Source organism: Haemaphysalis longicornis, unplaced genomic scaffold, assembly GCF_048455015.1.
Source record: "Haemaphysalis longicornis isolate Haplotype H1 unplaced genomic scaffold, Haemaphysalis longicornis Haplotype H1 scaffold_5, whole genome shotgun sequence".
Taxonomy (NCBI): Eukaryota; Metazoa; Arthropoda; class Arachnida; order Ixodida; family Ixodidae; genus Haemaphysalis; species Haemaphysalis longicornis.
In genome coordinates, this window is record NW_027526385.1 from 57454868 (window position 1) to 57599046 (window position 144179).

A 144179-nucleotide genomic window follows, 5' to 3' on the forward strand; every position below is an offset into this window, starting at 1 on the left:
CCCAATTGAGCGTTCGAGGTTGACTTTTTTTATTCCACTTATATTATCTATTGGCGCATCAAATTTGGGGTTTGCAAAAAGGGGTATATGTAATTGCATTCAAAATTTTCTTTCTGCTTCAGGTCGTTTGAATTGCTGAAGGGTGCTAATTACAATGGGTAATTCGGGTTTTATTAACCACTAAGTTTCTTTTGCCGGCCTCTTTCCGGAAATAATTTAGTATTTTGAAGTCCCCGCGTATTTCAACAACCGATTTAGCCCTGGCCAATCTCCTCTTGAGGGTACATGCCAAAATCGTTGAGGACATCATCATCATCATGAATGCCTTACAGCTATTTAGAAGAGTTATAGAGAGGCGAGGCAAGAGCTCTAGATTGGAAAACGTCTCCGCATCATCATCTTCGTATTCGTCATCATCATCATCATCACCATATCGTCGTCCTTATCGTCGTCGCCGTCATCAGCATCTTGAAGCACATCCCTTGCCAACTATTCCACTACGGCAGGATCATATATCTTTGTCTCACTCTGTTATTATGGTTCCTCTTTACACAGAGTAGGTTTAAAGTAGGGAGGCATTTACTGGTCTGTAGAGTTCAGAAGCAGCGGTGAGAGGAAACGGGTAGGGCTGTTTTAGTCAATCGCAAGCGCTGCGAAGGAGCAATTGTTGCGCCAGTTCTCCCACAGACGCTTCAATGACCATGAACTGGTTTGGCCTAGACAATGACAGGCAAAATTCTCAGAAAAAATTACTCCGATACACTGGAAACACACGCTCAATTCATGTTTTGTTACCACCTGTTGCCAAGGGGCCACATGCACGCCGCAAGAATCAGTAAAGCAAGAGGCGACATTTTTTCCCTGCAAGAAAATTAGTGTCCTCAGTAAAAGTGATTCCAATTCAGATTTGATATAAAAATTGATTGCATGGTTCACATTCGTCCCAAGACTAAGTGTTTCGAGCCATTCGTATAGCACGATTCGTATGTGGCAAATAAATGGATACTGTGAAGGTTGCGGGGTCGTTTTATTTATATCGGTTATCTTTTCGGTGCAGCGAAGCGAAAAAAAATGAAGCAACCTTTGTTGTTCCGTGAAGAAGAGAGGTCTGTGTGCAAAAGTGTTGTAGTTTCCAGAGAATCACGTCCTTTCATTTTTACCCCGACTCAAAATAACCCCCAGTTGCACTTACTAAGGGCAGTGCAGCATGCTTAGTGGTGTGGCACGATTTTGGATGCACTATACTATTATTGCTGCACTGTTTTATCTGGGAGTACCATTCCGTGACGCCAAGCTGAGTAATTGTGCTGTCTGTGCAATAGTGATGTAAAACATACCTTGTGGGCACTCAGTGCTTTTTTGACAGCCGGTGCGCATTGTATTCTATAGTGAAACAGCGTAAATTTGTATACCTACTTTGTATCCAGTGTAACCAGTGTAAACCTAGTGTAATCCGCATAAGCAAGTGTGTACCCTGAGGTCGTTAAAATCCCACCCTGTTCGCAACGAACCCGCCGCCTGTCGAGCAAGCAGCGACAGTGCCCCTCGGTCCGTAAGAATCAGAAGTCGAGGTGTTTTTCCTTCTTTTACTCTTGAACGGCTTTTATTTACATATATGGAAGCAACGTCTGTTTCATCATCGTCATGTAGTCACGGGAAGGGTTGAGTACGCTGGCGAGACACACTCAAACTGAAGTATACAAGCCTTCTCGTACAGGCAAATGCACAAAAGAGACCTCGCTATGATGGCATAGCACAGCCTTCGCGACATGGGAAAATAAAGAACCACGGCAAAACCACGAATGTTCGACGAAATATTGCAAAGTTGCACATATCATACAACAACGCCGAACAGCACGTTTTTTGTACTCACGTTACATCACCGAAACAAGCACAGGCAAAGGAGACACGCGATCATGCCCCGTGGAACTGCTTACTGAATGCTTCGGCCCCTGCGAACACTCCACACCTCAACAGCCTGGAGATAAAACTTCAAATCTGACCGCCACGTTCGTCAAGTTATCGTTCATATATCTGCTAAGGCCCTTCAGTAGGATCACATTGTAAGCGCACAAATGCCTCTTGTGCTGCGCGGATCTTTCGTAGGACAGAATGTCGATTATGTACGCAGCACTTATTTGATTTACGCTGCCACTTTCGTGTGAATATGTCTTGCATTTGAGCATCTCTTTCGGGCAAATATGCAGGTACGACTCAAAATCAAAGGCTCCACTTTTCTACATTTTTGGTACGAGATGATTCGCATCGTTTCTGTTGTTTTTGACAATTTCTGGCACCACTCTGCAAGATTTGACACTATTAAGGAAATTCCTACTATTGAATCAGTACTACGATGCTGAAAACGAATGAACCGCAAGAAATTACGGACCAAACCTGAAACCATTCAGAACGCGCACATCCGATTGAATTCCACAGTGAGGCTATCAAATCCAGCTGCAGTAGTGAGTCTACCAAAATACGCGTTTTCCAGACAACTTCTTCCGGACGACCTTTGGCCCCACTGATGTCCGCAGGACACGACTCGTCCGGACGGCTCCGTTACACGTCGCAAACGGCACAGCACCTGACGCAAGGCAATTTCATCTAACGACGATTTTCTACCGCAGTTTTCTATGGGTGGCCGGACGGCTGTAAGAAACCCCATTTAAGCAAGCTGGGACCATATCTGATAGCTTCGAGCTTCCCCTTCGCGTTTGCGCAACCTTCTAGCAAAATATAGTAGCATTCAGTTCCCGGGAGAAAGAACGCATAAGACACTGCCATCAAGACACCGCAAGCGCAATCACTACAGATAAGTACACCAAAAGCTCGATAGATGACACCACATCACGTTCGTGTCCGAACACGCAAATAAAGGAGACACGGGACTTGCATCAGGGGGTTCGTGTTCGTGAGTATCAGCACTGCACAGACGCCAGAACGCAACGTGATCGATCAGAACAAAAAAAAAGCACGTGAACCCGATGTATGCTAAGAACGGCCAAAATACAGCTTGCTTCAAAGCATTGAATACTCGTCACCCCTAAAATTCAAAGCATCGAATACTCGTCACCCCTAATACTCGTCACACCAATCTTTCAGCAATTAGTTACTTCCCTAAGCATGTCAGTAGTTTGAATTTTTCGGACACAGAGACGTCCGCTGGCGTCGACAGCCGTTGTTTAATTTGAGTATAGCAGCAGTGAAATTTGAGGCGTGACAGCATGTACAGCATGAGGACAGGGACGCACCACCTAAAACCCTTCTCATAGGCACGTTGTGAAAGCGTTGTCGAACATTTCTTTGGCATTCATATATCCACTGAAAACACTGAACTCAGGACATTCTTCTTGTCAGTCACGTGATGCGTTTGCGTCGCGGCGTCACCATTTCTCGCGATACGAGATGACGTAGGCTATGCAATGGCCCAATGCAAAGAAACGCGCAAAGCAGCGGAATTCGACGCTTGTTCTTGCTCCAAAGGGCGAATACATTGAAATCGGCAACATAATGGCTGCATGAACAGGCATCGTGACTTCGTGCCATCGCAGGTGTGCGCACTCCGTCTTCGAGTTATTATTGCAGTTATGTCCTACGCATTAGTGGCACCCAAATGGTAACGTCAATGGGTTTTATTTTTTGCTCAATCCAGCTGCCATACATTGTGAAATTTTGCTTGGTCTGGGGAAAGTGTCACGCTGAACGGAGCACTAACATTCAGCATCCTACAGCTGGTAACCAGTGTTGTCGTTTCAAAGTTATTTAGTATATGTCTGCAACTACTTGACGCTTTGTTCAGCGAATGTGGCATGCGATACTAAATGTCAGACATTGCCGCAGCCCACACTCTATAGAACCCTTCCTATCAATGTCAAACTGTTGGAATGTTGGCCTTCAAGCTAGCGCACAGAAGCCACCGTTGGTAAACATGTCTTTCCTTAATTTTACGCCTTTCTGTGAAATCACGCGAATGCCACCGCTGCATTATTGTGGATACACATTGTTGAGGTGGAATGTCAAGTTATGCATGCGACTTGTGGTTAAAGCTCTTTAAAAAGCAAACAAAACAGAGCGGTTATTCGCAAAAGACTTTCCAGGCTTGAGGAGAAGTGAGGGGTAGAAGTATGGTCGGAAAACGTGGTGAAAAAGTTTAGAGTACGAACACTCTTTCATTTATAGGCTGGTTTGTTTTGTATATGGCAGACATACGGCTGTTTCAAGCTGGCATGTTTTCTTAGGTACGGTTATACTATGCTACGCTAATTGTTTACACAGTTTGACAAGGTCAAGTAAAGACGGTGGAAAAGGGCGGGTGGAAAAAGTTTAAGTTTTTAATCTAAAGCTAAATGGACAGTGACACGTACACGAGGCGGTAAAGTTGGGTAAATGTTATTGAATGGGATGTAGTTATCGGTCATTATAGAGAGATGGGATTAAAATGGACTTCACCAAAAGAAAAAGAAAACAGGGGGCATATGAACCTCAGCTATGTGAGATTGATTTATTTTGAACCAACAAAGGTGATAGTAGTTAGCCAATGTAACCTTCAGGGGTCTTACTCAATACTAAGCTGTGTTCCTTTTCAAATAAAACTTTATACGTTACAATTTCCTGGGCAGTGTTTCAGTCAAGGCTTGGCCTGACGCTAAAGTCCGGTTCTGTCATCTCACCAGGAGTAATATTTATCAGTGAAATGTATTCAGACATTCGATTATACACCATTTTAATTCTAAAACTTCTTAATTTTGCGCGCTACCAATTGTTCTTACGGCCAGTCTTTTAGTGCCTTAACAGTGCCAAGAGAAGGGTCAAAAGTTTTGACACTTGTTCAGAGGTTCTCGATTCGGACACTTCTTTTTTTCGTGCACGTTCATGCGCTTGACCCAACGGCCAGGACGTCGGGTCGGAAACCTCCTAATGTCGGGACAAAGCGCGCACGGAAATGCAAAAGTTCCCAGGAGCGACACTATACTGCTTAGTCGATGCACTCCAGCTGCACTGATGGCATTCATGATCAAGTTGCAGCTCTTTCTTTCGTTCGGCAGTCCACACCATCGGAATGTTTTTCATCGCCTCTCTCCATGGAAGCTGCACAATCTGCAGTTATTCGAAAGTTCGTTGACGCCGCCAGCACAGTCAGACACAACAAGCGCAACGAACTCGTTCGTTGCAGAACTTGCAGAACCACGCGACTTGGAAGCGTCCCCATTGTTCAAGTCGGTAAATCACACCCTGTCCAGCTGGCGAAAAGTAACTTGCGACTTCGTGTCTGAGGGACCCGTGAAGATGGGCACCTTGCACCTTGAAGATCCTGAAGACAAACAAGGCACCACCGTTTCCTTCGGATTTGGAATCATTCCTATTGCACCACAGTCTAAAGGGAGCTAATCTTCGAGCTCAGTAAGGATGATGCGATTATGTGTCGAGCTTGGCACGCTGGATTAAGGGGATGATGTTTTGCGCCCCTACCCAGAGCACTATCTCCAGGACTTGAAAGTGACCGGGGTTCGTCTCTGAGATGACTGTCAAGTGCTCAAATACTCCTTGTTTACCGCAACCACGAAGTGCTCTTCTCTTCTGCGTGCCTGCTTGAAACAGCCCTTCCAGCGGGACAAACATTAGCTCATTTTATAGGTGTCAAAGCTGCATGAGCATGACCCCATCAGTACGGGCTAAGCTGCAAGTCTTCGCCTTGATCGTTCAACTTCCAACAGAAGATGTGCCCGCCGCTAGACCGTACGTTCTGCACCTGAGGGGTGATGGTTCAGCCACCAGTACAAGATGACCTAGGCTTGTCAAGGCCTTCGTTTCTTGAATATAAACCCTACGGACAGACATCTTCACGAGCGAAGCTGTAGACAAAAACTTGTGGAGGCTGTTTTGCAGTCGTGACGTCACACTGCTGCTACCCGGGATGTCAGAAGTGTCGCCGGACATCCCAATCGTAGGCATAGACCCCCAAGAGTTCAATAAAGCAAGAAGAGAAGCACTAACGACGGTCGCCTCGTAGCTATGACACGGCACAACTGTTCCTCTTGAGAAGAGTCTTGTCCTTGATCGTCGGGCTGGTCGGGTAAACGGGCAGCGATCGGCGTCTCTTGTTCACCACCGCCGGATTGAGGTCGTAGGGAATCTTGGCCTGCACCAGGAGTTCCTTGAAGATGGACAGAACATTGATGTTCTCCTTGGCCGAGGACTCTACGAAGCCGTGCTCCCAGTCGATGGAGATGATGGTCTCGGCCACCTCCCGTCGAACTCGGCGAGAGGCGGCTGGGAGGTCGCACTTGTTTCCAACTACAACAACGGGAGCCCTCGCCGACCGGAGGTCGACGATCTGGTCGTGGATGCGCCGCGCCTCTTCGAACGACTCCGGGTCGTCGATGGCGTAGACGAGCACGAACGCGTCCGCCGTCGAGATGGCCAGTCGGCGCATGGCTGGAAACGGGTAACTGCCGCTTGTGTCCACGATGTCCAGGGTCAGCGAGGCACCGTTTAGCTCGTACTCCCCGGTGTGAAACTGCATTGGCAAAACACAAGAAATAGATGCGTTAAATCTCATGGTGGTGCCCAAGCTCCTGCTCTGGCTGGTGGATTTCTGGACTAACAAAGACACCCAGTTCTATGCTCAATAAATATTTCAATCAATCAATCAATCAATCAATCAATCAATCAATCAATCAATCAATCAATCAATCAATCAATCAATCAATCAATCAATCAAGCAAGCAAGCAAGCAAGCAAGCAATCAATCAATCAAGCAAGCAAGCAAGCAAGCAGGCAATAACGAGCTGAGTAATAGTCAACTCAGAACCACTGAATGGAATATAGTAAATTTATTGCTGTGAATGAAAGTGGTAATTTGGGCGAGTGTTTATCCTTGCCATAACGCTTTTTTACGCGTCGGCGTTCTTTGGTGACTTCCCCAGAAACCTGTCCGTCTGTCTGTAAGGCGTGACAGGATGCGTGACATGAGGTTTAATATAAAAAATGCCCTATAAGCCCGACAACCATGCGTACAGGCTTAACCGTGGAGGTGAACCCCGAACCATCAAAGAGAACACTGTACACTCCCTCAGAGCTAAATTTCCAGCTGTGAACAAAGTGTCCACCACGCACGCATTGCAAGCACCTCTGAAGATTCTGCCGAAAGAGATGATTGTTCACCCAGGGGTCTCTGTTGTTCACGTCCTAGCAGAATTAAATTATTAAAAAGACGGGTTAATTTTCTTTTTTTCATTAAAATGAATATACAAACAGTGAGTTAACGCTGATGCTGTATTGAAAGTACTCAATACTATTTATAGTCTTAACGACCAAGGGCCCAAAACTGACCAACGCCAGGCCGTACGGTCTACCGAAGCTCAGTTGGTGTTCTCGCGGAGCACTACCTCTGACGAAGTGTTGTGACTAACTCTGTGTATGTGTTTGAAAATTCGTGCTCTTCACCTCACTTTTTTATTTATGTATTTTAATTCACCGACCTTTATATTTTCGTTTCCCCATTAGCGTAGCAAGCTAAGCGCAATGGTTCCGCTAACCTCGCTTTTACCATTAAATGTATTTTCTCTCTCTCCCTCTCTCTCTGTCTATTCTTAACCTTTCTTCACCAACTCGTTCTTGTCCACAGGGGCCTGTACGCGCCAACCATGTTTTCTGCAACATATAACGCAACTTCCCTCGCCGCCACGATCTAACATCGATTTTTTTTCCCGCAAGAAACGAGCCTTGGGAAGCAAAAAAGCCTCGTTCTGTCAAGCTCGCAGCTCGCTCCTTTAAGGGCCTCCCAACGATCACGCAAAAGCGGATTCTGGGATCCACAAAACAAAAGACTTGCATTACAAAAGCTAAAGTCACAACAAAGGCTTTCTTCTCTAGAGTTGCGCCGGGCACAAATCCGTTTACTGACGCATCGCTGGATTCCCCGCGCATGCAAAGGGCAAGCCTTGCGCCTTCGCGCGTATCGGCGTGCCATACACGTGCGCCGAAGCATTTGACCTTTACCTGGTTGAATTGCACATTCCACGGCTCACCGCGCCTCCTCCTTCGCTATTCACAAGCTCCCACAAAGGCTGCTTATTCCGTCTCGCCCCAAGTTTGGCCCCGTAGTCTTGAAAACTCTAGTGGCGACGCCTCTGCCTGCCATGTGGCGCGCGGATTATGCGCCGGCAAATTGCGATAATCCCTTCAAGAGAACGGAAGCGTGAGACAAAAGGGAGGCGTGGACGAACAATCGAAACGCCGCAAGTGCAGCCTCTTTCCGCGAGATGTGAAGGGTAGGAGGGCGCTAACAACAAGTTCCTGGGGGGAAAAAAGCCGCTTTCGCAACGGAATCTCCAAGGAAATGCCAAACTGATGCAAAGAGAAACAAAGTGAGGGTCGAATCTCGAGGAAGGAAGAGTTTCCGAGGTAATACATTAATTCCGCTCTTTGTATACTCATTTTAGTTTGCCTGTGCTTTCGTTGCGTGAGTTGTTGCCTCACACCCCTTCCGCGATGAATCTTTTGTACTAAGAGATAACACGTCCATCTCGGCCGAAAATCCTCAGGGAAAAAGGAAGTCCTCGTTAACAGCGTTGGTGTTCGTTCGCGCGAGCGATGACTTAAAATTGCCACAGCGCCTTTCGTTGTTCGTATGTTTGTATTTGCCGCCTTTGTTCTGAAGTTTTTTTCAAAGCGAGCGGTATTGTCTGCCTGATGAAATGTCAGCTGGTGATGCCTGCCACAGCGCCTTTCGTTGTTTGTATGTTGTTTGTCTTTGCCACGCTTGTTCTGTAGTTTTTTTTCAAACGAGCGGTACTGCGTGCCTGATGAAACGTCAGCTGGTGATGCCTTTCCGGGCATTAAAGAATGCCGGGAAGATAAGCCTCTGCCAGCAAGCAAGAGCAATTTATTGTTGAGCAAGGTGCATTTCCGAGCAAGGAAACTTTTGAGGTATATCTTCCTGGGGTTTCGCGGTCTTGCGTAACAAATGCGCTAGAATTCAGTTACTTCACTTCCTCTTTTTCCTTTCCTATTTCACGCAGCGCAGTAAACAATATCAACCAATATATATATATATATATATATATATATATATATATATATATATATATATATATATATATATATATATATATATATATATATATAACACAGAAATAAGGGTTGGCAGTCGAGAAAACCTCAGAAAGCAAAGGGGAGGATGTGGTAGATCATTGAAACAGATTAAGAATTTGGAAAGCAAGAAAGAAAGTGAAGAAAAAATGCCCGCCAGGTGGGATCCGAACCCACGACCTCCAGAATACCGGTCTGGTGCGATTTTTTTTTCTTCACTTTCTTTCTTGCTTTCCAAATTCTTAATCTGTTTCAATGATCTACCACATCCTCCCCTTTGCTTTCTGAGGTTTTCTCGACTGCCAACCCTTATTTCTGTGTTATTTTCAACGAGCCCCTCATTTCCTATTCTGATTAGCTACATGCATAGCGAGGGCCTCTGTTCTGGCAGTCTTGTTGCCAAAGGGAGCTTAAGAGGGTTCAAAGCTGGTCGACCACTCTGGACATGTCGCAGACACTCGAGTCACGACCCGGGGGTTAAAAAGAAGGTCCCCTTCACCCCGATTAGTCCGAATGGCGCTGGCTACCACCCCCAAGCACAGGAAACAAACATACCTAACATAAATACCCCAGAAAGTGAATGGGAAAATCGCCCCGCCGGTAGCGTAGTGGTTATCGCACCAGACCGGTATTCTGGAGGTCGTGGGTTCGGATCCCACCTGGCGGGCATTTTTTCTTCACTTTCTTTCTTGCTTTCCAAATTCTTAATCTGTTTCAATGATCTACCACATCCTCCCCTTTGCTTTCTGAGGTTTTCTCGACTGCCAACCCTTATTTCTGTGTTATTTTCAACGAGCCCCTCATTTCCTATTCTGATTAGCTACATGCATAGCGAGGGCCTCTGTTCTGGCAGTCTTGTTGCCAAAGGGAGCTTAAGAGGGTTCAAAGCTGGTCGACCACTCTGGACATGTCGCAGACACTCGAGTCACGACCCGGGGGTTAAAAAGAAGGTCCCCTTCACCCCGATTAGTCCGAATGGCGCTGGCTACCACCCCCAAGCACAGGAAACAAACATACCTAACATAAATACCCCAGAAAGTGAATGGGAAAATCGCCCCGCCGGTAGCGTAGTGGTTATCGCACCAGACCGGTATTCTGGAGGTCGTGGGTTCGGATCCCACCTGGCGGGCATTTTTTCTTCACTTTCTTTCTTGCTTTCCAAATTCTTAATCTGTTTCAATGATCTACCACATCCTCCCCTTTGCTTTCTGAGGTTTTCTCGACTGCCAACCCTTATTTCTGTGTTATTTTCAACGAGCCCCTCATTTCCTATTCTGATTAGCTACATGCATAGCGAGGGCCTCTGTTCTGGCAGTCTTGTTGCCAAAGGGAGCTTAAGAGGGTTCAAAGCTGGTCGACCACTCTGGACATGTCGCAGACACTCGAGTCACGACCCGGGGGTTAAAAAGAAGGTCCCCTTCACCCCGATTAGTCCGAATGGCGCTGGCTACCACCCCCAAGCACAGGAAACAAACATACCTAACATAAATACCCCAGAAAGTGAATGGGAAAATCGCCCCGCCGGTAGCGTAGTGGTTATCGCACCAGACCGGTATTCTGGAGGTCGTGGGTTCGGATCCCACCTGGCGGGCATTTTTTCTTCACTTTCTTTCTTGCTTTCCAAATTCTTAATCTGTTTCAATGATCTACCACATCCTCCCCTTTGCTTTCTGAGGTTTTCTCGACTGCCAACCCTTATTTCTGTGTTATTTTCAACGAGCCCCTCATTTCCTATTCTGATTAGCTACATGCATAGCGAGGGCCTCTGTTCTGGCAGTCTTGTTGCCAAAGGGAGCTTAAGAGGGTTCAAAGCTGGTCGACCACTCTGGACATGTCGCAGACACTCGAGTCACGACCCGGGGGTTAAAAAGAAGGTCCCCTTCACCCCGATTAGTCCGAATGGCGCTGGCTACCACCCCCAAGCACAGGAAACAAACATACCTAACATAAATACCCCAGAAAGTGAATGGGAAAATCGCCCCGCCGGTAGCGTAGTGGTTATCGCACCAGACCGGTATTCTGGAGGTCGTGGGTTCGGATCCCACCTGGCGGGCATTTTTTCTTCACTTTCTTTCTTGCTTTCCAAATTCTTAATCTGTTTCAATGATCTACCACATCCTCCCCTTTGCTTTCTGAGGTTTTCTCGACTGCCAACCCTTATTTCTGTGTTATTTTCAACGAGCCCCTCATTTCCTATTCTGATTAGCTACATGCATAGCGAGGGCCTCTGTTCTGGCAGTCTTGTTGCCAAAGGGAGCTTAAGAGGGTTCAAAGCTGGTCGACCACTCTGGACATGTCGCAGACACTCGAGTCACGACCCGGGGGTTAAAAAGAAGGTCCCCTTCACCCCGATTAGTCCGAATGGCGCTGGCTACCACCCCCAAGCACAGGAAACAAACATACCTAACATAAATACCCCAGAAAGTGAATGGGAAAATCGCCCCGCCGGTAGCGTAGTGGTTATCGCACCAGACCGGTATTCTGGAGGTCGTGGGTTCGGATCCCACCTGGCGGGCATTTTTTCTTCACTTTCTTTCTTGCTTTCCAAATTCTTAATCTGTTTCAATGATCTACCACATCCTCCCCTTTGCTTTCTGAGGTTTTCTCGACTGCCAACCCTTATTTCTGTGTTATTTTCAACGAGCCCCTCATTTCCTATTCTGATTAGCTACATGCATAGCGAGGGCCTCTGTTCTGGCAGTCTTGTTGCCAAAGGGAGCTTAAGAGGGTTCAAAGCTGGTCGACCACTCTGGACATGTCGCAGACACTCGAGTCACGACCCGGGGGTTAAAAAGAAGGTCCCCTTCACCCCGATTAGTCCGAATGGCGCTGGCTACCACCCCCAAGCACAGGAAACAAACATACCTAACATAAATACCCCAGAAAGTGAATGGGAAAATCGCCCCGCCGGTAGCGTAGTGGTTATCGCACCAGACCGGTATTCTGGAGGTCGTGGGTTCGGATCCCACCTGGCGGGCATTTTTTCTTCACTTTCTTTCTTGCTTTCCAAATTCTTAATCTGTTTCAATGATCTACCACATCCTCCCCTTTGCTTTCTGAGGTTTTCTCGACTGCCAACCCTTATTTCTGTGTTATTTTCAACGAGCCCCTCATTTCCTATTCTGATTAGCTATATATATATATATATATATATATATATATATATATATATATAGCGATTTAGGATGGGAAATGAGGTGCTCGTTGACTTAAGACAGAAATAAGGGTTGGCAGTCAAGAATGTCTGGAAGAGCAGCAAAGGGCTGAATGTGGTACGTCATTGAAACAGATGAAGAATTTCGAAAGAGCAAGAAAGTGGAGAAAAAACGCCCGCCGGGTGGGATCCGTAGCCACGACCTCTAGAATACGCGTCTGGTGCGATGACCACAATGCTACCGGGGTTCGGATCCCACCCGGAGGGCATTTTTTCTCCACTTCCTGGCTCTTTCAAAATTCTTCATCTGTTTCAATAACCTACCGCATCCTCCCCTTTGCTCTCCGAGGCATTCTTGACTGCCAACCCTTATTGGTCTTTTTCTCTCTCTCGCTATATATATATATATATATATATATATATATATATATATATATATATATATATATATATATACTGTCCCCATTAAACTGTCCCCAGAATTTCACGACTTTACAATGCACTTTGTAGCCCGTCATTTCATTTCCGGTCCATTTAAATAGTATAGGACAGTTTGCTGTGCTGTATTTTTGAAGTCAGCATTATCTCTCCCCCGTACTTTTTATTTCTTGGCGCTTTAGCGACCTTTGCGAGCAGAAACGACCCCCGGCTTACAACGATAATATAATACTATGTGGCCTTATCGCTTCTGAAAGAAGCATCTGCTCGGGGATACCCGCATTCGATATAAGGCTGGTGACCCAGTTTCACCACCTGTCTTTTCCTGTCGACGCCACGTGCGGGCGTTCCGACGGCGATAGAATGGGGTTAACTAGAGCACGTTACACGCACAGGCGTTACGCCTGGAGCGAAGTGTGTGTGTATATATGTATGTGTATATGCATTTTCTCATATATATATATATATATATATATATATATATATATATATATATATATATATATATATATATATATATATATATATATATATTACAGACATGAGCCACGTTTCAAAACACGCAGCTAGAAAACAATACGTGGGCTCGGCTTTCGATGCCCGCGAGAACCACGAAACACTTCCAGAAACACGAAGCAAGAACACTTCCAGCTTGCTGGCCGTTTATCGGAGTAGTCAGGGCAGAGACAAGAAGAAGTTGGCCTGGAATTGGATAATACCATTGCTGAGAGTATAAATATGCGACCTTCGGCTGTAGCATAGCCTGCATTCTGCGTCCCGACCGTTTAGAGGCGTTGGTTCCGCGCAATTCCGCAGCAAAAGCGCGAGTGTGCGCCATCCGGTACTACGTGGCGATGCCCTATTATAGTTATGTCGCTTGGCACCATAAATACGTAAGCTTGCAAAATTTTATGGGCCTTACTGCCAGAGTGGTGCATTTGATGACAGTTTGGAAATTATCTTTTCTTTCGTGGTAAATGCCGGCACTCCTTGGACGTCCTTTCTGGAGGATCACTGGGACGCGGGAAATTCGAAAACAGTCTGCAATAAAGTACGAACCTTCTTTGTTTCACGGACACCTCAAGGTGAGCTCGCTCGCGATTGCAAAAAAAAAAATCGCATCCGTTGACAAACCCCTCAGATGAATACATTCGGAATTTTTTTTTTGTTTCTCACCTTCGTGCCAAAATTAGTCACCTGCGGTGTGGAATCAAACCTGCGTCCCCTCGTGGTAACCAGCACGACGCCTTAGCCTCTCAACTACCAGGCAGGCGAAAACAATTTTAATTTCCCGGCCGACTTAATCATAAAGCCCCCTCTTCGCGCGACGTTTATGTTTGTTAGCATGTCGCTCGTGAGTGGTACAGTCCGCGGCGGTTCGCCCTTACCTCTTCAACGGTGGCGAAGTAGTCGACGGGGAACTCGTCGTAGAGGAACTGGTGCACGATGGCCGTCTTGCCCACCCTGGCGGCGCCCAAGACCACCACCCGGTACTGGTCCTTGGCCGGGTGGCCCCCGTGGTGGCCGTCGTCGTGCGCCGGGGGCTGAAGCGCCGAGAGCGACGGCATCTGACTCGTTCCTGGCATGCTCAGCGGACTGAGGGTGGCCCTACCAGGCGCACGGGCTCCTCCTTCCGGTTAAGGCTCACTCAAACGTTTCGCCTTTCCGACTTGAGGGCGCCGCTGAGGGGAAGGGGCAGAGAAGAAGGGAAGCTATTAGCAATTGAAATTAAAGCGTAACATCAGCTCAGTTTTCAATGAAATCATGGACAGTCATGGAGAAATGCACGTTTTAAAGGAATTAGTTCGAACAATGCGTCCCTCTAGCAGCCATTAGTCGTTACGGAAATAAAACGGATAGGTGCCAGATTAGTTGACGATGTAAGGGACGGGGGGGGGGGGGGGGGGGGGGGCCTTCACGTGGCAAGGAAGTGTGTCAGCGGAACAAATGCCCGAATGGGGGAGGAGTGTGCCAACAAGTGATAATTTTCGAAGGAAATGCGCCATTAGAGAATGAGGATCCGGAAAGCTGCGAACGCTACGAGTCACAGTGTTTGGCGCTCACGGGAAGATGTGCACAGGCGATTTGTACAGATGTGTACAGATGTTTACAGGTGTGTACAGTAGTTCAAAAGCCATGATATTCCGCGCTGTATCAAGGCCTCGAGGATGAGATTTAACGGGTGCCTGGTATCCCTTCTCTATGCGGTGCATACTGCGTAGAGGGAGATTTCTTTCCAAAACCCCTCTTGGAACCAAGTCTTGATGCTTGACATGAACGCAATTCAAGGTACCATTTTTTAGGGATGCGCGCACCTTCACGCTGCTTATTTCCTTCTATTTATAAAGCCTCTATGCTCTGAACAAACATATATTGTCTCTCTCCCCTATCTCTCTTTCTCTAATATATGGCTGTCTGGGAACTGTTTATACTTGTCTAAATGTACGAGCTCCACGATGACAGCTGAACATTGAAGAAATCTTTATAGCTGCTGCGACACTACCAGCGCTTGTCTCGGTACCTCATGAGAAACGGGAAGCGCACGTTACAGTTGACAATCGCCGCATTAAATCATCCAAGCACTGAATCGCACATGTGTACCGCTATGGCAACAGTTTCCAAACCTCAAGTAACGGCTCCCTGCCGCGACATAATTTCCAGCTACCCCAATTGCTATGCGTTAAGCTACAAGACAAGCCGACAGGGTTTCTAAACAAGCAGTGTCTCCACTGACAGGCAGTGAACGCTCGCCAAATTTGTTTTTATTCCATTGTTTGGTTCTCGACCTACGAACGCCTTTCGGCGTCGACGTGGCTTTCGTAATGACACTCTTTTGTTGGCAACAATATTCGGATAACTTATTGATGCACTGGCATGAAGCTCTGAAAATTTTTATTTTGTTTCTTTTTAACTAATTCCTTTCGAATTACGCGCCAAACTGTTACCATTAATGTGTAGGATGGTAGGGTAGAATCAGATCCCCAGAGTTCAATGGAAGGGTGAGCTGGTAGGGTGAGCTCGCCAAAACCACAGACAGCTAAAGTCATCCTGGTAGTATCTTGGTGTATTCAATTGAGGTTTTATGCCAGACGGTACGTAACAAACACTGTGTACTTCGTACTCTTTGAACTCACTAAGCGTTGTTGAACACGTTGTCTGTCTCATATTTTTAATTGTTAACCGTTGTTCACCTCGCAGGAAATTTGCACGTACTCGAGCAAGAAGACACGAAGTGCTTATTTTGACAAAGGAAAAAAACATCATAACCGGCGTTTGACGGGTAGAATTGGCAGCGTGACACTAGCACGGAGTTGAACCAAAAACGTACCGCTCTTCTTCGCTGACAAGCTATTTAAGCAATTCTACAGAAAGCTCAGCTGAAGAGATTTTATCTTGCATTCTCTTCAAAGTACAGCTTCGCGAAGTTGTCGTGCTGAGAAATTTGTCGCGCTTGCTGTTTATTCAGCCATTGTAGCTTCGCACCTGCAGTTCCCCCTTACGCAATCTAGTCGTCCGATGCCTATGTACGAGTAAAGACGGCAAATATACACACCTTGAGGATACGTGAAAGGGTACGTGAACCGTTCTGCACTACCGACGAAGCAGAAGAAGGCAAAGTCCGGAGTCAGGGTCCCAGCTGTGTCGAGACTGAACACCGCCCCCCACGAGAGCGAGGCGCCGGGCTCTGGTCGGTAGCGATCTGAGCTGGGGCCGCGGCGCGTACGCTAAAGATCCGCAGGTCAGTCACAAGCTGCGTCAAAGAAGAATACAGGGAGGAGAAAAGAAAGTGGAGAGGGGGACAGAGAAAAAAAAAAAAAGGTCATCAATAACGGTATCTCCGATAGGTAAGGCGTAACAAGCACGAATGGAGAAATCGAAACGGAAGAAGAAAAAAAAAAACGGCGCCGAAAATCGAGAACAGAGATGAAAGAGAGAGGGGGAGGGGGAGAGTGAGGTTGGAATAAAATGCTCCCGGCGACGCACGAAGTGCCCTAAAAGATCCAGCTGCGCTCAATCCCCGCGGCTTCCGCTGCTGCCTTCTGCGAGGCTGTTCTTTAATGTCGTTTGCTGCTTTATTTTTCCCCCCGCCCGGCCCTGTTTTTTATTTTTGTTTTTCCCGCCTTTTCTTCGTAAGCAAGCGCAGCTGCTCCACTGTGCTCGTCCCTTGGGCTGAACAGGCGGACAACAAGGCCTGTGCGGATCTCTGTGTGCGCCTTTCTTCAGTTATTTCGCTCACCCCTAGGTAGTAGAAGGCCCACCGGTCTTATTTTTATCGTTGCTTCAGCGCGCCCATTCAATGGCAGTCATTTTTCGGCCTTCATTATGCCGCTTGAATATTTACTTTTACTTATTTTTAAGCAAAAAGAAAATTTCGAGTGATGTCTCAAGCTGCTGCAGGCTTTGTCATCTCAGTGGTGTTGACCATCGCCAAGGCGCGACGCATCCAAGCCGCGAAAACAAATGAGGCAAGGCCACTGGCGTTTTATGCAACAGAATATAACAAGAATAAAGTAGAAAAAAAAATGAGTGTAAAGGGAAGTATTGAATCGACCCCTCGCTCTGATCTCTGAAAGAAATGCAAGTTTTGGCTTGTTTTTCCAAACAAATATTTTCATTTCGTGCCACGCGACAAGCTAATGTCTCCTAGCGGGATCGCAAAAAAAGAAAAATAAGATGAAATAACAAGTCTCCCTTGCGTTGCGAACTGCCTAAGGTTTCTTTTGAAACGGGTTCACCATTGTGCACCGCCCTATTCTTCGGGAGGGTGCAAGGACCCTGAGTCATTTCTTTTCCGGTTATTAAAACACCTCGAACACTTTCTCAAAACTCCTCTACTGCGCTTTCGCAGGAATCATTTCAAGACTCAGAACCTCGAGTCATCCATTTAAGACCGCTCCACCAAAGTTTCAATGCATTCACAAATCAATAATGGAGCCACAATCGAATAGAAAGGCAGAACGCAATACCTTGCTCAGCCATACTGAGCTCGTATAAGCATATTGTTTTGCACACAAGAGGACAGGAGGCGAAAAGAAAAACAGAAGGAATTGCAGAACATCTGCAGCTTTCGCGCTCTTGGCAGTCTTTTCAGCAGTGATTAATCTGTAGTTATTCAGCGAAATGTAAAATATTTTTGCGCAGCTAATATTGGGGCTGAAAACTTGCATCGTGCACAGTTTCAAGTCTTGCACGTTGCGCGAGTAAGCTCTGGAGCCATGGAAACTATTTCACACAAATGCATGGGGAGTAAGATTTGACAGCGAATCACACACAAAAAAATATTCAGAATCCTGGATAGTTGTTTCAGAGTTTTCATTTCCACGTTAACTTCTTGCTTCGCGCTTAATATCAATTTCCTGAAGTGGTTTAGCTAGGATCCTGAGAGGTTGGAATTTTGAGCGAGGAAGCTGAGTCTGAACTCTCAAACGGGAATTGTCGAATAGCACGTAACCATTCGTTCCAGCCGCTTCACAACGTTTCTTACATATATGCTGGTGCAGAATTTGCCGTTACCCTCAATACGAATCGCTCGTGCTCATCCGTGTCACGAAAGGAATCATGGGAAGAGTACAGGCTTGCATTAGCTTCGTAGTTGGCTTGGCGTGTGACATCCTATTGAATGTGAAAACACGTAAAGTGCGGCCAAAACAGCGATAAAAGTGTTCATTTACATAGGCAGAAAACAAAAACAAGCCTTAGCGATGAATAATTAAAATAAGGCATCTTACCTTTTTTAGAACGTATTATTGGAAGGTCTACGTGGGCATTTATCGTCTGCGATTCATCGGTCATGTGAACATTTGTCGTCTGCGACACGTCTGCCATTCTGACGAGCCATGCCGGTTTTTACAGCGAACATTAATCGTTTCAGTAATAATTTAAAGGAATAAATTATGGAACCGTTCGTAAGTGTTGCGTACATGCGGCAAAACATTTCCACCGCAGTCGACCCCACCGAAGCAGTTTGTCTGCCATTACGACCTGCGCACGCATCGGTTAGCTGTAGGTTGACAACACTGGACATTTTTAGTACACATACGACGTTTACTGGCTGTACTCATAAATTAATCCTTTTAAATCCATAATGAAAGGAATAAAATATGTCTTCGTTAGATATTGAAAGCATTAAGAGTTCAATGTAAAGGCTGGCTTAGCCCGTCAGAACTGCAGACGGGTCTCAGTCGAACAATGCTGATGTAGACCGCCTGATAAAAAGATTAAAAGGGAGACCGAACACCATAATTCCCCTCATTTCACTTTCTAATTGCCACAGCGTGTATTTATTTCCTACATATGTAAACAAACACTTTTATCGTCGTCTTTGCTGCGCTTTACGCTTACACATTCACAAAACGTTACAAACCAAGCAAATTACAAATTTAATGCAATCCTGATGCTATTTTTTACAATTCACACGGTGATACGCGGTTCCTGCCTTTATTTTCCTATATACTTTCCTCTCTAGTATATTTCGTACAAAGTTTAATGAGCCGCTAGTACATTTTGTAGAAAACTACATAAGGCGGTCATCTCAGCATATACACGTCGACGTATCGAACTAGTTTCTGAACCACTACCGAAAGAAATTGGTAACCCCAACACTAATATCATGTACACCCCATATGACTCCAATCTTAGCATAGCCCAGTCGTAAGCCATTGAAGACTCTTATAAGTCATATTTCTCAAATATTCATGAAAATAATTATATCTCATAGCTATAACACACAGTCTGTTGAGCATAGTCATAAGTCATAACCGTCATAATCATAACTACGTACTCATAACATAAATGCCGTATTTACCCCTATGACCCCATTCCTAGCACAGCAAACCCGTAAGCCATAGAATGCTGTCATATGCCACATGTATTCATTCAGGCAGTCATATACGATACTCATAAAACACTATAAATTGAGCATAGTCATAATGCTAATTAAGTAATAATGATCAAAATGTAATGTATACCCCGTACGACTCCCTCTATACCTATGGAGAGTACAGTGCTGTAGTCATATAACATATTTATGAGAAAATAGGGATAAGTCATGGCAGAGTCATAATCATAACTCAGTAACCATAAAATACGTTTCACCCCGTCTATACCTATGCAGTGCATCTTGTAATGCTGTTGCAGACAGACGGACAGATTTTGAGGGGGAAGTGACTTAATATTGCTTCCTCATTAAAAACCTTAAAAGGCCACGCAGACAGAGCACAAGTTTGGTTCATTCGAACGATCGCCTTGTTGGAATCATACTGACACCACTATTAACGTAAACATCGTTCAAATAAGCTATAAGGAAAAAAGGAATGGTCATGCGACTCACTAGGTCATTTCCCGCACTAGAACATTGACGTCATATGCACAGCCGTGCGGTTGGCTGAGGCCGGCAAACGCTAACGCAAGTTACTCAGGGCTTATAAGCTTGCAGAACGAGCTGTTCTCGCTTAAATGTAATGCGTATTCATTTTATAGCTGTAAGAACAGTGTGGTATACAATGGAAGTTACGAAAGTACACGTAAAGGTGGAAGTACCAGTGGGTACTGCTGTTGGTACTGCGCGCACTATGCTTGTTATAGCCGCACTGCAGTCCGTCGCTTTGGGGTTGTCTCATACGACACTGGCCGATGAGAGCAAGCGACATTGCGTTACGTGACCCTGCTTGTCGAGCGCACCGGATGTTTCACGAAACGATTACTTCCAACCATAACAAAAAACACACCAGGTGCTAATACGGTCAGGAACAAAGCGAGGGTGGACAGCGGTATCACGCAGTATGGTGGCGTCATGTAGGAGGACTGACGGTAAACAAGACGTTCCCAATCCGCTGGAGACTAAACGGCATACTAACGTTCGCTTGAAGATTTGTCCTTGTTACGTCATTGCAAACGTCACTAAGCACACAATTTGGCGGGAGAATCAAAATTGTAACTTAAATTGAATAATTTTTTAGGGAATAAAGTATCGTTTGCTGCCGGACAAAGCTGGGGGCACTATAAAATACCAAAACGTTCGAATACAACAAAGTTGCATTTTGTCTGCATGTCCCCTGTAATGTCTCGTGTGTTCAGAGGCCACTGCAACTTCTTTTTCCTGACGTCAGAGCTGACGCAAACGTAGGCTGTCTGTTCTTTTAAAGTGACTCTGGAAGGTGTCGGCCAGGATTGAACGCTCTACTGTGCTTTCTCATTGTTTTCGGTCATTGCAAAGCTGTTGTCCAGCCTTCATAAATGCACCGCGGTCTGAAAAATGCTCAATGAGCTGTTAAAAAACTTCCATGATTTAACAAGATCTTTTAACGGGGACAGGAAGGCAGTGAGGAAGGGAGGGAGGGAGGGAGGGAGGGAGGGAGGGAGGGAGGGAGGGAGGGAGGGAGGGAGGGAGGGAGGTTTCGTGCATTAAACTTGAAAAACAATTTGCAAAAAAACTGCAAGAGAATGTCATCAACACTGCTTGTAGCAAGCATCACTGGGCTCCCTTCATCCTCCACTTTGCTTGTGTGCTTGTTAAGGCAGTACTCACACTAATTATGGCATGCGTTCCCTACACCAAGTGCGTCTAATAAGCGCAGGAGTATTTTCACAGCGCCAGTAAACAACAAAAAATCCATACATAATTAGCGAAAATCGTTAAACTCGGTTGTCGTCCGTGCAGCCTTATAACCTCCAAAAGTGATTTGTCGAGGAAAAAATAATTAGGCAGTAAGAACAACATACGCAAACGCACTCGTTGGCAGTTGTGCGTCACGGGGGTATACGTAAATCCCCTAATGCGTAGCGGCAGCCCGGTAATTATAGTTGGATCGCTCCGCATAAAGAGGTTTGGTAGAGGCATCATTTACAAAACCGCCGACCTTTTGAAACGAAATAAACAAAGCGCAAAGTTAAGCATAACGCAAGCAATCTGCATCGCAGACACAGTAATGAACGCCATCATAGATTCTTCTGGTCTTAGGACTTCTTCGTGACAAAACAGAATAAAAGTAAAGCTACTTTACGCCAAAAGTCCCCGTGTAACAAACTACTCGTGTTGTGAGCAGTTGCTGTAAAGGTAATTCGAACACACCGTAGCTACGCGCTAGTATTCGCGCTAGTGAAGGACCACGAATAAATTTAGGCCATTTAAATTTCTGTGTGCGTGACACATGCGGGGAAGTTTTTTATTTGTTATTATCGTGGACTTACCAGAAATACAGCCGCTGCGGCCTAGTATCTATAACTAGCCCCGACCTTGCGCGAAAGAGCATTGGCCTTGTGATGGCTATATTTACTTCCGTACGATAACGTCCGCACAGTCGCATGCATCCTGCATATGTATAAAGGAAAAAAAAGTTCATGCAGCAAAGCATATCCAGTCACATATATTGTCCCGGCCACTTGAAGCTCCTGAAACAGCACGCCAACAAGAGCTCCGCCATTAGTCACGCTTCAGCCGGAAATACGGCCTGTCACCCCTTACTGCGTCTTAGCCGCGGAGTCGCCGCCACGGATTCTCGAGCCGCAGGGCTAATTACATTTCATTGCTCTGGCGCTGCTTGCGTCATTCGCACTGTTTTTGGGGCGCTCGCGATGGTTATGATTGAAAGGTGCGATGTCGATGGCGATGTCGATGGCGATGGCCCAGGGCCTAGTAAAATGGGACGACGACGACGACGATGACAATGCCGGTACTTACCATGCTGATGATGATTGTGACGATGATGCTGCTACTGCTGATAATATTAATAATTGCGATGTTGACCATGCTGCTGCTGATAATGGTGACGCTAATGATGGTGGTTAGGACGAAAATGATGAGTATTATAGTTATTCTGTTGATGACGAAGTAGTAGAAGTAGAAGGAGAAGAAGAAGAAGAAGACGAAGAAGAAGACGAAGAAGAAGAAGAAGTAGTAGTAGTAGTAGAAGAAGAAGAAGAAGAAGAAGAAGAAGGAGATGATGATGATCAAGAAGAAGAAGAGCGCGCTGGGATGTAATGGGATAAAACTTTTTTTCTCTAACTCCTGATCTTTGGCCGATCACCTGATTGGATATGTGCCCCACCCCAAGGAACAACAACAACAACGACAATGTCATGTTCACGTGCGTGGAAGGCGCAGCCTGGCGAAATTTCTTCCAAGTGTGAGTCACCACGTCTTTTAGGAAGCGCTGAGACCCGTTGGAAGTGACCGCTCAAAAATGTGAGCTCCGTGATCAATCAACGTTTCTCGGTCGTAGCTCTACTCGCAGGGAAAAGTGTAATGGTAGGAAACCGAAAAAGGGTACGGGCAGCGAATCTCATCTCCTTCTTATCCTCTGCAATGAAATGACTAAACCGGAGATCCCAAGTACAACACTTATGTAAAACAGCTCGCATTTGTTAGTGCATGCTCATTGTTTGCTTGCCTGTTTCGGCCCCTACGTATAAGGCCGCCTCTAGCAGATGTTCGTCAGGCGGCACGTGGCGACAATAACACCACATGATCCATCATTCAAAACCTGCGACTAATTCTTTTTTGGTCTTCTTTTGATTACATCTTGCTCGGGTTCTTCAGGCTATATACTGCGAAGGACCGCGTTTAGCATACGACACGCACGATGTCTCAGCCGCACACATCGCTTAATGATAAACTTCCGAGCCGCTTTCCGCGGCTTTTGAAATGTGATTGTGGCGGCAAGCACGTACAGGCTTTCCAAGAATTCGTTGACATGTCCTTGGCTAGATGCGGCCCAACGCACGCGTGTCGTTTTCTCGATCACACCCTCGAAAGAGGGGTTGGAGACGATAAAAACGGTTTAAAGGGATCGTGAAAAAGAAATCCCGGGCCTCTCCACTAACGTGAAGCCTGGGGAGGGGCGAAGCATGCAGTGTATAAGCGTATTCTTGGCGCCTTGGCGTTTTTGCCAATCGAGATGAAACCGTTTGGGGGGTAGAGGTATACAGTTTTGCTGTAAAAGTCTCGTGTCTTCAAAGCACCAAGCGTTCTAGCACGAGGCGTGAACGAGTGACCCGCGCGCGCGAGATAACACACCGCGCCGGGTCGGACGGAGGCGATTCATCGGGGATTGGTTGGGAGGTCTTCAGAGACACTTTATTCACGTTCAACGAGATTATTCAGCACTATAAGCTGGGCAGGCGAACGTTTCCTCTTCCGCACGAGAAACTCTCCAGGCCGCAGGCAGCCACACTCAGAATGTTGCAGACCAGGTCTTATCCTAGTCTATCCACTCTCAGCTTCTACACGGACACTTTTGAACCGGACTGCCCGGATTGTGGCGAACGTAGCAATCTAGATCATATGCTCTGGCGGTGTCCCTCACTTCGGGGCCCTCAACGCATAACCGAGGAAGAATGGCGCTCTGACGTGGAGAGCCCTGATCTAATGCACCAGCTAAGGGCCGTCCAGAGGGCCCACGACGCGGCGGTGAGGCTCGGCCTCCCCGTCCCCACGTGGGAGCGGCCCGCAGCGCTGCCGCCCTGAACGGCAGCAGTGCTCCTCAGGACATTCAATAAAGTTCATTGTCTGTCTGTCTGTCTGTAACGAAGCATTTCAGCGCGAGGCGTAAACGAGTGTCCCGGTGTTTTTTTTAATACGCGTTATGATCTAGCACGAGGCGTAAGCGAGTGTCCCCGTGTTTTAGTACCGTGACTACATAAGACGACGTGTTACGACGACTACACGAGACGCCAACAGCCCCAGCCCCTAATACGTTTGGTGTATTAAAGAGATTGCTTTGCCGCGTTAATACTGATACTATAATTTGCAATTTTTTCAGAAAGGGTAAACTGCGTTAAGTAAGACGCTACGCCCAACAACAAGTCCTTCTAAACTATATATTTTGCAAACTTGAATCAAATAATCTTGACATCTAAGAAAACGCAAAGCGGTGCGATTTCTCCAGCCACTTTCCGGAGATTTCCCTATGACGTCAGAGGATCTTGTGTGTGCGATGGACTCCATGACGTCAGAGGATCTTGTGTGTGCTATGTACGGTGGCCAAGCTAAGCCGGTGCCAATTAAACACAACTAGGCGATTGTAGTGGAGCCTCTAGTTGAGATTTATCGTATCACTCTAATGTGAACGTGCAATTAACAGCCTCATAACTATATTTTTAACGCTGACCCGTATTTAAGCACTCTTTCTATATTACGTCACTGGAGCGCGGAATTCGAAAGTTTATCGATATTTCTGAAGGTTTTTTTTTTTTTTCGGATAAAAAGGTTGTTAGAGGCTAAAGTGGAGCTGAGGTATTGGCCAAGGGTTCGCTCTTTCAAACGGTGCAAAACGGCGAAAAAAGTCGCCGTTGAGCTGCACACCCGGTTTAGCGGCCTTGTTAACCACCCGTCTGTTCCTCCTGAGTTTGTATTATGGGCGAGAAGGTATAACGAGAATCATTTTTTTTTTTGAAGCCATATCTTGCAGCGGCTACCACGACCACGCTTTTTAATGGGGCAGCAGTTTTGTAGCGTTACGCGTCTAACGTTGCGTGGAAAAAGACCGCTAGTGTCGAGCGTTGCTACCTGAAGCAAAGGGTGATAGGGGCCAGGTGGGCTATAATTCATGTGAACAAAGAGGCACGGACCGGTGAACGACAGCGTCCCTGTTTGCTCGTACAAAATAGTCACTCCATTCGTAACGACGCTTACGTGCCTTTCTCTTTGGCTAAGTTTCTTGGTCCTTTGTTTTTTTTTTTTTTTTGGAGTTTTAAAAAGGTGGCCGCTTAACCAACGAAAAAAGTGCCCCCAAAGTCGTTCCTCACTACATAAGAGCATGCTAAGGGCCGAGAACTTGGCGTAATTCTTTGTTATTTTGCTTTTCCCATAGAGCGTTCAATAACAACTCTACCTCCCCAGCCACTTTGTCCTTATGTATTACAGCTTTCAACCGGCTAGCCTTGCGCTTTCAACATCCGTTTTCTTTCTTTTACGTTCTTTTTCTTTCTTGTCGGCTTTCGAATTTCTCCCGAGCAGGATGGCAAACCAAGCCATAGCCTGGTTAACATTCATGCCTTCCTTCTAGCTTCTTTTTTTTCTTTCTCCTTCCCTCCAGGTCCAAAACGTAGAGCAATGTTACGCGCTGAGGTAGACACAACATATGTCGTTTTGTGAGTGTGTGCGTGTGCGTGTGTTCGTGCGCATATATGTTTGTAAACACCGGGCTTTCTCTCCTAGTCATAACAAACTGTTTGGTTGTTGATCGCAGCGCTGCCACATAAACTTCATTCTAACATATGTCAGAAAATGTCGAATTAATAATTGGGTAGCTGTTTGCATTTTACACAGTAAGCAAACATGACTAAATAAAAAACGAGGTACTTTTGTAAGGTGACATGTAAAATTTTACAAATCAAGGAAGCTTTGCGATTGAAAAGTGTAATTTTTGTTTTTATTGTCGTCACGGCCATCAACGCCGTTTTTTTTTTTCTTTTAACCCACCGATTTGCCACTTATCTTTTGCGTTTCTGGCTGGTTTCTACGCTCTTAAAGACGCTGAACCGTCAGCGTCGTGTGCCTGTACCTTTATACCACCTGTCACAGCATCAGCCATCATATCAGCCAACTAGTCCCAGTTAAATCCTACTACAGTTCAACGTCTATTTAACGAAGTCAGCGGGATCCGCAAATTCTTCCGTTAAATCTGGAGCTTCGTAAAATCGTGAAATCCGTAAGCCTACAGGGAACTGCACGGAATTTTTTTTTCTTCGTATTCCGTATTTCGACTACATTTGTATCACACAGCTCCCCTTCTAAGTAAGCTTTATAAAAGGGTCACTGTTAATTATTAGGAACTCCTCAACTTGTTCTTAAAATTAAAATCCGTTTTACCAAACGTAACCAGATAGTCGAACGTCAGCCATTACATGATAATAGAAATAACAGCATCGCGTCAAAATTTAACCCACTTGCGCTGCCTTAGATACAGCTATATAAAATGGGTTTATAGCAAGAATACAAAAATGATAAACAAATCATAATGTGGGAGTTCTTTCGGGACATTGACCTTGTGGAGGCGCTTGTGTATGCACCGTCGCTGCAGCAGGGAACTTCGGAAAGAAAAGCAGGAAAGGCAAAATGAAAAAAACTGCCCTGTAAATACGGAGAAAGGTGAACACCGGCGGTCATTGAACGCGTGTATTCCGCTAGGCAGTACTGATAAAAACAAACTAGGTACGCGTCTCCCGTCATACAAGGTAAGCTTGACACGTGACGTTATATTTATTTTACAACGCTTGGCGCGATAGAATCTCCATCTGGTGTTTCCGCTTCTATTGTGGCTCAGAAACTGAACCACAATCACTTGAGGATTAAAGGGGTAATGAAGAGAAAACACAATTTGGCTTCATTCCAAGAAAAAAACTAATCTTTGGTAACACGCTCACCACCATTACATCCCCGAAATATGTATCTTTGACCGAATATATAGTACACTCTCGAAAAACGGAACTTCAACGGACCGAAAAAATTAGTTGTATATAACAGGAGTTCCATTCACTAAGAGTTCCATTCGCAAAAGTGCGAATTTTTGGAACAACCGTCGTTGAAACAACGGAGGCTAGCGGCCTCAACTCACGAGCCATCGAATTTAGAAGACAGCAACACTGCAATGAAGCACGAATAGCACCACGGTGGCACGAACGGGGAGTGTGACATCGGCGACTTGAATCGAGACTTAACGGCTACAACAAGAGCTGCGATGTTGGATTCTTCGTGCTAACACGGCTGACTACGAACGAGGCGAGGCTGACGACGCCAACGAGGCTAAAAAGAGAAATGCAAAACAGCCGGAACCGGCAAAGGAAGGAAAAAGTAAATGTAAAGGAAAGGCAGGAATGTCAACCAGGCTGTGGCCTCGTTTGCTATCCCACACGTGGGGAAAGGGAACAGCGTGAAAACAAAGATTAAAACAGTAAAAGAAGGGGAAGGTAAAGACAAAGCCTAAAGGGGTGTGGCCAGCGTAACGATACTATGGGCGATAGAGTTCGTTTACTTCATAGAGAGTAGTGTTTTGTGCAAAAGCTGATGCTTATGGCAATAGTTCTGCAAGAAGTTCCATTTTGAATTCAGTTTAGACGATGACGCCGAAATTTTAGATCCAATTACCAAAAGGTTTTTTTTTTACGTTATTTGACTACAAACCAACCAACGTACAGCCACGATCAAAAGTTTACGGACCAGAGAAATGGCAATTTTAGGTTATGTCGAATGCATGCGAGATGTCGTATAAGTGCTGAACTAATGAAAACTACTGTACATAGTACTCTGGGCTGCCGTGCGGCAGAGATATAACTCAAAATTGCTGCTTTCGTGGTGCGTAAACTTTTGCCCTTGGGTGTACATGCTACTGTTCCGTTCAAGCGGCGATTCCGATTAAGTCATCTCCGTTTATCGAGCCAGAGTAATAAATGTTGAAAAGCTGATATTACACGCTACACAACGCGAACATTCACGTAATAATGGTAATACTAACAACAGTTTTCGCTACGCTAGCTGCGTGTTCGCATTAAAGTTATACGATCGCACCCAGCTAGAGGCACCACTACACGCAATCCCAGTCGTGTTCCTTTGCCGTGGCTTTGATTGGCGGTCGCCGATCGCGCACGCAAGTATCTGTGACGTCATAATAACCAGGCTGGTGGGTCACCCCCGTTTCATCTCTTTTCGTTAACATATAGCGTAGTCGTTGGAATGAAGCGTTAGATTTAGTATCATTGTTACTGCGTGTATGCGGCCTTTTGAATGAATTAAACTTGTATTTCGTTTGCGTTGCCCGTTTGAAGCCCCTGAATAGCAGCGTCTTCCGGAAGGCTTCACGGATTACCGTCCGAAGGCACGAAAATGCTGCTCGCTGTACTTCCGACGCTGTTCCGGCTATCGACGAAGTTTTGCACAAAACGCGCGGTAGCGAGTCGGATTTGATATTTCCTGCCATTTGCCTGGCAGCGCTGCAATGACGGTAGACCTTGCGTCAAAAGAGTATGCGCGGACTAAAAATATCGACGTTGACGTCCAAACTGTTCCTCCAGGGAGGGCAACCACCGCTGAGTCTTCCGTTTCCACGGATAACGCAAATGAAGGGCGAAAAAAATGCTCCTAAGCCCAGGATAAAGAACCTTTTCGGCGGTGATACAAAAGGCCAGTGCGTATACAAAAGCACGAGAGTGGGCTTCAAAGCGTGGCAGAGGGTGGGGCTCAACAACGGAAAATTAAGCTGCAAATTACGCCATATAATTAAATTGAGGTTTGCTCAAAGGGAAAAAAATACTACGGAAACGAAACGTGGCCTTACGAGTATACATAGCAGAAAAAGCAATTAACAGGCTCGCTCTTTTATTTCATTTTATTGGCCTGCCAAACAGCCAAAGACCGAGGCTTTCTGGACTGGGGAAGCTTCCGCCAACGAAGCTCATACAGTTAAATAAAGGTTTATTCCTTCTTCCTCAAAGACACCATTGGAGGGGCATACATAAGGGGTGGGTACAAATATGAAAAAAATTAAATCCGTTCCATTCAATCTGAAAGCTTTCGGAAGTGCAGAGCAGTGATTCGCCATAATGGGCTGCAGCGCCGTTGTCCGCTCACTGCATGCTGCCACCCAAGGCATTTCAAATTTCCCGCCTTGCACTGCTCGCGGGCCCCCTGAAACTTCGCCAGCGGGAGTTCTGCTCTTTTTGTGCTTGCTTTAATATTGTATGCTGGCGCTGTTTTGCGTCATTTCGAACGCGAATTTTTTTTTTCTTGCGTGGCTGGAGCCTTTGTGTGCGATTTCGAACGCGCCATTTTTTTCTTGCGCGGCCGCTTTTTTCGCTTACTATCGTAAGAACCAACCCAACGAGCGTTCCTAACTAAGTGAACGCGGGGGCTGCCGGTTATATACAGAGATGTTAAATGTACCTGCAGTTTTCCTTGCGCTAAACAAAGGGGAGATGTATGACAAGCGCCGGTGGTTCACGGGGTTCGAACGGTTATGACTATTTAAGCCGCTTTGTTTTCAAACCCTCAGCGTGACACCCTGACGACGGTACATTAGACTCTACTTGGGCCCGTTATCTCGATGCGCCGCCTGATTCCGGCAGTCGCATCGACCGTTAGCGAGCTACGACGACAAGACGAGCCCACAAAGTGCTCTGCACGTAAAAGTGCTCATGAAAGCCATATTTTATTACAGTGCAAGGTAATTTTTTACGACGCTCAAGAAAGGTAAAAAGAGAGCTTATGGCGGTGATTTCGCTAAAAGGCCACTTCAGTCTTTTGCTGCACGAAAGAAGAATCATTTTTATTTTGTTATTGTTGCTTGTAACAATAGCGCCCGTCGTGCATCACGGAGAACTGTCGCGAGAAAGGCTATGCAGGTTTCGAAATGATTAAAGGTCGATGTCCACTCGAGCACTGCGATATGTCGGAGCGTCTTTTGCCGGGACACGTATTAATGGCGTCGTACGACTTCCTCTGGCAAGGCGCCAGTGCCGGAGGTTGCCAGAGCTGTCGTCGCCCGATGCGTCTCCTGACTTGAATTTGATAGGCGTGAGATTCGACAGCTGTCTGTTACTCAACTTCTTGAGACGGAAAAGGGACAGCTTCGGGGTCGAGGCAGAGCGCTGTCAATTACCACTGTGTCTGTTTTTTTTTTTTTTCTTTATTTAGCGTAGCCATTATGTATCAACGGACGAACGTTGAGCTCGGCATCGTTTACGCTGCTGTTGTGCTCGACGAGCGCGACGCTGAACATCGATATCCGTCGAAGTACCTGGTCCGTCCACTCCCTGAAACTATTACGAGAAGGTAATGGTAATAGGCGCTGCACGCTGCCCACAGACGAGAAGATAAGGCCACTTAAGCCGGAATCCGGCCATGTATACGCTAACTTCCTCTCCATACTGCCGCCAACTGTCACTAGATAAGGTATCAGAGGACCACCACTGAGGCACGCAAGTCAGCAACGGCGGCCATTTTGTCGTTCATCAGTCTAACGAGATTGCCGCATCTGCGACCTCACCTTTAACTTCGACCGGGTGGTTTGTTAACAACACCGCCGAAGATGCAGCAAAACGGCATCTTCGGCCATGCTGCTACACCCGATATCTTTGATTCGCGTTCGGAACGACGTCAGTCGCTGACAGCCGCAGAGCAGGGAGGTCAAGCTAAGCCTACCAGAGTTGACCGACTAAAGCGCATAAACAACAAAATGGCGGCACCCATGAACCGTCGCAGTGTAAACAAATGTCACGTAGTGCGAACTGACCAATGATCATGGCTGCGACCCGGAACAATAAGAGAAAAGAGTGTCGATACCCTGTAACCTTATCTAGTGTCACTACTGCCGCCTTCTGTGCATCCTGTGCAGCTAGTGCGCTCTCCATTTGACCCTACAGCAGCCGCTATGCCTAGAATGGTCACTGATCCAGCCCCCGGTAGTTCCAATGTAGTGCCAGTACTCGGTACCGAGACAACGATGGACGAAAGAAAGATGGCAGAGCACGCGCTTGGAACGCCTCTAGAGCGTTGCTAAAAACGCTATTTTTTTCTTTATCAAGCGACATTCTTTTGCGCTCTGACCTTGACCGGCGGGCTTCCCACAGACAAACGCGACTTTGTGAGGTGGGCCTCTAGCGCTTTCGCGCTAGAAAGACGTACTTGGTGAGGATTGATGCACAAAATGCGGTCCGAAACTATAAAGCAGCATGGCCGATATCCCCAAGGTTCACGAAACGCCGCTCAGGTAGTTTCACTGTTATATATTACGGTTAAAACGAAACTATGAAACGCAACAACTAAGCATAACGTGCTCCCCGTGCGCTTTTTCTGTCGATCTTCTTTTGCGCATAGTGCCCGTCCAAACGCTGGACCGCGACGGTTGCACTGTTTACGTGTACAGGTGCGAAGAAGCGAAGAGGGAGCCCATATTTGTTGACCAGACTAAACTGTCATCTAAACCGGCACGATTTGCGTTTCTAACGTGTTCGTGCGTTCTTTAGACGGATGCCTCGGGAGAATGGTAAATCACTTGTGCGCGGAGCAACAAAATAACGGCCGCCTTGCCACGTGGCGAAGCAGTTTAGTCCTGCCAGCAATTTCGCCGCTTCTGTACCTTCACGGTTGCTTTATCTGCCCATACCTATAATAAAGACAAATAGGTGTTCTTTTGTGTTCATTCCTTCACCGCGTTCACCGGGGGGAAAAAAGAAAAAACGAGATTAAGCGCACAGGCACCTCTACCTCACGATTTCTTTTTTTCTTCTTCGTATTGGTCGGTCCAAGGAACGAAACGAAGAAGAGTAACTCCCACAGGGCACGCAGAAACAGCCCTTTTCAGAGCAGCCATTCGGGCTTGTTCGGCTACATCGTGGCAAGCGAGCTGTCCTTGATACGCCAGGCAGTTATTTATACATGCGGTCGCGTGTCATAAATGCAAACGCTAAATTCTTATGCGGTCTCCTTGTATCGGAGCAGAATTACCGTGACGCGGGCTATTTTTGGCCGTGACTATTCGGGGTTATATACACCCCATTCCTATCGACTCCCATTCTTCCCACTCCCCATTTTTCTTTTTCCTTTTTTTGTTCTAGCTAGCCATGCTGGACAGTTCGCCGGTGACCGGGCGGGCCTCTCATGCATATTTATTGGCGCCCTGGACTGCGCGCGACATCGGTTGAGTTTGTTACTCATAGGTAGTTTGGTCTTCTGCTGGGATCCCATAAATACTCATGAGGTTTATAAATAGACGCGCTTGGAAACAAACCTGTAATAAAGACCGGAGTTGGAGTTTTACGGCGCTATCTCAAAAAAATAACAAGTGAAGAGAAAGAGGGAACGAAGGAGAGGCATGGGATTAATGGCAGAACAAAATTTGACGCCGCCTTTTGGAGTTCAGCGCGTGCGGTGTGAAGCATTTCGGGAAGAGAGAGGTCTAGAGAGGGTGAGACTGCCAGAGTATGTTTTGAATAATGACCTCCGAGAAAAGGCTAATTTGAGGGAAGGGGGGGGGGGGGGGAGCCGTAACGGGATGTTCTGACAGCGCGAATTGAGCTGAAGGAGAAAAATGCGCGCATGAAAAGATAATTTAGGGGAAGGGGGAGGAGGGAGAATAACTCTGTTTTGCAAACGACAGGAGATGATGGAACATCTGCCGCCGCCGTGGGCCGGAAAGCGCTGTTCCCTCGAACACGAAATATTACAAACAAACAAAAATGCCGCGGAGAAGATAGCACCAGCCAAGCTAAGACAGGTCGATAACCGAGCCGCTAGCCAGACGGCAGCCGGTGCTCACCAGCGTCGGCGTTAAGTGGCGTTTCTTCTTCTCACTTCTCCCTCCTTCGTGTACCTCTACCCTTGCTAGGAAATTTCAACCGTGATTTCTTTTTTTCTCGTTCTCTTCGAGTTCCCGCGCTTTCTGGGAAACACGAGACGGAAATGAGCGCTGTCTCGAGGAAAAAAGCACGGCACATATGGGAAGCGAGTGGTTTTGACGCTTAGTCGGCGGGCTGATTATCTATCGTGCCGCACGCTCCAAGGAGTGGGGCTTGAAGGAGCAAATTGGGCGCGATAAGTGGCGTTACTGGAGATAGCGAAGCACAGACTACTGTATGGATAGATTGTGCCTTGCATTGCTTTCTGTACTTTATCTTATATGCCACTAAAACAAAACAAATGAGCCCGAAAACCTGACAGACTGAACAGATGTTTCCCGTTTTCCGCTTGTAGTTCTGGGGGAACTGAACAAGCTCATACCACCGTCCACGGTACCTGCTGTTAGTAGACAGTGCCGGCTACCAGTTCCGCGTCGACAAAAAAAGGGCAACTTCGAAGCAAACAGAAACTTGAAGGCTGATCGGAGAAGTTGAGCTTCATGTTTTCATGGCGTAACGCACAGCAGCATGGTTTAATCTCGTTTCGCGCTTCTCTGCTACCAGAAGAAAGAACGCACTTTTTGAAGTCGCACAATTTGACATGACGTTCAGTGGGCTCCGGAGATAATTCTGTTTGTGCGTCCGCACACACAAAACGTTCATAAATAAAAAATATCCGCGAATTTTTTTCTTTCGCATAAAACTCGCGATGTCGTCAGAGAAGACAAAAGCCACCATAACGGAATCACTTTATTCGAAGTGTTTCATAATCCACATTGCAGTATACAGAAAGCCTATTATGCCCTTTTTCGACGAAGAGTCGCTTATAACGAGGCCAGTTTCTTGCACCAAGACTTCGTTTATATGAAAGTGTACTGTTAATACGTTCTTGAAGAGCAGAACTTAAGGAGGCCATAAAAACAAAATACAACTTTCTCCAATCTGCAAGAACTGGACTGGACTTTGGTAGCTCACTCAGCCCCATTCAAGCCTTGAAAGGCGTTTCTAACCGAAAACAAAAAAAAAAAAAACGCGAGAAATATTGAACAACTTTCAAATTTCGCGCCATAGTTACGTAGCATGGGAATGCGTTGACTGCGCGTTGGCGTTCAAGTGATGCGATAAAACTGAACTAGAGGCTCCACTGAAATCTCCAGTCATGTTTTGTTGGCATTGGTTTAGGTCAGCGGCCCAATGTCGCACAAACAAGATTCTGTGACGTTGTGGAAAAATGGCCGGAAAGTGGATCTGTTACTCTTGAATGTGTCTTCTGTAATAATTCAGACGTTTTTTTCTTTTTTGAAGTTTTTAACACAAAAGTGTTTTATTCCGGGATACCCGAATTTTAGTGGCGTCATATCCGCCTCGAAAATGACGCCAGTACAACGAAGCAAGCGGCCTGTAAAGGGTGCAACCCTGCGCACAGTGTCTTAATGCGGGGAAGCAATCTTTAGTACTAAAGAGTACGGTGTACTTAGGGTTGTTCGTTTTCGGGTTTTATATTTCAACACGAAAGTGTTTTTTGCCGGGATACACCAAGATTTCACTGAAGTCATATCTGTCACGGAAATGTCGCCAGTACAACTTTGCCGAAGCAACCCGCCAGCAGGACGTCGCTCGCCAAGCGCACCCACAAGACAGCCGCCAACCCGCAAATCATGCTGAGCTGCACACTTCACTTTCGTGTTGCACCGATTCCTATGACAGAGGAATCAACCACAGTTTTTTAAAGACGATAGTCTTTCTTGGGCTACTTAAACCGAGAAATTTTGGTCTATCTGTATGTCTGTCCGTCTGTCGGTCTGTGACTCGATTCAGCCTCCCGGCCAAAGCAAAACAATGCCTGCGCAATAGTCTTATATAGTCACAGCTAAATCTACCCGTGTATGTCCGGTGTAATGTTCATACTTGTCAACATTGTTGAAGAAGAACAAGACATTACGCAAATATGAGACAACAAACCAATACAAAAGTGATATTTGCAGCGTTCCTTAATAAAAAATCGTACATGTTTGATTTTGGCGAGAATAAATACTCCATCAACTGAAGAAAAAAATATCACTACGCCGTCGCCTGCTGTCACCCGCGCCATATAGCTTCTGGCGTCATTTTAAGAAATCAACCGGCAACAGTTACGCAAGGTTCCACTAGATAGATTCCACATTCTGCTTGCAACGCACGTGAAGTAGGGAAACGCGGTTCTATAAACGTTGAAGTAGGGCGCCTCGATTAACGCGCGTCTTCGCCGTACGGCAGCGTTCGCATCGAGACACCCGGTTTGGAGCAGTGGAACGCGGGATATTTAAAATGATTCAGCAAACCTTTGGCATCTTTACCTTGGGAGGAGCGCGACGCAAGAGGAACAACATGAGAGGTCAGCGGGAAAGCGAAGGGAGGCATTTACTTCGCAAAAGCCGATAAAGACTATCGTCTTTCGACGGTATTTGCAACGAAAGGAGCAGATACGCGGCCAATTTTTTTTCTTAAATTCGGTATTGTTGTTATCGGAAGAAAACGGTCTTTTTGACGAACTGAACTTGTATTTTGTGTTCAGGGCCCCATTTATTGCTTAACTATGGCCTCTGCCGGGCTTCAAGGAAGTGTGCAAGCACGCACGTCACGACGACCATCGGGATCATCGTCGCCTTGACATCCTCCTCAGTAACCGACGGAGGAGCTAACTAGTGAGCGCGTGGAATTGTGCTCAGCATTCCGCCTATAAGAGGCGGTTCATCCTTATACTCCTCAACGCTGGAAACGTGGCAAGATGCGGAGTCTCGAACCTTCTCCTAACCAGAGAGAGAGCAGGATGCATGAGATCATTATCATCATCATCGTCGTCGTCGCCGTCGTCGTCGTGTTTGCGTGTCTGCCATGTTTCTACAGCCATTGCTGTCTTGCGATTCCCTAGTCCATCGTTTGACTCCGAATTTTCGGCCTTCATCCTTCCTTCGAATTGATGGTTTTCCTCTCCGTTTTCAATCCGGTCTCTCGGCAGCCACCCTTTTACCCTAGTAGTCCACCGGCCGTCCCTCCTCCGTATCACATGCCCAACCCCACTCTACTTCTTCCTTTTAATTTGAGTTATGATGCCACGTTTCTCCCGAGTTTATTCGCTGATATGGGACGATACTGGTGGTGGCGATTTATTAAGAGGGCAGGGAAGAGAAAAGAACTGGGGAATCTGTTGAACTCAGTCGGGGAGTTCACCCTCATACAACACAGTTCAGGGAAGGGAAGGGGGTTTCAAGGGATAGGAAGAGAGAAATAGAGGGAAGAAGGAGGTGAGTAGGGGATAGTCTACGTCGCGTTCGTCTCGTCCAAGGCTCGACGGCTACAAACGATGCACTAGTCCTGTCACAACCAGGAAGTTGAGAAGGTGCTGGAAGACATACTTGTTCTTATCCTTGAGCGTTACTCCCACCATCCTCCTTTCCACCAAAATAAAGAGAAAAAAAGAGAAGTTGTATTAACCCAGATGTTTTCGACCGCGTCTCTGAGTACCCGTGTCCATGCAAGTGACCACTCAGAAGTGGCCACGTTCCTCCAGTCGCGAGCTCCGCGTGCGGAGTTCCAAGAAAGCTGCGCGTAAACATGTAAACGGCGCTCGTTGACAGCACAACGGCACCAGAAGAAGCTGCCCGAGGTGAAGGAGGGTGCCACCGTGGTTCGTTATGCAAATGAGGACTCTGCCCTCTCTTTTTCCGCTTCGCTGGTCTCACTTTGCTCTCTTTCCTCCTTAGCCTCCCGCCATCAGCCATTTCTTTACATCCTCTTTCCACCGTCATCGCTCGTTGAAAACAGGTTGCCTAATTCACTGAGCCTGCGCAGTCGCTTCTCAAAAGTCTAGGCGGCAGCAGCCGCTTGCGCAACAAAGTATACGGGCGGTGTGAAGACGCGGACGATATTTGAACCCGGGCGTCCCTAAAGGAGCTCCTGCTCTTGCCTTTCCTTTTCTTTTTAGCGTGGCAGCACTTGCAAAGATTTTAAAATCCCGCGCCGCTGAAAGAGCCCGCAACCTGTCAACGAAGCGTGTTGAATGTCGCGGAAGATGTCGCGTTCCGCCATCCTAAACACAGCCCGGACGTCTAGGACGAGACGGCGTTTCGACTCTTGGCTCGGAGCTGTCGTCTGCGACATCCAATTAAGCGACAGCCTGGCGCACGCGCAGCACTTCCCGCTGTGTTTCTTCCCTATCACTTCCCTTTCATCTCATGAGCTTGCAGACGATCGAATTACGCAAGTTGTTTTAGAAAAAAAAAAAAAAGCGAAGTATGCAGACCCAGAAAGAAAAAGAAAGGAAGCTTCCGCGGCGAAGCTGTTTTTTTTTTTTTCATTCTTTCTTTATGTGCTTCGAGTTCGGAGTTTGTATAACTCGCGCTACAAACTTGCGTAACAAAAGCACAGGCAAGGCTTTGCCTTGTTTTTCAAAGATTTCCTCGCAAATTCAATGCCTCGTGTGTTACGCAGCCTGAACCGCGTTGTCTAAGTATGCATACTTCGTATTACAAGTCTCGAGATCCCCAACGCGTACATTGTGAGGCTTTATCTCTTCGAAACACTTCTTTTTTTTTTCGGCGTGCCGTTTATCTAACATCGTTTTGTCGCAATCACGGAAGGATAGGGAGGAAGTCCTGACAGGAAATCTGACAAGCTTGCGCGATACAGTCCTGAAGGGAACGCGTTCGAATATCCCGACAAGATTCCGACATGGCCTGTCAAAATTTCTGATATGGCCGTGACAACATCCGTTTCCAGACGCTTCGTAGGCGTTGAGGCACTCGGTAGTAGTAGAGCGAGGAGCTGTCACCGCCGAAGGCGAACGAGCTTCTTTCGTAAACCGCAGACCCCCCCACAAGTCTCTAGTTTGAAACGTTTGGACATGTAAGCTGTCCCGCTAGAAAGTCAGAATCGGGCGCTTCTTTCCCGTCAACCACTATTTCCGGTTAAGTGCATAGGCCGTTGTTTGGTATGAACAAAGACTGTCGCCTTTCTTTTATGTCTATTCACTACGGTTACATTATTTTAGGGCGCAGCTCTAAAGCGCCCGCACTTGTGGTTTCGCGTCGCCGTCGGCCTCGTCGTAACCGGGCGAACGAAGAGGACAGCAAAGATAGACGAGATAGAGCGAGCAGAAAAGCCGAGGAGGAAAGTATGGCGAAAGTGTGAGGGGGAGAACGGTGTGCCGAAGCGGCGCGAGACATGCGCCCCGGTGGTCACGCTACAAGAGAACATCGTCAGCCAATTTTTTTAGAAGAAAACGCCCAGGTAGCTGTCAGGTTGGTTGGAGTAGGGCTGTAAAACTCTACTTGAACGAAGCAGTTCGCACAAAGAAACGAACCGCGGGAAAATTGAATTGAATCGAGTAAACGTTGTTGCACAAAGGATGGCCAATGGCCTAGGAGTGGAGAAGGTAGAGGGGGATACGAGGGTGTACATTTAAATGTGGAGGAAGAAAAAGGCGCAATGAAAGACGATGATGATGGTGATGATGGTGGTGGTGGTGGCGGGATGATGATGATGATTCGAGGACACGTTCGGCCAAGAGATACTTATTCTTTCGCATTCGCTACATCATGCGGAGTGTTTAGAGCACTTGGTGATAACAGTTTGTGACTGGGCCAAATATGGGACGTTCCAGCAGACGCAAAGAGGATAGTTACTTTACGTCCGCGCAGTGTGTCGGACAAACGAGCAAATGCTTGCGCATCAGTTAGATGACTCTTAGAGAAGTTTCTCGACTGATAGCCACTTCCTCCTCCTCTTGCTTTGTTCCCTTCCCCAACTACGGCTATGAGGCCTCCCCATATCAATAAATGTTATTCATCTCAATGATGCGTAATCTTTTTTTAGATGCGACGGCATCTCATTCACTCGCCTTGTCCCTCCATACGGCGTTGTTGTCCGTCCACACCCCTCCCTCATTCTCCTCGCCACGCGAGCTGCGTTCTCCTCCGCTCACCCCCTCTCCTCTCCGATAGCGAACACTCTCTCGCGAGGGGCACCGGATTGGATTCGATTGGATTGGCTTGGATTGGATTGGATTAAAGTGGATTGTGTTGGATTGCATTGGATTAAAGTGGATTGTGTTGGATTGTGTTGCGTCATAGCCGCACCACGTTGCGTCGTAGCCGCGGCAGGGGGTTCACGGCACGTTTCACGCGATGGGAGAATCAACCTAACGGAAACAACAACGGAACCCCCTATGCGTCGCATCTACACAGGGGTTCCCGCGAGGGGAGGTGGGAGTAATTTTTTCTCTCGTATACATCGAATCTTCGTTCGCTCGCCTTTTAGGGCTCGAAACAGAAATAAGGAGATTCAAGATAATGTCTCTCCGTCTGCTCCAGTGACCGGAGCAGGCGTTTTTCTTGTTTGTTTGGTTATTTTTGTCCCCATCGGCTGCCTAATACTCATGGGGCTCCCGGCGGTCCGGCGTTCGCACCACGCGATCCTGTATTGCAAAGCGGCTTCCGGAGAAGCTGTTCCCGCCAATCAAGTTAAGCCCACTGCCGCCAGGCCGTCAGTTCGCCGAGAGCCCTTCGCACAAGCGCTATTTCTGGAACCCGCTGCCACTGGACCTTCTGTTTTTTTTTTTCCCTCCCGCTCTCTTTGTCTTGCCTAAAAGGGTCGACAAATGCACCCCACAAAGAAAGAGATAAAGAAAAGACGAACGAAAGAGAAAAAAAAAAAACGCAGCCAGCGCATATCAATGGGAAATTATACGAAGAGTCATTAGTTGTCTCCGCGCCCTATAAGGGTTCTGACGCGTCTATTGTTCCTGTCGTACCATGTTTAGCCCTTGTACTCGCTGCATGAAAAGGACCCGGCAACGGTGCTATTTTAAGCGAGCACCGGTAATAAAAGTTGTCGCTGGCTACTTACTTACTCACTCAATCCGCAGAGAATTGTTTCAATAAGCAGCGCACATAATTGGTTAAGCGCCACGTGGTCTACTTACTCGCTTATATACGCCCATCCCACGTGCGGAACAAACAGGAAATACAAAAAAAAAAAAATCCCGGGCGATTTCCACTAACGTGAAACCTGGGCAGGGGCGAAGCATGCAGTGTACAGGTGCATTCTTTGCACCTTAGCGTTTTTACCAACGGACATGGAACTGGTATGGGGTAGAGGTATACAGCTTTGCTGTAAAAGTCTCTTGTTTTTGAAGCACGAAGCTCTCTAGTGCGAGGCGTAAACGAGTGTTCCGGCGTTTTTTTAGTACGAGTTACGAGTAAACGAGTTTTCCGGTGTTTTAGTACCGTGACTACATGATACGACGATTGCGACGACGACAGGAGACGCCAACAGCCCCAGCCCCGAAGGGGCTTCGGCCGTAAAATAAAGTATGTTCCCGTGGGCTACAAGCGAAACGCATTTTATAAATGTGTTTGATGCTTGCTGTTGGAGAAGAATGCATAGACGAGGTGGCATCGGCGTGTGTAGCATCGGCGCGTTAAACCCTACAATCAATCGATAAATCAACAAATGTTTTGGTTTGACGCTTTGGCTCGGCCAGCCGCCAACACGGTGCAACTAAGTTTCCGCTAGACAGAAGACATATGGTAGCGTTGCTTTAAAACCGGCTATACTGTGCCATTTCCGCGCACGTTGATGATACCCAGGTGGTCAAACTTAATCTGAAACCCTGCACTATACGGCGCGCCTGATAGCCCAGGAGTTCTTTTGGCGCGAAAAACACGAACTAAATAAAAATTTAAGAAAGACCAGGTGTACATTCGATGAAAAATTGCATAAATCTTCTCGAGTGTTCGCGAGCGTTCTCTCGCGCTATTAGGTCTGAAGCCACAAGCTTGCTGCATGCATATTATCAAGCTTAATAATGCGCCCGCCGAGTTCCCAATAAATAATCTCGTAGGCGGGAACTCCCAGCATGTCCGGCAAGCTCGCGGGTGTGCGGACTACGAAGCGGTAGCACGCATGGCAACGCGCGGCCAAGATTCGTATTACCAGCTTGGGCCGGCAGGAACTTCGGAGAGGCCTAACAGATGGCCGTGAATAATCTATCCGTCGGAGAGACCTGCTGGTCAATTTGGTAAAATTACGGCACGAACTCAGACTCCCCTGCTATTGGAACGGGCGTGTCGATTACAACGTGGGCCGACTTCAATCAAGCAACCTCTTAAGGATATTGTATGTGGGGTCATCGAGGCATACCTTTAGTTGTACTGAAGGTATTTTCTCATAGGCGATAATGACTCTATGGCGCCCGGAGATCGTACAGGTTTTTTTTTAATTTTTTTGCGCGCGATAAGTTCGCCATACTCTACTCGAAACTTCATGCGTTTGTTACCTCCGTACTCAGATGATGTTACCTCCGTATTCACTCCGTACTCAGAGGATCGTAGTGGAACGTCAAGACGTAAGAGCTGTATCTCAACATAAGTATTCGAGTATAGGACAGTCCCCTTCAACAGAAACACGATAATGCATTCAATACAAAAACAATAAATGACGATATAAGGCTGCGGGAGCTGAAAAGCGCACTGGAAACGCCCCTCAGGGCGCTTTGCCGGCACCCGTAATGGGCTTAGTACTTATTAATAATGGGTGATATTGCCCCGAGAAGAAAGGTGTGTGCTTGCGTATGTCACGCTGTACCTATATTATTGAAAGAATAAGAAGCCGACGCTACTGCAGGGTTCAATTCTCGCTTGGATGTGTCGGCACCGATTCAATTCATCCAATGTTTCGTCTATCATTCTCTCCTATTGTGTCCTGCCACCCCGTAATGGTGTTACGTTTTGTGTGATCAAAATCATCATCATCATCGCCTTCATCGTCGTCGTCACACATGAAAACAACGACAACAATGATAATTTGTGTCAAATGCTCAAATAAAATGTCACGCGTAAAAATGATGGTTACGCATTTTTGTGCTTTCATTTGAAGTGTCTAAATACTAACTGGTTAGACGAAATGCTTTTTACTTGTTTTAAGAAATTATCCAATATCCTCATTTTTTCAACTACGACTTTACGCCTTTGAGGGCAGCAAATAACTGCTTCTTTGTCTCTCAATGTTGCTCACCTATATACCCTAAACCTGGGTGTCCCTACTAATCCCCCTTGGGTGTGGCACAAGTCCCCAGAAAAGGTTACGTCACAGAAGGTCCTTGTTATTGTGAAGATCCTAGCGGCAATCCTTGCTCCTAAAGAGGGGGATGTATTTGTCTACATGCTTGCCACACTGTTTTGTTTCTTCGACAGCACCAAATTCATTTATCTACCTTAATGCAATATAAATTTCCGTCCGTTAAAGAGGCAGCCATGATCCTGAAATATAGGAGGCATTAGGAAAGAATCGACAGCGGGTCCTCCATTTCGGTCACGTCCTCTTGCAAATCCCATTTACGAAGAAGCGAGAAGTAAGAGCCTTTTAGATATTGCTCCAGGCGCCGCTTAGCCAGGAATTTGTTGTCTTGAATGAAAGGGCTTATGTCAAATGAAGCTTTTATAATATTTGAATTTAAACTCGCAGTAGACCCTGCCTCTTTTATTTGTAATCTTGGACTACACCGAACTGTTTTGCGCTTGTAAATAAAAAAAAAACGTTCCATCGCTAGAAAAAGAGGAGCACATTCTTTGCAGTCGAACAGTGCTCATCATTCCATTTATTATCAAACGGACGAAGACACCGCCTGTCTCTGCCAATACCAACCGCTCCAACAGCACGCGCATATTTTATTTCCCGGCTCTCACTTTTTTAAACGTCCTCTAGATCAATGAATAAGAACCTAAGCAGAGCGTCGTACCAGCGCAAGGTATGACACCACGACTTTTCTTTTTTTTTTCTTTTTGATAGTCGAGCTTTGAAAAAATTTCAGTAATAACTAGACGAAAGTGCTTCGCGTGACAAACATGACTGAAGAAAACGAGGTTTATTTTCTCTCTCTCTTTCTCGTTATCAAAAGAACGTCGTCTCGCTCGACGGATACCAGCACAAAACAAACGGCGTTATGAATAATTTTCACTCGCCCAGGAAATTGCAAGCGAACGTCGTATTCCTGCGATTTAAAATCCGCACGTGAATAAATTATTCCGTCATCTCAAAATATCACCGGCCTCGGACGATAATGAATGCGCAAGCACAGACCATTTGCTTCGTGAGTTAAGCTACAGGCAGTAAATGCAACGAATTCGGTATATCCAAGCCACGAGAAATGTTTTCGCGCGCGTAAGATTTTGCCGTGAGAGCTCCGGACTCAGTCGTTATCTGGCTGGACAGAGTTCCAGGCGTCTCGCTTCAACGTCCATCGCGCTAAAACTTTTTCACTAGCTAAACGTCACAGCCACACACGTGTCTATGATGCATGAAGGTTTTTAATTCAGGCCGATTGGTTTATTCCTTTCCTGCCGCCCGTTAGCTCTGTATTTCACGAGTGGTAATGAACCTGCCCGGGGGCTACACTGCTCAAATGCACTCTGAATGTCACTACGGATTTTCCGGGTGTCTATTTGCAGTCAATAGTGGGCTGTGCCACCCGGTCTGTTTGATTTGCACGCGCGCTAATTAGCCTCCTTTGTTTGGCAGAGTCAAGGCCGGGAAAAACATGTTGTTCAATGTTCGGGCCTATCGATTCCGCTTCGATTTTCCCCTGCTTGAATCTACGATAACAAGCGGCGCTTCCTACAGGACTGTCGAGTCATGAAGTCGCTGACAAGTGCAGTAAGACAATTGGGAGAGTATTGTGAAACGTGTAGCTTTGGTTCCACAACGTTCTGTACATAGCCCGGGGCTGTCTGCTATGGGTTAGAGGGTATACAAAGAACGCAGACGATTTTTTTTTTCTGTTGTTGGGTTCGCGGGTACGCAATACGCAGACGATTTTTTTTTCTTAGTGTTGAATTTGCTGTTACAGCAAAGTCTTACAGCAAAGCTGTATACCTCTACCCTCCAACGGTTTCATTTCCGTTGGCAAAAACGCGAAGGCGCCAAGAATACACTTATGCAATGCATGGTTCGCTACTCCTCAGATTTCACGTTAGTGGAGATGGTCCCGAATTTTTTCTGTTTGTTGCGTCAGTACCCCTAGCGGCCCGCACACGAAAGTAAAAACTGTGAGGGGTACAAGTTCCTCACTAATCTCGCTGTTAGGAAACCCGCAAACGGTACAACCCCAGCGCTTAAGTTTTCTATCGCCAACCATCTGTCGCTCGTTCGGTTCACGTGAAGGCCAATAAAACAGGTGCATGCTACCGCACGAATTTTTAAAGACGATAGTCTTTCTTGGGCTACTTAAACCCAGAAATTTTGGTCTGTCTGTATGTCTGTCTGTCTGTGACTCGATTCAGCCACCCGGCCAATGTGAAATGCTTACTGCGCAATAGTCTTATATACTCACAGCCACATGTAAACGTCTAAGCCCGGTTTATATGTTCATACTTGTCAACTTTGTTGAACAAGAACAAGATATTACGCAAATATAAGACAGGAAATTAGTACACAAGGGATATTTACAGTGTTCTTTTATTAAAAAATTCTTGGGTGCTTGGTTTTTCGATAGCAAATGATAATCTACATCTACTGCAGAAAACCGGCGCCTCCTGGCGGTATATGGAAAATCACGCGGCAACAGCAAAGAAAGCTTCCACTAGCTAGGTTCCACGCTCTGCTTGGAACGCACGTGGAGCACGGCCACGCGGCTCTATAAACCTTCTAGTCAGCCACCTCTATTTTCACGCGCGTCTCCACCGTACTGCAGCTCTGCAATCGAGGAACCCGGCCTATAACAGTGGAACGCCGTACATTCAAATCGCCTTGCGCAAACCTTTAGTGTATTTACCTTGGAAAGAGCGCGACAGTACAAGAACAGCATGAGAGGTGAGCGGGAAAGCAAAGGGGAAGGGGGGGGGGGGCATTTCCTTGGCAAATGTCTACAAAGACTATCGTCTTTTGACGATATTTGCAACGAAGGGAGCAGATACGCGGCCAATTTTCAGCAATGGAGACACCTTTCTTGCTGTACCTTTTTGTAGTGTGTAGTACTCCCTCTGCCATGAATTAACGTATTGCACAGGTGCAGGCTGGACTTTTGCAGGCTTGCATTCTGTTACTCTCTAAGCCACAGCCATACTCTCTAACGCAGGCACACATGCGCTGGGTACAAGATTACGACATGCGCAGACCGCTACTAGAGAAAGGACCACTAGTGTTACATCGCTGGAATAGAATTTTTGCAAAGCTTCTGGCATCACCATGCGAACGAATGAAATATCAATAAATTAAGAAAATCCACATCACGGCTGTTCATACTACTTCAGTAACCGTTATTCAAGATTAACTTGCCTAAAATATCCATTAATAAATAAACCTGGCGACGTGATTGGGCACAAGTGTTCTCAGAAACCATTTTCTGCCGGGTCAAGTTACGTTCCATGACGACGTTGAATGACCACGGTCAATCTATAATAGGTGCCATAGAAAGCATTCACGAATTCATTTTTTTTTCTAAATTTTTCCCAAGCACTAAAGGCTCCTCGGTTAACCGCAACAAAATTTCGTCGATGTCGCCCCCCTTTCGACGTGGTCGTGCAGTGAATGAGCGCACTTTGGAGGGGATTAAATTTTTTTTCGGCTTTCTATCGCACGCCTTCCACAGTAGCGCTTCAAAGCTCGTCAATGTATCTGCACTCTTGCATAACGCGTTTTTTTTTTTTCCAAGAAATTGTAAAGGGACGAAAAAAGGCTCTTACACCTAATCCTCTTCCATCAAACGCGCAACAATTATTTCACAGAGGCAGGGTTTTTTTTTTTTTTTTTTGCAAAACCGCGCTCCCTGGTAATTTTGTTTCCCGTTGTCAATGGGGCTTGCTTAAATACCCCGATTCGCTTTACGGCAAACGTAGCGGCTAATCCGAATAAAGGGACCCTGCAACACTTCCTTCAATTTTTTTTAAATACCGGCCGTTGTGGTTCAGCGGCCAAGGTGTTGCGCTACTGAGCACAAGGTCACGGGTTCGATTCCCGGCCGTGGCGGCCGCTTTTCTGATGGAGGCGAAAAGCAAAAAACACCCGTGTGTACGAGATTTCGGCACACGTTAAAGATCCCCACGTGGTCAAAATTAATCCGAAGCCCTTCACAACGGCGCGCCTCATCACCTACGTTGCGTCGGCGCGTTAAACCCTACAATCAATCAATCACTTTTTCTTAAATCATAAATGCTTGCAGAATGTAGTCACCCAACGCACCCAGTACTTAGATTAGGGGGTCGGACAGTATACCTCAGCCAAAAAGTATGGCCCTGTGCCCAACAGATAACTTGAAAACTCGCTCAAAAGATTTTTCTCTCGTTTCCGGTCTTGACTCTTCGACAGCTCAAATTACGTCATTAAGGCCAGGTAGCGGCTGTTGGCTGGTTTGCCTTCCATTGCAGCAACGAACGCTATTAGATAGAAACTTTAAAAAAGTCACAAAAACAAAGCCGAAATGGAAGGCGTATCTGGTGCGACGAGCAAATCACGCAGTGCCGCTCCGTGCTGGCGACAACTATAGCTTTCGCAGTGGCTCCAGACGCGAAGGAAAGAGTGAAAGCGCTTATCGAAAGTGTTGCAGGGTCCCTTTAACTAAACCACCCGCACTCTCAGGCCTTACAGATAGCGTTACAGATAGCGTTACAGATAGCGTTATGCTAATCTTCCGGTTTCGGCAACAAAAAAGCCTACCCGCCTTATCTCTCCTGGATGCTACATTACGTGCCCTTCTTTCCCGGTGCTTACAAAGCCGCTTTTTGTGCTAAGTCGCCCTTTAACTTGAATCTCGCCTTTATCTTATGAAGCCTCTGCCCAGCTAATGGAAAATTACTCGGGAACTTGAGTGTGCTTACGTGCCTTGTGGGCGAGAGCCTAGCGATTATCAAAGGCATCTTTACTGTTTCGTTGTGTTTGCGTCTCTTTCTTTGCTCTCGTTTCTTCGTCGTTGGACGGGGATTACTACGACAGGCAGGGTTCCCCACAGTAGTCAGAGCGTTCCTCCGTTTGCACCAGTTCTACTCATATGCCGTCACGTTCCACCGTCACTCGGCACGCACCACGGATAACCCTTGTTCACCCTGCGGCAGGGCGTTCAATTAGCTCAGTGGTTGCGCATTTGGTTTCTGATATTAGAACCCCAGTTCGAATCCCACGCGAATCCAAACGTGTTTTAAAAGCTAAATCCTTCTTAGTGGAACCGATGGCGCATTGTGAAAAAACCAATGCACTTCCTCGTAGACAGATTGGTCGACCGAGGAGCTCTGATTGGATCTCCGTACAAGCGGCGCGAGCGTGAAACCGGGGTTCCATTGTGCCGAAGCGGTTACTTGAAAATCCCGAAAAAGAAACAGTCCTAGATAAGAATAGACACATCGATTATGAAGAAAGAGTACAATAGTATAACTTTACCTCAGAAACCACGTATCGGTATGCATTTAGATTGATCGTAGATGCGTTTTCTTAGTGCAGGAAAAATCGTCGCATGGAACCGTTCGTCGTTTGCGATTTGGCTGTTTGAAGGTTTGACGATCGATCGGGTTTACTTTCAGCTAAGTTTGAACGCACTTTTAGGGAAAGTTTTGACGCAATTTTGACGCACTTCTGACGTGAGAAAGTTTTCGCGCTTCTCCTAACTTCCTTTGGTAAGGGACGGTAAAGTTTATGCATTTTCTGTTTAAAGCGGAGGCCATTTTGGTATCCTTCCTGTTGACGCCGGCAACGATGACGACGGCGGTCACTTTTCGCATTTGAAACTCCCGCTAAAATAATAAGAATTATACTCTGCCCAGGCCGGGGTAGAGCCAACCGAGCTTTTCGTTTGCGAACCCAATGCCTTACCGAATATGACACGCCCCATTCAGTAGAGCATGCGCAGCATCCACCTTGTGAAAACGTAATTTCGCCTCGCTCCGGACGAACCCTGTATTCGGTTATCGACAGCACGTTTAAGGTTCCCGCCAGAATATTTTGCATCGTTCCGGCCAGTACAGGCTCGGACAAGCTAATTACCTTCGCAAAATATTTCCCCGAGACAACTAACGGTGCATGCAAACATCTTCATTTGTCCGCGCGCGTTCCCACAAGGGCTCGTTTACTTATTTGAACACCGTACTCTGGGTTGCCCTCAGAGATTCACAAAGTCGAGCGCCTTCGAGATGTTTTTCTTCAATTACTTCTTCGAGTTAATCACCAGACCGCGCGCTTTCTTCCCGCACGGCGGATAAGTTGAGTGGACGTTTATTTTCCTCGCAATTACTTCTGCCGTAGAGAATGGAATATCAGCGCGTGAAACCGAACACGTTCCCCCAAAACAACACAAACACAATACACGTGTAAATCGCGCGCGGTTCTTTGTACACGTGTGAGAAACTTGCGTGCGCGGTCCGGCAAACTTCTCCGGACACTCGCATATTCATAGAGACTGCTGTAGACGATGACGTGTTTTATCTGAAGCGTGCCTTCAATTCTTGTTCACTCTTCCTATTCGTGTGTGCATACGTGTGTGTATGTGTATGCCTACGAGTGTTTTGCGTGCATCTGTGTGCATGGGCGTAAAAGCTATTTTTTTACGTCGGCCATTTTCTTTTAATGCCTTCGTCACTGTTTCTGAGAAGAGAAATGCTCGGTATGGCAATGTCCAGAAAAAAAGGATGCCGCTCAGAACAATTTAGGGCTCCCCTATTCCATCAATGTCACGTTGTTTTTTGTCTCCTATTCTCTTTTTTTTTGTTCCGACTCGCAGGAACAACACGCGACGTTAAAATGTCCGGAAACAACACACACACAAAAAAAGATATCTGATTTCGCGCATTCAAGCGTTGTATCCTCCTTCGCACCCTTTCCTCTCAAACTCATTCATCCCACTCACCTAGTTCTTCGAAGAAAAAACACTCTTGTCTAGAGTGTTTACCCGCAGCGTCATTCTCTTCTGCACGAATATTTGGAACGCACAAAAAGAAGGCGTCAGGAACGCAGACAAAAGGCCATAAGCGAAGCCTTATTGCGAGGACAAATTTTGCAGGGTTTGGCTACGGCTTCGTCTTCCCCGCGAAGCCCCACAGCGGAGGCAGACGAAGCGTGGGTCGTAGTCAAAGCCGCATCCGACGCGGCTCGTAAGAAAATAATGAGAATCCCGACGCCTCGTTAAACCCTACCCTACGCGCACAGTGACTCCCGGGTGCAATTTCCCGCGCGTTTGCTGTTGTGAATGTTTTTAAACGTCGCTGCGTGCTTTGCAATCAATAAAGGCGGCGCGTCGAACACTGCAGCCGCTAAGCGAGGACGAAAACGACAAAAGAAGCGTTATCTAAAGGCAAACGTATCGCATACAAGGATTCACAATAATGAAAAAAGGAGACTGAAGGGGCAGAAAAGAGGGATAACAGACGGTAAGCAAACTTGGCGTCACCAATCGATGTACGTCCCCGACGCGGTAGTCCCTACTCTGCTGAATTCTTTATAACAAGAGGTACGGGATGCTTCGAAAGTAAACAAGGATTGCAAGCAAATGTTGTTGGGGCCGGAGGCACATTAACTGAGTGGTTTTTACGGGACGGTGAGAGCGTAACCATTTTTTGTGGGTATATATACTAGATGGAATAATTTACGTCGCGTTGGCGGCTACGAGGTTCGAACCAGATTAATTGAGTGGCGAGGATGCGATATGCAGAGAAAATGTTCGTGGAGTGCTTTCCTGACTTAGACTTGGTGCTTCCTCTCAGAGATTCCGGCCCGCCTCCGCACCACTTCCGGCAGCCAATACAAGCCAAACCGAAACGGGAATCAGATCCTCTTAGGGTATTAATTATGCCTTTGGTACGTACCAAAAATAAGTTAAGTTGCGCTTCTTTACTGTTACCACCTGCCCCTATGTCTCGTGAGTGGTACTAAAACCGCGGCTGGTACTAAAAAAATATTGATATTAGTTCTCTCCAACTGCAAGTCGGACCTTCAACTTTGGGACTCAGTTGTAGGTTCGGTTCCCTGGGCTGGATTTAACCATAATGCTCTCTACCGTGACCCGTCATGGGAGCATAAATCGTAAGGCCCCAATTTTGATGCAGACTTTTCAAGCAAAGCTTTTGGGCAACTCTCTGTTTTTTAGCCTACATGGATGATTCGCTATGCGAGCATCTCTCGCGCCCCTCGAATAAAGCATCACATGCTATGCTTTTTTGCGTGCAACATTCACGTTGTTCGAAACAACCCTAATATCTGCTAGTATTTCTCACAGAATGTATATGCTGGGCTCCTAGCGAAAACCTTCTGCTTCGGTAGGGCATACAGCACAAGGCGTAGTCGTTGCTATCAGCATCATCAACATCATCGTAATAATCATCATCATCACTCTTCGCCAGCAACGCTGATCATGATGGTCAATCCACCGTGAGGGACCTTCATATACGTAGACAGACAGCTAAAGCTATTTTGGCAACTACTCTAACAACAATTCCTTTACGAATAAAGAAGCCCTACATCACATTCTGGGTCAATTTCTGAACTTTTAAAGAGCGAAAACAATTTTTTTCTTCTAGAACGTCCTTCAAGTCACAGTCCACCAACATTATAACGACAGTACGAACAAGTCAAAAAAATTCCCGCGCCTTCCCGCGAGGGGAACACGAGTAAATGCAGAGCATTGGGGGTCGTTAACGCGACGTAAAGTCGCGTAAGGGTAGGTAGTTGGGTCGTAGTTGCGTTGGTGTTGGTTTGGGGTAGAGAGAGGAGAGTAAAGTCGCGTTAGGGTGGAGCGAGCGTCAACCAAGGAAGGAAGGAGCAACACAGTGACTGAAGCACGAGCGACCGCTAGCCGCTTTATATTTGCAGCGCGCGCAGTAGAGGGAGAGCAGTACGGGGGGGGAGAGCGCGCATGCGCAAGCAGCGCGCGCCCTTCCACGCCCCACCGCGCTGCTATCACGCACCTGTTACGCCGAGACCGCAACGGAGCGAACGGGCTGACTACGACGCATGCGCGCGCCAGCTGCTGTTGAGAGAGGAGGGAAGGAGGAGAGGCGCACCTGCTGCGGACGCGGAGCTGCGGACGCCGTCCGACGCAGGAAGAGGCGAGGCTAAGAAATGCTCTGCATTTAAAACCGCAGGTCAGACGAAACAGTGTTTTTCTCTCCTCTTGTAGCGACGGCTCAATCCCAGGAAGGGGTGAACGACTGGCAACACTGAGCCTTGAAGTTAAAAAGAAAGAGTGAAGCTCGACCGTGAAGTATTTGTGCCCGCCAGCTTTCGCGACGTGAATGAAAAATTGCCGTCATCCGGACATCCCAGAACTGATCGTAGCGCGTAGGTTCGGTTCGCTGAAATGCGGCAAAAACCGGCTGTCTGAGGAAAGCATACATGCACAAAAAAAAGTAAATATGTTTTGCTAATTTCATTTTTAAAGTAAACTCGTAAAATCAGCGACCCAAACAATTACGTGCAACAAAAAACAAAAAAAAAACGAATTGCCGCCCCTGATCTTTCGTTAGTCGTATCTTATTAGAAAAGGCTAGGTTTTTTTATTGATATATTTATAACGCAGGTTTGGAGAGCAGAAGAAGCTTCTTCCATCATCGATAACTGTCCAAAATAGCAGGAAACGCCCAAGCTAACGTAGCATAACTAGGTATCCCGGGGATCATCATAACCATTTCCTCGTCAAGAGCATCCGACACACCGGTAATAAATGATTAAGTCCGGTAATCTACTCTCAGGAGCCAACTGCGTAGAAAAACCCTCGGGTATCCGAGATCCTTTTTTTTATTATTATCGTCTGCTACGCCACCGCCGTTCTAGTCCTGGCGGCCATGACACGTACGGGGCAAGCCGCAGTCCGCGACGCTATAACAACGCCCATACTTCATGCGCCTGTTCCCGGCTGTTGTTTCTGTTGTTTCCCGACGTATACTGTTTACTTCGTTGCCGTTTTCCTTCATATTATCTCCCTTCCCTCACCGTTCTGCTCCCCAAGGAGTCTACCGGGCAACCCACCCTTGAAAGATATAAAAAGGTCATGCCTTTGGCCCCGCTATCGTGGCCTCACCGACCACGCAGTGCTTATCGGGGAACGTTATTAATTTAGATGCAACCCGATGCACAGTTTTCTGTTTTTGTTTTTGGCGCCTTTTTCGCACTCGAGGGCTCAGACGCACTCGAAGCGGCAGGCTTAGCTTGTCGAGCGTCGAGCAATGAACGGGGGTCCGCTCCGTTTCTTTTTTGTTTTTTTTTTTCTTGCTGCTTTCCTCCACGGCTCCCATTTGGGAAGAGCTATAGTGACAGCAGGCATTAGGCAATGAATCGCGCGAGCACATTGTTCTCGTCTGCTCCGCCTTCTGTTCCCGCCGAGAAAGCATTGACGTCGTCTGCTACGGACGGCCTAGCAGACGACCGCCGTGTTTGTCGCCTGCGAGCGCGTCTTTGTTCGTCTGCGTGGCAAATATGTATTCTGCTGGCAGCGTCTGTCGTTCGCGAGAGGCGGCAATAATTCAGGCTTCTATCCACGGCCCTCCTTTGCCGAGCTAGCGGTTGATGGCTTTCCGGGAAGATGAGCGAATGCCCCGTCGCAGCCGTTTCTAGTAAGGGCTCTTGTACGAAGGGTCGTGAACTCCGAGTGTTTCTTTGGTTGTGTGAATCGACGTTGTAGGTGTTTATTTTCGAGCGATTTCGACAGCGCGCCTGCGAGGAATTAGATTGAGCGAGCTATTTCGGCCATCTATACCTAACTTTGAAAGAAGGCGTTATTTTTGCCCGCATTATTATGCAAAAATTGCTTTAAAAAACCTCGTACCGCCTGGTACATTCCACAGTACCGCAATTACATCCATGGGGTTCTTCGCTTATCGGTCCCGGACTCTCCGCAGACTCTATGAAAAACAGTGCTTCATTCGTTTACCACATGCATTTCAATGGTGACGGCGCACGTCGTCATGATTATGTGTATGTAGTATCAGTAGTGCGTGCGTGTGCCGACATGTGAAATGCTGTTAGAAGAAGTGGGTACTAACGTCAAACATTGGAATTACCTCTTTGAATGTATTGCCTAACACGCAGCATGACGAAGCCCGTGGTTGTTATTTTTGGCGAAAGAACAGAGCTAGGCTCAGGGTATCTACATTTTAAGCCAAACATAGAACTGCAGTGCCAAGTTATTTCGTTACTGGTGAACTGCTCCTTCCGAAATTACGAGTAGTGCGAACATTCGAACCCTTTGATTTCGCTTTAATTTGTATGCAATTTCGGTACCGCTATTTCAGTAACGCACAAAACTGCACGCTGTTCGTTGAAACGTTATAAGCATCCAATCTGAAATATCGCTCACTGATCATAAAGAGGCTCGTTTATCTTTTGAGCGCCGTAATTTCATTGCCCCCCTCCCCTCCCACCCCCCACCCCCGGAAAGCTCGAACCCCTCGCTCTCGTTTCAACACTGACGAAGCTTCGCGCATACAAGAGGTTAGAATCACATCCTTTCACGTAAATGCAGCCAGAATAAGGCCCGAGCGACTGAGTGCCTGGAAGCCGATGAGAGGTGACCAATTGACTATACAGCAACAACTATCCGAGTTGGTCACGAGACCACTCCTAGATTCCTAACGAAAAGCGAAAAGTGACCGTCGTCGATGTCACCTTCGGCATCAACACAAATCGTTGAACTCACGTCTCCATAGCAGTAGTCAGGTGCCAAGCCCAGAAACAAAGTAAAATGATACAAGAATTACCCGGGTGCGGGTCACGTGACCAGTGAACGTGACAGCATGTGAGTAGAACATGCACATGCCGAGGAGGGCTCTGGCTGTGGGAACGCTTCCACGTCATTTGCAGCCGCTCTCTGCCAGGATAATTCACGTCAAGAGAGGAAGAAACGAGAGCGAAGGAAGAGACGCAAACACTATGCAGCAGTAAGGAAGTCTTTAATGATAGCTAGGCTTTTGTCTTCGAAGCATGCGTGTATAATTAAGTTCCCGATTAATTGATCATAAGAATCATAACCATCATAATCATCATCATATACCGAAAGGGCGGAAAGAAAGGCCTAGAAGCCTTCCAGCGACTCTAGGAACCCCAGTTCCTGCCAACAAAGCAGTGAGCCCCCCGGCAAGAAGCAACCGTGTCGAATCCACTCGAACCGCGGTTCCGAAACTCTCCTTCGGACATCGACCGGTCTTGATAAGGGTTCAAGTGCATCGCGCGGAAGAAAAAAAGAAACTAATCGAAGAACCGACTTGGCATTGTCCTGGCTGCCGTCGAAAGTAGTGCCTCCCCCTTCTCCAACATTACAGGGAAAAAAAAAAAAAAGAGACTTTGAACATCTCTCCAGCGTTCGTTGCCACCCTCCCAAGCGGTGTTTCTGAACGGCTTCGGAAGTGCGAGCCGTTATTTCAGGTAAGCCGCTTAGCACCTGAGCACGTGACCCGCCTCCTTCGAGGTCAGGTGGTTAAGCCGTTTAGTCCGAACTCCGAGATTTCGCCGCCCCGGCCATTAGTTAAGCAACGAGACTGGAATAAGCGGGTTTGGGCAGACGACGGTTCGTTTCGAAGTTTGTTTGAGACAATCAAGAGAGAGAGAGCCAGGCATGGCCTGGGTTGGGACAATAGAAACTCAACAACAACAAATCCGGAAAGTGGAATTGGAAGGGCAGCGCGTGTCTAGACCTCGCCCGACCTTGGCGCGCTTTGAAAGCACGTACTCTGCGGAATTGAACGTTGGCCGAGCAAGTTAAACGGGTCTGAGTCTGAAGTTTGAAATCAGTGGCGGGACGGAGTGGGGAACCTTAAACGAACGAGTCGGTGAAGACAAGAGGGTAGGGTGAACCGCAAATTTAATTATGCAGGGTTACCGTCCTCCAACGCATTCAAATCAGGGGAAAAGAAGAGGGTGAGTAAGGGTTTGTTTGCGTATTTCAATTTGGCGTCGCGGTTCTAAAACGGCGACATTGAAAGTGAGGTACTTCTGAGCCCCTTTGATTTTGCTTCCGTCTTGAATTGGAATTTGTTTCGCCGAGACTACAAGAAAAAGACCATGTCGCTTCCCGTGATACTCGAAGACCGGGTTTGAGTTTAGCGCAGGGGGAAGTTTTCCGAGTGGAAATGAAACCCATGGCCGAGACTGATTATCTTCTAACATTATTACGCGCGCACCGTTGTAGGCAAGAGTGTCCAGATCTTTTTATTGTTCAGCGTTTGGTGACCCCTACTTCGTTTCGGTTTAATGAGTTTAAAACCCAAAATAACTCGCACGTTGCGAGTCGACAGCCTTGAGCGAATTTTAATGAACTCCCCACACCTTGCGCGTGGTAACACTGATTAAATACTGCGAGAAATACGAGGGTTGGAAGTGAACATTTCTTTGTGCTTTAAAGAAATTTTGCAAACGGCGCACGACGCATATAAGCGTTAAATGTTTTGCTACATAGGAGGCACTGACAGGAGCTTTCTTCTTCTTTAACATGTTAGTTAAACATTCGAAGTAGTGACTAATCAGAGCAGTATCTTGTCACACCCCCAGAAGCAAGGAAAAGGAAAAAGGGCTTTGAAGATGACCAACGTTTCTCGCTTTTATGCCGGCTTCGATAAAATTCGCTCACGGCTTGACCTTGTGAGCAACGTAAACACAGTTTGCTTATCTGGTTGGTGCTGTCTGCCGCTACCCGTGCAACGTCATATAGTTTTCAACAGCTGGCGAGTAGTACAATTTTCTATTGTATTAACGTAAACATCCAGGTGGTTACCTTGAGCTCGAAAACAAGGTCGATTCCGCCCTCATGTGTGTGCAAATAACACGTGTCGATGCAGTCTCAAAACACGAGGGCATGCGTGGGCAAAGAGAGAGCTTCGGTAGACTGCCTGCATGAATCCATCATTTTCCCCCACGAATAAGCGCACGTGCAGGAAAAACAACACCCCACCCCCCCCCCACCCCTATCCCGCTCCTCGAATATCCCCTTCATTATGATGCAAAAGGCGCCTTCCCCGCGTGGCACCTGACGTCATTATAGGTACATCCTTTTTTTTTGTCTTCACTCAAGTTGGTGGCTACAACATCCTATATTCTCCCTTCTGTCAAAGTTCGTTTCGCTTTGTTGATCGTCTGGTCCTTAGGACGTGCTTTTCTCGCTCTCGCATCCTCGAAATACTGCCTGCATGTCTAGCGAACTATTTTAGGCAGCCGAGCCTCGCTGCACACGGTCGATTCCCGAGGCCAGGTTTCACCGAACTTGGAAACTTGCTATTCATTGTTCCCGCTTCTACGTCATGTTTTTTGTGGGTTCTGTCTCTGTTTGTTTCTTCGAAACAAACTCCCCGAAGTTAACAAATTAAGACTAGTGCTTCATTCATTTCTTCACGTACGAGATTAGGGTCCTCTCCAAAACCTCCCTAATTTCTCAGCCCGGCCCTTCTTGACAAAGGAGCCGCCCATCGATAAACCTATTTTCACTCACTCACTGACCCCTCTGCGAATCAATTTTTCTTCGTCGATATGACGTGCGGTGTTTCAGAAAAAAAAATTCAGCGGCTGTGTTTGAGAGATATATTAGATCTTAGTGCGGTACACGCCCAGGGCAGCGTTCGAACTTCCTTGTTCTGTTATAGCCATTGGCAGACCCTAATTGAGTTGTCTTAGTTGGGTCCACCCGCCTAATTATCCTTTCTTGTATCCCAAGCGCAATTAACGAAAAATAAGGGGCGAAGAGCAATAACGTTGATTCTTATTCGTGGCGCAAAGTGTAAAAAAGGAAGAAAGATATAATTTGAGAAAAGCCTACGACAATGATGACCGGCTCAAGGTTTTCGACCACGAAGCGTGCACTCTTCTTAGAGTGCCCTGATAGGATTACTCGCCCAGTTGCAACAACGCACTGTTTGATGTATCCTCAAAAAAAAAAAGTAAAATCTCACGGTACGTTTCTTCGGATGAGCTGACTTTTTATTACGCTTCTGAGGCGACCCCATAACAGGGGAAAATTTGCGCAGTCAATGCGGTCGTATCCAAAACGCTGTGCCTCGTACGGAATTCGTCGTGCCACATATTCCTGTAGTGCTCTTTATATCATCATCATCATCAGCAGCAGCAGCAGCAGCCTGATTGCGCGCGTCCACTGGAGGACAAAAGCCTCTCCCAAAGATATATATATATATATATATATATATATATATATATATATATATATATATATATATATATATATATATAATGCGTGTGCGTGCGTGCGTGCGTGCGTGTGCCTTTCACAGTTCGAAACGTAAAACAAACGAGTGTAATTAACCATCTTCCTGTCGTCGCTGAGACAATGTGCGCACATGACAGTGTTGTCTATAGTTATCTCGCTGTGATTCCCACGTCCTGTATTTGTGTCCGTCGTCTTGGTGCCAGGCTTGCATGTTTCTTGCCCTTCTTGCATGAATACACTCGCCCGCGGCACTACGTCTGTTCTCTGTACATGCCTTCATCCAAAAGGTTAGCTGTTTCATCCCTGTGGCAAGTATTTGAAGTAGACTAAAGTGCAATGTGACCTGTTTGCTAGCGTCAGCATTTATAGCCAAAGTAGGCTGCGTTAGCTCGACAAGGACATTTGCGTTAACTTTTTCTGGTCACCAGAAATGTAAAAAAAGACATTTCCATAACGAATAAGGGACGAAGGGTCGGAGACTTAAAGCGGTGGCAAGCAACGAAAGTCACCACCCCGACGAACAATTTAGTGAACGCATATATACGGCAAATTGACCCATTTGTCATAAAACTGGTAACTGAAGCATTACGACATGCATTTGATTATACCCAGGTTCCTACGTCAACGTGATTGCAAACTCCTCGGGTTTGTGCTTAGCAATTTTACTGAAACCCAAAGAAGTGGGATTACGAAGAAGTCACGGAGCGCTTCAGCGCATAAATTCCCGAAAAATAAAATATTTACCTTCAACAGTTTCCCGTGTTTTTGTGCTTTGCACGCGAAAGCAGTGTGATTCTACGGAAGATTAGAAATGTGGGGGAGGCGCTGAAATCTTTCAAGAAAACTTTAAATGCCGCATTCTGCAGAAAACCGTCGTCGTCGTCGTCGTCGTCGTTGTTGTTGTTGTTGTTATTGTTGTTGATGATGATGGTGGTGGTGGTGATGATGATGATGGTGGTGGTGGTGGTGGTGGTGGTGGTCTTTGTTATTGTTGTTGTTGCTGTGGTGCAGCACAGAAAATAGTCACCGTTGTAAAGAGTAATTACAACATGTGGGGTTCGAACCCGAACCTCCATTGTCGAGCGCATTACAACGGCGCTAGCGTCGCACATTGCCAGTGGTGGAATGAAAGTTACAATAGTGCGGGCCGCGTGACACGGGAACGAGACTGCACGTGAGTGGAACGGGGACACTCCAGCCGTGGATAAATCTTATTCTTGCGAAACTGTGGCCCGTGTTATGAGTCTTCTTGTCGGCTTAATTCGCGTCCAAAGAGTAAGAAATGGAAACGAAGAAACGCCAACACGATGTAGCAGTAAAAGGCCGTGTCGAAGTGTTTCGTGACATAAGGCGAGTAACAAAGGCGAATACAGGAACTTCAATACAATATCGCCTTAAACATTTATTTGTCAAGTATCACCAGCCTTTCGTCTTCAAGGCCCGCAAGACCTTTAAGTTCCCCGAGGAATTTTTGGTGTCAGAAGCTGTCGAGAATGCCCGTGAAAGCTGTTTTTTTTTTTTTTTTCAAAAACGAGCCAACGAGATCTTGCAAAAAATTAATTGTCCTGAAAGCCACGCGCGCTGATCGATGTGTCGTAACTGCGACCACGCGCCTCGTGCACATTGCAAAACAAGCGTGGCCCGTTATTAATGCAGGCTGTTTCCAGGTATCTGTTGTCTGGGAGTCCGATTACTTTCTAGACGACGGAAAAAACTCTGTAATTAGTCAATACGTTAGCTCGTAGCGCCTTGTTCTTGTCGAGAGCAAATGCGCCGCAACTTTTCCTACTTATGCCTCACTGATGGTGTCGGTCGCCGGAGTAAAACGCACTGCAGGAATTCGAACGTTACACAACGGGGTTCACAAAGAAAAAAAAAACCGCCTCCCGTGGTCGGAATCGAGCCTCGGTCCCTCGCGTTATGAAGCTGACGTATACCCGATTGCGCCATACTGACTTTTTTTTTCTTTATTGCATGGGAAACTAGTCCGAATAGCTTAAGGTACCACCCTAACTACAATAACGGTACATTCACTAATACATTTTAAAAGTCAGGCAGGCACACACACGCTTCAAGAAGATGCAACCAGTCCGGCGGCTGCGATTGCGCCGCATAGACACTGCAGTACACAAGCTCACATTGTTCGCGAAAAAATGGACTTTGTTTAACGAGGTTCCTCGGCATGGCGGTCAATCATGCGACACTTCCATAGGCTAAACAATCCTATCAGCACGAAAAGGTCATATGGCACGGAACAGTTCTTCCTCACTGGCAGGAATCGTATACTGTAAGGGGTGATGTCTATGTCCTTTTTAAGAGTCCGCTGCAGGACATCCATCCCAAAAAAACACAGCACCCCGACATAAAACAAAGCAGTAATCAATTGTCTCCGGCTGGTTACACAAGCGGCAGTTAACAGACCAAGGCACATATACACCTTTACTATTGAGCCATGTTTTAACAGGCAACGTTGATGTGTGCAACTTAAAAAAGAAAGTTTTTGCAGCCGCTTATACGCGGTCGAAGCAGTTCGGATTTTTTACTTTGACTCAGGTTTCATGGGGGAAAGCTTCTCGTTTTAACCATCTTTTTCATAAGAAAGGGGCTTTGATTTTTAAATACAGCCAGCCAGACAGCTCAACGATGGCGTGGAATTTAACGTTGTTTCCGCGTGGTAACAGTGATACCATGATAAGAATACTAAACGCTTATGTATATCGTAAGCTATACACGTAAGAAACGGCATTCCATGCAATTTGCTTGGCTGAGGCGCCAGATGGCGTCATTTTTTGTCAATTCCCGGTATAAAATGACGACATGAAAAATTTCTGTAGTTTTGTCGTATTTTCGCGTGTCGTACTCTTGTCATGTCGTAATTCTGATGCTCTGTCGCGTGTCGTGTTCCGGTCCTGATTTTGATGTTCTGTTGTGCCGAATTCCTGTCTTGACGTGATCTCTATGTTCCTTCAGTAGTTGAACATTTTATGAATGTTATTTCCCATTGTTAGGAGTAGCGTCAATTGCAGTTCTGTTGTGACTACAGAAATGTTTGTCGTTGTAAAATTGACTTTGTCGTTACGACAGAAATGTGTGTCGTAACAAAAGATGGTCTTGTCGTAACAACCAGAGCTCTGTTGTCACAACAAGGTTTTTTCTTGTACGACAGGAATTCGTGTTAGGTTTTTGCGGTATTCCTGTTCTTATTTTAGACTGGGTGTTGCGACAGTGATCTCATCATGAGTGTGATTCGAATATTCAAGGCACACTCTGACCCACAGTAACGGTCCCGCGGTCTACTGGCTTAGGGGGCGGGCGAAAGAAATAAATCTCGACCTTTAGCAGAATTATTTCACCGACGCCAGCGCTATCAATTACTCCTTTCGATCGGTTCCCTTACGCGCCCTCCTCGTCCGCCTGGATGCGTTTTTAGACAGAAGCTGCGCTCTACAGCCCGACAACCTGCAAGGAAAGGTCAGGCGCTGTTTCAAATGCAAGAACACTCACGATTCGCCTTGTGTTTTATTGCAGCTCGTATCGTTTATTGCAGGCAAGGGAGACCTACAGCACTTAAGACAATCTTTTTAAAATGTATCCCGCTTGAAGCGGGAAATACTATACAAGGAGAAGAGCAATTGGTAAGCAATACTGGAGAGAGGCCTTTCGTCGTTAACGCCAACCTTTTGGGGCGATCTGACGAACGTGGGTATGAAAAATTATCCTGTTTATGTCATTCATTTGGCGTTTTTTTTTTCTCAAATTTTGGGCAGACGTTTCCCGGAAATATTTTTTTCTTCGTTCCTTTTTCTCTTTACTCACTTCAACTTTTTCGTCTTTTATGCTTACTTTTCCGTTCTACCATTCCCACTTTGTTATTTTTTCTTATTCCACTTAATGCCAGTTTTGGTTTTTACAGTTTTTTTCCTGCATTTACTTCTTTCTTAGTTACTTTTGTTAAGCTTCGCGCCTGACAACCGCAGAAGCAGCCATTAATGCAAAAATGTTCTCTCACCATCCCCTTTTCCCCATTTTCTTTTCTTTCTTTGTTGCGATTCTGATCACCCAGTTCTTTTCCAGTTCCAGCACGTATTCGCCGCTGCAGCCGGCGCGCCACACTCGCCCCCTGACATTTCACTCGGTTCCGCTCGTGTCTGTGAAGTCCTCGATTTCGACACGAACTAAAAGCAGGAAAATAAGTTCCTGGCTGAACTGGAAGTTGGAAGAGCAAATAGACTGCCGCCGTCTTGTCAGGCGAATAAGCACCTGGCGCCATAAAAACACTCCGCCTAGCCTTTGGCGGAGAAGAGACGACACGATTCGACGGACTGTATCTACACTCGTTGCTTCCGTTCCACTGAGCCGTTCCCGCCCCTGTCCAGACCGGCGAAAACAGAATTAAGCAAACGGGGAGAGTCCCTGACGACGCGAGGGTACGGCGAAACGGGAATCCTCGGGAGAATCCAGCGAGCTGTTAAACGCACGCGAGAAGATTGTCGCTAAGAATAGAACGGAAGGGAGAGATTATACAATATACTAATCTTAATTGCGGGAGCTGAACGTTTTTTGTCGAGGAAGGCTCGTTGGGGAAGCTTTCTTAAAAGTTAAAAGATTTATTTTTGCATGTCCTTACTGTTCGAGTGAGAGCGGACCGGCTAGAATTATACAATAACGGCTTGGCCTTCTGAGAATTCGCACCCCTTCCCAACGGGCTTTCTACACGAAGGTGAAAAAAAAAGGCCACGCATCGAAAATGGGCAGCCAGGGAAGAAGGCACATGTTCAGCTGCTGGTCCACTAGTCGCCATTTTTTTAACAGCGAAGCTGTGGAGCAAATCGTTAGTGTATAATGCCCGCAGTTTAAAAACCAAGAAAACGTCGAACGCTCGCGTGTCCGTGCCTAATGGCGACCGCCCAGCGTCGCCGGCGTACATTTGTCAAGCCAAGAATGCCCACCTAGGAAGATTGACCAAGATTGGCCAAAAAAAGGACTCCAGCGTTCCCCGTAATCGTGACAACACTTGCTCGGAACGAAAAAAGATACGTCACAGCGCGCGCCCCTCAAAATTATGTCCAATGATTAACACTTCCAAAAAAAAAAAGGAAGTAAGCTCACTCTTGTAGCAACAAAAATGGAGTAAACGTCATTGCGGCAGATAAGAAGAAGCAAATCGGCTGCAATCGTGTACCTAAACCGTCGTGATGGTCGTGAAGGCTGCGTACAGCTCCGCCACTTTCAAGTCTTACCGTAAGTGTGAGCTTTGTTTCACTCTCCTCCCCCCAAACGTATCTTGTGCGTCTGCCGTTCTATAGCCATGAATCCACACCAGACTAGCTCGATCTTCCGTACCCTATTCATATACAGGTGGGATGACCTCAATATCAGTTTTGGACGCCATTTCAGGGCCAAAGAAGTAATGAACGAGTTATGCGGCAGGTAATCTTCGCCAAAATGCCGGCAACTTAAACTCCGCCAACTGCAGCATAGGAAACAAAAACAAATGTGAGATGAAATTGTAAGCGACAGTAATTATTGTAGAAGCCGCGCATTAGCAAGTGTTTCCCCGCCTGTAAAAAGGCCCCAATTTAAATCCTCCATGTCAATTTTAACAACCACCGAAGAAGTCAAAGTCCAACGTTAAGAGCAGTACGAGTGTTCACAAAATATAATACGGAAAAATAAGGTTTAGGCCAATTATGGGAGAATCAACACAAGATAAACCAAAACCCAGGGAAAGCCTTCTTCTTTTTGCTGCTTTTGCAGAAGAGCAGTGCTGACCAAGAAAGCAACAGTAAAAGTACTCAGTTGAAAAACACATTGAATATACGCAGGGTACAGAAACCTAGTACAAAAGAAATATGCTAATAGAGTGGGTAAAGACAGCCAGCACGAAAAAGCTGGGAATGCAGAGGGGGAAGACAACCAAAACATAAACGCCAGTGATGAAAGGGTACAGACAACCAGCACAAAAAATGTCGATAAAGAGGGTAGTGACAACCAGCACCAAAAAACTGGCTATACAAAGGGTAAAGACAGCCACCACAAAAAAAAAACAGTAAATATAGGGGGCGAGGACAAATAGTGCGAAAGAAGCTGATAATATAAATAGCAAATAGAACCAGTATGAAGAAATAACGCATGGACTTGTATCTCGACCGTGATGTTGCTCGTCGGTGCCATGAAGGGGAAAACGCGGAGGCTCAAGCGCGGCTTCGCGTGTGACAGCGCCGCTCCCTTGATGACGGCTCTTTCCCGCATGACACCGCGACACGCCACGGCGATTATCACTCCCCAGGGGGCGCGGCGAGCGATAGGCACGCGGCGTCGGCCGACACGTCGCTTAGCGTGGATGGCCCTGTCTCGGCGCCGCCATCGTCAACGGCAGCAAAAGAGTGTGCGGTCTTCTCGTTAGGGCTACTTTGCCGCGCTCCATGCTGACGCGACGTTGTTGTGCGTAGCAAGGACTAGAAAGGTGCGTGGAAAAGAAAACAGGAGAATATTACGTACTGAGGCGAATTTTGAAGGCCTCAGCAACGATTTTTAACACAAAAGTGTTTTATTCCTGGATACATTAAGATTTGACTGACGTCATATCCGTCACGGAAAGGACGCCAGCAGAAAGCAGAAGGAAGCAAGCAGCCTGTAAAGGGTGCACCCCTGCACACATGGTCTCCTTGCGGGGAAGCAACCTTTAGTAGTAAAGAGTACGTTATACTTGGGGTTGTTCGCTTCCGGGTTTTATATTTTAACACGGAAGTGTTTTATGTCGGTATACACCAAGATTTCACTGACGTCATATCCGTCACGGAAATGACGCCGCACACCTTTGCCGAAGCGACCCGCCAGCTGGACGCCGCTTGACAAGCACACCCACAAGACAGTCGCCTACCCGCAAATCATGCTCACCTGCAGATTTCGCTGCCCATTTCGCTTTCGCGTTTTACCGATTCCTATGTTAGAGGAGTCAACCACAGTTTTGTTTTAATCGTGGAACGTTTCACTGAGTGTGGCGGGCTGAGGGCGGTGGCCTGTTTGCTTTACCAGAAGCTGAACAGTGGCAAATTGGGGTCCGCTTGTAAATGCGACCTGCCTTGGGAGAAAAGAAGGACAAAAGAAAGTGACTATTGCCCGTCTGCTTTTTTTAAAGGGAAGTTTTTGATGCCTCACTGATGGCGACGTTGGCCCAAAACGCGCTTCAAGAAAGCCAACTTTCTCAGACAATGATGATGATGATGGGTGAAGTGATCATCATCATTATCGGAGAAATTGTTGGTGGGTGTGTCCTCGCCACTTTCCGAAACGCGAAGCTTCCTCTGGCCGAAGCCAATGTCTTCAAAGTCCAAAATCAAAGTCTCAAATCCAAACCGTTACGCCCAAAACACAATGCAGAATATCCAACTTACACTACGGGTTTCCCCAAAGGCGCATCAAGCGCCTCAAGAGAAAAACGCTGCCCGCGGTTGGAATCCAACCTGGGTCCTTCGCGTTATTAAGCCGACACTCATCCGACTGCGCCACGCCTACATGGTCGAATAAGTTTGGATTTTGAACGTTGACCTTTACTGAGGTTGCGCGGCTGAAAGCTACGCGTATTATTTGTCTTTCACTTAAAACAGGGACATTTATTTTTTGAGTGATGCACGTTTTAAAAAAACTACTCTTTGAAAGAATATTGTACCTACCGAATTTATTGCATTGTGGAATGTTAGAAAATTCTTTCATGGCCCATTAATTCCGAATTACTAAAAAAAACATGCTTATAGGTCCCCGCTCGAGCGTGCAAGCATCTAAAATAACAGCAAAACAAGTGTCGAGGCGCTAATAATAACTACATACAATGCCTGCAAATGCATTACTGAAGCTCTGTGTGCGCATTAGTTTAGAAACCGTTCTCACAAATTTTCCAACTGTATTAAGATTTGAACATATTAAGATAGTAGGAAGTATTGACATATTAAGATATTAAGAAGTAAGATAGTATGCTATTCCATGATTAGCCGTTCCTTCGAAAACTAATGTATATCGCGTGCAATGCTTTGTAGCCCCACGATATTTCATTAACCAACCACCTGCATTTCCGACGCCCTAGCAACCGACGATCGGCTAGACGAATCTCTAACACTCCTCCCCGAGAGCGTTATCGATAAAAACGCGCCCCTAAACGACAGTGTAATCCACCGAGCCGTCGCATCATTTTATCTGACATATATCGAAGCCTCCTTCTAGTAAATCTCTCCCTTCGCAAGGCAAAACTACTTCAAGCAAACCTTCCATTTCATCATTTTTATTCTTCCTGGCCAAATCGTATCGACGCTTGGAAGATATAAATCCTTCTTACCCCGAAGAAGGCCATCCGGATTTCCTTAAAGTGACTTAGTTCAGCGCTCTCTCAGACACCGTTAATGTCGCTCCAGTAAAGCGAGAGTCACTCCGGTTAGTAGAGTAGGGCGCAGCGCGAGGGCGAGCGGGCGGGCTCAGCGGCACTTCCGCTCCCCCGCGCTCTTCCAAGGACACGCTCTTGCGCAAGTTGCGAAAGCGTGGCGTCGCCCTCACCCAGACGACAGCGGGACGATCCATCATGCGGGAAATGGGCAGGGGAAATATGAAGGGAAGGCGGCTTTCGTGCTTGGCTTGGCCGCATGCGTCGCCTTGACATTGACCGGCTCCCGGTCTCGCTGCCGGGAGAGTCTTTGATATCTTCGTGTGTCCAGGCGTCTGGCACCTGGAAACTTTCTCTTTTACTTTTTTTTCACTTGCTTTGTGCGTCTTGCTTCCAGGCGGTAGTATTTCCTCATCGGTCGCGTCGGGAAGCTGGGTGTCCGGACGCGTCGGCGGCAGCTGGGGGAAGGAATTCGACACGGTCTTTCGCGCTGAGACGCCTGGATCTCTCTTTGATTGCCGCTACTTCCACATTTTCCAGGAGCGACTCGTGCGTTGTGTTCCCAAGCGCATAGCAAAAGGCACGCATGAGGGTAGATATTCTACTACAAGAAAAAACGAATTGTTTTTGAAGCAATTTGAGGATCCGGGAAGGTAGGTCACGGCCGATTTCGCCGGTAGCCGACGCCTGCCCCTTAAGTGCCGACTGTTTCTGGGCATCCGTTGTGCGGCAGATAGACGTACCAATTTGCAGTGAAACGCATTTATTCACGACCTGTGTTTTCCTTTTAAGATGGTAGCATTCGAATACTCTCTTCCGGAATATTGATTTGTAGACACAAAAGCTCGCGGAGCAAGCAAAAAAACGTGACCTCATTGGCCGCACCGTGTAGGCGGTGGAATATGAAATGAAGGCTGCACTCCCTCTTTCTAGCGCACCATTCTTTGCTCAGAAAGAACTCTGGCACTTCACCGCAAGCGCAGTATTAGCAAAGAACAATTTTGCAGCGTTGGGTGTTGTAAAAGGTATGTCTGCTTTTCATCATTTATGCGCCAATATCATAATCATGATCATCATCATCGTCGTCATCATCATAACTAACATGCTTTTGGAGGGAAGTACTCGCAGAACTCGATTTGGGTTTCCCCGTGTTTACAAAATGATAATCATCATCATCGCTCGCGAAGTTTGCATTAAAATACTAAAGGATGTTGTGCTAGCTTGGTTCATACAAACAATCACCATGTTGGAATGATAATCAGGTCAATATAAACGCAAACTTAATTAAGCAAAGTGATAAGGAAAACCGATGAAGGAGTGGTCACTCAAGAACCACTTTTCCGCACTGACCCCGGGACGTCAAAAGGATTAGTTTGTACGATTGGCGGCGGCTAAGAGAAGGTACCACAAATAAAGGTAGTTGTACGATCGTACTAATGCCTCTGGTTTCGTTTTATCGTCCTGCGTGAATGCTAGCATAGACTTAACATTCTGATCACTTTGTTTTTGGTATTCTGGTATTGCCTCACCGCTGACGTCACGTAGCAAGAAAATTGAAAGTTCTTGAATATTCATTATTGTTTATCGGTTAAAGGAGCTCCTTTCGTGGCTCGTATGGAGTTTAGCGAGCAACCAAAATCTAGTTCTTTCAATAAAAAAAAGTCAGTCTTTATGGCCCCTTTAAAGGGTGCTCCTCTGCAAGCACACATTTGTTGCGGCGAAGTTTACAAAACGAGCTCAGCAGCTAGGCAAACCATTACAGTGTTGATAGATAATAGTAATGTCAGTCATCGATAACATTTTATAATTTATGCCGGATGAGGTGAAAGTTGTAAGACAATCCAACACAATTCTGAATAATCTCGTCATATTTGTTTAGCCACCTGCATATACTTTAGGCAGCAGAATACTGCACCATACATATGGCGAGCTTGCATGACCACGCAGGAGGCCGTCAGATCGAAGAACAATTCAGCCGCTCTGGCTGCTACCTAACCTAACCATTCCAAGCGACAAAGCGGGAATGTCTCGGGGGTTTTCCAGCCAAATATTTTATCGCAGGCTGTACCCCGGAAATTACGTCGTTCCAGCCACTAAACAGGGGCGCTAGCAAAACGCGCGAGCGGACAGCCGACAAGTAAAACTAATATCGCCCGCATTTTCGACACAATTCTCCCGGCATTCTTGCCTCCCCCCTCCCCATTCTCTCACAAAGTGCGACGTCGCGTTGCCGCCGTCCGCTCCCCTGACGACAATAAGCCTCGGCTCCTGTCCGTTCCGGAGCGACACGAATATCGGAAGCAGGAACGCGGAGGAACTTGACACATCCGCCATCGGTCTTTTCTTTTTCCCTTTATGCGCGGCTGTGTACCCCGGTGAGTCAGCCCTGGGGGCTTGTTTTTGCTTTTCAACTCGGACACGAAGGCGCAAAGTGTAGCTGCGGAAAGTGCACACATCTCGCCTGCGCGAACGACACCGCGTAATGGGAGAAGGGAGTGCCGCAAGGACTCACCCTGCGCCCACCTTTGTTCTTTTTTCTTTTCTTTCTCTTTCCATCGCTTCCCTGACAGGACACTCGCGGGATAACGTCTCATTCGCTTCTCCCGTCTTCGCTTTCCGCCCGCTCCTTCTTTACGCTTTCTTGTGCTTGAAGTGCGCCTTCCGACGCTTGGTAGTCGTCGTCGGCATACGCATCGTGCGTTCTTAGAGGTCCGTGTGACCTTAAGTTGCCGCAATTTAGGATTTTTTTGTCTGCATAGAAACAGCGGCAACTGCACATTGGTCTCAGCTGCACAATATAGACTTCAGTTCAGTCTGTCATTTTCTTTGTTCGTACGAGCACCATATTGTAGCATCTATGTCGAGCTGCAGGGATACCGGGAGTCCGCAAACGTGTGTGAGAGAGAGAGAGAGAGAGAGAGAGAGAGAGAGAGAGAGAGAGAGAGAGAGAGAACCGAAAGCCGTCAACGACGAGGAGGGCATATTAACGCCTTACTAAACCCTTTTCTCAGCCCATGAAAGTGTACAAAGCAATCCAACGTTGCGTGTTTACTCGTGCAACATCAACGTTACCTCCGCGACTGTCGGCGCGGTGATGACCACATAAATGATTGCGCCCGGACAGGAAGGAAACAAATGAAATCGCGGTAGGCTTCGTAACAAAATCCCATTAACATGCTTCTGACGTTTGTTCACAACAAGAAATTTCCCCCTTCTTCTTTTTGCGAAACCCGCAGCGTACATGAATTGCACGTTCCATGGCGAGCGAAATCGTCGCTACGCAGACGGTTTCGAATAGTCTGCTGACTGCATCGTGCTTTTGGTAACTGTGGTTGTTTCTCTCATCCTCTGTGTTTCAATTTCCCTCTCTTTCCTTTTCTTCCTCGCCTGCTTGAAGTCTTTGCCAAGGTATAACAAAATACCGGTGTCACAAGTGGCGTTTTTTTCCTACAGAGTCTCTTTTAACATCCGAGAAAGTGATATGACATTGGCTGCTTTTCCATGAAAGAGCAGAAAAAGCTAAGCAAAAGTTTATAAGGGCGGGTATACCAACCGGAGAACGGTGCTAGCAAGCTTGTTCGCGCGCACATCTCTTACACAAGCTAGATACATTATTTGCAATTTCGGAAGTACGTGTAACAGACTGAAAGCAAAAAAACCAAATGGAGGATTGGTACATGCGCGCGTAGTAGTACCTTGGCTGATTTCGTTTGCTTCACAGACATCCGGGACACCAATACGATAAAGAGACCGCACGTGCCTAACTGTATGGCGGGAAAATACAAAAACAAACATGATAAATGTTTATTCGTTTAGCCCACAGCGTTCTCACGAAGATGTTGTGAAATGAGAGCTTGCCGTGCCGTCTCCGACATCTTGTGACTGCTGCCAGGAGTGAGTCCGTCTGCTACAGGTTGCGAAAGTCCGTTGCGCAAGCTGGCACTCGTGCTTGTCGGGTACTTTTTGGTTTTCCCGCCTCAATTTTTCAAAACGAAAACGTGTACACTAACCACGTTGGCTTCCCGCCGTTGTACAACTCAATGTGGTGGCATGTGTCCCCAATGCGTCGCGGCTTCCTTTTCAAGTTTCCTTATTATTCATAGATTTGTGCTTCTTTTTCTTTTTCGGTAGCCCCGATTAAATATACTCAGCTGTGCGTTACGATTGAAGTTCACTTATGAATGCTTCTTTCTGCTGACCTAACAAAAAGAATAGAGAGCCAGCCAAAATATTTTCGCAACTTGATTTTTTTTACTTAATTTGAACTTGAAATGGCTGTCCAAGTCGACTTCAAATTTAGTTCAAATAAAGTGGCCACACATCCTGTGCTTTGCGTTGCTTCATGCTTGAAACAAAACAGGAAGCAGAAAAGCCAAACACCTTCCCGCGAGGGAGCCCTGAGTTGATGCGAAGCATCTCGGAGGTTCCGAAACGTTCACGAGCTTGGGTATCCAAATAACGGAAAATGACGGAACTCCGGGCGGCGCAGCGTGACTCAACCGAAGCAGCAACTGAGGGAGCGGCGCGCGGACCGGGTTTATTATATAGAGCAGATGGAGTGGAGAGGAGGAGATGAGAGAGAAGACGCGCATGCGCGCTTATCGCGCAGCTGGGGTGATGAGTAGCGCGCGCGCTATCGCACAGCTGGCGTGGAGAGAGGGAGTGGAGGAGAAGCGCGCGCGCTATCGCACAGCTAATGGGGAGAGGGGGAGAGGTGCGGACGGACGACGGACGACAGAGCCGAGAGCAAGAGATGCTTTGCATCTAAAAAAAACAGTTGAGCAGTTAGCGCAAACAAGGACTCAGGCTTTCAGGAAGTCTCAAGCCAAAATAAGCGAGATATTTCTGTTCATTAGACCGATTCGCTGTTTGTTCAGTCAGGTTGCCGCACAAAGACAGCTCTTTACTCTGACAACTGTGTCTCCTGGACGGCACAAATAGGAGCTTTAATGGAAGGCTCGAAAAGGCAATCGATGTTCCCAGATACCAAACCAAGTGTCCGCTTTTTCTTTCTCTGTTATCCGTTCGGCTACAGAAGTGAAAATGTGGTTCACAAGGTGACTACCGAACCTACTATTTCCACAGGGTGATAACGTCACTATTTAAAGGTTTAGGGCTCACAGCGCATGGCTAGGGCCATTTTTAATAATCAGTGTCACTTTGCTCCTAAACAAGAAACAGGGCAACTTTTGATTGATTGATTGATTGATTGATTGATTGATTGATTGATTGATTGATTGATTGATTGATTGATTGATTGATTGATTGATTGATTGATTGATTGATTGATTGATTGATTGATTGATTGATTGATTGATTGTAGGGTTTCACACGCCGACGCAACGCAGGCTATGGGGCGTGCCGTAGTGGAGGGCTCCGGATTAAGTTCGACCACTTGGGGATCACACGGGCGTTTTTCCTTTTCGCCTCCATCAAAATAGTGGCGGTCGCGTCCGGGAATCGAAGGTGATTTTTCTTTTCAAACTCGGAAAAATGTTACTGCCCTTTCGTTCCTTTCTTTTAAGGTTGCTGGCTTTCTTGGTGTAGCTATCGCCACCTATCGCGTGATAGGGGACAATAAGAACTTCCGTTTTTTTATGTTTCTGAATCATCGCTTGCTTCGGCAGACTGAAACGGATTTTGCCAGTTCGTCCACCAGGTGGAATTCGGACAGTTCAGTCTTTAGAAAGATGACAAACCGTTATTAGCAGAGCTGAGAAAGGGGGCAACAATTGTTCTTATGAGGCAAAAAAAAAATGTAAGCTGTCTTTTCAGATGCTAAGATGTTCATTCATAACAACCAAAACCGGCATGGCGGGAAGACAACCAGAAACGCCTAATAATGCTTCAAAGAACGCCTCCGGAACGAGCGGAATACCGTTATTATTTTATATAACGTTTCATGTTCGAGGATAGCCCTGTAATGCCCAACGTATCATAAAAGATACACCATCTTTAGGATTTTTTTTTACTCGCACCTGGGCTTTTTGACCGCCAAGAAATACCAATTGTTTAATTTCTGATACCTCCTAAGCCTTTGTCAAAAAACTATAGCTCGATAACTGGCCGCATGGAGTCTCAAATACAGTTTGAGAGATGTATTCCTCTATCGAAAGCGCGCCCGGCGGGTCTACACCTACTTTCAATGAGTCTATGATACGCTTTTTTATGGGGTATATAATACATTATATACCTACTTTATATGTAGGTATACATTATACCTACATGTAAATGTGTATAGGCTACATTATATACCCACATTATATATGTAGGTAATAATATACACTCACTTTTTATGCGTTTATGATATATTATGTAATTTTATAACCCCATAGAAAAACTTTTCCTTCGTGTTTCTTTATTGTTTGAGTCACAAACGATTATGTAATAAAGCATCAGAATTTTTATCTATCGTTTCCATTGTTTGGGATTTACAGGCATGCTAAACTAATGCGCCAAATTATTCTACTGCCCGGGAGTTGTGAGTGGAAAGCGCGGAAGCACCATGAATTTTACACTTGGAAGGCATCGCTGAAACGTCGAACCCAAGAAAGAAACGGCTTCAACGATCCCAACGAAAGAATGAGAGATTTTGATAGAAAAAAGAAAAAAGAAACGAACCTGTGAGACGAGTATTGAAAGTCGTCCGCAGAGATCATAAAACCGTCGTGGATGAGTTACGACATAAGTTCTCCGAGCCTCTTGAATCTTGTCGTAAAGTGTGTGATCTCCATTACGGCTTCCCGAGCATGGAGTATCCATGAGCACGCCGTCCGCGCATTGGTTTTTCTCGGCGGCCTCAGATGAAGAAGGCGTAATGTCGGTCCGGTTAAGTAAATCAATTGAAAAGTTTCTAACACCCGCAAAGGGTGAAAAGAAAAACTCGAAAAGTCTGGGTGGAGACGAAGACGACGACGACGGCGAAGACTTCAAATTTCGTCTCGACGGCTCAATACTCATCCAACTCTGCTTCCTTCCTGAAGCTCATTGCGCAACATATCGTTCGAGAAAATCTCCCAAGTGGGTGGGGTGGGGTAGCTAGAAACGAGGAAGGACTGGCCCTAGCTGCGTGGAAGAGGTTTGTAGTTTTCGTCCGTCGTCCAGCTGGGCCCCTACAGTTTGCAGAATTTTAGCTTTTTTATTATCTCGAAAAAGGCTTTACTCTAGCCATAATCAATAGGTAGGTGAGCCGCAGTTTTCGTTTTCGGGTCATTATGAAGTGAGATTGCAATGGCGGCTGGGAATATTTTGATTGCTGTTTTTTTCCTTGGCTTTTCTTCTCTCTTGCCGTCGTTACTGACTGACTGACTGACTGACTCACTCACTCACTCACTCACTCACTCACTCACTCACTCACTCACTCACTCACTCACTCACTCACTCACTCACTCATTGACTCACTGACTCGCTCACTCCCTCCCCCTCCCTCCCTCCCTCCTTCACTCACTCACTCACTCACTCACTCCTTCACTCACTCACTCACTCACTCACTCACTCACTCATTGAAAGGCCATAAGCCAATTGGATAAGCGCGCGAAAAAATGCGTTGAACAGTCACGTTACGAAGACTCTGCGGTCGTTAATGAGTGAACTAGCCATTATCTGCGTCAGCTAATGCTCGCCCACACTGCACCCTCTGCGAGAGCTAGCGTCTTTCTTTTGATCGACGTATCTTCTTTACAGTCGGCGGTTAGTTCGTTTGAGAGATCTGAAATAACAAAACGCTAGGAACGTATATCGAAAGCTCGGAATGACTAGTTGCCTCGCTTTGAGTGTAAAAGTTCGTGTGACACACTCGTCTCACGTGTAGCAAAGCTCGTCTTATGAATCGCAATATGTGTGGCACAGCTAGCTTTACAGGTCTTGCAACTGGTCCGCGTCGCTAACGAGGTGTTTGGCTCGCTATAGTGGCTGCTTCTGCTATTTACACTCCAGGTCACTGTAAATGTTTTTTTTTTCTTTTGGAAATGAAACACAAAAATTATCTGCGATTATCATCATTGATCACAATAAATAGCCACAGATAACCTGAGATAATCAGGATATTAGGAGAATAGAGAATACAGAATAGATTAAGACAATAAATAATCAGGAGAGTAGGAGGAGTTGTGTTTGCGCGCCAACTTTTAATGCATTAAGCCGGAGCTTCATGTCTGAGTTGGATGAAGGCCTAAACTGCGCTTACATGTCGCTTTCTACCATAAAATAACACAACAAAACCAACGAGGAAAAAACGAGGGCATTCTAGGAGAGAGGTGATTGTGACGTAACCCTTTGTTGAAACTTCACACCATTATTCACGCTTTCGAACGCCATATTTCGTGTTTAGTTTTCTCCCTGGTCCAAGTTGTGTTGAAAGCTCCTGCTCCGCAGCCATTTCAAAGGGAGTCGGGGACGCGAGCCATCTATTCAATGAAACGAGTTGGGCTTGCACGGCGGCCTTTCTAGTCCGCACGGCTTCCCAGCAAAATAATAACTCTACAGCTTCCGTTCGTATCTCCAATAAGCGAAGCCCCTTAACGGCCTGTCTTTCAGTTTTTCTCCTATGCAGACCCATTACGCGGAACGAAGCGAGCTAACTTCGAGCGAACGACATTACCTCGTAATGCGCCGTTACGTCCTCGCTTCGCGTTTTTGTAGTTAATATTTATCTTCGAGGGACAGGCTGTGGAAGCAAGCGGTACGTCAGTGACGACGTTATTATGGTGCAAAAGAAAGAAAAACAAGCTCCCTGCTCATTTGAGCTTCAAAATCTGATGTCTGTCGAGGGTGGTATAGCCATACTCATAACTGCTTCAGCGAACTTTTGCTCTCGAATTTTTTGTGTTCTGGTGAGGTATTTTTTTCTTCTGTTCTGTAAACCACGCGTTCAAAGTAGGGAAAAAACCGAAAGGAAAAGTGGAGGCCTGTCACTGATGTCATTATGTTCGTTCTTTTGTGTGTACGTAACGGGGCTTCACAAATGGCAATCTCTTGTCTGTCCCGGGCGGGTTAAGAGGTAAGTTGTTTTAATAACAATATTGAATGAAAAAAAAATCCGCTAAAATTCACTGCTCGGCTGACTAAACCGTCACCTCCGATAACTTAGAAGGAGAAAAAAGAACATTATGCCTGAAGTGGGCAAATAATATACTATGGCAACGCAAGGCAGGAACGGCTGGAGGAATACGGGAGAGACCTTCATTCTGCGTTAAAAACAAGCAAGATGATGATAATGATGATGTTGATGATTATTATTATGGTGCTGATGATGATGTCTTTAGAGTATAGTTTTTTTCGCCCGAGATAGCACATGGGACAAACAAGCACTATCGAAGGGAGCTCTGTGGCTTGACTTACACTGCCTTGGCGTTGTGTCTTTCCGCTGCAAGTCGTAAACAGGAATTATACAATGTCCCCTTTCATAGGAGAGATAGAGGGAGACTTTGATCACAGTTGAAGTGAGCGCATTCATGATCGGGGTCTTCAGTCCAAGACTCCGTTGGTACGGCCGGCTGTCTCAGCCGTTTCCGCTAGCAAAAGCTGCGTTTCTGGGCAGAGCTGGCCAGCGTACTCTCCCATTGCTCGCGTGAGGGGTTGGGGAAGGGGTGAAGACGGGATTTTCTCTAATTTTCTGGGAAGGCCTATCATGGATATGTCGAAAAGTAGGGGCGCTAGCACTGCCCCTTGTGGTGTAGCACGACTGTCGCATTGTATCGGGAAAGACTGGATGTCGCCAATTTTAATGATGGCAGTTCTATCAGACAGAAAATTCTTGATGTAGGATTGCGTCTTTTCCCCGCAACCCAGGTTGCCAAGATTTGCGAAGATTGCTTTGTGTGTTACATTATCGAACGCGCCCTTAAAGTCTAAAATCAGGCTCGCTTCATATGAGGCGACAGTGACCGTTCATCGAACCTGCGAACACATGTTCAGTGAGACCGCGTCTACTATACGCTAAACCACCGTGATGGACGGTAAAGCTACTTTCAGTCTAACGGTGCGTGCTGCCTCCCTTAGATACCGTGTTTGCGTTCAAATAAGCCTCGGCTAGTAAGTGGAGCTGTTTTTAGGGCAAAGTCGCCTTTCTCATTCTGCGTACGAACCGGGGTTAACAGTGGTTGACAACGCAGCGTAGTGCAACGAACCTGCGTGGGAAGAAACAGCCCTAATTTTCCGTATACGAAAAGCCGTCAGCCGGCGCTACGAGCACGACCCCCCGGCACGAGTCGCTATATATTAAGCAGATTAGCGTGCACGTGCTGCCAGCTGCGTCCGCAGAATATTCGCTAATCTCTGGCCGCGGAAAAGGACGTAAAAACAGGCGTCTGACGTTGCGTCATCAACGCAAGGCCAGTCCGTCCATTGCGCGTCCGTTATGCGCGTAAATGTATGGTAATCCGTTGCGGGCATTCTAAAAAGGGAATTTCCTACCGAATAAAAGGGAGAACAATCTACTGTGAGGCGAGGCTTAGGGCGCAGTAAAAGTGCACGGACATGTTTTTGCATCGAATGTGGCGGATTGGAATTTTAATGTGAAACGCTGGTAGCCTGCTAACCCAGCACTTTCGTGTCAACCGCCGGTCTTTCACACAACGCATGTGAAACGATGTAACGAGGTCAAGTGGAAAGAGAAAAGACAATGAAAGAAGAGAGAGACGCGAAGCTGGTGTGACGTCACGTGTCACCACAATGTCGAGGTAGCATGTGGCGGAGGCCTTTCGTACCAGAAAGCTTAATATTTTCTTGAGTTGATAGTGAACAGAGGTCAAGTTGGGGGTGAGGGGTAGGTTATGTTGAACAGTGGTTATTGAGAGGGTAGCCAAGCGGGGGGACAGGCTCACAGATGATGGGACGTCATTTACTACCGCAAACGTAGGGAGGTTCTTGAAGGTCACGTGTTTCTTTGGACGCCACGGCTGCTTGGACACACGACAAGCTGGGAAATGCGCGCGTAATTTGAAATAACTCAGAATAAACTGACGAGGCGCTGCTACTATCACAATCATTACACGCCTGCATAACATAATCGTTGCTAGGGGATGCATGCCCGTCGCGCGTTGCTGTGTATGCCGTGGTTGGTTGGATGAACTTCAAGCTGGGAAATGCGCGCGTAATTTGAAACAACTCCGACACCGACGTCCCACACGTCGTGCGCTGCTGCGAACGCCGCAATTGCTAGGATGCACTGCATGACGGCGGATGAGCGCGTAATTTTCTTGTGTGGAACTGGATTGGAGTTGCAGGTTGGTGGTATGACGTCGCAAAGACACTTGAAATTACCAACTGTTTAAGCCGTATGTGCTACCGCGATTGCTCTGCGTTGCATACGGCTCACATATCCTAGAAAACTGCTTAGCAGCAATTTTCCAATATTTTTTTTTCGACAGGAACAAAGAGGGAAGAGATACCAGAAATACGAATAGAAAAAAGTTTTGAGATGTAGCTACCTGTTCCGTCAGCATAAATTCAACCCCAATTGTTTTGGAACAACTTACGACAGTATTTGATAAAATACGAAGCTAAAACGAGTGCGATGGCTCCGATGGTGTACGGTAAACTGTGGTAACTTAGCACAGGCCGTCGTTGAAGAAAATATGTTTGAAGGTGTACTTCTGATAGCAGTCACATCTGGTCACAGCAACTGAAGTTTTAGAACGTACTTGCAAAGCTGCTGCTGATACTTCTGCAGCATGTGTTTTTATACACACGTGGCGTTTTATTCTAAACGTAAATCTTCGCCTGCTTCGTATGCGTGGCGTAGACGGCGCATAGAGAGAGCGTAAATGATGCTGAAACAAACGGTAGCTAGCAACAAAAGACAAAAAAAGCAAACGAAACTGTTTGAGCTACTTGTCATGCATTGATTAATGGCCAGCTGATCTGGAATGGGCTACTAAATGGAACAGCCTCGAACCTGAAAACGTTGCCAAATGGCATGACCGTCAGCGCGTAGCTCCGCCGTCCCACCTACTGTCGAGAACCACGTGACGTCTGCGTTCCGAAGTTCCACCTGCAATTGGGTTCCGCCTGAGCAGTTACGCCGTTGCGCTCAATCACGCGGAGGCGACCGATTCTGTACGGGCCACTGCTTATGTGAGAGTACGGACAACGCTCGTATCAATTTGCGCTGACTTCCGCGAAGAATTGACGCCGCCATAACCAACCTACGCTACGCACACGTCTTTGACGAGAGATTCCGCACGTGTGTCTTTATATGACCCTTCTCCGGCCCACGCGTATCTTTAATACATAAAGGAGGCAATGCCATTTAATGCGACAAACGTGAGGAAAAAATCGGCTTCTCAAAAAAAAACAATAAAAAGGTAATGTCGCCGTTGGAAGATTTTCTCAAAGACGGATCTCATTTCCTAGTGCGTGGGGGAGATGGGGTTTGTGCTTTTGGGCCCTCGCACACGGCTATGCTCGTTAGTGCAGTTACAATTGTGCGAACAGAGTAGTTTCAGAATCGTCTGCACGGTCTGACGGGCGATCCGGCCAAACCGCAGTTTCGCAATCAAAGCACGACCGACCTCTGACTGCGTATACGCGAGCAGCAAGTTATTTGCACAGCATCCCACTCGTTGTGCTATCTCGCTACTGTTATTTTATAGAGTGCGAGGGTTTGTTTTGTTTTGGGATAGAGGATTACTAAAAAATCGATTTCTTCAATTATGACTGACGTTTTGAAAATAACACCCTTAGCGCCCACGTTAACTCTGAAAATATTTTCTCATTGATAGTTGAGTTTCTTTTTCTCAATGGTTTCGGTAAATGTTAGCTACCCAGAGAAACATTGCTTTAATGCGTTCGGTGAATACAGCATTCCCGAAAGTAATTTGTTATCCTGTCTCTAGAAACTGGTACGTTTTATTTTTAATTTCTGATTTTGAGGCAGTTGCAAGGTGAATATCAAACGTTTAGAGACGCAGCGCTTGAAAGTCACAGATTTCTTTCACAGAGAAACAAAAAAGAATCGAAACTAGAGACAAACGGTCGCGATATTTCGTAACAACGCCAATTAAACAGCTTTTATGCCGGCCATTTGCAGCCATAATGGCTTGCAGCTGTACCTGGCAAAAACGCGAGAAAAAAAGAACAGGTAAATACAAGAAAGAAAAAAAAACAAAGAAAGTGAGGTTGGGCGGTTTTAGTTCATCGTTTCTTGTGCGCTCTTTTTAATCCTCGCGCTTGGTTGGACGAAAGACAAATACCCGGCACAGGTTTCGAAAGCCTAGTCTCTCTAAGTAACGCGCGTTTCTTTTTAAAAACATCTGGAGCTGTTAATTTGCTCGCGTTTTAGCGCTTGCTTTTTTGCCGTGCATTTGTACGCAAAATTCGCGGCCACCACTGGGCTGTGAGCGCGATTTAGAAAGATCATTAACAACCTCGCTCGTAAAATGCGGCTGGTTAAGCAAAAAAGGGCTGCAATGGCGCAATGCCTACTTCGCGCCAGCAGAATATATGACGATTTGCGAAAGCCTCAAATTCGAAATTGCGAGTCTTTTGCGCGCTAGGAGAACGTCTGAAAAGAAAAAAAATTGCTAAGCACCATCCTTTCTTTGGTAACGAAGCCAAAACCTGCTAATCGTCGTCCTTCCTGTGACGCCTAAGGGCGCAAAGAGCCACGGAACTTATAGCAGCCATGGCGGCTTTCTTTACGAAGACCCGACTATGAAAAAATCACATAATGCGATCACATCTCATGCAGTATGATCAGATCAGATCATACTACACAAGAATACACCATTTAGTATAATTCCTCTGTAACCAATGGGTCTGTTTGTCACAAACGGCAATGTCGGTAAGCCCACCTCAACCCAGTTCTCGTCGCTCTCCTTTGACCTTTTCATTCGTTAAGCCTCGATAACATCCTGTCAAGTCTTAAACTACGCTGCGCATGCGCAGTTTGTCCATGCTGTCGACTGCGCCAATTGATTTTTCGCTATAATAAAATGGCTGCTCTCAGGGCGAGCAGGTTCAAAGAGGTTGAAAGAAATCTACATAACCCACTCTAACTGCAGTAGATTACTCTGCAGCTGTGTAAGTGGCGCCATCTATGCACCAGCGTTTGCAGTCAAGGGCGAGTGGGAACTTAAACTTTACAATATCGCGACGCTCGTGTCAAGATATATCCCGAGAATTTCGTTTTAAGCAACTACAGTAGAACATCCCTGTATTTGCTGCTGCAAATGGTTCTCCCTTTCTGGGCTTTAGTTTGCGGAGACGTCCCAAAGCTGTCGCGCTTATTTTGCGTCTACACCACAGAGGGCGCTTGCCAAAAAAAAAAAAGCAGTGATGAGGCACTCAAAAAAAAAAAATCTTAAAGTGCAAAGTCCTGAAATTTTGCCCGTAAGGCGCGAGATAAGAGAGACATGTATCAATCAGTAGCTTCAGGGTGTTCTGAAATTCGACCGCTGTGATATTGCGTTTGCCTATGGTTTCCTGAATACTTTATAGGTACTGACGTTTTTTGAAGGCCCTGTTTTGTTAACGGATCCTGCGTAATATTTGCGAGTTTATGGCATATATGCCATCATGAAAAGGTAATAACACTACGAACTTCCCAACAGTTCTTGAGGGAAGGGGGCAATATATAAAATAGGCATTAACACTTGCATAAGAGGTTCTGAACGCACTTGTTATAAATTAAAAATCATGCAAAACTGATGCCTAAAATGTTTAGATAAATTTGCGTGCAGTATGTTGCACAGTTGTGAGACCGCGCCAAACCTGTCGTTCTTTTTCCAGAGTTCCGACCTTACGCGCAGTTTTTCTAACAAAAATGTTAAATTAGGTGTTGCCAGGTCAGCCTACAAAATTATCTATAGTACAGCTCTTTTTGATAACGCCACCACTCGTTAGGAAATTTACGGCAATTTTTTTTGTCTCCGCGCTCTACAATGTAATTCTGAATACCACCACCAGACAACGAGTTTAAATGCCATTTTAGCAAATTGGATAAATAAAACAATTTTTTATTGAAATATAAAATACATCATAAAGAAGTTGGTTTCTAGCAGCTGTCATTGAGTGATTTTCAAATTCAGAGAGTACAGCTAAATTTCTTCAAAATATAAATCAAGTAACACAAAATAAATCCAATGAGCGTCGGGACGGAACCGTTTCTGGGCGATCTTTAGCACATTCAGTCTTGTTCCGCATTAGAAAATTCCCGTGATAACGTTTTCAAAATGCTAGGCAGGGTCATTCGTCTAAATAACCCGGACGCATTTCTTTGTCGTTCATTCTGCGTATTCAAAGCGATTAGTGAAGCGGAGTTCTTATCAAACGTAACGACCAAAATCATTGCCATTTTATGCAGTCAAACTTTTCATGGAAGCGCAGAAAAAAAAAAGCACCCTTTCTTCGATTGGAGTAAGCCTAGATCGGAATGTTGATGCACGCATGGTAATTTCGGGTAGTTGAAATGCAACGAGCGCGAGGATTGACTGCTTACACACTTCAACTGCCTCGAAAAGAACCGCTTAGCGCGAATTCCCGCTGTGAATTATTACCGCGAATTCCCGCTACAAGTTCCAGCTTGCTAGCGCGTTCAACCATTTTTTTTTTCTGTCGACCTGTTGAGAAATTTATTTTAAGACGTTTCGCGCGGTATTTCCGGTTAAAAACGGCTTGTTCCTTGGAAAGAAAACGCGGGAAGAAGCGAGCAGTGCAATCTTCCCAAAAAGAAAATCTGTAATGCAAATAACATGCTTATTTCTCGCAAATCATTGGCCGAGTTGTAAGGATTCCGCGAGGTTCGGCTTCTCTAACGCTCTTTTGTTTCTGTACTAAACGCGAGAGTTGGGCATGCAACAAGGAGATGCACCGATTTTTCGCACCTTCTTCGCTCAGCGTAGCAGCTGTCACCACGCATAGCGAAAGCGGGAAAAGCGCGCTCGAGAGCTTCGTACTGAGAAACCACCCTCATCTTACGTTTTTAAAACGACACCGGTGTTTCTCACGTGCTTCAACGTTTTTTGCCCGTCCACCACATTCAAAAATCCCGGGAAGAGGATTTTTCTTCCGATTTTGAAACACATCCCGAATAAGGTAAGCGAAAGGGAAGCGTCGATAAAACGTCCTCTTGCGCTTAAACCTCCTGAGAACCTTCCCGGAGAAAAACAAGGTATTGACCTCAAGGCTTCCACGTTTTAGTCCTTGCAGCGGACACGCCTTCACAGATCCCACGCACCTCTGAAGTCAGTGAAATGGACACGCCAGATAACACTATATTTGTCTTCTTTTATCGTAAGCGCCACAAGCACTAAACTTCGTCTGAGCCGTGCGGAATAAAAGAGGAAAATCGAAGAATGTCGGCGAAGGATCACGCCACGCTCTAAACAGCTGCTGTAAAGACACGCAAGAGCGCATGCGTTGAAAAAACCAACTTCGGCGGATTATGTAGGTGTAGCAACCTCAGCAGAACAGGTTTACTAGACAGGGAGTGAGTCACAAGCACGCACCGTTAGATCCTACCGGCGCCGCTTAGTCGGAGCCAGTGGTTTCTCGGAAACGATGGAGCAAGCATCTAAGCGCAATTAAGCGGCGCGAGTGAACGCCAAACACGTACACCAAATCCGAAGCCGCGGTCGCAAAACTGGCTTCCGTAATGAGGTAGCAAACGACGCACGATCAGCCGCCAGTAATCCTCTGCGCCGCGAAGCTAACGGTGCTGAATTTTCTCGCTAAAGAACTAACATCGCTAACGAATACCTGCGCGTTGCAATTTTTTTGTGTGTGTGCAAACGACACTAGGTCGTGCGTAAACGAAGAAAAATGCCGGTGGTTAAATATTCCTCAGAAACGTCCCCTGTTAAAGTAACGGTGCTTTCGATAGTCTTATCCTCTAGAATAGCGTGGAATAAACAGCGCATGCAAAAAAGGCGTGGAAACAAAAATATGATGCATATCTTATTAATTTTTTGTGCAAACGCTACTCCGTCGTTTAGGAACGAAGAAAAATAGTATTATTAACATTGTCCTGAAGACTATCCTTTTATAAACTAACGGTGCTTGCGATAGACTTTGCCTCGAGAACAGCGTGGAATAAACAGCGCATGCAAAAAAAGAAGCCTAGAGTCAAAATATAATGCATATCCGATTACTTTTTGTGCGAACGCCACTTCGTCGTTTAGGAGCGAAGAAAAAATAATATTAATTAACACTGTCCTGAAAACCCTCTTTTTTTAAACTAACGTTTGCTTTCGATAGTATTTTCTCTGCGAATAACATGGAATGAACAGCCCATGCAAAAAAAAAGAAGTGTAGAGACAAAAATATGAAGCATATCCGACTAATTTTTGTGCAAACGCTACTCCGTCGTTTAGGAACGAAGAAAAATTAAGATAATTACCATTGTCCAAAAAACCCTCCTTTTTTGAAGTAACGTTTGCTTTCGATGTACTTTTCCCTGCGAACAGGGTCGAATTAACAGCGCACGCAGGAAATGCGTAGAGGCAAAAATATGCACGCATATGCACTAATAGAGCTCACCTTCCCAAGCGGCTTGTTTGCAGCGAACTTGCAGATTCTTGCACGGATGCTTGCGACGCACTACGTCCAAAGTCCACGCGAAGTATGTCCTTTTTTGTCTTCTAGCTCACTCGTCGTGCAGTAATGCTGACTCAGCAGTGGTAGAGGAAGAATGCGGCTCCCGACTCCAGCAGATGACGCTGACCAAGAGTCTCATCCGTCCACGGCGAACGCACTCGAAGAGGACGACATTGCTAGCGCGCACGCCGAAGTCGAGCGAGAGCGGGGAACGCACGCCTGTTCGTGACCGTTATGCGCGGAGAACGAACTCGAGTCAGTTGGCGGACGCGCTTTTCTATCGGCCGCCATGGCCCGGGAGCCGAAACCCCGGGCGCGGAGAGAGTCTTCGGATCGAGGGGAGGGGGAGAAACAGCCGTGGCTCTGCTGGAGAAATGGAGAGGCGTGGAAGAGGGGGAGAGCGGTGGTCAAGAGGGAAGGCGTCCGTAGTGGTGACTGTGGCCAAGCGCCTCATGGCGGGATTCGGAAGAAACTCGCCGCTCCCCCCCTCTCCCCTCTCCCTCCTGCCCTGGCCGGGAGACGCACCGGTTGCTGCCGCCACTCTCTCGCAAAGTTTTGCAGGCGCACCACGTGATCTCGTCCCGAACACCCCGCGCGCCGGGGTTTGCTGAACACGGCGTGCTGGCTTAGCCTTGGATCACTTCGCCGGCTCTGCATGGCGATGGATTTTAGGCCCGGGCTCGCCGGCTTTGAAGTTGAAATGGGGGAGAGCTAAGCAAGCGGGGGAGAGGGAGGAGCGGGCAGTTGGAAATATTGGGCTCCCGGGAACGCTTAAAAAAGAGGGAATGGCGACGGCGCGAACGGGGAAGCCTGTTGCACGGCTCAGAAGATCGCAGGTGGCTTTTTGAGGGGCGCTTATCTCGTTGAGCCGACATCGATATTATTATCTGCTTGCGTGGTTTACTGGCTCGTTATCCGTGCACTCAAGTGAGCGCAAATTAAGCTACTGTAGGCCTAGCACATTGCACCAAGCATGCTTGTTTAACATGCACTACATTACATCTAAAAAAATTCACGCATCTCCACAAAGTGAATCATGACGAGTGGGCGAAGCACTGGGGATCTTTCTTATCGTAAATCCCCCGTGGCATTGCCCACTCACGCATGTAAATGAGTGACAACGCGTGTGTACAGTATATACAATTTCAATCCAATCCAATCCGAACAATTCAATTTAATCAAATCCAATCCAATCTAATTAATTTCAATCCAATTTAATACAGTCCTAATCCAATTCAATCTAATCCAATGCTCCTCGCGCATGCGCAACATTGTGTACACGGACGCCAAGCCCCGGACGAAGCGAGGTCCTAAGGTGCTTCGCGCCTAAAAGCAGTGCGATCAGTTCAGTCCAGCTTTGCTTGTATTAGTTTCTGTAAAGGGTGCTCTACCACAAACAGAGGCTTATTGCGGAGAAGCCACAACAAGGCATGGCAGTGTTGCCTTGGCATGCGTACCAAAGAAGAAGTGTGCTTTTGAGAACTTCCGCCGTGAAAGATATTTTGCTGTCGTTTGGCTTAGCTTTCATTCGAATTATTTCAACACAAAAACACAAAAATAGGCTGTGAGACACAGAAGGGAATTTTTCAGTAGTGGAAACGAACGCATTCATGCCCGACATACCGGTGTTGTTTAAATAGGCTGCCTAAGACTTTAAAAGCAAAGATGGTAGAGGAAGTCGATGAAGGATAGGAGAGACCGGAGGGGGGTAAGGGGAAGGAGGGTGAATTCTTTTTGTTTATGTTGAATGCGGGAACAACACATCAACAAGTACTCAAAGTTACAGCAGCGGCTGCATGTTTAGGAAAGACCTTTACAAATACTCAAATTTTAAGAAATTTTAATGAATAAACGCCATACAAAATGGTACATTCCACTAGAGGGAGAGGTGAATACAGCAGATGGATCCTAATTGCGCTTCCCTCAACACACGTTGGCGTACGCGCACAAAGACACTTAATATGCTCCCCCAGGTTCTCTAATCTAATGATGCTAGACGAAAAGTGGAACCCTCGTCTGTTGATATTTCGGAGCACGTTAAAGACCACTAGGTGGTCAAAATTAATCCGGAGCCGACCTCCACCACGGTGCGCCTCATAGCCCGGTTGTAGCTTCGGCATATCACAATCAACCAAACCTTACAATCAATCAATCAGCCATGCTTATAGATAAAAAAAAAACTTCACACCACCCCTCTCCTCCTTCCCATCACTTTAAAGAACGCTATTTCAGCTTTGCGAACTCGTTTTGATGCAAATAAGCTAGACCTAGAGAAAAAGGTGGATTTGCAACCCTCAACAAAAGTATAATACTCCTGGACAAAAAACGCATGTAATATAGATTACTATACTATATTGCACATTGTAGCTCCAACTGGCGGTTTCTTGTAATATGCCATTCAAAAGGGCTGAACTGACGAGCAGCCCAAAACAATCGCATACTGCCGAATTCGGTTTACTTGCTTAACGGCGCTCTAATATTTGTTTGAAAGTTGTTTTCGCCGGAGCATGTTTGAAGGGAATTTTCAAAAGGCATTTATTGGAAATTTCGAAGTTATCTACCCAGGAATACTTGAGAAAAGGCAGATGACATCAAGCAATAGAGGTATGCGATTTTCTTGCCTGCGAGCGCGGTGGAGGGCGCGCTGACGCCTGAGAAGCGATAATAAGAGCCAGTTGATAGTCAGCGCTGTGTCCCTGTCTGTTCTCTTTTGTCCATACCCGTTCAAAACGGCTATAGGGTTTTTACAAGTTCGACGAGATTACTCGCTTTCCCTCTGCTTCGTACCGTGGCAAAGCGTTTTGAGTCTTAAAGGATAATTATGCTACTTCCATGATCCTTAAAATGAAACCCTCATTTATTAACAAGTCTTTTGAAAACTCGATTTTTTCCGGTTCCCAACTGTCGATTGGCCGCTCGATTATTGCTTTACCTGGATTTTTAAAAATTGCGATACATGAAAACAAAAAGCCCTAGTCCTACCGAGTGACTACAAACTGGCATGTCATTTTCTTGATCAATCATCAGAAGGGAGGGTATGTGCCATACTTTTGTCGGCCATCATCGTTCATTACCATCATCATCATCGTCGTCGTCGTCATCGTCGTACTGGTTGTGTGCACAGCAGGTCGAAGGCCTCTACCGAAGATCTCTAGATAGTTCTACCTTTGCCCCGAATTTTCGTAGCTCACCCCCTTATCGAGTCCATGGCTGACCCCTATCGCGTTTACGCTCTATTCGGAGCCACTCCGATAAACGGATGGCCCACCTGTGGGCTCTCGTGCGCATTCCGCGACCCGCACATGCCCATTTTATTCGCTTATTTTGAGCTTCCATCACATAATGTCCACATAGTGACTTGACTGTGATAACGGCATCATCATAATCATCATCATCATCATGTCCACTCATCTTGCAATCAGTGCCAACTGCTCTTATCCTGCGCTACCTGAATCCACTTTTTGGATTCAGGTCTGTCTGTTGGTCTGTCTGTTTGTCTGTCTGTCTGTGACTCGATTCAGCCACCCGGCCAAAGTAATACAAGGCCTGCGCAATAGTCTTGTATAGTCACAGCTAAAGCTACCCGTCTAAGTCCGGTGTAATGTTCATACTTGTCAACATTGTTGAAGAAGAACAAGACATTACGCAAGTATGAGACAACAAATTAATACAGAAGTGATATTTGCAGTATTGCTTTATAAAAAATCTTACATGCTTGATTTTTGCGAAATTAAATACTTCATCAACTGCAGAAACAAAATTCACTCCGCCGTCGCCTGCTGTCGCCCGCGCCACTATAGCTTCTGGCCCCGTTTTAAGAAATCAACCGGCAGCAGTTACGAAGGGCAACGTGAGACGGAAAACAAGCGCTAAATAAAAACACACGACGAGGAGTGGACGGGACAGGCGCTCGTCCTGTGTTTTTATTTAGCGCTTGTTTTCCGTCTGACGATGAACCAACACGCCCAAACCTTTTCCCTTACGAAGGGCAACGTGGTTCTATAAACGCTGAAGTAAGGCGCCTCCATTTACGCGCGTCTTCGCCGTACGGCAGCGTTGGCATCGAGACACCTGGCCTGGAGCAGTGGAACGCGGTAAATTTAAAATGATTTAAGCAAACCTTTGGCGTCTTTACCTTGAGAGGTGCGCGACGCAAGAGGAGCAACGTGAGAGGTGAGCGGGAAAGCAAAGGGGGGCATTTCTTTGGCAAATGTCTACAAAGACTATCGTCTTTTGTCGACATTTGCTACGAAAGGAGCAGATACGCGACCATTTTTTTTTTTTTTTGCATTGAACTTTTCTCATCTCGCGGCTCCACCAAGTTATCGGTCTTCGCCTACTTTTCGTTACTCCTCTCCGTAGCCAATATATTTACCCTGGTGGCCCACCGGTTATCGCTTCTCCACACTACAAGTCCTGCCCAGCTACAATCATCATCATCATCGTCGTCGGCGTCGTCGGCCTGGTTGCGTCCAGTTACACTACTTCATCTTATTGTGAGTAAGGGTATATTAAAGCTAAAGCTTTCTCACTGGGACCGATAGCGTCCTGTCAAAAAACTTATGTATTTCGTTTCATTTCATTTCCCTGTAGACCAGTTGGTCGACCGAAAAGCTCTGATCAGGTCTCTGGACACACGGAGCGTGCCTGCAACAGGGTTTCCAGTGTGTAAAGACAGGAACTTGCCAGACGTCGAAGAGGGACGCTTCTAGCTAAGGCACCACACGCATTGATCATAAAGAAGGAGTACAATAGCGTACCTCTGTCTCATAAGCCACGTATTGGTATGCATTGAGATCGTTTGTATATGCGGTTACTTAAAGCGCGAAAAATCGTCGCATGAGTTCAACCTTTGTTTGTGATTTGTGTCAACGAAGGTTCGACGATTGATTGGAAGCACTTTCAGCGAATTTCGGGCGCCCTTTTTATGTGTGAAAGCTTTTGCGCTTTTCTCAACTTTATTTAGGAAGAGTTGTTAAAGTTTCTTTATTCGAGGTTGCCTTCTAATTCAAGACGCTCATTTCCTATCCGTAAGTGTTATTCCTACCGTTCTTCTTTCTGTGGCGCGGTGGGCTGATAGCATGACCAATACCAAGACGGAGTTTTTTGACAGCGGAACCGTTGTACAAGCCGTAAGTTCGGTGGCGAAGGAAAGACGCAGTGAAACATCCCCCTCGCGAGGGGCACGATCAAATACAGAGCATTCCGGGGGCACACGACGTTAAGTAGTTTGCGTTACGTTAATGTTGTTGCAGTTGTGGCAACTGCTGACGAGAGAGCGCTCGTCAGCAGTAATTTGAATGAGTCAACGATATAAGGCGCGTTCGTAGCGTCCCATTCTGTGCCAGCTTTGTGGCGCAGTGGGTAGAGCACCATGTACATTGCGTTCCGCCCGCCGGGTCGAGGGATCGAAACCGGGCGCCGGATAGTATTTTTTTTTATATAGTAGGGAGGGGTGCGGTGCGGACTACGGACGTCAACGCGGGTGACATCGTGAGTTACTGAAATGCTCTACATTTAAAATACTAAGAAAATGCGGAGCACTCCTGAGCGCGCGCCTCACGGAAACCGCCGCCGAAGCCCCGGCTCACGCAGTGAATTTAGCAAACAAACAAACAAAAAAGAAATCCAGCGCTTTAGTCAAACGCTACCCCGCATGTAATGCTTGACATGAAGAACACGATGATATCGATGCATATGACGATGACTACTACTAGCACAGTGCAAAGCAACGATGGAACGTGCAAAAAAACAATTTCAAACTTCCACAAAAGCGTGGTGATGTGTCCTTCAGTGCTCACGTATAAAAAAATCCTCCAGCTTCGCTATGGTTCAAGCCTTGCGGGACATAGTGGTAGCTTCGCCCGTCGAGCTGGTGGAAGACTGCAATGTAGAGGGTGACTTTGCATCCACCGCTTGCTGCGACCTCTTCGATGCATATGACGACGATTACTAGCACTGTAACTATGCAAGTAAACAATGATACCGAAACTTGACTATGTGTCCGCCAATGCTCACCCACAACAGCTTCGCCATTCAAGTCTTGCGAGTGAGTACAAGCTTCCCTAATTTGTTTTATCTCCACTGTTAATCATGTCATTGACTGCGCTACGATATGCAGCGACTGCTGTGGAAAAAAAACAAAATGAAAACAACGCCTACCATTAGGGGGACTTAGAAGGGAGGATTTCGATATAATCTAGGCTAAATTTTTTTTTACACACAGCGAACGGCATGCATGTTCGCTTTTGCTTAATCTTTAAGGGGCACTCACCTGTTAATATTCCTATGGACTTATTAGAACGAAACCTTGAGCTAGTTGGATCCCATTCATATTTAAAGCGCAGACAGACGATACACAAGAGCACGACAACACAAGCGCCTGTGTTGTCCTCCTCTTGTGTGTCGTCTGTCTGCGCTTTAAATATGAATGGAACTTACTACTTTATGATTCACGGGTTAAAAACCATCGTGCACGAATACGAAACGTTTTACAAATGCATATAAACGTTCACAACGGCAAGTATTCTTATTTTCTATATATGCGACTTGTGTACTGAAATAAATACACAAAGATCTCACCTGCTAGACAGCTGGCGCCATCTAGTGAAAACTGGGTTAACCAAAATGTGTTTCTTGTTTATTTTTTTTTATTTCAAGAACGAAGAGATATAGCTCTGAAAGAACTAAACTGGACCATTACGAACGTGTCTGTTTATTGATAAACATTTTCGTATTGGTACACGATGCTTTTTAAACCCGTGTATTATGAATTAGTTTGTCCCATAGGAATGTGATCATGTGAGTCCCCCTTAAGCCTAAAAATAAATGCCTCGTTTTCATTGTCCTCAGCCCAGAAAAAGAAAAAAAAATCACCCATCTCCACGTAGTGAATCATTACGAGTGGGTGAACCACTCGGCATCGTTCTTACCGTAAATCACCCGTGGCATTGCCAACTCGCGCATGTAGATGAGTGAGAACGCATTTGCTCAGTACATACAATTCCAATCCAATCCAATCCAATCCGATACAATTCAATTTAATCCGATCCATTTCAATCCAACCCAATTCATTTCAATCCAATCCAATCCAAATCCGATCCATTTCAATCCAATCCAATCTACACCAAATCCGATTGAATTCAATTCAATCCAATCTAATCCAATGCTCCTCGCGCATGCGCAACACTGTGTACACGGACGCCAAGGGACGGACAAGGCGAGGTCCTAACGTCTTCGCACCTAAAACGGAAGCTAATGACCTGGCAGCTTAAAACTGCTACGACAGAAGTGCTCTAACGGTAACACCCTGCCCCGGACAATTTGCCCGCGTACGCGGAAAATTATAGAAATTATGTTTTACGGTTCTGAGTTAACGCACTCGAGAAGCACGCGACTTCAGACGCGCACCGAAGTACACGGCCTTGTGGATAATTGAGTTAGACCCCCTAGGGCTTTGCGCTGTGGGATGTAATCTTTTTTTTTTTTTTGCCTCCGCAAGAAAAATTAATAGCCATTACACTCTGTGGAAGTGGATTCCCAGCGGCGCTGTATACGACATACATCCCCCACACACGGTTAGAGAATGTACATGTATTTATTTTTCTCATCATTTGGTAATCGTAGTCAATGCGGCTTTGTGGCTACTGAATGGAGCTTGAAAGGACTGGATTTTCATCCTAGCAAGCAAAGCCCATGTATTTACAGTAGACAGGAATCCCGCAACCTTAAATGTGGACTGCACAATTATCTAAAAAGGACTGGTTGATTCCTCTGGCAGAGATATTTAGAAGGATAAGAATGGGGTGCGTTGCATATGGCAGACAAACTCAGATAATTAATAGCAGCTTACCATTGTCGCTGAAGAAGAAAGTGTATGACAGCTGCATCTTACCGGTACTTACCTACGGGGCAGAAACCTGGAGGATCACTAAGAGGGTTCAACTTAAATTGAGAACGACTCAGCGGGCAATGGAGTGGAAAATGATAGGTGTAACATTAAGGGACAAGAAGAGAGCGGAGTGGGTGAACAAATACGTGTTGTTAAGGACATATTAGTAGAGATTAAGAAGAAGAAATGGACGTGGGCAGGGCATGTAATGCGAAGGCAAGATAACCGCTGGTCATTAAGGGTAACAGAGTGGATCCCTAGAGAAGGCAAGCGTTGCAGGGGGCGGCAGAAAGTTAGATGGGCAGATGAGATCAAGAAGTTTGCGGGGATAAATTGGTCACAGTTGGCACAGGACCGAGGTAATTGGAGAATAATGGGAGGGGACTTTGCCCTGCAGTGGGCGTAGATAGGCTGATGATGATGATGATGATGATGATGATGATGATTCCCCTGTCACAGGAATCAGTAAAACACGAAAGTGAAATGTGCAGTGAAATCTGCAGCTCAGCATGATTTGCGGGTTGGCGGTTGTCTTGTAGGTGTGCTTGGCGAGCGACGTCCTAGTGGCAGGGCGCTTCGGCAAAGGTGTACTGGCGTCATTTCCGTGACGCATATGACGTTAGTGAAATCCTGGTGTATCCCGGCATAAAACACTTTTGTGTTAAAATATACAACTCAACAATGAACAACCCAAAGTATAACGTACTCTTTAGTACTAAAGGTTGCTTCCCCGCAAGAAGAGACTATCTACAGGGGTGCACCCTTTACAGGCCGCTTGCTTCGTTGTACTGGCGTCACTTCCGTGACGGATATGACGTCACTGAAATCTTCGTGAGTCCCAGAGTAAAACACTTTCGTGTTAAAGAAATGACATTCCCCTTAATTATATTGTCTTCTTAGCGGCCAACTGCCGTAAAGACGACAATAGAAAGCTAGACAATAGACAATAAACAATAGAAAGACGACGCAAGAAAGCTTCGCTGGACCAAGAGTTGCACCTTTTCTCTGCTGAGAACTTGCGAATAAAGTTGACTGCCGCAAGGCGCTTTTACGCACCCAGAACGAAAATGCACGCAACCATATCCTATGACCGATGACCGTTTCGCACTACGACCACTTCATTGTATTAAGTAAAAAAGAAATCCCGGGCCATCTCCACTAGCGCGAAACCTGGTGAGGGGCGAAGCATGCAGTGCATAAGTGTAGTTATTCTTGGCGCCTTGGCGTTTTTGCGCACGGAGATGAAACCGTTGGGGTGTAGAGGTATACAGCTTTGCTGTAAAAGTCTCGCGTCTTTAAAGCACGAGGCTCTCTAGCGCGAGGCGCAAACGAGTGTCCCGGTGTTTTTTTTTTTTTAAGTGCGAATGCACTTCTTAAGCGAGCCTGAAGCGTCCGCCGCCGTCCGCATAGCAACAGCTGCGGGTGTGCGCGCTCCTCGTCTTCCTTGGCAACGGGGGGAGATGGGCGCGCGCTGCCTGGCCGCTGACATGGCACATACCCACGTGGGGGATTGGCCAGGAATCTCCTCGTCTTCCTTGGCAACGGGGGGAGATGGGCGCGCGCTGCCTGGCCGCTGACATGGCACATACCCACGTGGGGGATTGGCCAGGAATCGGGCGTGAGAAGGGCTAATGCACCCGCTTAAAGGAGTACTGACACGAAATTTCAAAGCTGAGATCCGCTCTAGCAATCAAGTACAACGACAACACAAATAGGTGTCTGTGAATAAATGCATCTTTCTTTCTTTGTAGTTGTGTGTGTGTGTGTGATCTCTCTTTCGCGAACATTACCGAACCGCGCAAATTCAACTCGTGCATTCGCATTTTCATTCTTCCCCTCGGGGAAATGCGGGGAATTTTTTAGTACGCGTTACGTTCTTGCGTGGAGCGTAAACGAGTTTCCCGGTGTTTTAGTACCGTGACTACGTGAGACGACGGTTACGACGGCGACATGAGACGCCAACATCCCGAGCCCCGACGTGGCTTCGCCCCTAAAACAAAAGTTTTCTTGACGCGTTCGGGGTGTGGCTCACGCTCAATCCCAATTTCCGAGCTCCGTCCATGAGCAAAATAAATATTACGGTGTGGTCTGCAACTGCGCGGTCGGCGTTGAAACCATGGGCCGTTTTACACATCATACGGACTTTCGGGGCTCTTTATAGCCGCAAGGAATGGAGGAAGCCACGGCTGTCTAGCGGCCGTTTCTTACTCGAAGGGAGGGCTAGTGTGTTGTTGACGGGCCACAAAAATGCGGAGGACCTTAGCCATGTACAACTTCGTTGGAAAACTTGCGACCTTGTTCTCAGCAGCCAGATACGATTGTTTCGTACTTCGAATAAAAGGCTTCAAGGATTTGAACGAAGTATCGGCGGTGTCAGAGAAGTTGGAAACGTTGTAATAAATTATCTAGCGACTTGGGTATCCAGTTCCTGTAAAGCTTCCAGGCCCCAAATAAATAAAGGCATCAGCCTAAATATCGAAATCAAACTGAATGTTTTATACCCTAAAGTTGGCGAATGTGTTGGCGAATAATGGCAAAGTTGGCGAATAATGGCAAAACATTGAATGCAAACGAGAGTTAGGCTTCTACTTTAATTATATGTAGATTGAGAAATTTGGCGTGCCATGGGAACTTTTACAGCTATGAATTATACGCACTCTAGAAATAAATACCGAAGCTGAGCTTCAGGGATTCGCACCGTTGGTGTTTTGAATCTTTCTAAGCAAAGGTTTTAATTTCTTGCGCACAGGCTCAAGTTCTTTGTGCTCGAATTTTATGCGTTGCTGACTGTACAGGCTCATCTATTTGCCCGTTATGCGACAAAAAACAACGAAGTGAAAGAAATCTCGAAACAAAACAAAACAGGAGCACGGCTCAGGTTTAGACGGACTACTTTTTTCTCTGCTGTCCTTTTCTTTTCTTTCCACATTTCCTTCTACAGCCCCGGCACCGTTTATAAGTAATGAAAGTAAGTTATATTTGATTATTTGATTGAATAAAGCGTGCCATTATTGTCGCTTCCCCCAGAGGAAATCGGTTACTCCACGCTTTTATTTCAGTTGAATAGCAAAAGCGGTCTCGACTCCCTCTAATGCGGCCTGCCCGTCGACCTTGCAAAAATTCTGTTGCAACACCTACACAGCAAGAAGTCCAATGTTCCCGCCCCAAACGGCTGCCTTTTTCACGACCCTGAAAGCGATCCCTCACTATATGGCCTGCAATCGGAGTTCCTATTTTAATCCGCACCATAATATCAATCCTCTAGCGAAGAAAAATCCGTTTTTTTCCCTCAGCCGATGAATAGCGATCAGTCCCAAAGGCGCATTTATCGTAAGCAGACAGTATGTGTGCATTCAGAACCCCTATCACATTGTGTAACACGTAACGGCTTTGTGGTATACCTTGAAGCATCTACAAATACATAATCGCCTCAGTTTCGCATTTGTGTATCTCTCCGTTTCCCAACAATTTTTTTCTTTGTTATTCATTTCCCTATCTAGAGCAACTGACTTTAAGGGATTCGCTTCTTGAAAAACATTTGTCGGCTGGATTTTGTGTGTCAGTCTTCCCACTTTTCTTTTTTAACTCGTTATTTCAGCTAACCCAGCGCTTTTTTACCATATATTGGCCTGAAAATCCGACTAAGATCGCTTTTTAAACCGGGAAGGGAGATATCGTAACTCAAAATCTCCGAACGCAGCAACGGAGGACGTTGAAAGGAACAACAAAAAAGAGCTTCAAATTCTCCCGCGAGCATTGAAATTTCCCGCCAGTCTTACCTTTGCAACAATTCGCTCCGGTTGCCGCAAAAGGCAGGAAGCAAGACGAGGAATTCCAAAATCGGATCGTCTGTCTTCAATAGGCGCCATATTCGACGAAACCAGAGACCTCTGCTTCATCGCATGCAAGGTTGTGCCGAAAGCTTGCGCAACCGAACTCTCATTATTCCCCTTCGTGCATTCTTATATCAATGTACCCTCTTCTTTCTTCTTTTCTTAGTTCTTTTTGCTTCAGTTTTCTTTCAATACACGCTCTTCTTTGCAATTTCATCTCGCGCGAACGCGAGAACTTTCAGGCTGATTACCATTGCGTCGTCTGCTATCTCTACCTCGCAGACGACACAAAGCTTTAGGCCTTATTGCATGCAGATCGTCTGGTTCGGATGCTCAGAGTTGGTAGGAATTTCCGGCGACGAAGTCTAAAATGACCGGGACGACAAAAGACGAAATGGGGCCTTAAATGGGTCCGTTAATGAGAATGCATTGAAAGCATGCCCAATGTCATGTTAATCAGCGAGCGATCCACGGTGAAAAAATAACAAAAGGGATATTTCCAGCTAACGGACCACTCGCTGCATCGTCGTTTCCACGAAGTCTTAGCTTCGGGGGCATACGAAAAAAAAATTCTCTCGTCTTACCTCGCCGAAGGAAACACTAAACCGGGCAGTCGTATAGTGCGCGTTCTCTTATCTCGCATACGCCGGGTATTATTTAAGTGCAGAACCATCTGCCTCTTTCTTTCGATGGCTGTTCGTCGCGTTTCATTTAAATATGCGCGCAATCGATTATGGCACGACTTAAGCGTTGCATTGCATGAGCACTTTGCTGCGCTGACTTCAGAAGGTCAGTGCTTCCTGAGGATTAAAAAAATGGACTTGTGTAAGTGCCTTTACAGCTGCCATTTTCGCTCGCTTCGTTGGTGCGATTAGAGCTTAACTTTTTGAAGCGCTGTGCAACGCCAATTAAAGTACGTCAGCCGCAATGACCTGCTCGAAGCCAGAGCTGACCGCAGTCTGCATGACACTGCGTTGGACTCAAGAAATTATGCTTTTTCTTTTTTTTTTCTCCCACACTCGCCCTTCCAGTGCAGGATAGCCAACTGAACGTCGTTGTCTAATTAATCTCTCTGCCTGTCCATTTGCTTTCTTTCTCTATCTCCGTCTTTCTCTCTCGGTTGATGTTTATTTATCTCTCTCACTCGGTCGCTCTCTTTGCGGATAGCAACAGAGCCGATAGCTATGAGCCTTTGACGTTCGGTCATCATCGAAGCTCCCCTATGCCTTCTGAGAATTAGTCAGCCTAGGCATTGTGGTTTTTAGTGTTTTATAGTTTTTTTTTCGCTGTTTCGTGGTTGCGTCCGACTAGCGCAGACTATAACTTAATTAAAAGGTAGCGTTGCTCGGGAATAATGGAAGAATAAGAACGTTTTAAAGATCCACGTCGGGCTGGTTGGGTACACATTTTGTTTACTTCAAAAGAAGCGTAGAAACAAAGACGGAGGACGTGACGAACGCTCTTGGTTTGTCACTCCCTTCGTCCTTGTTTGTGCACCGTTTTTCGATTGATTGATTGATTGATTGATTGATTGATTGATTGATTGATTGATTGATTGATTGATTGATTGATTGATTGATTGATTGATTGATTGATTGATTGATTGATTGATTGATTGATTGATTGATTGATTGATTGTAGGGTTTAACGCGCCGACGCAACCCAGGCGATGAGGCGCGCCATAGTGGAGGGCTCCGAATTAATTTTGACCACCTAGGGATGTTCAACGTGCGCCGAAATCTCGCACACACGGGCGTTTTTGCTTTTCGCCTCCATCAGAAAAGCGGCCGCCGCGGCCGAGAATTGAACCCGCGACCTCGTGCTCAGCAGTGCAACGCCTTAGCCACTGAGCCACCGCGGCGGGTGTGCGCTGCTTTCCAAGCAGTCAAACTAAAACGTTCTCGTTTCGACTCACCTATCGCCAACTGTGTGCGCTATACCTCGAAAGGAACTTCGCAATAGCGATGACATCAGTCAAGGCAGCCAAGCGGTATGCTGTCTCCAAACTACACGTGTTCGCAGCAATATATAGTGTCCTGCTCAGCCACAAAACATCATCTACGTTTACCGAACTTGCAGCTCTGCGGCTGTCCTTGGCTCACATCATCGAGCAGCCGGCACGCGTGTGGGCCATCTTCAGGGACTCTCAGGCTGCGCTGCAATGTCTGGCATTTTCCCGAAAAATCACTCTGTGCTTGATGTAAAATCTTTACATCTTCAAGCTGTGCAAGCGCACCATCAAATAGCACGCCAGTGGCTCGCTGCCCATTGCGGAATAACTGGAAATGTGAAAGTGGACGTTGCAGCATCCACAGCATATTACCAACGTGGATCAAAAATACCGGTACCATTTTCTAGGAAAGATGCTTAAGCACTTGCATCCAGTGTGGCATGGAGCATGCAGTGATCGATTTGGGCTGACGCATTCCGTCATTACGCGTCCATCTACTGTATCGACCCACAGAGTAATTTTAATATGCCACCTGGACTATCCAAGCATGATGAAACAGTACTCCACCGTGTGCGGTTGAATGTCGCTTACACGCGATACTTCTGCTACAAGATCCACCAATCCACTTCGCCACTGTGCCCACAGTGTGATGTGTGTGAAGATCTGCAACACCTCATTTGTGATTTGTGCGCGATTTAGTACACAAAACGTGTCACTCGCAGTGTCTCTGGGACGACCGCTCTCCGTAGGACTAGGACTGAGGGACGTATAAGTTCCTTGGAATTTTTCCAAACGGGCCTGTCGTGCTACATAATCCTTATTGGGGTACCCAAAAGACACAAGTCTTGATTAGACTTTGAAAATAGTTAAAATCATATGTGTTGTTCTTCATCATTATAATCATCATCGTCATCGCATTCATCTGGCGCAGCAAGCCAGGCAGCTTAGCTCGGCTGATATCGCCAGTTTCACTAATAATCGTTCTCTCTCTCTCTCTCTCTCTCTCTCTCTCTCTCTCTCTCTCTCTCTCTCTCTCTCTCTCTCTCTCTCTCTCTCTCTCTCTCTCTCTCTCTCTCTCTCTCTCTCTCTCTCTCTCTCTCTCTCTCTGTCACTCTCGCTCTCTCTCTCGTCGAACCCTCTAAGTTACTAGCACTGTGTGAGCTGAGAAGGTACAGAAAACCACGGAACGTTCCGTAACGATATCCCGTAGCTGAGGAGGCAGAGTAAAACTAACTGACAAGTTGCAACACGCCAGCGCAGCCGGTCCACTTGACTAGCAATAATGGCAGAACACCGAAACCAGGCTGAGCGCGTTGTTAAAGCTACGTGACCGGATTTGAGAGGCCATCTTCCAACTTGACCTTACGCGCCCTGTTACAAAACTGCGTTCCAAATCTAATCCATGTTATTTCTGCCATTCGCTTAGCTACGGCCGTTCGATGGGTTATATTAAGCAATAGAGCAGCCGTGGCTTAGTCATCTCATAGTTCAGCACTAGTAAGGACATGCCCCAACATAAATAATTGAAATTTCAGTTTAAATTCGAACTTTCTCGCTTTTTTGGGACCTCTTTGATGTTAACGCTTAAAAGGTTACTCTTTTTATTTCATTTTTGTATTTGGCGAGGCTTCGCCTACTATTACATCGCGCTCAGTGTGCATTCGTGTACTTAACATTTCCTAATAAAAGGCAAAACTGTTGATTTTTTTTTCAAGAGCAACTAAAAAAAGAAGCAGCGAAAGAAAAAAGAAAACTTGATGTTCGTACGGGGAGTTAAATGACGCCCTTGAGAAATCACTCCACTTGTCGTCTTACATGCTCGTCATTCTCTCGTTGGGTAGTAGAATTATCGTTAGAATTAATCACTCCTTGTCTACGCCCTTGCTCTTTAGGAGTACGCTGCAGGTGTCATTGATCTCGCGTCTTCTCATTTGGTTCGTGAACTCCCTTCTCCAAACGTATACGCTCACGCAAATTAGCGCGTCAAAGTGTAAAAAAATGTTGCACCAAGACAAAAAATTTCTTGATTTCGTCAAAAGTCGTTTTTTTTTCTCTCTCTCCCTCTTTTTGCCTTTGGGCAGTCCCGCGTGCTTTTCAGCGTTGCGCTGCTTCATCGTTAACAGACGAGAAATCAGCGCATAGTCTGCGTGAAAAACTGTCGTTTGCTCGTAAGGCGCTGTCGTCTGCACGGCCTATTGCACCATCGATCATCGCAGACTTTTATGTGGCGCTGGCAAGAGAAGGAATGAACTGGCGGTGGGGATGTCCAAAAGATCTGACATTAATCAAACAGGGTAACAAATATAATAGGAATGCTGCCATGCGAAAGTAACAGCAATACGCCCTCGTTTCATCTATAATACTTCATGGGGGACTTTTTTTTAATCTCTTTCAGCGTTTTAGGATGGCCGAGATGAAAGGCACGGAGTTTAGTGATGCATAAATACTAAAGGCAAACATTCTGCGTCCTCTTTAAAAGTGCTTTGCGTGTGTTCACGTGCGTTTTTTCACTTAAGCAGTACACGCAATATTACAGATCTTTGAATACTACAGATCTTTTATGCAGGAATGCGAAACTCGCCTGTATGCTTTCCGCTGTAAGCCGTGTGCAAATTCCTGCCGTGTCGCTAAAGTACGGAATTCCTGAGCACTCTGCAAACGCAGCAGGTCGACCACAAAATAGAGGGAAACAACCGAAAAACTAAGGTTACAAACATTTATGCCGTAAATTTCACAAAATTCCAGCTCGTTATCTAACTATGTGCGCAGAGCGCGAGTAAGTAAACGCATCAGACATTTGCAGTGAAGCATAAGATCCCGTCGTTCGAGAGTACGTCCCTATATATTACCACAATTGATATATGTACCTACGCACGTTTACTACGTCATCATCATCATCACCAATCTGTCAACGCCCACTGGGCAAAGACCTCTCCCGTAGATCTCTAATTATCCCGGTCCTGTGCTAACTGCGGCCAATTTATCCCCGAAAACTTCTTGATCTTATCTGCCCATCTAACTTTCCGCCGCCCCCTGCCACGCTTGCCTTCTCTAGGGATCCACTGTGTTACCCTTAATGACCAACGGTTATCTTGCCTTCGCATACATGCCCTGCCCACGGCAATTCTTGTTCTTACTTTCTACTAATATGTTCTTAACACGTGTTTGCTCACTGACCCACTCCACTCTCTTCTTGTTCCTTAATGTTACACCAATCGTCTTCCGTTCCATTGCTCGCTGAGTTGTCCTCAATTTAAGTTGAACCCTCTTAGTGAGCCTCCAAGTTTCTAAGTTTCTGTCCCGTAGGTGAGTACCGGTAAGATGCAACGGTCATACACTTTCTTCTTCAGGGACAATGGTAGGCTGCCATTCATTATCTGAGAATGGCTGCCGAATGCACTCTACCCCATTTTTATCCTTCTAATCTTATCTACTTCGTGGTTGGGATCCGGGGTCACAACTTGGCCTAAGTAGATATATTCGCTTGCCCCTTCCACTGCCTCGCCACCTATCTCAAACACTTGTGCTGTACTCGAGGTACTTTTTACTGCGTACGCACATCATTACTTTTTACTGCGTACGCACATCGATATACGCACGTAGAATGAGGACAAATGACATGAGAACACGAAAATATGAACTAGAACACGCAAAAAAAAAGAATATGGATAGTGGAGATAAAATAATGGCTCGTTAGTAGTATATTTGAAAGGGAATTTTTTATTTTTGTGGCTGTAATAAAGTTGCGCGACACGGAAACTTGCACGGGAGTAAATCAAGCTATTTGTGTGTTCTGGTTCTTATATTCGTGTTCGCGTTTCATTCATCCATGACTGTATGTACGTACGTAGAACCATGGGCAAATGAAACGCGAACACGCAATTATGAACCAGACACACAAATAGCATGATTTATTTCCGTGCAAGTGAAATTGTCGCGTGACTTTATTACAGCCACAAAAATTAACAATTTCGTTTCAAATATACTCCTAACGAGCCATTATTTAATCTCCACTATCCATATTCTTTTATTTTGCGTGTTTTAGTTCATATTTTCGTGTTCTAATCTCATTTGCCCATTTTTGTACGTATGTACGTATGCATGCCAGAAAAAGGAAACTGAACAAGGTAGCGACCTACGAGGGTTGCCAACGTTTTGGCACAGAAACTCGCCTTCATCAGTATGCATGTATGTATGTATGTATGTATGTGTGCATGCATGTACGTCATGTATGTATGTTTGCATGTATGCCTGTACGCGTGTGTGTATGCATGTATGTATGTATGTATGTATGTATGTATGTACGTGTGCATGCATGTATGTGTGCATGTATGTACGTATGTATGTATGTGTGCATGCATGTATGTGTGCGTGTATGTATGTCTGCATTTATGCATGTATGCATGTATGTCATGTATGTGTGCATGCAAGTATGTACTAATGTATGTACGTATGTGTATGTATGCATGTGTGCATGTATGTATGTGTGTATGTCTGCATGCATGCATGCATGCATGCATGCATGTATGTATGTATGTATGTATGTATGTATGTATGTATGTATGTATGTATGTATGTATGTATGTATGTATGTATGTATGTATGTATGTATGTATGTATGCATGTATGCATGTACGTGTGTATGTATGTCTGAATGCATGTATGTGTGCATGTATGTATGTATGTAGGTATGCATGTATGTCATGTATGTATGTATGTATGCATGCATGCATGTGTGTGCGCATGCATGTGTGTATATGTGTATGTATTATTTATGTATGTATGCATGTATGTGCATGCATGTATGCATGTCGGCATGTATGTATGTATGCGTGCATATATGTATGCATGTATGTATGTTTGCATTTATGCCTGTATGCATGTATGTCATGTATGCATATATGTATGCATGTATGCATGCATGCATGCATGTATGTATGTATGTTTGCATGTATGTATGTCTGCTTATATGTATGTATGTATGTATGCATATATGTATGTATGTATGCATGCGTGTGTGCATGCATGTATGTTTGTATGCATGTATGCGGTCATGCAGGTATGTGTGCATGTGTGAATGTATGTATGTATGTATGTGCGCATGTATGTGCGTGCATGCACGTATGTATGTATGCATGCATGTATGCATGTATGTTTGCATGCATGCATGTATGTAGGTGTGCATGCATGTATGTATGGGCGCATGTATGTGCATGTATATATGTATGTGTGTGTGCATACATTTATGTATGTATGTATGTATGTATGTATGTATGTATGGTTGGATGGATGGATGCATGCATGCATGTATGTATGAATGTATGTACGTATGTTTGCATGTATGCATGTCGGCATGTATGTAGGCCTATGTGTGTATGTATGTATGTATGTATGTATGTGTGTGTTTATGTATGTATGTATGTGTGTATGTATGTATGTATGTATGTATGTATGTATGTATGTATGTATTTATGTATGTATGTATGTGTCAGCTAGCTCTGACGATTCGCAGAATTGTCTCCGCCGAGAAACGAAAACGGTCGACCACGAGGTACTTAGCCACTCGACATCACCGAAGCTGCGTCCGAAGACACGCAGAAAACCGCAATTTACGGCCATGGCCGCGTCGAAAATCCGAGCTCCTCGAGAGCACGAACGCGCCCCTGACTCGGGTGTGTTATGCCCGGGAACATGAGGCGACGCCAGACTCAACGCGAGTGTTTATGTCCAAGTTTTCACTCTCTCTCACGTGGAAGTGCACTTCGGAGCTCGACCCTGGAGACCCAGACCATCCTCGTCTCCAGGGCCCAGCAGGTCGCTGAGACCCTCTGGGTCCCCGCCACCTCCTCCCCCTGACCCAGCCCGTAAAATAAAGTGGTTCTCTCTCTCTCTCTCTTCGCTGAGAGAGTCGCCCCACTCCAGTGCACCGCGTCAGACGTTTTCTCCCCGTGTTCCTCTGTACTGATCCACTGTAACCTCAGTTTTCTAAATAATTAAATGCTTTAAATGCACAAAACCTAGTTTCTTATATTCGACCTTCATTCGAGCCACGACGTAGCTGACATATGTATGTATGTGTGTATGTATGTATGTGTGTTGCACTTATAGCTGTATGCTTGTATGTCATGTATGTATGTATGTACGTATGTATGTCACCTGCATTATGTGGGAAATGAACCCAAGTTTCCTTTGAAATAAGGTCCCGTGTGATGATGCTTCGTATACACGTTAAACATCAATCTTCCATGGCCTAACATGCAAACTTTATTTCAGAACGTAAAAATGATACTCAGTGGTTCCAGTACATCTTCGAGCAATCTGCTTTCGGCAGTGACACCGATGATCGTGAAAGAACTGCGTTTCTGCGGTAACGTCGAGCTAGAAGAGTTGACGTATGCAAGTATGTTCTGAAAAAAAGGCGCCATTATGTCCCCGGCATACACCTGGGGTTTCTTTTGATTTGAAATAAGTTAACATGTATGAACCTGTCCCTTCACCCCACGATATAGGACAATATTGTAGCCTGCTAGAATGGTTCTGTTCCGCGTGTGTGTGTGTGTGTGTGTGTGTGTGTGTGTGTGTGTGTGTGTGTGTGTGTGTGTGTGTGTGCTTGCGTGTTATAATAATAATGATGATGATGATGATGATAATTGGAGCATAGGAGTGACGATAATGGGGCCCCTCAAACAGACATCATACACATATAGAAACATTTATAATCGGACCTAGGGAAATAATGCGAAGAGCTTTGACTACCCCTTAGAGCTTTTCAGGCCCTTCGGCACGAACCGATCCCGGCCGTTTTCATCTCACGTAATTTAAATTACCAAGAAAGCCTACAACATGGAAGACTCTTTTTATACAAGTTTCGGTTTCACAACGTGCATGCAAGTCTTGGGGGAATTCGTCATTCCAGTGCGTTGCTACGCATATTGCTCAATCAGATGCTTACAGCTTCTTTTGCATAGCAACAAACGCCATGTAAATTTCGCCATTCAGGTCCAGCGAAATTTCTTCCCTGCTCGACATCTTCAATGCCCGCTACATCTTGCTGTTTTTTTCTTCTTCTCAAGCTGTTTTGTGATTACGGCACTGACGGATAGAAAGCAGCTCTTGGCTTTCGTTTTTCTTCCTTCTGAAAACACTTTCACTCGCTGCCGCCAACTATGTAAACACCTGCAGACGACGTCTGTTCGCGCGGACGGCAGGCGTTGTTTGACAAGAGCTTGAAGAAGCCGGCCGCGAATTCCTAGCCAGTGCAACGCCCCGACCACGGATCAAAAACATCCGTGAAAACGACACGCAAGCATTCGAAGCCTTGCACCTCAGGAGCTTCCTACTTTCTTTCATTTTGGGTTGTTGTATTGCGATAACCTTTGAGTCACTTCAGTCAATACTTTCTCCCCAAGAAACCCATCCGAGAAAGAACAGGAGCCCCCGGGCAGATGTATCGCTCCCAGAACCTTACAACTGCGCTTGACCGTGCAGTCGTGTTTCCGTCTGCTACCACTTCATCCGCTGTTGTCCATTCCTTTTAAAACATCTGCCGTACTCAGTGTACTGAGACATTTTTTCCGTTCCCGTTCTTATTATCTGTCTTTGAACCCAGACGAATAAAAGAGAAAAGGAACGGAGTACACGCTCGTTTATTTGTACTCGGAGTAGATGCAACGCCGCCGTCTGCTGCGCAGGTACGCCGAGCAGACGACAGCCGGTGTGGGAGGAGCCAGGCCAAGCCGAGCCGACTGCTTATCCGCGGAGCGGCCGGGTTTAGCCGGGTACCGCGGCGCGCCGCCGCCTCCTTTGCCACCGTCTCCCTCGGGAGGCGAAAAAGAGCAAACCAAGACATTTCTCCACCCGCATATCGTCGGTATACCCCCCGCCTCCCCAAAACAAGGAAGAAAAAGTGGTTTCAGTCTCGGCTAGGCCAGGGACGTGAGACGGAGTTCAAGGCGTGTAGCGCGAAAAGGCTTGGCGCGCTTTTTCCCTCCCTCAAGATTGGGGCAACGGGAGCCAAAACGACGGTAATAGCTGTGTGTGAGAAAGAGAAGGGTTAACGGGGGGAAGGTAACAGGAAGGGTTGAAGTAGACTAGCGGGAAAAGCACCTTGCCGCCGATGCAACAGCTCGGAAAGGCAGAAAATAGCAGCAACGCTCCGTGCATCCCATCCATTCCCGGGAAACGGAGCCCTGACCCAGAGTCGAGCTACGGTGCGACCTTGACTAAAGCCGGGGAATCAGTCAGGTCTTCTTGCCTCCTCCACCTCCTTCGAACGTCCCCCTCTCCCCAGCCCCGGCCGTGTTTGTTTTGCCGATAGCTGCGCTGTGGTGCCTGTTCCGTAGTCGCGGCCGGTACGTCGGGACGAGCAACGTCCCAGGAATAACAAAACACGCGCAGCGCGGTCTTCTTTTCTTCTTTTGCCCGGGGGCACGAACGTGCAAAACAGCGTCCCGGCCAAAAGCCAACAGGTTTTCGGGCGAGACGTTATGAAAAGAGAAAAATAAACGGCCGCGCGGAGTGGTGAAAGAGAAAGAAATGGCGAAGATCGTGGTATCGATTTGGGTCCTTTCAGGGTGTGTTTACAAGTGTACCCCCGCCCGCGGTACCCGGGATACCTGGTGATCTTCTGGGTCCGTTCAGGTCGCCTAAGCGTTTCGGATTACTGCGAAAAAATGGGTGGCTCCTGTGTTGTCGTTCGTGAGCGCTGAGCAGTAGCTGCAGTCGGTCATTAACGCTCTGTTGACGGCTCGACGTGGCCCCTAACGATATTGGTAACCCCTGTTTTCCAGAGTGCAGGACGACCCTTTTGTAAGGGCTCATTTTTTTATATGTATACTTTTATGTTCTTCTAAAAAACCTGATAAGTTTCCGGTTGCATAGGACACCGAATTTTCTTTTGCGTGTTGTCCTGACTCTGGTATTAAAATTCTTCTCTTAGTTAAGGCTTTCAATCTGCTTTTTCTTTCTTTTTGTGACGATAAGTTCAGACTTCAAACGAAGTTCATGTTCCTCAGCGCGCCTCATGCTTCTTACGTTACATTTATTTTCACATAGCGAACAAAGTTCATACTTCGCAGCATGCCTTGTGCTTCCTATGCTACATGTATTTTTCATAGCCCCACACGCAGGCGGACGAAGCGCGTGCACTTTAATGGTTGGTTTAATTCAAACTTTGTTATCTAAATTATATGGCTGAAAACAACGTTTGCTTTCTGTGAGATAAAATAAGAAATAAATAAAAACTAACACACGTCGTAAGGGTTATTAAAGCCGCTGAAACATGAGCTCGTTCTCCCTGTTCCTTCTTTATTAGTTATCTGAAATTCACCCTTTCATTACCAAAACTTCCGTTCCCATGCTCGCCATAATTTTTCATCCTGTTACGCAAAATAACCGACCAGCACTCGGCATAAAAAATATAAAGATCGCGCCCTTTAACAAGAATGTGTGATAGCATTTGCGGGGCCGATATTCTTCTGATAGTTGTTGTTCGTCTATCTTCCTTAAACCGAAGAATGCGCTGAGCCTCTCGACCGGTGTATCGCGGGACTCTTGCGACACGCGTTTTTGGTGACGTCGTCCTCTGTGCCGGAGCAGTTTCTGTGACGTCACAACTAACTGTCCTTGCGGGAAAAGAGCGGGGTCCCTCTCCTGTGAGTGTGCGTGCATATACCCTGTTTCAAAGAGGCCCCAAACACAAAATAAAACCTTGTTTAACTTGGAGAACCGCGCTTCAATATCACACTCAGCTCCATATTCCAGCCACGAAAGACGTTTCTTAACCGGAAAAACGCCAGGAGCATTGGTAATTTTTCAAATTTCGCGCTAAAGTCAGGTGGTATGGCAGGTGTGGCGTCATATGGGTCAGCACAAAAAACAATCGTCATTGTGCTAACTGCACGTTAACATTCAAGTAATGGGGTCAAACGGAACTAAGGCCCCACTACAATCGTCCAGTCACACTTCTTAGCGATGGGTTCCGCCGCTGCCAATGGCATAAACAAGGTTCTGTGACGTCACAGAAGTTGCCAGAACGTGGCTAGGAAGTCGCCACTGCCTCACATGTTTTCTTTATTATGTCCGAATGTTTATTATGATGATGTTTATTATGAATGTTTTATGAATGCTTATTAATCTATTAGGAATGTTTATAATGATTATGATTATGTTTATTATTATGCTCGAACTTGACGATAATATCGGTACAATTGTTTTCGGGACAAAACAGTATTTCTGTTAAAAAAAACCTTTATTTTGTTTTCATGGCTCTTTAAACGTCTCCTGCAACCAACTAGGGACAGAGGTAAAAAAATGAATCAAGCTCACACTAACGCGTAAGACTTGAAGGTAGAGAAGCTGTACGCGACCTTCACGACAAACATGGAAGTCCACGATTGCAGCAGATTTGCTTCTTCGCTCCCTCAACGACCTTTACTCCATCACTGTTGCCACAAGTGCGAGCTTCTTTCTTTTTTTTCTTTTTTGAAGTGATAATCATCGGACATCACCTTGGAGGGGCGTACGCTATGACGTGTCTTTCTCGTTCCGAGCAAGTGTTTCCACGATTACGGTGAACGGTGCAGTTTTTTTTTTTTTTGCCAATCTTGACCAGTCCCTCTATCTGAGTATACTTGGCTAGCAAACGTACGATGGGACGTTGGGCGGTCGCCGCGAGGCACGCACACACGAGCGCTCGGCATTTTCTTGGGTTTTTAGATGCAACGCATCTCTTTCACCCGCCTTGTCCCTCCGGCGTAGTCCGGCGGCGTCCGCATCCCTCCCCCATTCTCCTCGCCACGCCAGCTGCGCGCTAGCGCCGCTCTCACCGCAGCGCCATCTGCGTGTTAGCGCTCGGCTGCGCTCGCTCCGTCACCGTGCCAGCTATGCGTGGGTGCGGGTTAACACATGCGCGTGCGCTGCTCTGCGCTGCGCTCTCTCATTCCAATCACCGTACAGGCGGTAAAAAGCTTGTCTATAACACAGCGTTCGTACTCTCAGCCCTATCCTGCCCCGCCGGAGCGGGATTTGAATAAAACTACTGCGGAATTCTGTAGTCTTAGCCCTTCGCTTTTACCTCCGACATGTTTGGAACGAGTATGTTTCGGCAGTTTTCAGATGTAGCTGGTTGAAGTTGAAATCGCTGTTATAGACACGCGTTTTACCGGCTGTACATATAAACGCGGTAACTGCGCCGCTCCGCTCAGTCGTTCCGCCGGCGCTCCTCCGATGACATCCTCCGGTGACCGCCGATGATTTGAAATGGAGACTAACAGACCTGATATCGCGATGGTCGGCGCAACCGTAAAATTTACAACATCTTCCCGCGAGGGGAACCATGGGGTAGATGCGACGCATCGGGGGTGAACATGCTGCGTAAATAGGACACACAACAACAGCAATCCACACGCTAACATAACGGAAACGCAACGGCAACTCCCAATGCGTCGCATCTACCCCATGGTTCCCCTCGCGGGAAGATGGTGTAAATGTTTTTCACTGTCGGGTGGTCACCGCAATCTTGGCCAATCTTCCTAAGTGGCTGAGCTTGGCTCGACAAACGTGCGCAGGGGACGCTGGGCGATCGTCGCGAGGCAGGCACACACGCGCGCTAGGCATTTTGGTTTCACAAAGTGCCGGTCGGTCGCCGCGAAGCCCGCGCTCACGTGTGCGCGCTCGGCAATCTCTTGGTATTTTTAACTGCGGACACGAGGAAAAGGAGGAATAAATGTTTATTCCACGAAAAATTGCGATTTGCTAAACAGCTTCTGTGTTAAAAAATTCCATCAGCCACCACGAATGGCCTCTTGCAGTGGATGCCAGGTCAGTACGGAATGATCGGCAACGTTTTGACGGATGAAGCTGCCCAAACAGGCCAATATAGCGAATTTAGCACCTTGCTTCCGCTCAGAAGTACCCCTGCCGCGAGCACTCTTCGTTCTTTTGCACGAATGTTCCACGAAGCAACGGAATATATTGTACTGCGAATCCCCGTTTCTGCATCCAGGTTCCTCAACTCCAACGCAGTCTTCCATGCACCTGTCTCGATCTAAAATTTGTATACTGCGGTTGGGAGAAGCCTTCACCAAAGTCTGCGCCTTCTTCATTGGGATGGCTACCGGCGCCCGCTGAGACGCACGTAGGTCTGAAGAGACAATAGAACATGTACTTCGTCGCTTACTTCAACATTCGCATGCGAGAAGTGTATTTGCCGCTGAGCTTAGCTGATTGTACGGTCAGCCGTTCACGGCAGAGGCAATCTTTTTGAATTGGCCCCTATCAATAATTTCACGGAAGGCGGTCGAAGCTCTTCTACGTTTCCTCAACAACATAGGTTTGCACGAACGCCTATAGTGTCGTACCAAAAGAATCAATGGGTACGCACGTTCTCGCCTCTACCTACTCCTTGTTGCGGATCTGGTGGCGTGACCGGTGGTGGCGTCCATTGGCCCTAAGTTGGGGCGCACAATGGGGCCGAGTAGGGCGAAGAAAGCGACTTTATGTTTCGAACTTCACATGGCGGTTGACTCAGTGAACAGGATCCTGGGCTCCTGCGCGCGCGAGATTAAATAACCAAGTTGGGTCAGTCCCCTTTTACCCTTTCTCCCGCTGTTTTCAGGAACACACCAGTCATGAAAATCCGTGGCACTGAAACTCAAGAGCACTTTTCCTCTCGTACAGGTCAGCGTCAGGTTGGCTTCGGTGGTGCAATCTTCCTATCGAAGCCTTTAGGACCAGGCGAGGTTGAAGCGACAGGAGGACGCCTGGGCCCCACCGGTAATCCGGCGTCGGGCGCTCGTTAAAACAGCGGCGTCTCGGACCCGCCACAAAGAGTTCCCACGATGCGCGGCTCGCCGCCGAAGAAGACAGGAACACTAAGCCTGCCGCCGAAAGGCCGGAGCCACGCGACGCCTTTGTCACCACCTGCGTTCAACGTTCTCGGTCATTGTGGCTGCCCTCATGGGCGGGCGCTTGTTACCGTGAAGCTGCCGAAAGCAGCTTGCATCCAGCAGCAGCGTCAGTCGCCGCCGCGTCATTGTTTACAAAGCCGGGTTGCTCCCCGTCGGTGATGAGGGGGACCGGACGACGGAAGGTTTGGCTGGGCGAATCCGATAATATTGAGGACGGTCTTCGCAACACCGTACGCCGATCGTGACACCCTTTTCGCCTGCCCTCGCTTTTATCCCCTCAACCCCGGTCCCCTGTGCAGGGTAGCGAACCCAGCTCTGCACACCTGGTTGAGTACCTGGTGTTTCCCTTCGTTTTTCTCCTTCTCCCACTGCAACACTCTTTAAGCACTGCAAATAAAAATTCGCTGCATTTATGTTACACTGCCAGGAACATTTCAGCGAAATATTAAATCTATATGTGCAGCGGGAAGCTCGGTTATCGGGAGCGTCTGCTACAGAGAAAAGTTCCGCATTCGACGACGATGACGAAAAGGTTGTCAGTGCGTGCCGCGTGGAGGGGGATTGCGTGGGCAATCATCATCATCATCATCATCATCATCATCATCATCATCATCATCATCACCACCACCACCACCACCACCAAAACCATCATCATGATCGTAATAATCTTTTCCTTCTTTCTTTTTACAGGGAGAAAAAATAGGAGAGATTGACGTCATGTATGAGGGTTGGCTACGACTTCTCACGTAAGGTAAATGCTCTTATGAAGACATTGCAACGCGCCCATAGACATTGCACAGTGCTGTCAAGGTGAACGCTTCTAATAAAGTCTTTGCAAAGTTCATTGAGATATGAACAGTCTTAGAGATGAGAACAAGCTCCAGACCGAGGCGCACACAATACACCGAAGACACCAGTTTCTCCCTTGAAGCAAGTGAGTGGATGTAAGTTCGAATGATAAGAGGAAGAAACGGGTCAGGGCGAGTTCGTGTAAAAACACAAATGGATTCAAAGTGCGAAGTACACTCAAGAGAAGAGACGATATACAATACACATGGAGGGGGGAAAGAAACTTCACAATGACATACAATGATAGCTAGTAGTGTGCGTAGACTCTAAGCGGCGTTATTAAGGGCAATAGAAGAGTTACATTTCGAAACTAATAAAATCCTGCAATATTAACAGGCTCTAGAAACAGTTTAAGTGCAAGAAACGAACGCCGTCGCTGGCTAGGGCCGTATTCTGAGTCCCGCCTCCACTCCATTTGCCCCTTCCACTCGGGTGAGGGGAGGATTCCTCAATGCTTATGCATGGGGAAATCGATTTCAAGGACCTCCTCCACCGCAAGCTAGAGTGGAGGAAGGACGTAGAATACCGGGGTAAGTGTTGACCATGGTTCGAGAACTTTGGCAAGGTTAAACAGCCTATTGTTTAAAGACATGAACACAGCTTTAAAACGCAAACTTTTTTTTATTGCCCGATTACGCCATTCGCCATAAACTAAATGTTATCAAGCAGTACCGCCTCCACAATGAAGTTTAGGAGGAGCCGGTATTGGCGACCGTGCATCCAGCGGGGAAGTTCAGGCGGACGTCCTGGGTGATCCCCGAGGACCCTCAAGTGGCAAACTCGTGTTGGCTGAAAACCCGCACATGTCCCCAGGAGGTAGTCCAGAGTCGTTTCTGTGGCAGGGGCTCTACAGAAGAGGCATGTTTCTGGGCGAACCTGCGTCCTCCGTGAGGTCTTTTTCGCCGTGGTCAAGGCTGCGCCCACGCGGATTCTCCGGAGCGCCACCTCATCGCACCGGGTTAAACCGCCAGGAAATAATCATCGCCGCCGAGGTATTCATTACCATCGAGCAACGGCGCTCGCCTGGAATGTTCATTCAGCTGAGTGGTTGCTTGCATCACCATCTGCTGTGCTTTTCTTCTCCTGTCTCGCGTAATAAATCCTCCTCACTCTTCGCTATCACTACACACTGTTGCAATTCCTGACAGGCAAGGATATATGACCTGCGAACAATCCCCAGACTGGTTGACGCCGCCGTCACCACCGCCAAACCCCGACGGTGTATGATACGTACTGGAACTCCGGAAACATCTATGCCTCACAGAAGTCGAGATTCCCAGTTTTCCCCAAAGGAGATTGCGCCACAGAAATCCCCTGGTTGGATGTAACTACCAAGGGGACGCTTTCAAACCCCGACGGTACGTAGGCCGGGACGCCGGAAGGTTTGTTTCACGAGTCATCTTTCATGGTTACCCAAACGAGATTGCGCAAAGAATCTCCTTGGAGGACAGCCGTGCTGCCAACACCGCCGCCATCTTGGGACAGTGCTTCCGGAAAGCAGGCGGCTGCCTACTCTAACCAATGAAAAGAATAGTAGCCCTTTGCATGATACGTTACGTTGCTTTTACCACTCACTAACAAAGGCATTTTTTAAGAACGGAAAAAACTTGTCACGGCGCAATTTCGCTTGCAAGATTGAAGCGTGTGTCAAAAAAGATGGGGCGCGGACTGTATCTGTCTAGAAGACACATGCGAACGGAATAAGAATGATGTGTGTCGTGTTCCCCCATATAATAGATGAGTATGAAACAGGAGGAAGTATCGCGGCAGTGTAGGGATACGTCCTGTCAGTGAGCGTATGTACAAGTTGCAAAAAAGGTCGGAGTAGCTAGTTTAACTGATCAGAAGAAACAAATACAAGAAAGCATGATGTAGGAGCGAAGACAAAAAACAAAAGACCTAGCTATATTGAAAAGTCAAATTTGTATACAATGCTATATCACGAAGAAAGAAAAAAAAGTGCAGCTTTCAAAAATTATAACTGCTGGCGTTTACTTTTTTGTATTAGTAAAAGAACCTTTTAAAAGGAAACGGGCGCAGAATATTTTGTGTGTTAGTCATTGTTAGAGCGGCCTTTCGGCACTAAAAAGTTACTGTTTGAGGCGAACTTAGTGCAATTATTTGTTAATGGTGCTTCAATGCTAGATATAATCGTAGGCGCCAGTTTTTTAATTGACTGGTACACGAAAATGCTAATTTTGTGTTGTAATAAATTGCCTATTGTTAGTAACCTGTTATCTTTGAGTAGCATTGCAGCATTGCTATTGTACGCGGGTTATTGTTCATGTGGCTCGACTTTCAATGCCCTGGATTGGAGCGGTATGAGTATGATAAGTATTAGTCTATGACGTAATAAACTACATGATGCGGCTGGGAATGAAGGCGGGATAGAGGAGAGGCAAAGTTGATAAATTAGAGCATCTGCTTTAATCGGTACCGGTATAGCATACAACATTTTTCAGCTTATACGGTTGGCGTATTTTATATAATGGTTGGTGCATTTCATATCTGAACTAAGTATCACTCCTGTAAATTTGCGTTTGCTAACTCGAAGAATGGAATAAGGAAGGAAGGAAGGAAGGAAGGAAGGAAGGAAGGAAGGAAGGAAGGAAGGAAGGAAGGAAGGAAGGAAGGAAGGAAGGAAGGAAGGAAGGAAGGAAGGAAGGAAGGAAGGAAGGATACGTGAAAGGCAGGGAGGACCGCCGTGGTGGCTCAGTGGCTACGGCGTCGCACTGCTGAGCACGAGGACGCGGGTTCGATTCGCGGCTACGGCGGCCGGTTTTCTGATGGAGGCGAAAAGCAAAAGCGCCCGTGTGGGCGAGATTTGGGCGCACGTCGAAGATTCCCAGGTGGTCAAAATTGATACGGACCCCTCCACTACTGCACGCCTCATCACCGACTGCGTTGCGTCGGCGCGTTAAACCCTACAATCAAAGGTAGGACGGTTAACCAGAGGAGAGTCCGGATAGCTACCCTACGCGTGGGAAATGAAGAAGTAGGGATTGAAAGACAAATAAAGGGTGTACTAAGTATGAGGAGGGGGTGCTTGAGGAGCGAGGAAAGAATGAGTAACAGTAACTACAAAAAAAACCCATAGTAAGGCCTAAAATACAACAGTTAAACTAGCCAAGCTGGCGAATGAAAGACAATACGCCGTGTATCTATAATGGTTCAGACAACTTGCGACCTTTTAAAAATGACGCAATGCTTTTGTGGCCTTTCGGACTGCGATGGGCAACGCCTGTGACCCAAACAGTCTGCGCAGTTAATCTCTGGTTGTCGAGCCTGCGGAGTGTGGTTGACAGGTGCAACCTCTGCGTTGCAAACCGGGCACTGTGACACAATAGGTGTTCTATTCTTACATTCGCGGCACACACGTCACAAACAGGGCTGTCAGCCCAGCCGATAGTGAAGGAGTAAACGTGTCAATAAGCTTTATAGGTGGGTCGAAAGCAAGAAGAAAAAAAAATGGCTGCGGCTTAGCTGCGCTAACCTTGGATATGCAAAGCAAAAGCTTGGCTTAGTTTGGTTGAGTCTTGGTTTCGCTTGGTTAACCTTTGATTTAGCTGTATTGCAGACCACGTCTCAAAGCCGTTCGGTTCCGTGCAACGCTCACAGAAGGAGGCCAGGCGAACGCACCGTTTCTCTTCGCCGGCGGTGAGACGAGTCACGTTGCCCGAAACGACCCTGCGCCGCATGCATGTGAGGCTGCGGAGTGGTTGGCTGCCTCCGCCACAGCGGCGGTGGCGACCGCTGTCGGCGCCCGCAGGCGCCAACAGCGGGCCCGGCAAATCACGCGATGCGCTTCGAGGGGTGTGTCGCCGGGGATGTGTCTCCGGTCAAAAGGTCATTTGGGCGTCCTCCACGAAATTGCTGGAAGGAAGTGGTAAGGCTTTGCTTTAATAATGCCATGGGACTCATAATTAAAGAATGGCCCACAGCGCCATGACCCAAGACAGATGACGAAGACGACGAAGTGGCCGGCACGTGCCTTGCGCGGGCGCTATCGCTCTTTTATTGCCGAATCAGGTCGCTTACATTGTTAGTCAATCGAATCAACCATTTTTTAATCGTTTGTTAAAATACCTGTTGTTACAGCAGTATTGATGTTTTGTTTTTTTTAGGTTCTCAAATTTTTAGCATCATTTTACCCACCATTATCCCACTTCTATTTTCCCTTAGTTTTAATTCGTAAGCTTCTTCGACAATGAGACCACAATCAGACTTGGCCAATCCCCCAGAGGGGGTGGGTGCCATTCGTGTTATGGCTACAACCAACCAACCAACCCATCATGGCCACCTTGCGCATAATGTAAATAGATCACTCATAATTCTCCGCCCTTTATCGTGTCATCTGTCCTGCCGCCACGTTACAATACTCAGGGTTGAACAACGCAGAAATTTGGGCTAGTATGTGATAGAACTTCCACATGGCCAAAAGGAAAAAAAGACGGGGACACGAGAACGCTTACACAGGTGGGGCACTAGTTCTGTGCAACGCCCGTCCTACGTAAAATTCTGACGTTGGACCCGCATTTTCGAGCTTTTAACAGCGAGCTGTTGTAGCTGGCCGTAATGTGTGGCGCGTAACGCGTTAAAAATTCCAAGAAAATGCCGAGTTCTCGTGAGCGCGCGCTTCGAGGCCACCACCGAGCGTCCCCGGCTCCCTTAGTGGCTTTAGCAAATAAAAATAAAATAAAACTGGTGAAAACAACGCACGTGTCTACGAGATTTCGGCGCACGTTAAAGATCCCCACTGGGGTCAAAATTAGTCCGGCGACCTCCGCCTCACCGCCTGCGCTGCGTCGGTGCGTTAAACCCCACAATCAATCAAAACTGCTGAAAACCTCGAGGAGTGAGAAAATGCCAAGCGTTCGTGTGCGCGTGCCTCGCGGCGACCGCTGAGCGTCCCCGGTTCCCTTAGTGGCTTTAGCAAAAAATAAAAATAAAACTGGCGAAAACCCTTTAGGAGGGAGTAAATACCGAGGGCTCGTGAGCGCGTGCCTCGCGGCGACCCCCGAGTGTCCCCGGGCTACGAGTGCAACGCCTTACCGAGACAACTTGCAAGTCCCGCTCCCTCGGTTTGACGAGCGCGAACTGGTGGAGGTCTACACTTGCGAGAATGAGCTTGCCGAACACTTGTCCACTCCGTGTAATGGTTGCCGTAAGGAACACGGCGATATCGATAAATATGACGATGACTACTATACTAGCACAATGCAAAGCGACGACGGAACCTGTACACCCTTCGTGAAAATTTTCGAGGTCAATCCTAAGTTTTCTCGACCACAAAGAATTCAAAGAATAAGCTTTAGCTTTAAATGTGACAAAAGTATTTTATAACAGCAAGAAAGAAAGTTGCTTTCTTTAGCTTTCTGCCATAAAAAGTTTCAGCCTCGCTCGGAGCGTAAGCTTGTACATTGAATTTTTTGTGGTCTGCGCGTTTCCGGCTTGGCCTAGAAAATTTTGACAAAGACTGTACATAAACAATTTCAAACTTCTACAAATGCGTGGTGATAGGGCCTTCAATGCTCACGTAGAAAAAAATCCTGCAGCCTCGCGGCGGTTCAAGCCTTGCGCGACTTAGTGCAAGCTTCCAGTCTTTCATGATGTCGAACGTCTTGCTAAATTAAGTAGGAGTTTGTGAAAATGCCGAACCAAAACAAGGACACGGATCAACCAGGGCGCGCAGCCACTGCATTGGCCACTGCCAGCGCAGTGACATCCCAACCATGTGTACGACTGAGGTAACCATAATAGTGTGAGGAGTAACTTCATCGTGCACTGCGTCGTACGCAAAATGCGCGATTTTTTTCGTCCGGCATTGCCCTGCAACAACTAGTGATTCGAAATACCTACTGGGATTTACTGGATTTCACTGAACTGTATTTTAGTGGACGAACTACTTCCTAGATTTTACTTCGTGTCGCAGCGCTGTAAAGGGTGCAACGTTTTACATGAACCCTGATCAGTCATATGCACACAATGATGCGCAGAACGCCAAGGCATTCGCTTCGCAGCACATCAGAGATAAGAAAAGTGAATGTGGGCCACCGTGGATTATAACCAAGGAGACTTCTTGATTAGAACCCACCTCGGCTGCGTCTACAGTCCTTGTACACGAAAACACCCGAAATCAATCCGCTAACAAACCCTAAGCGCCTCTTTCGAACCTCATTCGTGATAAGCCAGTACAAATATCAGCCAACCACACTAGCTGCCACACCTCTCCTTTCAATTCGGCTACAGAAAGGCGCAAACAGGTGCATTAGTTGCACAGCGCTACAAAGCGTACGTACACAGCTCGATAGCGCCGCCCAAAATCTCTTCAAAGCAGCCATCTATCACAAAGCTAGCAAACGCTCTTTTTTCTGCCTTTCAACGATTCCAGGGCACGTATACACAGCACCTGACCTTGATCCCAAAACGCGATAGCCAAAATAGCAGCGTCGACGTCTTCAGCCGCGGTTGGCGCAGCCTATAGACGCGCAGTTTTTTTGTTTTTTTTTTTTGAAAAGGCCTAGCTGCCCGAATTCCCGGGCCGGTGTGTGTTTCCCGATATAGAAACAACTCGTTCGCGAAAGCGGCGCACACCTCACGTTTCGCCGGCGGCACGCTTCGATCGAGATATCTCCTGGGAGCCCGGCTCGGCTGTCGGCGGCGCAGTGTTTTTGGTCTGCGGGTTGTCTTTCTCGTTTATCTCGGCCTGAGCCGCACGACTGAAACGCCTTGTTTTGTGCGGCCAAGGATTCAGCCGGGATAGAAGCAAAACCGTTGACCTGATTGCACCGTTGCGGATCTCTGGAGATGGCAGCTTCGTTGCCTGCTTTTGGGGAATCAGGACCAGGCAATTTATATCGAAAACTGAGCAGTGCGTCGGATCACGCCTCGACGGCTATCGATCTGGGCCATGCCATTATTATTTTTTTTTGCCTTTCTATCTCAGGGGGATATCCCTTCTTGGGCGACTGAAATGGGGAGCGCTAAAGGAGATGCTCTGCACGACATTCGCTTTAGGTTTTCGCTGTCCGTCCAGTGAAGTCCTACATGAAATTGACCAATAGAAAGAAGATAAGGTAGAAGATGGAATAAAGAAGCTGGCGACGCTGGCCGTTTTCCCAGAAGAAGAAAAATTCACGCATCTCCACCAAGTGAATCATGACGAGTGGGAGAAGCACTGGGCGATCGTTCTTACCGTAAATCACCCGTGGCATTGCCCACTCGCGCATGTAAATGAGTGACAACGCGTGTGTACAGTATATACAATTACAATGCAATCCAATCCGATACAATTCAATTTAAGTCAGTCCAATCTAATTAATTTAAATCCAATTCAATCCAATCCAAATCCAATCGAATCGAATCCAATCTATTTCAATTCAATACAATCCATTTCAATCCAATACAATCCAATGCTTCTCGCGCATGCGCAACACTGTGTACACGGACGCTAAGCCACGGACAGAACGAGGTCCTAAGGTGCTTCGCCCCTAAAAACCGTTAGTTGATTTTCCAAGAATAACGCGGGAGGTTTACAAAGGTTTTGCTGTCGAACAATTTTAGCATGGGAACTGACGGTGGACAGAAAGCAGGGTGGACGCACACCAAAAAAATCGTGAGTTATCTCACTCTCTGAAGGTGGATGACGAGAGAAGCTGTTGAGCATACGACACAGAAGGACACGGAATTTTTAACGAAGATTCGAGCTGATTTGTTGTTAACTAGCAAATTAGAACTATATGAAACACAGCCGCAATGATAGAGCAGTTGTAGTGGCCAATTGCTATGTAATATTTGTTGAGAAAGCTGTGATAGAATAAAGGTTACAGCCGTTTTCTGCAACCGCATTCTCCTGTAGATACCATGAATAGCGAGAGCGGAGGTGCGATTACGTTTACACCGCAACTGTTAACGAATTACGACAAGCAAGTGAAACTTAGATTAATAATAGAGTCGCCTTACCGTCCAATCGTCATTTTTCTTAGAAAGGAAAAAACAAGAGTTACAGCTGTTTTCTCGTTTGCATTTGCGTTAAAGCTTGCTTTGCCGCAAGGCGTTTTTTGCACACACGCAGAAAAAAATCCACGGAGTCTTAGCCATATAACGATTCGCTTTAAAAGTGTGATTCAGCTGTTGTTGCCCATCAAACGTAGCAACTATAGTGGAGTGTTTAACCTTGATAGAGGTCCAGCCATTCGTTTCGTTCTTGTTCGTGGCGTCGGAGCTCTTATAATCACAGTGCCATTTGTCAGGATTACAGAACTTTGTTCTAACTGAACGTCAAGCACTTCTGCCAGACCACACGACCGGAATTTCGAGCCCTCCGTTATCACAAATTAGAGCCCCAGTACCTTCATGTTTCTTATTTTAACAACGGAGCTGTCGTCGGTCGAGCCTGTTCGTCCGTCTGCTGTATGTCGTACGTCACGCAGACGTAGGTAGGAGCTGGTTCCCAAACCCACCGGCGGCCTCTATCAGTGGTTGTTCCTAGACCCACCGAAAGAGGGCGTAGTGGTCTCGCAAGGGGGATTCTTTTCTATTCCGCCAGGGGAAGGAGAGGGGAGGGCGCCTCCCGTAGCTGAGAGAGAGAGAGAGAATCCACTTTATTTGGAACTCTGGTTTTAGGGTGGGGGAGTAGGCCCACCGCGACGTCGTGGGACCAGTGATGCCAATTTAGCGGATTTTCCGCTAAATCTGGCGGATTTCATTTTATTCTGAAGGGGAAAAAATTAGTCTAGCGGCTAGTGGATTTTTTGACGGGCCATTTTTATACATAGTGGATTTCTGGCGGATACCTCATGCAGTGCACCGATTCAAAATCACCCTGCAAGAAACCATTTCCGTGTCCTCTAAAAATGCAGAAATTGCTTAACTTCAGGGGTTAGGAGGGCTCCTGTTCACTTGCTCCGCCTATCTCAGACCAACAAATTCGTGTGGTTTCAACACGGCTCTGACACAATCGAAAAAATTCAAAACCAGTGGAGCAAAATCACCCTCCTGGACTGGAATCAAATATCGTCCACGCAGTCGTTCTGGTGTGAAGTTCACTTCTATAAGGACGCCTGCGGCGAAAACCCGTTCGCCGAGCTGACCGGATTTGCCATGTCGATGTTCGGGCTGCCGTATTCAAATGCCGAAGTAGAGATGAGGTTTAGTCAGCTTAACATAGTAAAATCGCCATCCTAGTCGTAAGAGCGGGACTGAAGTGACACCAGAAAAGTTGTTTTGATTACGAACTTCCCGCAGCAGTTGTTAGTGCGATCGGGACATCTGCAACGTATGTGCAACCAAGTCACCTTTCTGGTCCCTCAACGAGTACCAGCGTTCCTGTGGAGATGGTGTCAGACGACGACAGCGGCGACGAAGATTTCGATGTGTTTTTCGTTGACCTGTGATTTCTTTCTTTTTTTCATCGGTGTCAACATTTATAACTTTTAGCCTCTTCTGTGATGAGGTTGACCAATGACGACCACCGCAGCACTGAAACCTGAAGTGTTCTGTTAGACTCCTTGGAAGACTCTTTTATATATTATTTCAGCTCTCGTAGTTTTGGGGAGCTTTTAAGAATGATAAAGGTATTTCTCATACGAAATTGCGCTGTTATTTTAAATAAAATAGGCCCTAGCGGGAAATTTAGCGGACATGTTTTAGAATCTAGCGGTATCTGGCGGATTTCTCATTGCTTTTTAGCGGATGTCTGACGCCCAGCGATGGCAACACTGCGTGGGACAGACCGGTGACCAGTTCTTGGCGGTCGCGGTCCGAGCACCCCACAGCCTGTTCCCAGAGGGTGGGGGAGGGTAGAGGGGGGAAGGGGTCGCGCGGACATTCGCAGAGCGAGTGATAAAGCGTGTCCGGAGCGTCACACAAGGGACAGTTGGGAGAGGAAAACAGGTGAGGGTACGTGTGCACTAATCGAGTGCGGTGAGAAAAGGAATGCGTCTGAAGAAGGCGCCACATGTGGGCAGCCTCGGTTGTGAGGGATGGGTGGGGAGGGGGAAGTTGTCTGCGAAGGAGGCGGTAATGTTGGGTGATGTCCCGGTATGTGAGCAGTACCGAATGGGACATCTCGGGAACGCCGTGTTTAGGTGTAAAAGAAGCGCCTGCCCTGGGTGTGAAAGCTCGGGCTTGGTGATGGGCAGCCGCATCACCTCCTATGCCGGTGTTGGCCGGGGTCCACAGCAGCGTCACGGGTTCGGAAGGGCGTCGAGTGCGAATAATTTGGAGGGCCAGTGATGAAATGGTGCCCTTCAGGTAATTTCGTATGGCGGGTTGCAAATCTGATAATATAAAGAGAGGGGTGGGTGTTTGGGTAAGAGCGAGGGCAATTGCCGCCTCCTCCGCGGTTACTGAAGCCGAGGTGAGCACTGTGGCTGAAGCTTGCGGGTCGGCGCCAGGTGCTCCTGACCGCAATGGCAAAAGCAAGCTTGCTCGGATACTCAGCCGCGTCTACATATAGGACGTTCGGGGAAGGGGGGTAGCGTCTGAGATGATCCCGGGCACGGGCTAAACGGCGACCAATGTGGAAGGAGGGATTCATATTGCGAGGAAGGGGTTTGATGTGGATGTTGGAGCGGATTGAGAGAGGGATGGTAGCCATAGGATCGAGTAGAATGGGTGGGTTGAGATGCGCCCGTTCAAGAATGCAGCGGCCGGTAGGCGTTTGGGATAGGCGAGTGATTTGGGCAGTGCGATGCGCTTCCAGTAGCTCCGTCACCGTGTTGTGCAGACCTAGGGCTAGAAGTCGTTCGGTAGGGGCGTGTGTAGGCAAGAGAAGCGCCGCACGATAGGCACGTCTTAAAAGAGCGTCCAAGGACTGCTTCTGAGTAGGTGGGTAGGTGGTAGGTGGTAGCAGACGCGGAAGATGAGGAAACTATGAAGGAGGCGAAGGCGCTCAGATTCATCGAGGCCATTTTTACGGGTTGTGATGCGTTTAATGAGGCCAATGAGCTGGGTGGTGTAAGTGCGAAGCTGGGCGATGGTGTGTGTGCTGCTGCGATTTGAGTGTATGATAAAGCCGAGGATGCGGACTTGTGAGACATGGGGAATAATGGTGCCATCGAGCGAGATGTGGATGGATTCAGCTGCACCGCGTAGGGAGGTGGACGGGGATCGCCGTGGAGGTAATATAAGCAATTCTGATTTGGGGACAGAACAGGAGAGACCTGCAGCTCGGGCATGCTGGTGCACGATATAGGCTCCTTGATTAACGGTCTCTTCGATCATAGCATCATTATCGCTGGGCACCCATAGTGTGATGTCGTCAGCATAGATCACATATCGGAGGTTGGGGGTTTGTTCAAGTGCGCAAGCGAGAGGCGTCATAGCTAGGTTAAAGAGAAGCGGAGAAAGGACGGCGCCCTGGGGCGTGCCGCGAGAGGCCATAGGGAAAGTTGTGGAAAGGAGTGAGCCGTTCGAGCCGACACGATATACCTACAGCTACATTGTACTTGAAGATAGAGGTGTGTTGCTCGGTGGAAAAACCACTGGAGAGCGCGGGTCCCTCCTGGGACGAAACAAAAATGCATCCGGAAGCGCAGGCGTTCTCCAGAGAACTCCTGCTGCAGCCAGCGTTACCTAAAAGCTTTAAACCAAACTCAACAGTTACTTGGGGTTTTTTATGAAACATCACGCCATAAAATAGAAAAACAAGACCATTTAAGACAATGAATAAGGAGAAAATAACAAAAAACTTCTAAAACAACGCAACGAGCACCAGGGGCGCTGCTTACAACAGGAGTTCTTGAGCAGAAATTTTCATCGCGAAATGGACTCCCTAGACCACTAGACCAGGCCTGCGCTACAAACCTCTCTCTTCTAGTACACCATACAACAGCACCTCTTTTTCAGCAGATTTCACAATGAGTGAAACAGGTTTAATTTTTTATTTGCCGAATCTTTTTACTTAAAAAATGCTCCCTGATATCAGTTCTGCGCATTCGTGTTGTAAACAAGGGCGGTTTAGCATCCGTTACGTTAGTTCAGGCACGGAGAAGGACCTATCTCCCCGTTTGATAAAAGTTCTATAATGCACGGGAAGTGGCGGTCGTATCAATCAAGCAACCAATCCATCAAAGAAATTAATTATTACATTAATAAAATTAAGAAATAATAAATCTGCAAATTCATCCAAAAATGACTTCAACTCCGGGTGAAGTTTGCGGCTTGAAAAAGAAGTTGTCCCTCATACATCACATCACAGTAAAATGCTCTATAAAACAACTTAAAAACACAATACCAGCAATCAGTACTTAAAAAACACAAGTTCAATCAATCAGTGAGTCCAATCAGCAATAGTTTAAGCCACGCTGGAACTATTGGCAGCTTTACCTGGTCATCTCACGTATTTCTCTTGCTATGTAGCATAAGTCATTGCAGTTAGCTTCAGAATTGGCATTATTGGTCGTCTTATTTCGCGATTCAATCAGCCAAAAATTTTATTACAGTCGCCATGGCACCTTTGACGTCAGAAAAATGCGCAGGGGTGAGTTCCCGTCCGGCATAATCGGCAGTTTCGCCTAAAGAGCGAACCATTAACTCACCACAACCTTTAGGAGGCGTGCCGTTCCCAATACTTAAAACAGCACTACCTTAAATACGAACATTGAAAAAAAAAGTACCTTGTAGGCGAAAAGCAAAAACGCCCGTGTGTAGGAGATTTCGGCACACGTTAAAGATCTCCAGGTGGTCAAAATCAATCCGGAGCCTCCCACTACGCCGCGCCTCATCGCCTGCGTTGCGTAGGCGCGTTAAACCCTACAATCAATCAAATAAAAAAAATTACCTTGCAGACCGCCCGGTAATATTCGTGTATTTCTCCGTCAAAGGTTAGTGCCGATAATAGTTACGCTGGATGACCTCTATCGACGTTGATAACCTGGTAGCTCCATCCGCCTCCTTAGAGGGTGCACAATGCTGAAACCTTTCGTCTTCAATGAAAACAGTCTCCCAATACTTTACGAAACACTTCAGAACTTCTGAATCATTAGTTACGAATGAATTCGTATGGGCGGTGACGCTGGACTTGACGTAACATGACACCACGCGTGACTACGTACCAGTGTGTCGCTGTGTGTGTGTGTGTGTGTGTGTGTGTGTGTGTGTGTGTGTGTGTGTGTGTGTGTGTGTGTGTGTGTGCGTGTGTGCGTGTGTGTGTGTGTGCGTGTGTGCGTGCGTGTGTGTGTGTGTGTGTGTGTGTGTGTGTGTGTGTGCGCGCGCGCGTGTGTGCGTGTGTGTGTGTGTGTGTGTGTGTGTGTGTGTGTGTGTGTGTGTGTGTGTGTGTGTGTGTGTTCACATGAAAAGCAAAAAAAAACAGGGATGTCAGATGTGCAAGGATAAAAGTGAACTATCAGCAGCTGCACACGTCCCGAAAAGTCAATGTCTTAAACCAAAGAAAAATCGACGTACAAGGATGTATGTATGTATTTATTGTTCTTTAGGAAGAGAGGAAGGTCCACCAGCAGGCGTAAATTGTCTCGCCTAGGAGCGGACACCGGAACGCCTGCTTGTGTAGGGTAGGTGCGATAGGGAGGAAATAGTACATAGGAATAGGGGGATATGGTAGAGGGCTTACATGAATCATATATAACACATGGGCAAGATTATACAATGAAAAAAATAGGTCATTTCCAGGGTTACGCACGAGCCAAAGCCGAAGACGCGGCAGGAGCCGCTTATAGCTGCTTGTTATGTCAGAACTACGCGGTCGGCTAGCCTGTTCGAATTCCTACTTATATCCACCAAAACAATAAAGACCCATTTGGTAGAGAGCCCGCCCCATGCGCGCCACACGTTCTCCCCGCGGTAATTGAATGCTCCGCCTGTCGCTTGCGACAGACTTCCGCAATGTGGATCAGAAGGAAAGAGAATCAATTGATCATTACGGCGACGGATGCCGAGTGACAAGCTGCCTAATATAGGAAGCGCTAGCCTCCTAAGTTGTTCCTCTGTTTCAAACCTGAAGCGAAAATGGAAATGCTACTGCACCTATGACGTCCATATGACGTCAGACACCCCCGTAGGAGAGAAACTTTAATTTTATTTTCCAAGTTTTAGTCTTAGTGTCCACCCGTGAAGGGTCCAGACACCCCGAAGATTCATTGCTCCAGCCTACACTTCAGGGATTCGAATCCTACAGCACGGGTGAGCCTTGGCTGCTCCGGACAGGTAGATAGACTGTTCAATGCGGCCCCCAATACCGCTCCTGTCCGATTCAATCTTATTCAAGAACCTTTTCCCCCGAAGGGTCAATTTATCACTGCCTCAAACTGTCTGCGGCTCCCCTTTTCGGCAGCGCCCACCGGTGGGTGCGTTTCTAGAAAATGGCTGACATTCAGCAAGGCCCACCTGTGTTCACATGTTGGAAAAGTTGATGTCCACTTTTCGATTACGGTTCTTCCGGATTTTTATTTGCCGCGCGTGAGTGAGAAGTTTCAGGGGTGAACTAAAGGTTCCGGATATACATTTATTTTTTCTAAGCGGCCAAAGGTGAAATTCGGAACACATTTCGGCGCACTTTTTTAACAGTGCGCCTTTTCTTCTTGCAGTTGTAGCTGTAACAAAAAGAGCACTTCGACAAAGTACGAGGCGGGCGTGCAATAAGATCCCCAAGGATAAAACCGCCATTTACCACCACTGTATACAGAGAAACCCAAGTATACAGCGAACATCTTTTTTACCAACTTTGTGAGCAATACCGTGCGTGGGAGTGCAACAATAATGATTGGTGCAGAAACAACAAATCACTCCGCTTTTCAAGGCACATACACCAGTGGTTCATTGATTGATTGTAGGGTTTAACGCGTCGACGCAACGCAGACGATGAGGCGCGTCGTATACATATATAGTGGAGTGATCCGGAATAAGTTTGAACCCCTGTGAATCTTTAGCGTGCGCCCAAATCTAGTACACACGGGTGTTCTTGCTTTTTGCCTCCATCAGAAAATCGGCAGCCGAGGCCGGGAATCGAACCCGCGTCCTCGTGCTCAGCAGCGCAACGCCTTAGCCACTGAGTCTCCACGGCTTTTTTTTTTGTTTTGTTTTCCACATGGTATTTATTGCGCTACATGTCAATGTATTAAACGATATTTATAACACATATTTACAAGTATGTACACATACAAACGTGTTGATTCCGTACACATCCAAATGAGTTGATTACAAGCTGAAAAATAAAGTTAAACACAATGAACAATTACGTCCACTTAGTTTAAAACGGGGGCAGCAGTGAACAACTACTAAGGAGGGGACACGAGTCAGGACTAAAACCATTTTGGTCATTGACGACTTTAAAATTAATGATCATTTGGCAGAAGTATGTTCTGGAAGAAACCACATGCTCACTGTGCTTATCCGAAATTCGCGTTTTCCATAAACTATGCACAGGGATTAGAAAAAAACAATCATATAGCACATCACCGTCTGCGGGTGATACCGTACACCCCGTGGAGTCAATTCAAAGTACTGTTTAAGATGTGTCCTTCTTTGGTATGTCTTTTGGAGGACAACCAAAATAGTATGGCATCCTTACAATTTATGAAGCAGTGCTCAGTATTTTCCGGCACATCGCACAGGTGACAGTTCACAGAAGACACAAAAATGTTCCAGTTGTGCACCCACGTCTTAACAGGCAAAGTTTCGCTGCGCAGTTTGAAGAAGAACGTTTTTGTTGAGGGAGAAAGCGTCATTTTACGGACACGTGAGAGCACATCCTGTCCACGCAAATTAGAATGAACAGTTTTAAACAGTGACGCTGGGAAAAGCATGGAAATTAGGTTCTTTTAGAGATTGCGTCCCAATTTCCAGAAGTAAACAACCAATTGTTATAATGTGCATATGCAGAGAATTGCTCGAACAAAATTTTGAAAACCAAGAAATACAAAAACCAGAATAAACGGTTTTTACAAGAATGTGCAAAAATATGCACATTTTACATCTCCAAAAACTAAGAATCAACTAAGGATGCCCAGAAAAGGAAGCTGAAAATATCAATCAGAAAATTTCGAAAACGCGCCAGCCCTGCAATACACATTGCATGAGCGAAAAAATATGTAATTAGCAAAATAAACGCACTTAACCGATATAGTGGTGTACATTTACATAATAGGAGCGAAGAAGGAAAAGAAAACTTAGAGACTATACAATAACAACATACAGGGGACTCCCGTTAAGACGAGGTCGGTTAAGGCGAACACTATGATTAAGACTAACAACATTTCTGCTCTCTTGTAGCGTACACAATGCAAAATAACCTACGCTTAAGACGAATTTCTGATAATACGAACAAATTTTTTGGTCCCTTTGAGTTCGTCTGAATGGGAGTCTACTGTATCGGGTTTCTCATAGCCGAATCTGGCTGTACGAAACTCCCAACGTAAACAAGTGGTGTATGAATGCTATTAGTAGACAATTCTCTTAATTTGTGCAGAATTTTTCTTTCTATTTTCGCGAACCCCCTACAATTCAATCTGGACCCATACAGGCACAAGAAACGAAAGAAATTCGTCTTTAAAAGTAATCACAGCAAATGGTAAATAAACTGGTCACGAGCTATCAAACGCCCTGAATGACTACTTTATTAATGTCGCTTCTCCAAATTCTGTCACGCAAATTCCTGTAAATAGCTCACTGAGCCTCACCACTCCCTTACTCAATTCTATAGTACTCGCGCCCACAACTGCTCAAGAAGTAGCTACATTGATCCTTTCTTTAAAAAAAATGACGTGTCTGCGGGGTACGATGATATAAAAGTGCTTCCGTTAAAGCACGTCTGCGCCGTTATAAGCGATGTCTTGTCACCCATTGCAAATCTAATGCTGTCAACTGGTGTCTTTCCTGAGAATTTCAAATTGGCCCGAGTAGTTCCAGTACATACAGAAGGCAATATAAATGAACTGACGAATTACCGACCAATTTCCGTTCTGCCTGTGTTGTCAAAAAATTTTGAAGGTATTATCAATTCTAGGATAGCCGATTTTCTGCACAAATACAATGCGATTGTTGATTCACAATATGGGTTCACGAAAAATAAGACCACAGAGCAAGCACTGTTAGTTGTTAACGACGAAATAATAGATAAAATTTAAAACAAAAAATATACATTTGGCCTATTTTTAGATTTTCGCAAGGCATTTGATTGCGTACACCATGAGACCCTTCTTAAGAAACTGTGTAACTATGGGGTTCGAGGTATTGCGTTGAACATATTGCGGAAGGAAGGAAGAAAACTTTATTAAGAAAGGATGGCCCGAAGCCGCAGGGGAAGGGGGAGGGCAGGAAGGACGCTAGTAATGTCCAGCCATCGACGCCGCACAGACAAAGCTCCAGAGTGCTGCCAAGGAGTTGTCTGAGTAATAGGTCCCAATATGTTCGAACAAATAACATATCCTCTGATATAGAGGTGGTTAAGCATGGTGTCGCACAGGGATCAGTACTAGGGCCGTTATTATTCATTACATATATCAATGACCTAGCCGGCATACATAACTCTCCCGATCTGGTAATGTACGCTGATGACACTAATATTTTCTTTTCTTCCTGTTCATTACCGGCGCTTCAAAATATGGTCAATGCTTATTTAATCAACCTTCGTGATTGGTTACACAAGAATAAGCTTAGTTTAAATATCAGTAAAACGAAATATATTATTTTCAAGCCCATCAACACCATGGAAACTAATTGTATACATATTCATTATGACAGTATAACAAAAAATCAGGTTTCTTCCCAAAAATTTCTCGGTGTGTGGTTTAATGAAAATCTTTCGTGGTCTGTTCATATTTCCAAACTTGCTTCTGAACTGAGTAAAATTGTTGGCCTATTTTGTAGGATTTCTAATTTACGACCTGTTTGTTCAAAAGTGTCTATGTATAATGCCCTGTTTTTTTTTAAGACTTTCTTATTGTAATCTTGTTGGGGTACGACCACGTCTTCCAATTACCAAAAATTACTTGTCCTGCAAAAAAGAGCTTTGCGGGCTATTGAGGGATATTATGGTGCACCACGAAACCTACGTATGCAACCATTGTTTGTTAAACACTCCATATTAAAAGCCGGCCAAGTGTATATTATCTGCGGCTTCTTCAATACATTCACCAGAATCGCTTGTACTCTGTTCCTGATAGCAACATAGGTTACAATCTTCGCGTGGTAAAACTAAGAGTTCCGCGAACGCGAACAAATTACGGTGAACAAAAACTGAGTTGTCAAGTACAACACCCTAAACAAATTCCCCTTTCCTGATGAGTTTTTCCTATCTGGAAACATGTTAAAAAAAAAGACCAAACAACACCTGATTGAAGGTGAAATTCTAATGTAAAAATGCAATTTACCGTCTTCGATATATACGCGTATGTGTATGTATGTGTGTACGTGGATTTAAGTGTATATATCTACATTTCTATCTTTTTCACACAAGTACTTGAGTCGAATGATTTACTTTATTTCATCTGTATGTACGAAATTGTACTTGTACAAGTATCAATTTGTATTTGCCCATGATTGTGCACATGTTTTGTATTCTAGTAAGTGTTACTGCTTATATACTAGTTTTGTATTTTGATTGCTGCCCCTTCTATGTATTAAGTGTTTTTGCGTCTGTATCTGTACTGCTTACAGGCTTAGGGTACCGAGGCCTCGTCAGGCTTAACCGCCTTTTCCCTCGGTCCCCTCTTTTCTATGAAAAGAAAAAAAAACTTCATTTCAAACTTTCTTTCACATCCACAAAAACTGCCATCTGGAGCAAGCACACATGTCCCCGGTAATGGCTAGCTGCCCATGTGCTCTGATCCCGACTACCGCATTACTGAATAAAAGTGCCAATTCATCTCGTTCCAACAAGTGATACGCATACACCTAGTCTTCAGCATTTGCCGAATGAACATGAGCCTTGTTGTGATCTGGTGGCGCGACCGGTGATGGCATCCGTTGGTCTTGAGTTGGGCAAACATTGAGGCCGAGTAGGGCGAAAAAAGCAACTTTATGTACAGAAATTTACATGGCGTTTGAGTGAGTGAACAGGATTCTGCGCTCCTGCACGCGCGAGATTAAATAACCGAATTGGGTCCGTCCCCTTTCACCCTTTCTCCCGCAGTTTTCAGGAACGCACCAATCATGAAAATCCGTGGCACTGAAATTGACGTCCGCATGCTCACAGAGAGAGGGCACTTTTTCTCTCGCACAGGTCAGCGTCAGGTTGACTTCCGTGGTGCAATCTTCCTAGGGTCGAAGCCCTTAGAACCACCCGAGGATGAACCGACGGGAGGACGCCTGGGCGCCGTCGGTAATCCGGCGTCGGGCATTCGTTAAACAGTGGCGTTTCAGACACGCCACAAAGGGTTCCCATGATGCGCGTCTCGCTGCCGAAGAAAACAGGAACACTTAGCAGGCCGCCAAATGGGCGGCGCCGCGTGACGCCATTTTCCCCACCTCCGTTCGACGCTCTCGGTCATTGTGGCTTCCCTCGCCGGCGGGCGCTTGGGTGGCCATGAATTCGCCGACAGCGGCTTCTGTAAAGCAGCAGCGTCAGTCCCTGCCGCGTCATTGTGCACAAAGCCGGGTCGAATCCTGTCGATGAGGAAGGGAGGAAGGGAGGAAGGGAGGGGCGACGGAGGGCCTTGGTGGCCGAATCCAGCAATATTGAGGGCGATCTTCGCAACACCGTACGCCGATCGTAACAGCCTGTTCTGCGTATAAGTGCGAAACGTGAGAGCATTTTGGATATCCTCGATTCACCAGTCCTGGGAAGTCTGCGGGCAGTCCGAGGTCTGCCTTGGGACCGCAGGTCCCATGAGAATACATGAAAAAACGGGCGCCGGATCTCGTCGAGGGCAACCTGTGCACGGTCTGAGGCTGATAATCGAACAGGTTGGCCAATATAATCCGTCCTAGTGGTTCGGTGGCTAAGGCATTGGTGCTGCATAGACGGGCTGTGGAACCCAGCCGCCGCGGCCTTTTTTTCCGACGGAGTGGTGAGAGAGAGAGAGAGAGAGAGAGAGAGAGAGAGAGAGAGAGAGAGAGAGAGAGAGAGAGAGAGAGAGAGAGAGAGAGAGAGAGAGAGAGAGAGAGAGAGAGAGAGAGAGAGAGAGAGAGAGAGAGAGAGAGAGAACTTTATTCAAGATGAGGCGGCGGTGAACTGGGCAGTTTCTGAAAAGCAGAGATCCCGCGCCTTCTTGGTGTGGGTCACAAGATGTGGATCACCTGGCTAACTCAAGCTACCTCCTTGTCAGGAAAGGAGGTAACCTGAGTTAACCAGGAAGGACTAAGACAAATGAACGATACAAAAAACACTTCTATAGTTTGATAACGATATGTTCGTTACATTTTGTTTCGTCGGACATTAAGTAGCTCTTGGCTGTATGAACAATTCTTCGATTGGCTTGATTTTACGCCACGCTGCAACAATTCATGGCTGTATCAGGGAGTTCCAACTTTATGTGAAGTAGTTGAGGTTTGGACACTGAGTATTTTATGCATTTTAAAACATTCCTGCCACCCGCTCGTCGTACTGGAAGCTTTATTGAAGTTCGAAATTTTATTCGCTTGCAGCTCAGTTGAATACGGCAGCTATAAAGCGCTACAGTGTGACCGTGTTTGTTATTTCTTCGACGAGAGAAGGTGAAGCTTGGAATTACGCTGTCTGAACTTCCCGCGTGAAACTGACTTCATAAGCGTGTACCTCGAACTTCAAGAAATACTTTCTAGGAAGCTGGAACTCGGTTTAGTGGCTGTTACAAACGGCAAATTAGGGGAGAATGTTGTTCCTACTGAGTATCCGGGAGAACAAAATAACTCCAAAGGAAAGAAACTTTATGTAGTATAAAGGAGGTTTATAAAGGGACAAGGAATCGATACTGTACTTAAAGCTCTCTGCACTTTCTCATAGCTATACTGCGTGCGTAAGCTGGCGACGTTCTAAAGTTTAGGCCAAATAGCTTGCGGAAGTGTGAACACGAGAAAAAATCGATTGCTCGCCTATACAACTGCCCTACAAAAGTGTCATCAACTTGGGCCTACCGGAACTCTTTTAGAGTAGACCCCCTAATTTGCTGTACACGGGAGCAGGGGTTTCCCCAGGCATCGAATCAAGGGGGGGGTGTCTCAATGGCTCTGGGGGGGGGGGGGGGGGGGGGGGGGGGGGGGGTTCATAAACTAGAAAAGCTGTTTTTTTATCCCACTAGTTAAATAATAGACGTCTGTTAGCCAAACGCTCATCACCGTGACGTACATTTTTTCATTTTCTATATATATATATATATATATACACCTGAGAGGCGGTGCTTTCTATTCAATCTAAGAAAAAAACAAATTTAGAGAAATTCATTTTTAACCATTAAAGATCCGTATTCAGTTTTTTTTTTTTAATTTCTCGCCATTTTTCAACGTATAAGGACATTTTCGAACTTGTTACCAGGGCCAGTGACGAAATTTGAGTTCTTGAAACAATGTTTAGGTAGTACACGAATTATGCAGCACTTATAAATCAGGCACCGATTGTACGCTCCCGATTCATTAAAACGCCAGGATTAGCTTCCGTAGCGCTTCGCCTCGCCAAATTGCCCATTTTAAATGTACATGCTGGAAGAGCTTCTGCAAAGATTACGGTTGTAAACAAAGAACGGCATCGAATCAATGAAGAAAGTAAATTATATGTCTGTTTACTGCACTTAGTTCCAGTCAAAGGCGGCCTCAGTCAAAGTAATTTTGGGTGAGTGCTTGTCGATATATGCTTTGCTCGTACCTCCTCACGGGCTTGTTCTTGCTCTGTACCAGTGGCCTCTGACGAATCGATATGTCATTTATTTGCAGTTCTTATAATTAAACTTGCACACGTCTTACTTGACGCAGCGTGAAAGCAGCGCTAATCATCCAGGGTCCATAAAAACAAAAGCGATTGAAGACCAGGCACATGGTATTAGGCTACTAGGCCCGAGTACTCGGGCCCTGGTAGTAGGCCCGAGGCTACTGCGAAGAATAGCAGACGGGCAGCCCGTGCATGCGCAGATCGATACTGAAAAAGGTCCATACAAGGACTGACAAGAGTGAAATTTCGGGATTCAAGGGGGGGTGTCCAGAAAAACTAGGGGGGGTCTACACACCCCCTTGGGGGGGTGTAGGGAAATCACTGCACGGGAGTAAAGTAGTGTAACAGTAAGTTTTTCCTTAATACGGCAACCACATGGAGCGTTCTGCTCGCGTCTGGCGTGCGTCGGCGCCTCCTACCGACGACGTGAAACGGACGTTGGAGAGGACCAAATTGATAAATTAGGCAGTTTTTAGCTAACAAAGCAATCTGGCAGATGTTGGTGGGGTAAATTGTGCTCTGAAACATTTTTCGCGTCGCCACCAGGAGACAGCTACGGCCGCAGACGCGAGCTAAACGGTCCATGTGGTTGCCGCTTGGTCTGTAAGAAGCCATGACTCCTCACACAAAGCCGTCTATTTTAGAGTGCAGTTATTGTCTCTACATCGCGTGCGTGTTAACATTCCTTTACGTTGGTTGATTTACCGAGCGAACATCCAGTCTTTTGTCGCACTTTTCATTCAGCAGCTATAAAGAACGCAGCCGAGAGACTAACATGAATAGATAGAGAAGGCAAAAGGAAAGACAAAAGAAACCGCTAGGCTGCACAGCAAAAGCAAAAACACGCGGTAAAAAGTGGACAGAAGAGAGGAGCGAAAAACTGAAGAGCAAACAAACGCCTCCATGCACGTTTCATCCGTGCTCCCATGGCGTGTAGATAAGGCGGACAAGAGGGCAAACAATTAAGCTTGCTCCATCCGCCTGCTTTGTTTACAGTGAGGGACCTTCACCCCAGAAACAACGGTGACCCCGCCTCGGCGTTATTTCCGTCCTTAATCAATCACCCGGACGCCACCAGAGCTCATTAACGCACTGCTCTCTAATTGCAGCACTAGCGACTCGAACGAACAACTGGCCCGTGAGAAAGCCACGCCGTGCTCCACTTATGAAGCCGGGTTTATTTCTCACCGTTTGACTTCACGCGACTGCCCAAAAGCACTGCGCTACCTTTAATTAGGACCAAGGCGTCACCAGAAATCATCGCCAGAAATCATCGCCGGAAAGTCGACAAGATTGAGGACGATTACTCTGGGTCTTCTTGCCCGAAGGGCGTTGCTCGACCTCGTTGCGGGACTGGCGTGGTGAAACCTGTCAGGTAAGGGGCTGGCGACGAACGAGAGTAATGAACGCGATCAGCTGGGATTCCCGGGAGAAATTAGAGTGGGCTACCCGAGCGGTGGCGTGGGAAACAGCCTGGCGCTTTTTCTTTCCGGCGTCAAACGGTAAAGCGTGGGCTAACGACACCGCGACCCCCTAAAACGGTCCTTTCCCACCCCCTCTCCACCCCTCCTTCTCCCCTCATTCTCCACTCCCGTCCCCTTTCCTCCTGCGGCGCTATCTATACCTTATGACCGTTGCTGCTACAGTAGAGTCATTATAACTAAATCGTTTTATTCTAAATCCCTCTTTATTCGCAGTGTTTCATTGTCATCACTGCGGTGTATTGAAAGCACAGTATACCCATTCTTACGAAGTATCGCTTATAAGAAAGCCAGTTTTCTGTTTCGATAATACCATTTCCACTCTTTGCTAGGTGGTTGCATTGGACGAGTAAAAACTCGTTATAACAAAATCGCTTTTGTTTTGTTCGCAGTGCTTCGTTCTCCTCACCGCAGGGCATAAAAAGAACATATCACACCAGCTTTTATTAAAGTATCGATTATACCAAAGCCAGTTTTCCGTTCCGAGGAGTTCTTCATCACGGAGGCTTCCGGAACGTAATAGCGAACCTGACAGACGACAGTCTTGCAGTTCGGCGACTTGTATGACGCCGACCTTTCAAGTCAAGTCAAGTCAAGTTTATTCGACATCGAAATACAGATATTACTACGGACCATAAATTCAGACGTCAGGAGTTGAACAGTTGAAGTTGAAGGAGTTGAACAGTTAACAGTTGAAGCTCGGTTTAGCTAAGTCACTGGGACCCACGAATTATTTTGTTAAATCATGAACTTCGTAAAATCAAGAAAGCGTTAGCGCGTGGGCAACTGCGGGCCAAATGCAAATTTATTCTGTTAGTTCGGGAAATTCGTAAAATCGGGTTTTCGTGAAATCGGAGTTCGAATGTATGCGAAAGCGCCAGACGGGCAATAAACGCGATGGTTAATCTTACGCGCCGCGGCCTTGTTACGCAGCTCGTGTTGCAGGGAGCTGCTGGAGGGGACAAAAAGTGGACGCACTCTAAACCGGACCTTGGGTGTTTGATCGATGACAAAAAAATTAGCAGTGGCTTAGATCGGCTATGCCAGGATATACGTAGCGTGAGCTAAGGTTCAGCTGGTTATTCTTAGATTTCCTGGTTGTCTAGGATTAGCTGATTATAATGCTTACTGCTGCTAGAAACGATTTCCAAAATAGTCCAATCCAATCCAGTCCAGTCCAGTCCAGTCCAGTCCAGTCCAGTCCAGTCCCTGTTCCTCGCGCATGCGCAGCACGGCTCTTCGGGAGCCACGCGAAACCTATGAAGTGGCTCCAGCGCAGCGTCAGACTTGGCTACTGCGCAACAGAGGCGCACAGCTAGGCACGCGCCGGCGCCAGTGCGTCTGCCGCTGCTATGACGTCACTCCTCTGGAATGCGCAGACCGGCGAATGTGCAGACCCAATTCTCTACACACCCGTACTCCAATTGGACTGTATTTCAATCCAATCCAAGACAAGCCAATCCAATCCAATCCAATCCAATCCGATCCGATCCGATCCGATCCAGACCAATCCAATGCTCCTCGCGCTTGCGCAGAACGGCCCTTCACGGCCCACGCGAAGCTGCTCAACCTCGACCAGTGTAACTTAGGATACAAAAAAAATCACTGCCCTTCAGTCGAAGCAACAGCGATGGTGGGAAAGAGAGAGAGAAACACGTTTTATTCCTGGCCAGGCTGAGTTAGTTCGGACGGTGGAGCCGCGGATGGTGGAACGTGAAACTTACCAAAATCAAGTCCAACACCAAACCAGCCAACCCAGAAGCGAGCACCTGTTTCTTATCGGGACAGTTTATTGCCCTGCGACTGTGATCTCTAGTTATTTACTGATACGGGAATTCCGTGGCTTCGTTCAACCATCGTCGTCGTTAGACGGAAGGGTGCATTTTCTAATTTTGCACGTTCATGCACCCTTGTCCAAATACTTCAGGCGTGGCGGATTGCGTAATCGGATAGACATCGGCTTCATAGCGCGAAGGACGCAGGTTGGGCCCCTCACGTTTTAACACTTCCGATCACAGCAAACGTTTTAATTTTGAGTGCAGAGCACTTTAGGGGCTCACCTAGTCGTAACTACGGCGTACTGGAACACGGTGTACCGTAACGGCGTCCCACAGAGGCTTCGAAAGCCAAGCGGCTTATATGGTCATAACCGCTCGAAACTCGTGAACCGCTGGCGCTCGTCATACAGGCTCCCCCCGTTGCTTACCGCAAAGAAAACTGCAGGTACATTTGAGGCAAAATGTGCGTGACTAACCGGCAGCGCCCGCGTGCATTATATAGTTAGGAACGCTCGTTGGGTTGGGTTTTACGTAAGCGGAAAAAAGTGGCAGTGCAAAAAAAATTCCCCCGCATTTCCCCGAGGGGGAGAATGTGAAAGTGCGAATGCACGGTTGTCGGCCCGCTTGCGGCGCTTGCGCTCGGCCCCCGCAGCCCACCGCCTCGCCGCCTTCTCTTCCATCTCTTCCATCGGGTTTGTAGTATCACGTGTTGTCACGTAGTATCACGTATCACGTGTAGTATCACGTGTAGTTGTAGTATCACGTGTAGTATCACGTGTAGTATCACGTGTAGTACCACGCAGTTATCAAGCCGCTATAACGCCGCTGAGTCGCCAACGCACGCCGCTGACGACGTAGTTTGAATGCGTTAAAGATATAAGGCGCGTCACTAACGCTGATATCACGTCGCGTCCGTGGCTTGGTCGGTAGAGCGTCGCGCTGCGGCCGCAAAGTCCGCGGATCGAAACCTGGCGCCGGATGCTGTTTCTTTATAGAGGAGCACTGCGGACGCCGACGCCGCCGACGCCGGCGGTGGATGGTTTGGGGTCGCTTATAAAGTGCATTTAAAAAAAAAAGAAAGAATGGCGCGTTCAGAACTGCGCAGTAAGGCGCCGGCACGTGCGGAATGAAAAGCAAGCACACACACACAAAAAAAAACTACCGCTAGCGCTGTTTCAGGCAGGGGGCGCGCAAGCACTGCGAAGGCGGGAAATTTGAACTGAGTTGGGAAAACCTCCGTTCAATTCATCAGGAGAGGAGTGAGACAGGGCAGCCAAGAACGTGATGGGTGGTAGCCGTGAGCAGATAATATGGCGCCACGGCCCATTATGGCGAATCACTGCTCTGCACTTGCGACCGCTTTTACGTTGAGTGGAACGGCTTTACTTTTTTTTTTCACTTAAACCACGATCATCATCATCGTCAGAGAAATTTGACTTTCCTGCAGTGCGTTTTGGGTCGCCTGCAGATGACAGCAGTGAGGGGCTGAAAGCTTCGCTTTAAAAATGATAAAACAAAGAAGCGGTTTGACATCACTTCAGTGATTACCACGGGAATGAACGAATAGGCTTTTAAAATTAAGATTGCTTTTGTTGTTTTTTTAGTTACGAGGTAAGTTTTATCGGGTTTTGCCTGGCGTAAGGCTGCAGGCAGAGGGCTAAATATGATTGATTGATTGATTGTGGGGTTTAACGCGCCAAAGCAACGCAGGCGATGAGGCGCGCCGTAGTGAAGGGCTCCGGATTAATTTGGACCACCTGGGGATCTTTAACGTGCGTCGAAATCTCGTACACACGAGCGTTTCTGCTTTTCGCCTCCACCAGAAAAGCGGCCGCCGCGGCCGGGAATCGAACCCGCGACCTCGTGCTCAGCAGCGCAACGCCTAAGCCACTGAGCCACCGCGGCGGGTCACAGGGCTAAATACTCCACAGTTGCATGGGCAAAGGGTCGCAAAGTATCCCGGTGGGTTTTCTACCCGCTGGAATTCCCCTTGCTCTTCGGGAGCTTTATCTCGCGGCTTATACCTATGGCGGTAGCGGAACACCAAGACTTCTTTGTAATTGCGCCAGCGCTTTCGCGAACGAGGGAGGCGGACGGGGAAGTACATACATTTTTATCCTGGTTCAAAATTTTTCCCTCTTCCAACTCAACCTTGAATATGACGCGTACGAAGTTTCCAACGAATATGTAGGTGCTTTCTCAAAACCCACTTGAACTTTTCAGCATATTTCTTTTTGTGTGTCCCAAGTGTTCGCTAGGAGCGAACAGCATACCACCATATTTGGCAAGTATTTGTACATTTCAAACTTGGCGCTTTACGAGCCGAAGCACAGCTGCGTACGATTGGTTGCCCAATATTTCCGAATCGATAACAAAATTAAGATGTCTGAACGTTTCTTCGCGACGTCGCGCCGACCAACCCACACCAAGACACTTATGGGCGCTCATCCGTTCAGTCTGAGCATCGCGAAAGAACACCCAAACTGCAGCATACGGGAGTTTTGTTCTACTCATACATCCCAAGACGCGACAGCCGTCTGTGGTAGTTTGAGTAGTTTGGTTTAGTGCTCAACGAAATAGTTTAGCCACTGAGCCGGCATGGCCGGTTATTCTACGCGCTTTCGCGGCAGTGCTATAAGTGGGGACGGCGTAGCTTGTTTAGCTTGTTTAGCCCGCATGCCAGCCCCGCCAATGACGCAATCACAGACTTCTCTGCGGTGTCTCGTCTCCCGAAATTTCACGTTCGGGAGGGCGGGAAGTGGAATGGACGAGCTCATTAACTCCAACTATAATCGAATAAAAAGCTGTGGAAACTATTTCTGACGCTAGTCCTTTTTGAGCTACATCAACGCGAAAATTTTCATCTGTCTGTCTGTCTGTCTCTCTGACCGTCCGCCCGTCCGTCCGTCCGTCCGCCCGTCCGTCCGTCCGCCCGTCCGTCCGTCCGTCCGTCCGTCCGTCCGTCCGTCCGTCTGTCCGTCCGTCCGTCCGTCCGTCTGTCTGCCTGTCTGTCTGTCTGTCTGTCTGTCTGACCGTGCGCCCGTCCGTCCGTCTGTCTTTCTGTCTGTCTGTCTCGGTCTGTCTGTCCATCTGACCGTCCGTCCGTCCGTCCGTCTGTCTGTCTGTCTGTCCGTCCGTCTGTCTGTCTGCCTGTCTGTCCGTCCGTCTGACCGTCCGTCCGCCCATCCGTCCGTCCGTCCGTCCGTCCGTCCGTCTGTCTGTCTGTCGGTTCGTCTGTCCGTCTGTCCGTCCGTCCGTCCGTCTGTCTGTCTGTCTGTCTGTCTGTCTGTCTGTCTGTCTGTCTGTCTGTCTGTCTGTCCGTCTGTCCGTCTGTCCGTCCATCCATCCGTCCGTCCGTCTGTCTGTCTGTCTGTCTGTCTGACCGTCCGCCCGTCCGTCTGTCTGTCTGTGTCTGTCCGCCCGCCCGTCCGTCCGCCCGTCTGTCTGTCTGTCTGTCTGTCTGTCTGTCTGTCTGTCTGTCTGTCTGTCCCTCGATTCATCCGCCCGGTTTGAGGAATTCTTGAACGAGACGTTTATGTAGGCAAAACATTTCCTAAGTACGAAATCTTGTGGCAGTGTTCAGTTTTTTCAACACTTTTCAGCAAACATAAAACGTTTAGACATATTTCAATCGAGACATCAATACATAAGCGGTGCTAGCACTTTTATTTTAGTTAAGATATGACGCGGGCGTAATTTTTGCGACAGAAAACCTCAAACACGCGTTAAGAACGATATAAACATAAAATACAAAAAGGGCTTGCGCTCAAGTGAGGGTCTCGTTGCTCGAGCACCAGGCCAAACAGTAACAAAAGTCCCAGCAGGTGGTGCGCCAGCAGTCCGAACGCGGGAAAATTCAATTGAATTTAGCAAGCCTATATTGCGTTTATCGGTGGAAAACCGAGACTGGAGAGAAACAGCGCGGCGGGGTCTGCAGAAGACCAGCGTCTTTCGGCTACATCTGCAGCGAAGCGGCGACGTATTTTTAAAGCGAAGCTTTCTATGAGATGCTGATATGGCTACCGTCCCGTCGAAAAGTCGATGAAAAGTCGATGAATTCAGATTGTTGCTTGAGAACCAACTCTTTGTGTTGTTCAATGAAAACAATGATTTGGACACTGCCAACTATCATTTCACAAATGACGTCATTTGGTCAGCACTAGCCGTAAGAGAAAACCAGCCCAAGTTATATAAGTCCACGCTATTACAAAAAAAAACGCTAAAAAGCGTTAGCTTGCACTTCGCGGGACCGAATAGAAATGGCAGAGCTGTCCAAAAAATTGATTAACAGAAGCACGAATGCTGACATCCGTGCATTCAATGTTGCAAAGGCTGAGGCAACATTGAACCAGGAATTTGAAAGCGACTAGAAGGAGGCTCGCTATTGGCAATATTGGCAAGAATGAAAAAAGCATGCACTCCGGGACGCTACGGGTAACATACACAATATTGATCACATACTAAAAATAGCCACGGAATTCTACACAAAATTGTTCGCTTATGACTCTGACTCAGAGGAAAGTTTTTTTCCGTAACTGGCGTCAGTCAGGTTCCGCCAGATGAAGTCGCAACGGTACTCCAAGCGATGAAGAAAGGCAAAGCACCAGTAGACGATGGCATTACGGCTGATGTATTGTCCTTCTGAGTGTACGTTGTGCTAACAAAACTTGCACCCCTATTCTCGCGGTGCTTGAGATCTTTAATGGTGCCAAAGGCGTGGAAAAATGCGAAATTACTTCTCCATACAAAAGGTGATGCCAAAGAGCTTAAAAATTACAGGCCCATCAGCGTGCTCTCCGTTATACTTACAAATTATTTACAAAGGTAATTCTAAATCGCACAAGTGCCACTTTGAACTTCCAACCACCACAAGAACAGGCCGGTGTCAGGAACGGTTTCTCAACTTGAGATCATATTCACGCTATCAACCAGGTAATTGAAAGGTGTTCCGAGCACAATGCACTGCTCTATACATTCATAGATTATGAAAAATCGTTTGACTCGGGGTCCACTTCAGCAGTACTAAAGGCGTCACGTGATCATGGCGTCGACGAGGCATACATTGCGCTCTTCAAAGATATATATGATGGATGCACGGGAACTGTACGGCTGCATCAAAGAACTTGTAAATTTTTGTACAAAAGGGTGTCTTGGTAAGGGGACACAATGCGAGGGAAAGCTTGACATCCACCTGAATGCAGCCATACGGCTGGAAAGGAAAGCTATGCAGCTTCCTCGGAAACTTCGCAGTTGAATAAAAATTCGTCCTGGGCCAGTATTCGAACCCGGGACCAGCGCTTAAGCGGAACAGCCGTTCTACCAACTGAGCTAACCAGGAGGCTAGTTGTTTGTAGCGCGAGAACTCCACCTTGGTGATTTCCCCTAAATTTGGTCGATTAACACCTGTCCTTTACTTCAAGTTATTGATCAATTCGTTCTCGCGCTACAAACAACTAGCCTCCTTGTCGCAATAGACCGCAAATGCAATAGGGGTCGGCTGAAGGAGCGGCTTCTGTGCTTTGTGCGCATTCTGCGTATGCTCGGTGGGAGTTCGTGGGGCTGCCCTGTATCCTCACTCTTTTGCCTATATAAAGCCCTTTTTGTCGGCCTCTTGCGTTACAGCCTGCCGGCCTTACATCAGCTATCGCCTACAAGCCTGAAGGTAATAGACTCAGTGCTGGCAAAAGCTATGCGCACCTGCCTGGGTCTACCTAAATGCACATCGACGGTTGGAACCCTTTGCGAAGCTCGGTGCTTTTCCGCCACAGTGCTACAACGCCAAGAGGTGCTTCGAACGTCTTTGTGCCATTTGACTCGGTGTCATACGCATCCTTTGGCAGACCTCTCCACACAGTATGCAAGACACTTGCTTCCGGCGAATTTTCAACAGCCTCAAAAGTCGATAGTAGCCCCGTGGGTACTGGCACCATGGAAAATTTGCACGACTATACCCGGAATTAGCAAAAAGTCTGCCATGCCTGCGGCCGCGCTCAAGTTCTTCACACTCGAGTATATTTTCAGCACTTACAAAGGCTACACACATGTTTATGCGGATGGCTCGGTTCGCCCGGGCTCGTCCGCCATCGGCGTGTGGATCCCATCAGCCCGGTGCACTATCGAAAGAAAACTTAGCCATGAAACATCCTCGACTGCTACCGAGCTGGCAGCTGTGAGGGCTGCACTTCATTACATCAGCGGCCATCATGCCCAGCAATGGGTAATATTCCTCGACTCGCGCAGTGCCTTACAAGCGCTCCGAAAGCTTAACAACAACCGCAGTCAGCTTGTATGTGAAATTGCCGAAATTCACACAATGGCAGTGCGCGAAGGCCATGAAATCACTCTTCAGTGGGTACCTGGTCACTCGGACATACAAGGCAACATTAGATCCGACGCAGCCGCCAGCGCAGGCCACTTGCTGAGCAACACAACCCAGCTTCCTTTCTCCCGAGAGGACAGCAACGCCCTTATCCTCGCAAGTGGATGGGCTGAACAAAGGTCGGAGTGGCAGGACCCTCACCGCAGGTATCTGCCACTGCACGCTATTGACCCGCATTGTGACTTCCGATTTCCACGCGGCCTCAACAAGCGGTGTGAAGGAGTTCTGCACCGACTGCGCCTGAATGTGGCGTTTACTCGGAGTTTTAAGTTTAAGATTGGTTGGGAAGATTCCCCCCTGTGCCGGACTTGCGGTGTGCGCGAGACTGTAAATCACTTGCTCTGCGTCTGCCCTCGATACGCTGCTGCGCGAAAAACTGCAGCAAGCTCCCTCTCTCGTGTACGTCATGGAGGCAGCCTCGAACTTTTTCATTTTCTTGGGCCTTGGGCCAATAGTGCTGACAGTACCTTAGGTACAAAAGTACTGCTCCAGTTCCTACGAGAGACTGAACTGGACAAATCTCTCTAGATCAGAGACAGAGCAAGTGTGTCACGATATCTTCTCTTTCGCACTGTGGCGTTCATCTATTTATTTTTCTTGGGTTGGTGTTGTTACTTTTTTTCCCGTCGTTTACTTTTCATTTTGTTTGAGCGTTTCCATTAACGATTTTCTTTTCAATTGTATTTTTTTGTCCGGACTCTGTTAACAGCAATCTCTTGTTTTGCTTGTCCTTTTCTTTTTCATTTTTTTTAACGCTTCATGTTTGTCTTCTTCCTATACTGTAACCCTGATGTCTGATATGCACCACTCATCAACGTAGTCACCCCCCATCTGGTGTAGCAAGCCTTGTCCCTAGCAGGGCTGACCTCACCAGTTCACATTAAAGAGCATTCTCTCTCTCTCTCTCGATGGAGGAATGAGCTACAAAAATTTTGGGGGAAAGCATGGACTCAGCTAGCATAAATAAGCTTGGCTGGAGATCTTTAGGACAGGCTTTCGTCCTGCAGTGGACACAACCCGGCTTATTATTATTACTATGATGATGATGACGATGACAGTCCCGTTACCGAGAACGCAATGCAGGAAAGCGAACTTTACGCAACGGATTTCACAAAACTGATTTACATAAGCGAAGGCACATCAAGCGCCTCAAGAAAAAAGCGCCCATCTCCCCGCGAGGGGGACTCGAGTAAATGCGTCGCATAGGGGGTGGGTGTATTGCGTTAACGTTTAGTGTTTGGGGAGTTGGTGGTAGTGAATGCGTTGTATCAGCAGCTTCTTGACGTAGTTTGGATGAGTCAAGGATATAAGGCGCGTTCGTAGCCTTTCATTCTGTGTCGGTTTTGTGGCGCAGTGGGAAGAGCACCATGTACCTCGCGTTCCGCCCACAGGTAGTGAATGCGTTGTATCAGCAGCTTCTTGACGTAGTTTGAATGAGTCAAGGATATAAGGCGCGTTCGTAGCCTTCCATTCTGTGTCGGCTTTGTGGTGCAGTGGGTAGAGCACCATGTACATTGCGTTCCGCCCGCAGGGTCGTGGGATCCAAACCAGGCGCCGGTAAGTATTATTTTTTTTATATAGTGTAGGGGGAGGGGTGCGGACCTGTTGTTGAGAGCGAGGAGGGTAGCGTGATGCGGGAGAGGAGGAGTGGGGGAGAGGGCGCACCTGGAATGGCTGTTGCGGACGCCGAGGCACGCCAACGCCGGGTGACATCGTGAGTTAAAGAAATGCTCTGCATTTAAAAATTATTCTTTTGCAGTGCGCAGCCAGAAGTGGCGAAGACCGGAGATGCCGAGCGGAACGCGTTCCGCTCCCCGCTAGCAGACGACGCTCGCTTTCCTAGCGCAACTCGCAAGCGCAGCGCCGCGGTGGCGAGAGTCGCGGCCGGCCGCCTTCTCTCCACGGCCGCGGTGGGGAGATACGGAAGTGAAACTAAAGCGTGGCAAACTGTTCGCATGGCGACGCAGTGAAACATCTCCCTCGCGAGGGGCACGATCAAATGCAGAGCATTTCCGGGGGCGCACGACGTTAAGTAGTTTGCGTTGCGTTAATGTTGTTGCACTTGTGGCAACTGCTGACGAGAGAGCGCTCGTCAACAGTAAAATTGGCAGCCTCGGCGCACATTGAGTCCGAGAGAGGGGAGAGAGTGTCCTTGAAACGTGCCTGGGCGCGCTATCGAATGTTGATCGCGCCGATAGCGAAACATCTGAGCCAGGCATGTCGAGGCGAGTGAT

At 46.8% G+C, this 144179-nt stretch overlaps 1 protein-coding gene across 2 annotated transcripts; it reads right to left on the minus strand.

Moving 5' to 3' along the window:
- Nucleotides 1-4470: 4470 nt before the first annotated feature.
- Nucleotides 4471-83329, minus strand: LOC144138261 (GTP-binding protein Rhes-like). 2 transcript variants are annotated; one of them, XM_077670446.1, is made up of 4 exons: nt 83020-83329; nt 16239-16436; nt 14074-14367; nt 4471-6517 (listed from the first exon to the last, which is right to left on the minus strand). In XM_077670446.1, exons 3-4 carry the CDS (start codon nt 14269-14271, stop codon nt 6011-6013), a joined length of 705 nt encoding a protein of 234 aa, XP_077526572.1. In that variant the 5' UTR covers nt 14272-14367; nt 16239-16436; nt 83020-83329; the 3' UTR covers nt 4471-6010. The 2 variants fall into 2 exon arrangements, with proteins under 2 accessions (XP_077526572.1, XP_077526573.1); XM_077670447.1 differs by lacking the exon at nt 83020-83329 and adding an exon at nt 16670-16688.
- Nucleotides 83330-144179: the final 60850 nt, after the last annotated feature.

Excerpts from the sequence above, each read along its gene's own strand:
- LOC144138261 (XM_077670446.1), bottom strand. The coding sequence starts at position 14,271 with ATGCCAGGAACGAGTCAGATGCCGTCGCTCTCGGCGCTTCAGCCCCCG. Across the intron at positions 6,518-14,073 it reads ACTTCGCCACCGTTGAAGAG|TTTCACACCGGGGAGTACGA; the intron begins GTAAGGGCGAAC and ends TTGCCAATGCAG.